At 47.8% G+C, this 140,620-nt stretch overlaps 5 protein-coding genes across 11 annotated transcripts; 4 read left to right on the plus strand and 1 right to left on the minus strand.

The window, feature by feature from the left end:
• Positions 1-3,304: 3,304 nt before the first annotated feature.
• Positions 3,305-5,687, minus strand: NDUFB11 (NADH:ubiquinone oxidoreductase subunit B11). Its single transcript, XM_082680878.1, has 3 exons — positions 5,297-5,687; positions 3,668-3,798; positions 3,305-3,525 (listed from the first exon to the last, which is right to left on the minus strand). The coding sequence occupies exons 1-3, from the start codon at positions 5,501-5,503 to the stop codon at positions 3,399-3,401; spliced, it is 465 nt and encodes a 154-aa protein (XP_082537004.1). The 5' UTR covers positions 5,504-5,687; the 3' UTR covers positions 3,305-3,398.
• Positions 5,688-6,156: 469 nt separating this feature from the next.
• Positions 6,157-35,728, plus strand: RBM10 (RNA binding motif protein 10). The gene is given in 25 exon segments (XM_082680877.1): positions 6,157-6,459; positions 6,462-6,563; positions 8,445-8,586; positions 20,536-20,719; positions 22,196-22,426; positions 24,280-24,349; positions 26,267-26,340; positions 27,767-27,853; positions 29,924-29,984; positions 30,128-30,304; positions 30,687-30,847; positions 31,023-31,120; positions 31,207-31,294; positions 31,900-32,086; positions 32,190-32,332; positions 32,419-32,536; positions 32,621-32,712; positions 32,800-32,964; positions 33,956-34,105; positions 34,202-34,267; positions 34,343-34,531; positions 34,611-34,685; positions 34,976-35,082; positions 35,158-35,287; positions 35,382-35,728. Coding segments are annotated over 25 exon segments (3,204 nt in total). The 5' UTR covers positions 6,157-6,278; the 3' UTR covers positions 35,508-35,728.
• An 8,710-nt stretch (positions 35,729-44,438) lies between these two features.
• Positions 44,439-63,566, plus strand: UBA1 (ubiquitin like modifier activating enzyme 1). The gene is made up of 26 exons (XM_082681513.1): positions 44,439-44,654; positions 49,151-49,267; positions 49,397-49,455; positions 49,556-49,724; positions 49,812-49,946; positions 50,903-51,009; positions 51,269-51,359; positions 51,466-51,598; positions 52,083-52,180; positions 52,274-52,420; positions 52,550-52,726; positions 52,852-52,956; positions 53,044-53,124; positions 53,491-53,646; positions 55,312-55,477; positions 55,629-55,825; positions 57,831-57,895; positions 58,137-58,332; positions 59,054-59,128; positions 59,248-59,437; positions 60,795-60,883; positions 61,178-61,270; positions 61,398-61,589; positions 62,793-62,894; positions 62,999-63,099; positions 63,237-63,566. Exons 2-26 carry the CDS (start codon positions 49,151-49,153, stop codon positions 63,370-63,372), a joined length of 3,177 nt encoding a protein of 1,058 aa, XP_082537639.1. The 5' UTR covers positions 44,439-44,654; the 3' UTR covers positions 63,373-63,566.
• A 3,836-nt stretch (positions 63,567-67,402) lies between these two features.
• On the plus strand, positions 67,403-78,811 carry CDK16 (cyclin dependent kinase 16). Of its 3 annotated transcripts, none has more exons than XM_082681512.1 (16): positions 67,403-67,782; positions 72,208-72,415; positions 73,019-73,152; positions 73,254-73,379; positions 73,468-73,524; positions 73,623-73,737; positions 74,433-74,527; positions 74,626-74,688; positions 74,955-75,078; positions 75,281-75,401; positions 75,511-75,608; positions 75,693-75,798; positions 75,859-75,922; positions 76,074-76,164; positions 77,447-77,524; positions 77,926-78,811. In XM_082681512.1, exons 2-16 carry the CDS (start codon positions 72,214-72,216, stop codon positions 77,964-77,966), a joined length of 1,515 nt encoding a protein of 504 aa, XP_082537638.1. In that variant the 5' UTR covers positions 67,403-67,782; positions 72,208-72,213; the 3' UTR covers positions 77,967-78,811. The 3 variants fall into 3 exon arrangements, with proteins under 3 accessions (XP_082537638.1, XP_082537637.1, XP_082537636.1); XM_082681511.1 differs by lacking the exon at positions 77,926-78,811 and adding an exon at positions 77,616-77,787 and having other exon boundaries at positions 67,682-67,782; XM_082681510.1 differs by lacking the exon at positions 67,403-67,782 and having other exon boundaries at positions 72,199-72,415; positions 75,880-75,922.
• Positions 78,812-81,878: 3,067 nt separating this feature from the next.
• USP11 (ubiquitin specific peptidase 11) lies at positions 81,879-97,533 on the plus strand. 5 transcript variants are annotated; one of them, XM_082681008.1, is made up of 21 exons: positions 81,879-82,084; positions 89,450-89,559; positions 89,733-89,863; positions 90,209-90,326; positions 90,465-90,610; positions 90,734-90,795; positions 90,920-91,019; positions 91,379-91,552; positions 91,635-91,793; positions 92,179-92,403; positions 92,545-92,628; positions 92,747-92,841; positions 93,578-93,784; positions 94,460-94,512; positions 94,700-94,957; positions 95,033-95,103; positions 95,257-95,369; positions 96,328-96,477; positions 96,566-96,681; positions 96,854-96,942; positions 97,016-97,533. In XM_082681008.1, the coding sequence occupies exons 1-21, from the start codon at positions 81,906-81,908 to the stop codon at positions 97,151-97,153; spliced, it is 2,778 nt and encodes a 925-aa protein (XP_082537134.1). In that variant the 5' UTR covers positions 81,879-81,905; the 3' UTR covers positions 97,154-97,533. The 5 variants fall into 5 exon arrangements, with proteins under 5 accessions (XP_082537134.1, XP_082537135.1, XP_082537136.1 ...); XM_082681009.1 differs by having other exon boundaries at positions 94,700-94,942; XM_082681010.1 differs by having other exon boundaries at positions 81,902-82,084; positions 90,423-90,610.
• Positions 97,534-140,620: the final 43,087 nt, after the last annotated feature.

Consider the following 140,620-nt stretch of genomic DNA (forward strand, 5'->3'; position numbering starts at 1 on the left):
TGTTTATCCTCTGTCTCACCCACAGCCTTGAGGTAAAGTCCATGAGGACAGAGACTGTCTTAGTTTGGGTCCTTCCAGAAGCTGACCCTGAGACAAAGATTGAAGTTAAGTAGTTTATCTAGGATGTGATTCCAGGAAGCACCTGTCAGGCAGTGGGGAAGTGAGGAAGTGAGACAAAGAAGGGAGGGCAGCCGATGAAGAGTGTTATTAAACGACTTAGTGCTGTGGGCAACTGGGACTTGTTCCCACTGTGGAGTTCTGGAGGCCAGTGGAGAACACACAGCTCGGGGATGTCCCATCTGAGGGGCAAGGGGGCAGGGGTACTTATCTACCAGCTCTCGTCAGTCATTGGCTGAGGGCTGCTGCCAGGAGGTGTTCATTTCCTGGCCCTTACAGCCTGTCAGGCCCAGAGGCAGAATGGCCTTATGCAGCTTGAGAGAAGCCCTCCAGCCAAGAGATGCAGACCCTGGCAGTTGGCAGTTGGCCAGTGCACACCGGAGCAGTGAGGGAGCTGACAGTGTCTGCCACAGCGACTATGGTTAGGGAACTGACAGTGTCTGCCACAGGGACTGTGACTGTCTTGTTCACTGGGCCTTGCACATGGTACGTGCTCTATTAGACTGAAAGGTGAAGCTGGTTCGTACCTGTTATTTTGCCAGAGCAAAGCTGGGCCCCATACATCAAGGTTCAAATATCCTTGGGGCCAAACAGTATGGTGAAAACATTGAGTGTAAGGTCTCTGACCACTCACACTGGCCTCCACTCCTACCCTGGGAAATTCCTGAGGACAGGGATCCTGGTATCTGTCATGCCTGGCACTGTCAGGGTTTGACACATAGTAGGCACTCAACTTCCACCCCTTCATCCCAATGTGGTCCTTAGAATGTCAGTCAGTCACCAGAATGGCTACAATGAAAAAGATGGGGAGTGCTGAGTGATGCTGAGGATTCACCACTGGGGAAGTGTAGATTGGAGAATTGGCATGATTTACAAAGCTGATCGTATGTCTACTCCCATGATTTAGTAATTCCATTCTTAGGTATATGCCCAAGAGAAATGAGTGCATATATCCATCAAAAGATATATACAAGAATGTTCACAGAAGAATTATTCTTAATAGCCCCAAATAGAAAACTACCCAAATGCCCATCAACAGTGGAATAGATGAAGTGTGGTCTATTCATGGCAGTGCAAGAGAATACAGCAGTGAGGATGGGCAAACGACTAGTTACATAACAACGTGGATCCATCTTGCAAACATCATGAGATTGAACGTTGTTAGAAGTCCAGAGAGTGATTACCCTTGGGGGAGGGGGGTGGACTTGAAGGGAGCTTCTGGCGTTTGTTTCACATTCTCTTTCTTGACCTGGGTGCTGGTCATATGGGTGTGTCTATTTTGTAAAAAGTAAATGAGCTCTGTAAACTTACGGTGTGTACACTTTTCTGTATGTACATTTTAATTTAATGATTTAAGAGGTGGCCAGTGTGGCTGGGGCCCATGAAGGAGAGGAAAGGTTGCTGTCAGAAAGGGGGCAAGGACATGAATTTTAGGATTTGGTCTAAGTGCAGCTTCTTGTTTGACCAGAATGGAGGTTTCTTGAGAGCTTGAGAGCTTGATGAGGAGGCGGGGTGGGGTGGGGGGCAGAGGGGGCGATCAGAAATGCTCTTCCTCAGGGGCTGTAAGCCTGAAGGGCATTGATGGTAGGGAATGGCACCTATACCAGAGGTAACAATACCAGTGTGTTGCAGCACACACTGTGCCAATCCCTGCTCTAAGTGAACAGATATACCTGCCCTCGTGGAGCTTACATCCTGGTGGGGGTTAGTGGGGGGACATATTCTCTGGGCTAAGGGTAGCTATGGCTGCAACAGGCTGAGGTTTATTATGGGGGTATTCCCCCCATATACTCAGGTACTTGGTGGCTGGGATAACACGCCCCTTTCACTTCCACAGTCCCCGTAACTGTCGGCTGGAGAGTGGAGAGTGCTCGCTTTACACGTTAGTACTCTCTGCTTTGGAGCTGCCCTCGAGTTGGGAGACTGGCTCCACAAGGAGCATTCAGGGAGTGACACTGCTCACTTCCAGGAAGGTTCACCTGGATATCACTCCCACCTTAGCCTCATACAAGTGAACTAGGACTCCTCCTGACTCAGAAGCTAGGGTTAGGGGCATCACCTGTAGTGGTGGGTCCATCAGGCCAGATGTTCTTCCGGTAGCCAGTGACTGGGGGCTCCTGCCCTCTCCGACACCCCAGGCAGGGACATGCACAGAGATGGCAGCAATGAGCATGTGATATGGGAATCTCATAGTGTGAGCTGTGGAAGGGGGCCACAGGGGAGAGGGCAGAGATGCCAGGGGCACGAAGGGGAGCCCAGATGCCCAGACTTAACGGGGATCTAGGAGAGACTCCCTGGAAAGAAACAAAGAGCCAGAGCAAGTGTCCAACTCCATCTGCCAGATCCAGAGAGACGGAGACAGAGAGAGCCTGAGAATGAGCCCCTGACGCAAGGACATGGCCTATTCCCAGAGAAAAAGAATGGGGGATGGGGTGGGCAGTGGAGAGAGACTTCCTGCTCGAAAGAGAGACACAGAAAGACACAGAGAGAGATAAGGGGGCAGGGAGAGAAACAGACACACATGCACACACACAGAGATGTGCATCTTGAGTTAGAGACCATCCAGATTGGGGCAGAGGGGAAGAGAGAGGCATCCACACTCACCAAGACACAAGATGGAGGCAGAAACCCCAGAGATGAGAGAAACAGAGAAGAAGGCAGGGAGCGAGACAAACACTCATGCTTAGCAATAGAAAAGCCCTGCTCTGACCCACCACCCTCAATCCCTGGTCACCCTGGCCCTTCTTCCAACATAGGCGGTCCCAGTGTGGTAGCTTTTTTCTAAATACGGCTGCCGTCAATTTCTTCTCATATGCTACACCTTGATCCAGAGAAGGCCTGAGCCACCACATAAAAAGCCCAGGCTACTCTGCTGGAGAGAGAGGCCACATAGAAGACTCACGTACCAAACATGGGAATACAGAAGTCATCTTGGATGTCCAGCCCAGTTGAGCCTCCAGATGATTCCAGCCCAAGCCACCCAACACCCCAAGAAGGACCATCTAGTTGAGCCTGGTCAACCACAGGACCATGAAAGGTAATAGTAAATTGTCGTTTTAAGCCACTGAGTTTTAGGGTGTTTGTCACATGGCAACAGATAACCAGAATACCCAGAAAAGGCTTTTAAAGCCTGACATCCCACTCCCACATCCCCCTTACAACAAAAGCAACACCAGCCAGTCACAGTTTCAGTCCCTTTAATTAGGTGCTCTGAAGAGAGGGCAGAATGGCAGACAAGGGGTGGAGAAGGTGGTGCTTCTTAAGCCCCTTTCAGTAACCGGTCAGTCCTCATCCTCTGGCAGCTGGATCTTGCTGGGGTCGAAGCAGTTGGAGTCCATGATGGGGAGGCCATTGGCCTCTCGGTATTTTACAAGCCTCTCAGCTTCCCGGCGGGCCCACTCCTGCATCCTGGAGGCAGCAGCGTGAGGGTAGACATGAGGGAGCTTCAATGGACACCAATCCCCATCTTAGCTCCCCAAGGACAGGATTTCTGGCAGTCTCCTTCAATCTCCACCCCGACCCGTCCCACTCTCTTTGACACCCCATGCACCTGTAGTCAGGCAGATAAGCCACAAAGGTGCTGCCAAGGACCAAGATGATGGAGAAGCCAAAGAAGAAGACGACCCGCATGTTCCAGAGGTCCACAGCAGGGTCCCTGTCATAACCGTGGGAGTCTGGGTTCTATGGCAAAGAGAAGAAGAGGTCAATGAGGGCTTCCTGCTGCTCCACAAAGCCTTATGCTGGCGCTGCATAACCTGGTCTCCAATTTCACCTTGGACCAATCTCCCCTCCCTCCCTAAATTCCTCTCTATTCTTAGGACTTGTCAAGCTCCTTCCCACCACAGGGCCTTTGCACCTGCTGTTCCCTCCGCCTGGAAAGCCTTTCCCCCAGATCTAGTCATGGCTGGATCTGTCTCCTCATTCAAGGTTTTGGCTTCATCATCACTCCCCTTAGGAGGCACTCCCTAGTCACCTTATCTATTAAGTTGAACTACAGAAAATTGCCATTTTTACAGGTCAAAAATGGCTCAACCTATTAACTCCCTACCCCCAAGTCACTCTCCATCCTCTTACCTTGCTTAACTTTCTAGCATTTACTAGTTTACCAAAGTAGCATATCCTCCAAATCCTCTGATCACATCATCTTCTATTATTGATTACATACTCTATATTACTGTTTTCTAACATTTTACATGTTTATTTTCAGTATTCTCCACTACCACGTAATCTCTGTGAAAGCAGGGGCTTTATCTGATTTCCATACTGCTGAATCCCTAGCACCCTGAACTTAACCTGGCATTACAGCAGGCCCTCAATACATAGTTACAGAATGAATGAATAAATGAATAAGCATCCTATATATCACAGCCCCTCAACCAGAGATTAGTATTAATGAAGTACCTATTATATGCCAGGCCTTTTCACAAGCACAAACTGCACAATATCCCAGTGAAGTGGAAAGTGGCAAGAATAATTAACACCTTCTAATGGTGAGTACTTACTAAGTGCCACCTGCTGTTTTGAGCATTTTGATTCATTTAATTACACGAGGCAGGTGTACTGTAGTATTTTATTTTTTTAGAAGGTGTCCTAACACTTTCCCCATCTTACATAGAAATTGAGGCACCAAGGGGTTTAGCTACTTGCCCAAGGTCACTGCCTGTATTCCAACTCAGGCGTTCTGATTTCAGTCTCTGATATCGGTATAGCACAGCAGACCTGGCTCCACCACACATTCAGTTATGTGAGCTTAGACAAGTCACTTAACATCTTTATGCTTCAGCTTCCTCATCTGTAGAATGGGTACACTAATACTACCTACCTCGAAATAAGGTTGTTATGAGGATTAAATGAGTTAATATATGTAAAGTGTTTCAAACACCTGAGCAAGCACTATATCAGTGTTTAGTATTACTGTTGTTATATTGCTTCAAACGTGTTTTGAGCACTGTCCACTTCAGGGTTGATATCTGTCTGCAAAATAAGGCCAATCTCGCCTCTGGCCCTGAACCCGAAAGTGATCAGGGGACAAAGGAGGAAAACAAGCTAGGCAAAATTCCCAAATCTTCGAGGATTTCGCCGGCTGCGCAATCTTCAGCCGACTAAGAACGTCCTCTATGGCGCCCATCCGCCGGTCTCCGATTGACCCTTCCGGCGTCCCGTATCCCCTCCCTCTCACCTTCTCGTAGAGGTTTTCGTCCTCGGGATCTGGGTCCTCCTGCCAGCGTAAAGTCGGTTCCGGCGGCCGCTTTCCCGCCACAGCGGACGGGGCGATCACAGCCCTGGAGGAGCTGGATTCCCAGCGAACACGGGCAGCCGGGAGCCCTCGCCTCGCCGCCACCGCCAAAAGGCGGCGGCCGCACAAACCTAACATCCCGGCCACCATGACAGATCGTTCTGCAGTTTATCGGGGGCGGGGACGGAAATGTGACTGCGCAGCTGCAGCTGGTCCGAGCGCGAGAATTGTCGCTCCGCCCCTACCGCAATAGGTCCCGAGTCGAGATTTTGTTTTCAAAAGGGCGAGGCGTCCTCTTTCCCTCCCTCTGTCACGGCCTCACGGAAGCAACCATCTTCTTATCCTCTCGATCAGGCTATGGAATTTCTGACCGAAAGGCTGTGGAATTTCCTTGAAAATAAAGCGGTAGCACGCGTGTGAATTCCGTTCCCAACCAATCGCACGGAGAGCTCCCTTGCCCTCTGGCGAGAAGGGCGGAGCTTCCGTTGCTCTTTCATCTTAGAAGGAAGCCAACTTTTTTTTTTTTTTTTTTTTTTTTTTTTTTGCGGTACGCGGGCCTCTCACTGTTGTGGCCTCTCCCGTTGCGGAGCACAGGCTCGGGACGCGCAGGCTCAGCGGCCATGGCTCACGGGCCCAGCCGCTCTGCAGCATGTGGCATCTTCCCGGACTGGGGCACGAACCCCCGTCCCCTGCATCGGCAGGCGGACTCCCAACCACTGCACCACCAGGGAAGCCCGGAAGCCAACCTTTCTTAAAAGCGCCTCGCCGGATTGGCCAATTGCTGCTCCTTTTCTCGACTTGTGGGAGTTTGCATGGGGAGCGGGGAAATGGCGTACACTTGCCAATCAGAGCAAGCCGGGGCTGGCCGACGGCGGACGGCGACCAATAGACTGGGCAGGCCAGAGCGCGCTCCCTTAGTAGGTGGATGGTGGTTGAAGCGCCGGCTCCCGTCTTGTCGTCGCCATTTTGTGCTGGTGATCGCGGCCGGCTGGGAGTAGGCGGCAGTGGGTTTCCAGGAGAGGGTAGCGCGCCTCGCGCTTCTCCCCTCCCTCCCATCTCCGCCCTTCCCCCCCTCCTCCGCCCTTCCGCCCCTAGCCTCGGACTTGGTAGCTGCGCGGACCGGCTCCGGCTGAGCTGCGAGAGTTGGAGGAGGTGGCGGCGGGCCGAGGTGATGTCCGAGAGCCCTCCCTTGACAGCCCGGGCCGAGAAGGTGAGCGTCGACGCTGGTCGTGGGGGCGGAGGTAAGGGGCCGGGGTGGGGGAGGAGGTGCGTAGAGGAGGCGGGAGGGCGGACTGCGGGTGGCGGATCTGGGCTTCGCAAAGAACCGATCGATGCTTGCACGGTCTGAGCCGAGGAGGGGGTGTCTTTTTGTTTTTTGTTTTTCTCCTTTAGAGAGCAGAGGCGCGTGCGCGATTGGGACACTGGATGGGTGCACGCGGGTTGGGGGAAGGGAGGGACGAATGGGAGTGGGCTACTGTGGCTCACTGTGTCTGCGACGCCGAACTTTATCCGTGGGAGGCGGGTGTCTGCGACTTTGCTTTTTATTCATAGAAGTGTGCTCTCTGCAATCGTGTGTGACTTTGGTACTTACCTACCCATGGGGAAGTGTTTTGTGGCTCTGGTCCTTATTCTTGGGTGGGGGAGGAGGGAGAACGTCGGTATGACTCGGGTCTCTATCCTCGGAGTGTGTGTCTGTAACCCTGGTCCTTATCCATGGGGAGGGGTCCTTATCCATAGAAAGTCTTCTTACGATTGGCCCTAATCCACTTACTGGGTGGGGGCGGGGAGTGCAAGGAACGTGTGTAAGACTTATTTCCCTGTCTTTTTTTTGGGGGGGGGGCTTCGTATCTGTTACTCTGACGCTCATCCTGTGAAAGGGGGCCTCAGTGTGTGATTATGGCCCGTGTTGATTGTGAGTTCCTGTCTGTGATTTTGGCCCGTAGTTATTTGGGGCTCGAGTCTGTGACTTTGGTCCCTATCTGTTTTGGATACCAGTGTATGACTCTGGCCCCTTTGCCAGATCTACTGAGGGTTTTGTCTCTGGCTCTCATCCACTGGGGCCCCTGGTTGTGATTCTCTTACCCATCTGGGAGCAGGTAACCCTGGTTCCCTGTGGCTTGAAGAGGAAGAGAAAATTGGTGTGAGTGTATACAAGGAGGAAAGGTGTGGTGGCAACCTAGTGTTGGGCAGGTGCTGTTAACGCCTGACTTTGCCTGATTTTTGTTTAGAGGGTGGGGCCTGAAGATTCTGGGATACTTCGTGGTGACCCCTGGCCCGGTCACATGGCTTTCAGGCCTTCCTTCGTTCTCACCGCAGCCCTGAGGGTTGCGGGAAGGGACTGCCCTTCCGTCCCAGCAGAGTAACAGTGGTTCAAAACAGGCTCCGAAAGGGCTCCTTATTACCTCTGAATAACTTGGGCCCAGAGCCCTGGAGAGGGAGCCGCCTTGGGGGACCTGGCTGTGCATAAGAGACAGGGCTCAGGGCTGAGCCAGTTGCCCTGTGAGGGCCAAAACTGTGTTAGCCGGGAGCCTAGGGAGGCGACAGCTGTCTCATTGCCAAGTTACCCTTCACCCCCTGAGCCTTTCGTGGTCTCCTGCTGTCTCATAGTGGGCAGCCAGCATCTTCTTGGGAGGATGAAATGGCACCTGAGGGCTCATGGAAGAAGCCTGGTGGGTGCCTGGGACTCCCGCTGTGAAGTCTCGCCTCCATGCCTAATGTGCCTGATCTCAGACAAGTCATCCAGCACTTAGAGCCCCCTGGGCAGGTAGCTCCGGGCTTGACTTGTCTACCAGTCTCAGGTGGCAAAGCCCTGATCACAGAATTGGTGGCACCACCGGGTCTCTGCAAGATGCTGTCTGCTGAAGGCCATGCTGTTTCTAGGGCGGCCGGCTCTAGCCTCACGTTTGTAGGGAAACGAAGCAGCAGGCCAAATAGGGACTGCCTTCCTGCTCTGGTCCACAGGAGCGCTAGGAGTTGGGAAACAGCGTCGCTGGGCTCAGGGACAGCAGAAAGCCTTCGCAATAAGCGTTTCTCAAGGAGGCCCTCTCTGCCCCAACTGCCTTGACCCCTTTCTTCCTTCTGCTCTCTCCAGAGTCCCTGCAGGAGGCATCACCCAGGCTGGCAGATCATGGTGGCAGCAGTGGGGGTGGCTGGGAAGTGAAACGGAGCCAGCGGCTGAGGAGGGGCCCCAGCAGCCCCCGCAGGCCCTATCAGGACATGGAGTATGAAAGACGGTGAGTTACCTGCTCCCACCTTTGCCAAGAAATCTAGGCTTGTCCCTGTGTGAGAGTTGATCCAGGAAAGTGCTAGGAGGGGGCTTTTGTGCAGAAAAAAACAACAACAACAAAAAACAGCACAGCAGATAATTGGTTTCTTTTCAGCAGACATTTACCTTGGCACTTGTGAGCCAGGACCTGTGCTAGGCTCTGGGAGTGCATTGGTGAATTGAGACAAATAAGATTGTAGCCTTCTCCTTACTTAGGGTCTCACAAGGGAGACCACACAGTTTACAGATCATTACAAAACAGCTTGATAGGTGCCATGTTTGGTTGCAGAGTGGGAAGGGATCCAGAGAAAGGGAGGAATGGAGACTGATGCCTAGGTTTCCAGTTTGGATGAGCCAGATAGGTATATGGTGCCATTCACCAAGGTGTGGACAGCCACTGCAGGAGGAGAGGCAGAGGTGCATGACAGATGGGCAGTGGGTGGGTTGTAAGTGCTGTGGATTCTCAGGAGAGAGGTGTGGGCTGTAGCTTTGGGTTTGAGGGATGGAGAGGAGTGGTGCCTTCAGAGTCAGGAATTTGCCCAGAAAATGTATGGGGCAAGCCAGGTCAGATAGTATTACTCAGCACTGCATTTTTAAGATTTAGGATTCAGGGACAGGGTGGGCTGAAGTTGCTGTGATACTTGTCTTGGAATGGGACACTCTTATACAGTTATTTTTAAACTCTGGTACGAACAAGAAACAGTTGGGACACTTGGTGAAATACAGAGATCCTGGGCCATACCCTTACCATACGGGTGGATCACCTCGCTTGATTCTAACGAAGATGATTTATTCCTGACTTTTAAAGATTGTATAGGAAAGTAGACCTAATTGTCCCAGAGAGCCTCTATTAAGAGTCAGTAGATTTATGAAAAGTCAGGGAGGAAATAATTTTTTTAATGTCTTACAAAGGGTTTCTGCTACCACCACCTTTTCAAAAATATAGAATTATAATATTTTGTTTCTGAAAAGTGATGAGCCCAAACTTGAGGTGTGGTCATCCTCTAGTGTTATTCAGCCTTGACTTTATTTCAGAATGTCTTTTGAAAGGCATTCGATTTTGGATGGTATTCACTGGAAGAGCTCTGTGGCAGTTTCTGAGTTTGAGTAGGTAAGATACTTGCCTCAGACTTTATTACCAAATAAAGCCACTGGCTTTCTTTTGGCTTTTAAAGGACCTCAAGTGCAGAGGTTTGAGTTAATCATACTTTTCCAGTTCAAGGTACATTTCTATCATAGGTTGGTACAAGACCTTCTCTTGCCATATTTATTTTTTCCTTTTTTATTTCCAATACCCATAGCTGTAGGCAGCTGCTCTGTTGTGTTTGAAACGTATCCTTCTAAAATATGTAGTGTTGTTTCGAGTGTGTGTGTTTTCAATTTACACAAATGGCAGAGTATTACAGTCTTCATTCTTTTTCCTGGACTTTGTATTACTCAGCCCTGCATTCTTAAGATCTGTCTGTATTGCCATGTGTATGTTAGTGCTTTGCTTCTAGTTGGTCCCAAAGACACCATGGGGTGTGCCTACTGCCTTTTACTTAATGATTCCCTCAAGGATGGATACCTGTTTTTAATTTTGGTGTGCTGAAATTCATCACTTTTTGTCCTATAACCTTTCCTTTCAGAATCTTCTCTATTCCTATCTCTGGATCACAAAGATTGTTCTCACTCTATAGTTTTACCTTTTGCTTTCACATCTTTAAATCCATCTAGAGGCCACTTTTGAATATGTTATAATGTAGGTTCTGGTTTTATTTTCCTCCATATAGTGGGCAGTTTTCCCAGTACAGCCCCCCAGATACTTACTTTGTAAGTAGTCATCTCATCCTCTGAAACAGGTCACAAAGATCTATAAAATTCGTTTAAAGGACATAAAAATCTGAATAAACCAAAATACAGGTCTTTGGTATTCCTTTTTTTAAAATTGATATATAGTAGATGTATAATATTATGTAAGTTTCAGGTGTGCAGCATAGTGATACAGTTTTTAAAGATTATATATTCCATTCATAGTTATTATAAAATACTGGCTATATTCCCTACGTTGTACAATATATCCTTATAGCTTATTTATTTTATACATAGTAGTTTGTACCTCTTAATGCCCTACCCCTATCTTGTCCCTCCCCTCTTCCTTTTCCCCACTGGTAACCACTAGTTCTCTAATCTGTGAATTTGTTTCTGTTTTGTTATAGTCATTACTTTGTTTTAAGTTTTAGATTCCACATATAAGTGATATACAGAATTTTATCTTTCTCTGACTTACTTCATTTAGCATTAATACCCTCCAAGTCCATCCATGTTGCAAATGGCAAAATTTCATTCTTCTTTATGGCTGAGTAGTATTCCATTGTATATATGTACCACATGTTCTTTAGCCATTTATCTGTTGATGCACACTTAAGTTGCTTCCATATCTTGGCAGTTGTAAATAATGCTGCTGTGAACATTGGGGTACATGTATCTTTTTGAATTAGTGTTTGCATTTTTTTCAGATATAGACCCAGGAGTGGACTGTTTTTAGTTTTTTGAGATGCCTTCATACTGTTTTCCACAGTCGCTGCACCAGTTTACATTCCTACCAACAGTGTACGAGGGTCCCCTTTTCTCCACATCCTCACCAACGTTTGTTGTCAGTGTTCTTTTTGATGATAGCCATTCTGACAGGTGTGAGGTGATACCTCATTGTGGTTTTAATTTGCATTTCTCTGATGATTAACGATGTTGAACATCTTTTCATGTGCCTCTTGGCCATCTGTATGTCTTCTTTGGAAAAATGTCTATCAGGTCTTCTGTCCCTTTTTTTTTTTTTTTTGCGGTACGCAGGCCTCTCACTGTTGTGGCCTCTCACATTGCGGAGCACAGGCTATGTCTGAATTGCAAAAAGCAGTAGCTCTCTTGATATCTTTTGAACGGAATGTTGCTGACAACAGGCAAAAGTGGAATTCAAGAGGGAATCTTATGCTGGAGAAAGAAACATTGTTGCAATAATTCAATTCTGTCTTCTTTTTTTCTTTTTTTTTTTGCTGTACGTGGGCCTCTCACTGTTGGGGCCTCTCCCGTTGCGGGGCACGAACCCATGTCCCCTGCATCGGCAGGTGGACTCTCAACCACTGCGCCACCAGGGAAGCCCCTTCTGTCCATTTTTAAGTTGGGTTTGTTTGTTTCTGTTTGTTTGTTTGATATTGAGTTGTATGAGCTGTTTATATATTTTGGATATTAACCCCTTATTGGTCATATCATTTGCAAATATCTTCTTCCATTCAGTCGGTTGTTTTGTTTTGTTGATAGTTTTCTTTGCTGTGTAAAAGCTTTTAAGTTTAATCTGGTCGTGTATTGTTTGTTAAAGTAATTCCTAGATGCTTCAGTAGTTTTTATTCGCATCTTGTCTTTTTATTTTCCAAGCTGGTATTTACTGGGGTAGAAGAAAGCTGTTGGTTTTTTTAAGTTATCTTATCTCTGCTGTGTTCCATTGTTATTTCTACTCATTCATTGTTGACTTTGATGGTCTTTCTAAGTAGTTAGCCATGTTGTATACAAACCAATCCTGGCTTTTCTTATTTCTTTTTCCTCACTTATAGCACTGACCAGGACTTTTGATACCATGTTAAATAGTATCTGTGATGCTGATTAAGATTCATTTTAGTTAAGAGTCACAAGTATAGATTCATTTTGGTAGGTTGTAACTGAAAATCCAAAGAATAATGGCTTAAACAATATAGTTTATTTTCTTTCCCATAAAGGACATCTGCAGACAGACAGTCAGTCCAGGCCTGATAGGCAGCCCCTTTTGTTTAGCCATCAAGTGTGATGTGTACTGTAGGCTTTTAGAATATAGTCTTCAATAAATCAAGAAAATTCTCTAGTTTTAGTTTGCTAAGACTGAACAGAAATGAGTATTGAACTTAATAATTACATGCTTTTTTCCCTCCTTTTGTCCATCAACTTCATAAATTGCATTCAATTGCATCCTTGATATTATTGAGATATACCCTCCTTGATCATGGTATGTATGTGTATGTTTATAACTTCTCATTTTGAAAAAACCTCAGATTTACAAAAAAAAAATTTGCAAGTACAACAAACTCCCTTAATCCTCTACCCAGAACCACTAATTGTAAACATTTTGCCACATTCGCTTTACCTACCTACAAGCCTACTCCTTCCTCCTTCCCCCTCTTTTTTCTCCCCTCTCCCTTTTCTCCTCCCCTCTCCCTTCCCCTCTTCCTTCTCCTTCCCTCTACCCCTCCTCCACTTTCTATACATAACATTTTTTTCTGACTCATTTGAGTTAGTGGCAGACATGACCGGTAAGTACTACAGCATGTTCGTCCCGCTTTCTCTTTCATAATCACAGGATGCTTATCAATATCAAGAAATTTAACATTGATACAATACTTTTGTCTTAAAGTCTATATTCAGATGTCATCAGTTCTTCCAAAAATGTCTTTTATAGCTGTTTTTCCCTAATCCAGTATCCAATCCAAGATCACACATCACATTGAGCTACTTTGTTTTTTAGTCTCGTTTAATCTGGAATAGTTATTCAATCTTTGTCTTTTATGAACTTGATGTTTAAAGAGTACATGTCGGTTGTTTTGTAGATGTTTCTCAATTTGTGTTTTTCTAATGTTTACTCATGAATTTTTGGAAGAAAAATTATTTAAATAATGTGTATACTTTTAAAACACTGTTACATTTAATTAGATAATTGTTTTATTTAGGATATTTGCATCTGTGTCCATCAGTGATGGGGTCCTATAATTTCCTTTTCTGGTATTTATCTGGCATTGAATCAAGGTGGCCTCATGACATGAATTGGGCATCTTTTGCTATTTCTCTGTTTATTGGAAGAACTCATAAAAGACTTATCTGTCCCTTGAAAATTTGGTAAAACTCACCTTTAAAGGGGCCTGGGTTTTTGATTATCATTTTGTATACTTCTGCCAATTATGGCATTTTATGTTTTCCAGAAATATACTCATTTTGTGGAGATCCTCTTATATTGTGATTCAGTCCAGCTTCCTAGAAATGTATTATGAATGGGGACTACCTTTGGAAGGTATTTAGTCAAAGTGCTCTGTGGCCAATGAAAAGTATCCCTTACTATCTAAATCTTTTCCCTTCCTGAGTTTAGATAGCAAGAGTTCAGTATCCAAATTTATTTGGTTTAGATGCTGGGTGTCAGTTAAGGATTTCATCTGAATATTTATTCAACTCTATTCGGTTGTTTTGGTTTTTATTTTGTTTTTTGTTTTTTGTTTTTTGTTTTTTTGGCTGTGTTGGGTCTTTGTTGCTGTGCGGGGGCTTTCTCTAGTTGTGGCGAGCGGGGGCTACTCTTCATTGCGGTGTGCGGGATTCTCATTGCAGTGGCTTCTCTTGTTGAGGAGCACCGGCTCTAGGTGCGCGGGCTTCAGTAGTTGTGGCACACGGGCTTAGTAGTTGTGGCGCATAGGCTTAGTTGCTCTGCGGCATGTGGGATCTTCCTGGACCAGGGCTCGAACCCGTGTCCCCTGCATTGACAGGCGGATTCTTAACCACTGCACCACCAGGGAAGTCCCCAAATCTGTTCAGTTCTTAGATTCTGATAACTAGAGTCCAAATATCGAGGAATACCTACATTAAGCAACAATGAAAAGCATTGTTCATATCAAAAACCTTAAAAATACTCATATCTCTCACACCGGCTGCTTCTTGTCTAGGCATTTATCATTAAGGAAACAATTTGGGTTCTAAGCCAAGCTCACAAGGACAGAGACTTCATTTTGTTCACAGCAGTATCCTCAGCACCTAGAATAGCACCTGACACATAGCAAATGTTACATTACTATTTGTTGAATGAATAAATGAATGAACAATTTTGAAAAATTGCAAACCAACTGAAATGTCTGGAAACATTTTATTTTTCCCATTTGTTAATTACCTTTTAGCTTTTTGGGGGTTTTCCAGTATTTTATTATGAAATTTCAAGCATACAGCAAAGTTGAAAGAATTTTACAGTGAACACCTCTATATCCATCCACTGGATTCTACCATTAACATTTTATCATATTTGTTTTATCACATGTTTATTTGTTTATGGTATTTTTTATACTCTAGATATTTAAAATTTTCTATGAAGCCAGATTTATCTTTTTTTTAAATTTTATGACTTCTGGGTTTTGCCTTACTTATAAAGGTCTTCCCCATTCTTGAGGTAATCAGTTTTTTCTTACATTTTCTTTCTAATATTTTTAAGGTGTCTATTCAGGGACTTAAATTTTTGATCCATCTAGAATTTACTTGGTGTAAGAAATGAGGTAGATAAACAACTTTATTTTCTTAAAGGTCAACAAACTTTTTCTGTAAAGGACCTGATAGTAAATATTTTTTGGCATCGAAGACCATACAGTCTGTCACAACCAGTCTGCGGAAAGCAACCACAGACAATATGTAAATGAACAGGTATAGCTGTGTTCAAGAAAACTTTATTTAGGTGACTGAATTTGGCCCCCTGGCTGTGGTTTACCAATTCCTGAGCTAGACAGTTATCACAACTAGTATTTATTGACTAATCCATTTCCTCCTTGTTCATTTGAATTGCAACCTTTGCCTGATTCTAAATTTCCATATGTGTGTTTGTGTACTATGAACTCTGATTTTACCGGATCTGTCCATTTGTGTTTCAATTGCTCCACCTTTATAATATGTTTTAATATTTGGTGGGGTTCCTCTCTCCATCCTTAGTCTTTTTTTAAACAGAATTTTCCTGACTCTTCTCTAAGTTGTTTCTTGTCCTTTGCTGTTATAAACAGTGTTGCATTGAGAGTACTGTTTCTGTATATGTGCAAGTGTATCAGTACATTAAATTCCCAGAAGGAGAATTGGGGGTCAGAGAGTATATAGATTTTTAGTTTTGCCAGCTATTGACAAATTCTCCTCCATGAGGATCGTTCCATTTTCACTCCTGCTACCAATATGAGAGTGCCTATTTCCCATACAGCCTTGCCAACAGTTTGTTGTCAAACATTTGGACTTCTACAGATTTGCTGAGTTAAAAACATTCGATCACAGATCTTCCTTACAGAAGAATTCCAAATAATATATGTAGATACTCCCCACTCTTAAGAAGTAGAGCTTAATTTTCCTCCTCTTGAGTGTGGGTTGATCTTAGTGACTCGCTTCTAAAGAATAGAGTGTAAGAGAAAAAGAAACTTTACAGCGGAGAAACCGGGCAGACCCCACCATAACCAGATGATCAAGTTCAGTGTCACCAGTGGTAAGTCACATTGATAGCATGCCCCTGAGATCTGATGTGATCAGAAGGGCACCTCTATTGTATTCTTCAAAAAACCATAACTGACCAGTATGCTTCAAAATTGTGTCAAGGTCATAAAAAAACAAGGCAAGACTGGGAAACTTTCACAGGCCAGAGGAGACTAAGGGGGCATGATGACTAAATGCAATGTGGTATCTTGGATTAGATCCTGGAACAGAAAGGGGATAGTAGTGGAAAAACTGGTGAAATGCTAATGAAGTCTACAGTTTAGTTAACTTTTTAGTTCTGGCAAATGTACCATGGTTCTCTTCACATTAGAAGAAACTGGGTGAAAAGTATATGAGAATTGTATTATCTTTGAACTTTTCTGTAAATCTAAAATTATCATTTCTTTTTTTTTTTTTTTTTTTTTTTTTGTGGTACGCGGGCCTCTCACTGTTGTGGCCTCTCCCATTGCGGAGCACAGGCTCCGGATGCGCAGGCTCAGCGGCCGTGGCTCACGGGCCCAGCCGCTCCGCGGCATGTGGGATCTTCCCGGACTGGGGCACGAACCCGTGTCCCCTGCATCTGCAGGCGGACTCTCAACCACTGCGCCACCAGGGAAGCCCAAAATTATCATTTCTTAAAAATAAGTTTGACTTTATCAAATTAGAAACTTTTATACATCAAAGAATGCTATTCAAAAGAATGAAAAGACATCCCACAGAATGGGAGAATGTGTTTGCAAATCATATATCTGATAAGGGATTAACACCCAGGATATATAAAGAACTCCTACAAAAGCAACAGAAAAACCTAATTCAAAAATGGGCAAAAGACTTGAATAGACATTTCTCCAAAGAAGATGTATAATTGGCCAATAAGCACATGAAAAATGCAAAATAACAAGTGTTAATGAGGATGTGGAGAAATTGGAAGCTTTGTGCATTGCTGGTAGGAATGTATAATGGTACAGCTGCTATGGAACACTGTTTGGCAGTTCCTCAAAAAATCAGTTACCATAGGATTCAGCAATTCCACTCCTGGGTGTGTACCCAAAAGAACTGAAAGCAGGGACTCAAACAGATACTTGTACACCAGTGTTCATAGCAGCATTATTCACAATATCCAAAACAACCAGTAGGTGGAAACAACCCAGGTGTCCATCAAGAGATGTAGCATATACCATACATACATATATGGCCATAAAAAGAAATGAAATTCTGATGCATTCTACAACCTGAACCTTGAAAACATTCTGCTAAGTGAGATAAGCCAGACACAAAGGGACAAATGTTATATGAGTCCACTTTTATGAGGTACCTAGAATAGGCAAACTCATAGAGACAGAAACTAGAGTAGAGAGTGCCAGATGGTGTGGGGAATTATTGTTTAATTAGAGTACAGAGTTTCTGTTTGGGGTGATGAAAAGATTCTAGAAATAGATAGCGGTGATGACTGTAGAACATTTTGAGTGTACTTTGTGCCACTGAGTTGTACACTTTAAAATGGTAAAGTCCTTGGGCCTCCCTGGTGGTGCAGTGGTTAAGAATCCGCCTGCCAATGCAGGGGACACGGGTTCGAGCTCTGGTCTGGGAAGATCCCACATGCCGCGGAGCAACTAAGCCTGTGCACCACAACTACTGAGCCTGCGCTCTAGAGCCCACATGCCACATCTACTGAAGCCCACGCACTCTAGAGCCTGCGCTCCGCTACAAGAGAAGCCCGTGCACCGCAATGAAGAGTAGCTCCCACTCACCACAACTAGAGAAAGCCCGCGTGCAGCAACGAAGACCCAACACAGCCAAAAATAGTAAATAAATAAAAATAAAAAAATTTATTTTAAAAAATGGTAAAGTTCTTGTTATATATATTTTATCACAGTAAAAATGATTTAGGAAAAATATACAAAAATAAATTTTAAGTGTTATAAAAATGACCTATCCAGTATAGTTTTAATTTTCATCTTTCATTATGAGTGAGATAGAGCATCTTTTCAAATATAAACCATCTGTACAGTTGACCCTTGAAAAACACAGGTTTGAACTGCATAGGTCCACTGATACACAGATTCTTTTCAATAGTAAATACTACAATGCTGCAGGATCCATGGTTGGTTGAATCTGAGCATGTGGAGGAACCACAGATACAGAGGCCTGACTATAAGTTATACTCGGATTTTCAACTGAGCAGAGGGTCGGTGCCCATAACCCCTGCATTGTTCAAAGGTCAACTGTATTATTTTCTGTGAATTCAGTTCCCTTTTTCTTTATCCCTTATCTTTTCCCTGTTTATTGTTTGTCTTGACTTGGCTTTTGACGGTTTTTGTTTTTTCCAAGCAGAAATGTTTTATTTTTATGTAGTCAGATTTAATAGTCTTTTCTTCTGTGGCTTCTGGATTTGGGTCATAGTTTACCCCATTTCAAGATTATCAAAAAACTATCTCGTGTTTTATTCTTCTTTTCCTCTATGGTTTCATTTCTTCCATTTAAATCTTTGACCCATTTCAAATGTATCCTGGCTTATATGTGTGAAGTATAGTCATAAGATCTTGCACATGTCTAGGTATTTAACCTTTTTGATGCAGTGATCCTTGGGATCTTCCTATTTCTGAACAGTGGCTCTCTGAATACAAGCACAATATTTATTTCTGTGTATTAATTTTGAACCCAGCATCTTTACTGATTTATCTTATTATTTATAATCAGTTCTCAGTTGATTCTCTTAGGCTTAGGCAGATACATCCTCATATCATCTACAAGTAATGGTAATTTTACCTTTTCCTTTCCAGCTCTTAATCTTTTTTTTCCTTTGTTTAATTGTTTAATAGCGAGTATCTTAGAATAATGTTAATAATGGTGTGGATAATGGATATTCTAGTATCATTTCTGACCACGATTGGGATCCTGCTAGTAGTAGTCTATGGTGATGTCCATTTTTGTCTTGTTTTAAGTAGATATGTATTGGTTGCTTTTAGAATACTTTTAGAGGGAGTTTCCTGGTGGTCCAGTGGTTCCTCAGTGCTCTTTAGAGTCATTATTTTATCAAAGAATAATTATTGGGCACCTGCTGAGTATTAGGCACTAAGCTAAGCTTTGGGGAATAGGGCAGTGAACCGAACAGGTGGTTCCCTCATCTCCCAAAACTCAGTCTAGTAATTTTTTTTTTTTTTTTGCGGTACGCGGGCCTATCACTGTTGTGGCCTCTCCCGTTGCGGAGCACAGGCTCTGGACGCGCAGGCTCAGCGGCCATGGCTCACGGGCCCAGCCGCTCCGCGGCACGCGGGATCTTCCCAGACCGGGGCACGAACTCGCATCCCCTGCATCAGCAGGCGGACTCTCAAACACTGTGCCACCAGGGAAGCCAGTCTAGTAATTTTTTAAATCATCAAAGAAATGCACATTAAATCAATGTTGAGATAATTATTTTACAGTTATTGCAGTAGGAGAAATTTTAACAAAACAGCTGCCAGGGGCTTCGCTGGTGGTGCAGTGGTTAAGAATCCGCCTGCCAATGCAGGGGACACGGGTTTGAGCCCTGGTCCAGGAAGATCCCACATGCCGCGGAGCAACTAAGCCCATGTGCCACAAATACTGAGCCTGCGCTCTAGAGCCCACGAGCCACGACTACCGAGCCCATGTTGCTGAAGCCCGCATGCCTAGAGCCCGTGCTCCGCAACAAGAGAAGCCACCACAATGAGAAGCCCGCGCACCACAACAAAGAGTAGCCCCTGCTCGCTGCAACCAGAGGAAAGCCCACGCGAAATACGTACATACATACATACATACATACATACAATGAGAAGCCCACGTACCGCAACGAAGAGTAGCCTCCTCTCACCGCAACCAGAGAAAAGCTCACGCGAAATAAATACATACATACACACAATGAGAAGCCTGCATACCTCAACGAAGAGTAGCCTCCGCTCGCCGCAAGCAGAGAAAAGCCCACGCAAAATAAATAAATACATAACTACATACAATGAGAAGCCCGCGTACCGCAACGAAGAGTAGCCTCCGCTTGCCGCAGCCAGAGAAAAGCCCACGCGAAATAAATACATACATACATACATACAATGAGAAGCCTGCGTACCGCAACAAAGAGTAGCCTCCGCTCGCCGCAGCCAGAGAAAAGCCCGCACAAAATAAATACATACATATATACATACGTGCAAACAGACAGCTGCCAGTGCTAGCAAGGTGACCGTGGAACAGGGGGGCAGGGTAGCACAGTGCACGATGAGGTGGAAGGAAAGAGGTCAGCAGGGACCTCATCCCGCAGGACCCTGCAGACCTTGTAGGACCTTAGTGAGCATTTTGGTGTTTTGTAAGGAGCAATATGGTTGGGCTTGATTGACTTTGCCTTGTGAAACCCTCACTCACATTTGGGGTATAGAGAGTAAACTAGGGGAGGCCTGGGTGGAGGTGAGGAGACCAGTCGGGGTTCCACATCTAAGGGCCCAGTGAGGGAATGGAGAGGTGGGGAAGGGAAGGAGAGAAGTGGGTTGAATTTGAGGGAGAGGTGGGAGCCAGTTGGCCCCACGGGGTCAGCATGTAGGGATCCCTGTCAGGGGTTGGGGCTGAGGGTCTAGGGAGGGGGGTGGGTGGGGTCACTCTCACCTCTTGCACCTTTCAGAAAGGATTGCCCTCTCTTCCCTCCCCATCCTTCTTTCCCCAGAGGGGGTCGTGGAGACAGGACTGGCCGTTACGGAGCCGCCGATCGTTCACAGGATGATGGTGGGGAGAACCGCAGCCGGGATCACGACTACCGGGACATGGACTACCGCTCATATCCCCGCGAGTATGGCAGCCAGGAGGGCAAGCACGACTATGATGACTCGTCCGAAGAGCAGAGTGCAGAGGTGAGGGCAGGGGAGGGCCAGCTCCTGCAGGGCCTCTGTCTGGCTGTAGCACCGTGTGCAGGTAGCTCTCAGCTCCCATGCCTTCAGACTGTGCTCGGTGGCTTTGCCTCACCTGGAGGGTCTGTCCCCACTCCCCTCTCTGAGGGCTCCTCTCCCAAGTTGGGTCTCCCTAACTTCCACGTGCTTGGCTCTATACTTCTGAGGGCCCCTGGCCACCACCTGTCTCCCTTCTTCCCTGTTGTTCAGGGTTCACTGCAAGCCCTATACTGCCTGCTCCCAGCCAATTTGGGGACCCGGCATCTAGGGTTGGGAGGGCACTTGGATATCACTTGGATATCACCAAGCAAAGCAGCTCTGGGGGGCTGACCGTGGGCATTCCCAGTGGTGGCAGAGCCTCTAGACAGAAGGGGAAGTCCCCTCAGGCCTCTACTTTGAACTCAGAAGCTAGCCATTTCCATGTTGTATAGTTAGCCCTGGCCTGAGTGGGGAGGCATGATGTGCACCATCAGGGAGCCCCCATCTGACGGGAAGCAGCAGCCTTGCCTTACGGGAACCCCAAGTTGAGGGGGCGTCAGGGCCCTGGTCCACACAAGCAGACAGCTCTCCTTTCCAGTGGGAAGCAGAGTGTGGGCTGCCGGCCACCCTCTGGGGGGTCCAATGGAAAGACCCCTGTGGTGGGCAACCAAGCTTCCTCGATGGCAGCTGTGAGCTGTGCCTGGATGTCTCCAGGGCACTGGCTGGGCCCTGGGTGGACCAGGAAGAGTGGAGTGCTGAGTTATCTGGCCTCCGTGAGGGCAGGAGGGGTGTGGACCCAGGCCTGGCTTGCTTAGTCCTGAAAGGATGGTTTGGGCAACGCCCAGGAATCCAGTGACCACACCCTGTTAGGAGAGAGCCTGGTGGTGATGGAGGACTGGCCAGGCAGAGGATCAGGGACCGGAAGGCAGCGCTGTAGCCCTCGCACCTTTGCCAGGCCCTGCTGGCTGGCTCTGGCTGAGGTCTTAAGCTATTCTGAAACCCACGACTTGGTGGCAGGGCCCAGGCTGGGAATCTTAAGCGAGGTGTGGCCTTCCATGGCACAGGGAAAAATTGTGCACATGCTAGCTGAGCTGGCGAGGGAGGAGGGGGGAGAAACAGAGCAGGGTTTAGTGTGCCAACCCCAAATGGTCTCTTCCCAAGGAGGTTTTAAATGGTGTCTGGTCACCTGTCTGTGGGAGTTCCTCTCCCACACCAATACTGCCACCGGCCTCTCCCCACTCCCCACCAAAGCAGCCCCCAAAAGCATCCTGGGGAGAATCTCCAACCCCAGAAGGGTTGCAGTCCAGGGCCTGCCCACATTGCCTGCCCCAAGCCTTTAGCCGGAGCCCGCCCACCCCTGGCTTTCAGAGCCTGCCTGCCTCGGAGAGCCAGCGGCCAGCTCCTAGGCCCACCCCAGACTGACTGCCCGTCTGGTGTCTCTCGTCTCATTCTGTTGGCCAGGATTCCTACGAGGCCTCCCCGGGCTCCGAGACTCAGCGTAGGCGGCGGCGGCGGCACAGGCACAGCCCCACCGGCCCACCAGGCTTCCCCCGAGACGGCGACTATCGGGACCAGGACTATCGGACCGAGCAAGGGGAGGAGGAGGAGGAGGAGGAGGAGGAGGAGGAGGAGGAGAAGGCCAGTAACATCGTCATGCTGAGGATGCTGCCACAGGCAGCCACTGAGGATGACGTACGTGCCCCCCGTGTCCCTGGGCAGGTGGCAGAGCAGGAGGCCAGGCTGGGTCTCCTCCAGGGCCCTCAGCTTCTCCCTTACCCCCAACCTCAGCACTTTTCATGCCTTATCCCCACTAGCTTCTGTCTGCCAGCACTGATCCGTCCCCCGATAGGCCTTGTTGTCTCCTAGTCTGGAAGGGAGGAGCGTTGGATAGGCTGACTTGGCCCAGGGGCTGTGGTGGTGGGTGGGGGAGGGAACAGAGCATTCCTTCTGCACATTCCACTGGCCATCCATCCATTCTGCAAATGTCCATCAAAGGCCAGATGCTCACCAGTCCCAGTGCCAGATATTTCTGGTGACAGAGATGTTGTGGAGACCCTGCAGCCTGGGCGGTGGGGTGGTTCCCCGTGGGATTTTCTGAGGTTTTATTCTCATTCCCCGCCCTCCACCCTCTTTTGCCAGCAGCATCAGATCTCCTCACTGGCACGACCACAGAGCCTTGGGTTCTCCTTTGACTTCATTGCTGCTGCAGCCTTCCCACCCTGTTTTCCTGTGTGACGTTCCCTCCGATCCTCCTCCCTTCTCGTGCAGACCTCTCCTAGAGAGCAGGAAAACCCCAAGTGGGCCACTAGAACAGCCTCCTCACTAGCCTCCCCAGTTCTCCGCCTCCTCCCCACTGCCCGTGAATTCTCTGCTCATCTCTCCTCTGAAACCTGCTGGCTGCCTATGTTGTCGCAGAGAAAACCCCACCTGTGTGCTTGAGAGCTTTCAGGTCTGGCCCACCTGCACTGTTCAGGGTCAGACGGTAACTGAGTGCTGACATCTGTGGAGGATTTATCACAGGGTGGGCCACATGTCAGGTCTGATTTAATCTGCACAGCCACCCTGTAGGGAAGGTACTCTTTGTATTTTCATTCTACGGATGAGGAAGCCAGGCCCCCAGCAGTGAAGCAGTTTGCCTCAGGTCCCACAGCCGGTGAGTGGCACAGCAGAGTTGGGGTCTGAACCTGGACAGCTGAACCCCAGAGCCCACATTCTAGCTGTTTCCTGAGCTCTCCCTGAGTGTTAGCAGTTCTGATCTGCTCCTCTGTGTCTTTCTTTTTCATCCTTGTATGTGTATGTTTAATTTCCCTTTTGTTGTTGAACCTGATGAGGAAACAGGCCCAGAGGCATTAAGGCTGCTGCCCAAGAATGCCCAGCACAGGCTCCCAATCGCTTGCGAGAGGCACCACTGGCCTAGAGACTCTGCCTCGCCTGGTCCAAATCCCAAATTGCATCTGCAGCTTCCCTCTGGCTTAGGTCATCCAGGAAGCTTTCCAAATCCCACGGCCATGCCTTTTGGTTTCCACCCCAAGTTACTGCTCCATTTATGGTCTAGCACACATGTTTGGGGTTTGCTCAGTCCCCAGTCCTTCCCAGTTTCGTACTTTTTGTCATGGGTCTCTCTTGATGCAAGCCGGAGGGCAGTCCCTTTGCAAAGGGCCAGAATTGCTTGCCAGCTTTCCTTGCTCTGTGGCTGCACCAAGCCTGTTGTCAGACCACCCCTGCCCACCATTCTTGAGCTGCTGGCTCGCTTGCTCTCTTGCTGTTCTCCATCCCTGAGGGTCGTTATGCTGCCATGCTTCACCTTGCACCATGCCCCTTTTTTCATTTGACTCACTCTGCAAGTCTGGGGCTGAAAGCTGAGACTGGGTACTGGTGTGGGGCTGGGGCTGTGGTCACTTGGGGGAAAGCCCTGAGAGAGGGAGAGGAGACAGTGTGTGCACATCCCCTATGACCCTCTGGGGTCCTGGAGGCCTCCAGCCAGCCTCAGGTACCCAGTAGCCCCCTCGTGCTGAGCTTGCTCCAATCCGTATCGCCCCGTACAGATCCGTGGCCAGCTGCAGTCCCACGGCGTCCAAGCACGGGAGGTCCGGCTGATGCGGAACAAATCCTCAGGTGAGCTTTTGTTCTAGTACCTTCCTCTTCCACTGGCCAGCCTCAGCCTCCGAGTCTCCCTCCTGCCTCTGCCTTTTCCCTCACCCTCCCTACCCTGCCTTCCTGCCACAGCTGGGAATGGGCAGCTTGGGGGTACCCTCTTCTTCTCTCCCCCTCATCCCACTCTCCTCACAGCTCCGGCCAGTAGCCTCTTGTGCGAGGCTGTCAGGGAGGGGGTGCAGCTCTGAGATGAGCTGAGTGCTCCCCGGGGGCAGGGCCAGGGCCAGGCTCCGGGGAACCTCCTCTTTGGGACTCTGAGTATCTGAGATGGTCACCCCGTCCCCCCAGTAGCCTCCCTTCCCTCCCCTTTCTTCTCCTTCCCCTGCCCCTTGCTCTCCCCCACATTTTTCTGGTAACAGCCTCTGACCAGAAAGAGGTCTGACACGGCCCCACCCATGTGTCCCAAGAGGGGAGGCAGGGGATGGCTCTTGTCCAAGGGTGCATCCCAAGGAGCAGCCAGGATCGCTGGCCTCGCTTGTTCCCTCCCTCCCTCTTGCAGGCTGCTTGGAGCTGGCCTGAGGTTAGTAGGGTGGTGGGGGGTTGTCTCTGCAGGACCTCTGGCCCAGGCTCCCCAGGGCAGGCACAGTGGGGCCTCGTTCTGCCTGGGCTTCTCTCTGCATCTCTCAGTCTCTCTCCTCCCCACGCCTCCATCTCTCCATCTCTCTCTCTCTCCATCTCTCTCCATCTCTCTCCATCTCTCTCTCTCTCTCTCTCTCTCTCTCTCTCTCTCTCTCTCTCTCTCTCTCTCTCTCTCTCTGTCTCTCTGTCTGTCTCTCTCTGTCTCTCTCTCTCTCTCTGTCTCTGTCTCTGTCTCTGTCTCTCTTTAATTATACCATTCCATCCTCCTGTGCATCCTAATGGTTATTCTTTCGGAGATCAAGCATGCCCCTCAAGTCCCGCCGTGTCTAAGCCCTCCCTGTGTGTGCACCTCCAAAGAAGGAGCTACTTTCCCCTGGTATCAAGCCCTGGATCCTTTTCCCATCCCTGGCCAGGCCTGGAGTCTCTCTTCATAGCATGTAGGTCTTGCTCTGCTGTACCCCAGCCAAGCTGACAGGATTCTGGTCTCCCTGAGGCGCTGTCCCAGGTGCAGCCCTCTCTGTGGCCCTGGGCGCTTCTCCCAGGCACCTGCTGATTCTTTAAGATCTACCTGGACGATCCTGGCCCCCATTCTCCTGCTGTCTTGGAGGACTTGGACTGTAGGTGGCTGTAATCTTCCCAGCTTGGCCCTGAGGTGGCTCCCTGGTGAGGCCAACCTTCCCTGGACTGTGGTGAGGCTGAGGTGACCTTGTGTCCCTAACTCCCTCTGGTTCCTGTTGGGCCTAGAGCCTTCCCAGCCTCCCCGAGCAGCCTGGCCCAGCTTCTCTTTTGCTCCTTTGATTAAACACCTGTTACAGGACCCCTCCTGGGCTGCCCTGGCCTTGTGCTGGGCCCCACCATTTGGTTATTTATTCTGGCCCATGTGAAGCCAGCTGCCTGCCCATCTGTCCTCCTTCCTTCTCTGGAGACGTCTCCTTTTACCCTTTCCCTCCCAGCTCCTTCTCTCCATCTCTATCACCCCAGGCTGTCCGGGCAGGTGTGCCTGAGCCCCATCTCTCTGTCTTTCTTCCCAGCTGGCGTGTGTGTATCCCCTGCCCCCAACCCCTCTCCAGCTCTGTTTTCTTCCCTCCCGCTTCCCTCTTTCCTGCCCCTCCCGACCATCTACCTTGCCTCCCACACCCTGGTCTTTCTTTGCTTTTCTCTCTCCCTTTCTTCCTTTTTCCTCCCCCCACTTCCCTCTCTGCCCCCCAGTCCTCTCCCCTCGGGTCCCGCCCCCGGGAACGCCGTGTGTCCAAAGCTGTTGACTAACCCACTGCGTCTGTATCTGAATGCTGTCTCCAGGTCAGAGCCGGGGCTTCGCCTTCGTCGAGTTTAGTCACTTGCAGGACGCTACACGATGGATGGAAGCCAATCAGGTTGCTTTGCCGCACTTGAACCCCCCCCCCAAACAAATACTACTTTGTAATCGAGCGCTCCCCATCGCCTGATTCTTACGGACACAGTTCCCTGCCCTGTGGCCCTGTGTCCCATCCCCCCACCCCCTCTCTCCCCCTTCCTGACCCTCACTATCTCCTCTTCCCATCTCTCGCTACCCACTGGGCTTCCCATCAGGAACCCACACTCACCACTGGCCCTTCCCACTGGCCAGGCACTAGCTCTGCCTCTCTTCCTCTCCTGGCTGAGCTTTCAGAGAAAGGGCTGCCTTGGGGGTGGGGTGGGGGTGGGGTTCTTCCACCTAAGTTCCCACTCCCCGGGGGACCGCCCTGCTCTGGGGTCAGGCAGAGCCAGGACTCTGTTCCACTCTTGGGCACCGCTGGAAGTCCAGCCATTGGGGAACTTAGCTGTTGGCACACTAACTAGCAAGTCCTGTTTTGCCAGCTCTGTCCCTGCATGTGAGTTTGGTCCTTTGATTTCCATGGGACAGGCCAGCACTGCTCTGTTGATCGAAAGTACCAGTCAGGAGTGATGGTTTCATTCACCAGGACTCACTTCGGTCACCCCACCCCTCCCACTGCACCTGGCCCCCACAGGAGTCACCACTTGCCCCACTCCGCTAGGGACAGGCCTGCCCTCTCAGCGAGGAGCCGTGCTGTCCAGAAGGGAGGGGAGCCTGCTCCCCCAGCCTGGCACGGGCTCCCAACCCAGCAGCTTTGGGACCTTCAGAGACCCAAAGCTTCTGCTCGCGCACCCAGAGCCCAGCTCACTGGTGTGGGGCACTGAAGGAAAGCCTCAGGGGAGGAAGGGGCGATGTGGTGGAAGGGAGGCTCAGCAGGGGCGGCCCTGGGGCCATCTCTGCCGGTCCACAGGCTAGTGCCATGGGCCCAGGACCCAGCCAGCCACGGGAAGACAGCCTCACAGCAGGACCGTCCATCTTTTAAATATGGCTCTTTCTTTTTCCCCTTCTCCAGCACTAGTGCGCGTGCGCTCTCTCTTTCTCTCTTTCTCTCCCCTCCTCTCCCTCCCCTCCCCTCCCCGTCCCCCCTCATCCCAAGTGTAGCCTGTGTAGTGCTGGCCCTGGGTGTGGCCTGGCAGTGTCAGGGCCGAGTGGGGGTTTCCCCCGCTGTCCGGCAAGCTTCGGGCAGCCGAGCACTGTGTGCCTGGTGGCGTGTGTTCACGTGTGCGTGCGCGTGCCCGGAAAGGCAGCAAACAGCTGCGCCCGAGGGCTGTGGCGCTTTCCCTCCCTCCTTCCCTTCCTTCTTCCCTCGTCAGTTCTCCGACCTCCCTCCGTTCCCTGTCCCTCATCCATCCAGCTGAAGGGCTCGCTCACTCTCTTCTCCTGTGCTGAGACGGTGCGTGGGGCACTGCTGCCTAGGCCTCACTGTGCTCTGCTTTTCCCCGCAGCACTCCCTCAACATCCTGGGCCAGAAGGTGTCCATGCACTACAGCGACCCCAAGCCCAAGATCAATGAGGACTGGCTGTGTAATAAGGTACAGGGGCGGTGGCAACGTCTCTGTCTCCCCGGGGCCTCTGAGTGGTGTGGGTGTGGAGGACTGGCTCAGCTCAAGCAGCGCTGCTCCTTGCCACCCACCCACCAGTTTGTACTGAGCTTTCACTTGGTGCCAGGCTCTGCCCTCATGCGGCACGATCTTGCCTGAAGCCCCAGTAGACTTGAAACAGATGTTTATGTAAGTGACTAGTGACAGTGGAGGCATAATGTGATCCATAAAATGTGGGCTTCAGAACCAGACTAGCTGAAGTTAGACTCTCCCAAATCTGCCTTGATTTTCGTCAGGGTATTTAACCTCTCTTTGCCTCACTCTCCCCATCTCTATGATGCAAATACCAATGACCCCGCTCCCCAAAGGTAGTTGGGAGGATTGAAATGTGGTGATGAGAGGGTAACACTTGGAACGACACCTGGCCCGCCGTTAACAATGTTCAGTGTCAGCTCTTGTCCTGAAGGAACGTGTAGGGTGTTCTGAGAGCCTGTGTCAGGTGACCCAACCTCTGACAAAGCCATGTCCGCCTGAGACTTAGGGTACAAGCTGTAGCTCTTTGCAGTCATATTCCCTAAGAGGAGGCTGAGGCTCAGAGAGGTGGAACCTTGAGTTGTGCCTTGCTCCTGATCGTGGGCCATGGATGCCACCGTGAGTTCAGATCTCCCCTGGGGCCAGCCTCACAAGCAGCCTTGGGACTCTATAGCCTCACCTCCTGCAGCCGTCTGGCAGCCCTGAGACCTAAGGGGAGACCTGAGAGCTTGCGGAGGCCCTCTCCCCAAGAGGAACTCTGCCCAGTAAGGGGAGTGGTTCCTGCTTATTTCAAAACCAAAAAAGTAATATCAGAAGGCGGGTGTCCAACCTCTCTGGAGAGGTAGGGACAGAGTGACGGGAGGACTCCATCCCTCCTGTATTTTCAGATACTCCTTGAAACTAGGGGATTCTCTTTCTTTTCTCTCCTTTATCCACCACATGCTGTTGCTCTCCAGTCTTGTCACTTCCATCACAGAAATGCCATTCCCACTGCTCAGGCCAGTCCTCACCTCCTCCCCCACACAGTCGCCACAGGCCCCTCTCTGGTGTGCTGGCCTCTTGCCTCTTTCTCCCACTCCCTCACTGGTGACATTCCTCAAAACCACTTCTGACCACGTCCCTCCTCCTCTGCTGAAAACCCCCACAACTCTGAGCTTGAGTGTGACTCCCCTCTGTGATCTAGTGTCACCTTCCCTGTCCAGCCTTTGCTTTTGCCTCTCTCCTCACCCTCCTACACAAAATCTCTTGCTGCCTCCGCCAGCAGTCGCTTCCCAGCAAAACCAAACCAAACTCTTGGACCTCCCAGATCAAACAGCCCTGCTGACTATACCCAGCTGAGTGATCTGGGCCTCTAGGCCCGCTCCCCTCCCAGAGCCCCTGGGGGGGACCATTTCCACAGACTCACCTGCTGCCCCTCTGTGCTACATCTGCTCCCCACTGTTAGGCCAGGAGGGCAGAGGCCATATCCTGCACGGAGCCTGGCGCGGGAGCAGTGCTTAGTACGTGACCATGGATCACAGACAGAAATGTGGTGAAAGCTGGGCATCTCCAGAGGCTGCAACATCCCAGGCAGATTTATTTCTCAAGAGCGGCAGGATCCAATCCAGTCCTCGAGATGAAGGAGGGGTGGGAGTCTGGCAAGAGAGGGGCTGCTGGCTTTGAGGGATAGAAATAACGAGGGTTTCTGAATAGGGAAGTACATTTTGGGAAGAGGAACCTACCAAAGGGACTTTGGAGGTGGGGGCATTTCTGGGAGTTGGTACCTCGGAGCAGGCGGCACTTGGTAACAGAGGGGGGGGAGTTATGGATCCTGAGTTGAGGGGTTGGCACTGAGGACAAATTTGAGACCATGTAAAGGGAAGATTCACAGGACCGAGGAGGACAGCCAGAGCCCCAAAGCCCCCTGCCACCCCTGACCCTGGGACCTTCCCGGGGCATGGCGGGTTCCCTGGGGGATCTCTGGATCCACGTTTGGAGGGTGCAGTGGAAAGCCCCACCCCCTCTGATAGCCTGGCCTGTGCCTCACAGTGTGGCGTCCAGAACTTCAAACGCCGTGAGAAGTGCTTCAAATGTGGTGTGCCCAAGTCAGGTATGGCCCTCCTACCTCCCTCTTTCCCGGGACGTTGCTGGGAAGAGGGAGAAGGGTGAGGGGCCAGTGCTCTGGGAGGAGGGAGACCAGCCTGGGAGCCCCTCCCCCTTCGTCATTGGCCTGTCTTCTGCCGCCCCTGACAGAGGCAGAGCAGAAGCTGCCCCTGGGCGCAAGGTTGGATCAGCAGACACTACCGCTGGGTGGTCGGGAGCTAAGCCAGGGCCTGCTGCCCCTGCCACAGCCCTACCAGGCCCAGGGAGTGCTGGCCTCCCAGGCCCTGTCACAGGGCTCGGAGCCGAGCTCAGAGAACGCCAACGACAGTGAGTCAGTTGTTCCTTCCTTCCTCCCTGCCCTAGGGTGTCTAGACTGGGCTCTCCAAGGCCAGAGAGATGGTGGTGACCAGGACTTCATCCTCCCAGGGGCCTCTGCCTGGTGGGGGGACACACATGTAATGTAGGGAGAGCAGAGGAAGAGCATTGCCAAACTCGACTTTGGGGGTGTGTTGAGAAGGTTCTCGGCAGGTGGGTGACTGAGCTGGGACTTGGACTGACAAGCAGAGTTTATCTGAGAGGAAGAGGTGAGGGGAAGCAGTGGGCGCAAGGACGCGGAGGCCAGGGGAGAGGGAGCAGAGGGGAGCCACCAGAGGGTAGGACGGGAGCGGAATATCAGTGGTGCTTCCTAATGCTGGGCCCCTTCCTGCAGCCATCATTTTGCGCAACCTGAACCCACACAGCACCATGGATTCCATCCTGGGGGCCCTGGCACCCTACGCAGTGCTGTCCTCCTCCAACGTACGCGTCATCAAGGACAAGCAGACCCAACTGAACCGTGGCTTTGCCTTCATCCAGCTCTCCACCATCGTGGTGAGGGCGGCACAGGGGGGGGCCGGGCAGCCAGGATCCCGGCCCCCGGGGCAGGGAGGAGGGACCCTGACCCTAGCCCCCCACCGCGGCCCCAAGCCTGGAAATGGGGCAATGGAGCCGGGGACCTCCCCGGGCCTGACCCTTCTGCCCCTGCCCCCGCCACCTCCTCCCCCAGGAGGCAGCCCAGCTGCTGCAGATCCTGCAGGCCCTGCACCCGCCGCTCACCATCGACGGCAAGACCATCAACGTTGAGTTTGCCAAGGGTTCTAAGAGGTCAGGGCCCCACCTGTGTCCTTTCCCAGCTTGCCCCCCAGCTTGGGGCCTCCTGTCTCACTCCCAGTCTCTGACATCCTCCCCAGGGACATGGCCTCCAACGAAGGCAGTCGCATCAATGCTGCCTCTGTGGCCAGCACTGCCATTGCCGCGGCCCAGTGGGCCATCTCGCAGGTACTCAGAGACTCCCCTCCACCCCAGCATCCCTGTACCTGGGCCGCCTCCACCCTCCCGCTCCCTCTCTGCAAACAGGAGGGCTGGCTTGCTGTTTTGGCTTCCTGTGGCCCCGAAAACCTCTCACAGTGGTCGCCGGTGGGGGCTATGGGGTCCGCGCTGCAGCTCCCTTCCCAGGCACCTCCTCCCAGGCTTTCCTTTTCAGCGCCGTCGCGGCTGCTTTTCTGTTCTGTTTGGTAGCTGTATATCATCCTGAATTGTTACAACCTTTCTTGGTAAAAGGGAATTTATAAGTGGCTGCAAGAAAATTGGCAGATGACAATAAAGAAGGGGAGGATGGTATCTTCCTTGGTCTGACACCCAACACATATATCACGCAACACATGTACCAGTGTCAGCCCTAGGAGCGTTTTGGCGCGTGTCTGTGTTCCAGTCTTGTTTTTGTCACCACCCTGCTCTGCTCTGGCCGGGTGGCCCTTGTTTGAGGGCTGCATGCTTTCTGTCAGCAGACACTTGCTTCACTTGTGGGCAGACGTCTCTTAGCTGGTCCCCCTCCCCTCTGTGCCCCCTCCTCTGCTAATGAACCCCTCCCACCTGCCCCTCAGGCCTCCCAGGGTGGGGAGGGTGCCTGGGCCACCCCCGAGGAGCCACCGGTCGACTACAGCTACTACCAACAGGAGGAGGGCTATGGCGGCAGCCAGGGCACAGAGTCCTCTCTCTATGCCCATGGCTACCTCAAGGGCACGAAGGGCCCCGGCATCACTGGAACCAAAGGGGACCCAGCCGGAGCAGGTTAGCCTCAGCATCTCTCCCTGAGCCCATGGTGGGGACTGGCAAGCATAGGGTCCTGGGCCCTGCCGTTCACGTTCTCCTTTTTCCCTGTCCCCCTTCACAGGTCCCGAGGCCTCCCTGGAGCCTGGGGCAGACTCTGTGTCCCTGCAGGCTTTCTCCCGCACCCAGCCTGGTGCCACCCCTGGTGTCTACCAGCAGTCAGCAGCTGAAGCAAGCGGCAGCCAGGGCACTGCTGCCAACAGCCAGGTGAGGAAAATCAAGGGGAGGTCCTGGGGGCCATGGGGGCACTGGTAGACACTGAGCCCTGTTCCCCTGTCTTGCCCCATGACTAGTCATACACCATCATGTCACCCGCTGTGCTCAAATCTGAGCTCCAGAGCCCCACCCATCCCAGCTCTTCCCTGCCACCAGCCACGAGTCCCTCTGCCCAGGAGTCCTACAGCCAGTACCGTGAGTAGCCATGGCCTACGGTGAGGGGTGGAGAATTCCTTAACAAAGCAGAGAGGAGTGCGACCCCCTCTTCTCACTCTCCAGCTGTTCCTGACGTCTCCACCTACCAGTACGACGAGACATCTGGCTACTACTATGACCCCCAGACTGGCCTCTACTACGACCCCAACTCTCAGGTGATAGGGCAGTCTGGGGAGTGGGCAGGGTCTGCAGTCCCCTCCTCGAGGTCTTCCCTCACACCCCTTCTCCCCCACCTCCCCCAGTACTACTACAATGCTCAGAGCCAGCAGTACCTGTACTGGGATGGGGAAAGGCGGACCTATGTTCCTGCCCTGGAGCAGTCAGCTGATGGGCATAAGGAAACGGGAGCGCCCTCGAAGGAGGGCAAAGAGAAGAAGGAAAAGCACAAGACCAAGACGGCCCAACAGGTGAACACTGGGAGTCCAGCAGTCACTGGCTGGCTGTTAGGTGTCTTCTGATGAATGCCATTCTGTCATCTGTTATCCTCCGCTGCCAAGGGAGGGGATGGCGGTGGATGTGCACGTGGGCAGTAGTTGTGCCCAGGAGAGACCAGGCTCCCGGTCCAGCTCTGCTCTTTGCTGCGTGACCTTGAGCCAGGGCCGTCTCCCTACCAGGTACATGGTAGGGCTGCCCACCTCCCTGAGGTGGCCAGTGCCATCCAAGTGTACCCTGTCTGCTTTCCCATCCCCTGGTGGGAACCTTTGTGCTGTTGGTGGCAATGTGGGCTGGTGTGGGCACGCCTGAAGCCAGGCTAGCCCTGCCTGTGGAAACAAATGCGCATGCATGCTCCTTTGGGCCCAGAACCCCACCTAAGGGTGTGTCCGTGTCTGTCTGTGTATATATACCCCAGAGAACTTCTCGCGGGCCCATCAGGGGGTGGGCAGGAAGACAACCATCGCAGTGTTCTGTGGTGGTGGGCAGTTGGAGGGAACCTCAGTGTCTTGTCTGTGGAGGAAGAATATGACAGTCTGGGTGCAACACTTAGAAGCAAGAACTACGTGTTCCTTTGGCAGCCTGGTAAATTCTAAAAATGGTGTTGTGCCTGGGGGTCGGGGTTGGGCAACGACATGGAACGTGGCATAGTATCACACGTGTAAATTAAAATTATACACAGAGCAAGCCATTCTATGCATTTTAGAACGATAAAATGAAAACACACGGCAAACCTAATAGCGTGGGTGCCCATGAGGAGAATGGGGGCACAGCTGGGGAGGGGCTTGCTGAGGAGCACTGATGACAGGACGACAGAGAAATGGGGACTTTCACTTCCGCCTCTCTCACCTTCTGCTTGAGGCTGCAGGGCAGGAAGGGGCGGGCTGCTGCAAGGGCAGAGGTTGGAGTTGGCGACCCCAGCAGTCGGAGGATTCCTAAGAGCCTCACCCCCACCCTCGCCCCTAGATTGCCAAGGACATGGAACGCTGGGCCCGCAGCCTCAACAAGCAAAAAGAAAACTTCAAAAACAGCTTCCAGCCCATCAGTTCCCTACGAGACGATGAAAGGCGGGAGTCGGCCACCGCAGATGCTGGCTACGCCATCCTCGAGAAGAAGGTGTGTGTGGCTGTCCATCCGCGCCCTGCCCCCCAGTCTTGTCATCCCTTTGGTCCTTCCGTGGAATCTCTGAATTTCTGTGTTCCTCCACCCCAGGGAGCACTAGCTGAGAGACAGCACACCAGCATGGACCTCCCAAAACTGGCCAGTGATGACCGCCCAGTGAGTGCCCAGGGCAGAAAGAAGGGCAGGGCTCTGAGCTAGCCAGACCAGACCTCTCACCCTCACCTTTTTCAGAGCCCACCGAGGGGGCTGGTGGCAGCCTACAGCGGGGAGAGTGACAGTGAGGAGGAGCAAGAGCGCGGGGGGCCGGAGCGGGAGGAGAAGCTCACTGACTGGCAGAAGCTGGCCTGTCTGCTCTGCCGGCGCCAGTTCCCCAGCAAGGAGGCGCTCATCCGCCACCAGCAGCTCTCCGGGCTCCACAAGGTGACTGAGGGAGGCTTGGCTGGGAACCCTGTCCTGGCCCGGCCCAGCCGCTTCACTCCTCCTCCTGTCCTCCTTGCAGCAAAACCTTGAGATTCACCGGCGAGCCCACCTGTCAGAAAATGAGCTGGAGGCACTTGAGAAGAACGACATGGAGGTGAGGTGTGACCCACTCCTGGGCTCCATCCCTCGGTCCCTTACCAAGCGCTCCATCTGTGTAGGCAGCTGGCGCTCAGGTTCCTCAGCTAGACACAGCCTGGCTGCCATCAGCCACTTCACGTCCTTTCCCTGCAAGGCTTCTTCCCGATTCCCCCCATGCTGGCTGCTGGCATTCACAGGACCACAGATCTGTTCGCTAGATCTAGCTCCCTTTGGGGGCCCCCCAGCTGTGCCCATGTTTCCTGCAAATAGCGATCAGCTCCTTCATTCTCCCACACACTCTTTCAGCAAATGAAGTACCGGGACCGCGCAGCTGAACGCAGAGAGAAGTATGGCATCCCTGAGCCGCCGGAGCCCAAGAGGAGGAAATATAGCGGCATGTCTGCGGCCTCTGTGTGAGTGCCCGGGGCCAGGTCGGGGGCCTGGGGCCGGCAGGCCAGTCGCTCACACTGTGCCACTGTCTCCTGCAGGGACTTTGAGCAGCCCACGCGGGATGGGCTGGGCAGTGACAACATTGGCAGTCGCATGCTCCAGGCTATGGGCTGGAAAGAGGGCAGTGGCCTGGGCCGCAAGAAACAGGGCATTGTGACTCCCATTGAGGTGAGTCTGTGGGGATCCCATCCCCATCCTCCAGTACTCTCTGCTGTAGCCCTAGCCCCCACCCAACCTGACAGAGTCTGCCTCCCTCACACAGGCCCAGACACGGGTGCGGGGCTCCGGCTTGGGTGCCCGAGGCAGCTCCTATGGGGTCACCTCAACCGAGTCATACAAGGAGACGCTGCACAAGACAATGGTGACCCGCTTCAACGAGGCCCAGTGAGCAGCTGCAAGACCTACTTATACTTATGTTGGGTGTCCAGCCTGGAGCAGGGGAGGATGAAATGTTGGGTGGTCAGAACAGGGGCCCTGCACCTGTTGACTGGCCTAACTCCGCAGCCAGAGAGGCCCTGACCAAGTCAGACTTTTGAGTTGGTGACTTTTATTGGAAAACTGGGCTGGGTTCATGTCTTTCTTTTTGTAATAAAAGCTGAAAAGTCCGCAGCTTGCATGTCTCTTTCTCATGTCCCAGAGTGGTTTGTGGCCCACACAGATACAGGGACATAAACACAGATGGACAAGATCTTGGTCACAGCCCCTCACCATTATCGGGTCCAGCAGGTCATGCTGTACCAGGAAACCAAGCACCACCAGGGCACCGTCAGGCTTGAAGACCCTCTGGGTCACAGCCAGGACTAGGAACCCCCCATCCCCTGGCCTTGCCACCCTGCAGCTGCACTTGCTGTATGGCTGCAAGGCTAAACTGTACTTGGGTCTGGGGACAATGCCTGAGGGCACCTCTGAGTGAACAACGATAGGCACTCTGGCGCCAGTGGGCCCTGTGCCCTCAACAGGCTGATGACCCCAGAGGTGTGGAGATAAGAGAATCAGCCTGCCAGTCCCAGGGATGCCCCACCAGTTGGGTCCATCCTCGTTCTCATCCGCTCCACGGCTTTTACCACAGCACCAGTCCCACTAACCAGTCTCCACCCTGTGATTCACAAGTATGCGTGTGCTCTCAGCACAGGTCTGAGTACAGTGGAACACGAAGCTGGGGCTGCCCTCTCCGGGCCTTGGGGGGGCTGGGCTGTGAAACGGGGCCAGGAACCGCCCCTCCCCAAAACATACATGCTTTTAAGACAAGAAGGTGGAAGGGAGGTAGTGTAGGAAGAGCAAGTGGTTCAAAGCCCCTCCTTCCTCACTTAGTAGTCTGCATTATGACATCACCCTACACAAGTTGTAAGGAGAGGGATGAAAAAGCGAGGCTGGTGTAATCTTGATCCCCAAAACAGATGAGATAATTCAAGAAGAGAACATTTCAAGCCACTTACACCTGTAGATTAAAAATCCTTAATAAAGTCTTAGCTACGGCTTCCCTGGTGGCGCAGTGGTTAAGAATCCGCCTGCCAATGCAGGGGACACGGTTTCGAGCCCTGATCCGGGAAGATCCCACATGCCGTGGAGCAAGTAAGCCCGTGCACTACAACTACTGAGCCTGCGCTCTAGAGCCTGTGAGCCACAACTACTGAGCCCATATGCCACAACTGCTGAAGCCCACATGCCTAGAGCCCATGCTCCGCAGCAAGAGAAGCCACCACAATGAGAAGCCCGCTCAAGGAAGAGTAGCCCCCGCTTGCCGCAGCTAGAGAAAGCCTGCACACAGCAACGAAGACCCAACGCGGCCAAAAAGAAAGAAAGAAATTTATTTTTAAAAAATGTTAGCTAAATGAATCCAATATTATATTTAGCAAATATGTTTGGATCAAATAGTTTATCTCAGGAATGCAAAATTGAGTCAACATTAGAGAAACTATATATGTAGTGCTCTACATTAACAGACCAAAAGTAAACAAACGTAATAATCTCAACCACAGAAAGCATTTGATAAGGTTCAAGAATCAATAAATCCATACTTACAGAAATTAATGGATAAAAGAATAAATACATGGAGGAGAAGAGAAATATCTCCTATACAGTAGAATGTCAACTAATAATCACGGCACAATGATGATGTTCTGTTAATGTTATGAAATCTCTGGGTGCTAAAGCTAGCGGTTACACTTTGATGTAAACAGGATATTTACACAGATTCAAAGTATCTCTCCATGAGATATATGTTAGTTAATTCCAAAGGGGGAAAATAGTATCTTTACAGTAGAGAAACCTGGCAGATACCATCTTAATGAGGGAACAAAGTGAACATTATCAGTATTAAAATCCTGAGCCATCTGATAGGATGAAATGAGGAGACAGCATCACTTTTGTGATATTCCCAGGCAATATGCAGAACACGAATCTAACCACAAGGAAACATCAGACAAAGCCAAACTGAGGGACAGTCTACAAAATTCCTGTCTTATAATCTTCAAAAGTGTCAATGTCATGAAGGTCAAGGGAGCACTGAAGAACCGTTCCAGATTGAAGGAGACATCCCATTTGAATGTTCAAATGTTACCTCCTGGCTACCCCATTTAAAGTTCCAAACTCTCCCCTGCCATACTCCCTATGCCCCTTTCCTTGCATTCTTTTTCTCCATGACATTTCTCAATTTCTAACATACTATAAGTTTTCTTACTTTTCTATAGTCTCCTTCACTAGAATGAAAACATCAGGAGGGAAGGGACTTTTGTCTGCCTTGCTCACCACTGTGTCCCCGATGCCTTGAACAGGGTTTGGCACATACCGGACCATGGAAGCATGAATAAGTACACACACCACAACTGTTCAAATCATTCTCATTCTCAAGACTCCATTTTTTTAAAAAAATGGCTAATACATAAAGAGTCCTTAGGGACCTCCCTGGTGGCATAGTGGTTAAGAATCCACCTGCCAATGCAGGGGACATGGGTTCGAGCCCTGGTCTGGGAAGATCCCACATGCAGCAGAGCAACTAAGCCCATGCGCCACAACTACTGAAGCCCGCGGTGCCTAGAGCCCGTGCTCTGCAACAAGAGAAGCCTCTGCAATTAGAAGCCCGCACACTGCAACGAAGAGTAGCCCCTAGAGAAAGCCCGCACACAGCAACGAAGACCCAATGCAGCCAAAAATAAATAAATAAATAAATTTATAAAACAAATAAAAATAACGAGTCCCTAAAAATCCATAAGAGGTACAACAACCCAATAGAAAATGGGTAAAGGAAACAGAAAATTCCCAGAAAACAAGAACTGCAAATACCTCTAAATCTATGAAAAGATGCCCAAGTTCACGCCTAATAAGAGAAATACACATTATAATTACACCCGATTGGCAAACATGCAAAGGCTTGACAATCTGCTCAGTGAGGCTGTGAACCAGCTGCACTCTCATACGTGGCTGGGGGCAATGCGAATTGTACAACTCTCACCCCCACTTCCCCTTTCTCCCTGCTTTCTGACCTCCACAGGCTTTTGTTCAAGCTGTTCCCTCCGGCTGGGATGCCCTTCCCTCTCACTTGGGAAAGTCCAAAGTCCAAATCCTGCCTCAATTACTCCTACTGATCCTTTTGAAGGCAATCAATTCTTCAGAGAAGTCGGCCACACCCACGGCTTCAGTTGCCACCTCTGATGGCCCCTAAATCCATCCACAGAAACTCAGATCTAGTCCCCAAACTGTTAATTCGACCAACACATACCAGACCATGGATATCTAACAGGCATCAAAAATGTAACACATCTGGGGACTTCCCTGGTGGCGCAGTGGTCAAGAATCCGCCTGCCAATGCAGGGGACACGCGTTCGTGCCCCGGTCCGGGAAGATCCCACATGCCGCGGAGCAACTAAGTCTGTGCGCCACAACTACTGAGCCTGCGCTCTAGGGCCCACGAGCCACAACTACTGAGCCCGCACACCTAGAGCCCCTGCTCCACAGCAAGAGAAGCCACTGCAATGAGAAGCCCGTGTACCACAACAAAGAGTAGCCCCCGCTTCCCCAAACTAGAGAAAGCCCACGTGCAGCAACGAACACCCAACACAGCCATAAATAAATAAATAATGTAACGTCTGAAAACCAACTCCTGATTTTGCCCCATGCCTGCTCCTAATGGAGTATTTCCCCTGTCAATGACAACTCCATCCTTCCAGCTCAGGCTAGAAACCCACGGGTCAGCCAGGACTCCTCTCTATTTTTCATGCGCTGTATCCGATTTCTCAGCAAATCCTGGTGTCTTTACCTTCAAAATCAACTCAAAATAGAACCCCACACACTTCCTCTTTCACCACCTTGGTCTGACCCTCTCTCATCACTACCTGGACTCTTGCAGTAGCCTTTTCACTGGCTTTTCTGCTTCCTCTCCCCCACCCCACCCCCCCACACACAGTTTGTTCTCTCTCCACAGAGAGCAGCCGGATTCTAAAATATAATTTAAATAATGTGACTCCCCTACTTAAAATCCTTTTGTGGCTCCCCATGGATCTTAGAATAAAAACCAAACATCTCAGCCTGGCTTACAATGCCCTGCTTGATATGGCCTCGAATCTCATCTGCCAGTGCTCTCCCTTCCTCACTCCTCTCCAACTACACAGACATCTGTGCTCTTCCCAAACATTTCAAGAACTTCCAGCCTCAAGGCTTTGCCCCTGATGTTCCCTCTGTCTGATGCTTTCCCCCCATGTTACACATGGTTTGCTTCTTCACTTTTCACAGGCCAGGCCACCTCCTCAGAGAGTCATTCCCTGACTACTTCGCATGGGGTATCAGGGGAGGTCTCCCTGAGGTGAGGCAAACAATAAATCAGAAGGAAAAGATCTGATGGAAGAGCGTTCTCAACTATTGCAAGGGCAGTAGTCTCCTTTCTATGTTCTTTGCTATGTTCCCAGTGCCCTGCACTTAGTAAGCATTCAATAAATCTTTTTCAAATGAGCAAATGTGGAGGATTTGAGGACAGGATATGTGATACAGAATTTGGGATAAGGTGATAAAAGCATTTTGTGTTAAATACCTTTGCTGTAACATCACCTTCTCAGGGAGGCCTTCCTTGACCACACTATCTAAAAATGCAACCTGTCCCCCACAGATTTCCCTTTACCTTGTTCTATTTTTCTCCACAGCATTTAGCAGTTATCACATATATACGACATATTTACATATATATTTAATTGTATATTCACATATGAATATAGGCTATACACAATGTATTTAATATGACATTTATTATATACAGATGTAACTTTTTTTTTTTTTGCCACAGCACATGGCTTGTGGGATCTTAGTTCCCCGACCAGGGATTGAACCCCGGCCCTTGGCAGCGAAAGCGTGGAATCCTAACCACTGGACCGCCAGGGAATTCCCTACAGATGTAAATTATTTACATATTGACACTGGCTATCATGTTATGTAAACTGTGTAATATTAACATGTACATTTTATTAGACACAATTTATATTATATTCACATGTATCTAATATAATTTTTACTTATTTGTTACATTTATGGTCTTGTCTCTCGCTAGTCTGTCAGCTCCGTGAGGGCAAGGAAGAATCCCTGGCGCCTGGCCCACAGCTGGAGCTCCAAAATGTCAAATGAATGAACTCCCTTGGCCACCTGAGCCTCAGCTTTCCCCTCTGTAGGATGGGTGTGCCTTTCCATCTGGAGGTACCCCCATGTTCCGATCCCTTTTCCTACACCTCCCCCACTCCAGAGGGCTGCTCCCGGAACTCCGCAGCCCAGGTTTACATTTTTCCATACCCTGGGCGTTCATGCCCACCACGTGCACTAGGCGCCGGCCCGACCGGACTACCACCCCCAGCATGCCTCGCGCGTTCGTGAAGTACCACCACAACCCATAGGGGTATCTGGGTCTGACAAGGGCCCTGACGCCGCAGAAGCAAGGGCGCGCGCCCCTCTAGCTAAGCATCTGTGGTACGTTCCAAACAGGGGGCCCTCCAAGGCCCCGCGCTTCCGAGCCCCGCGGAAACTCTGGCTCTTCTTGTACAACGGAGGTGGTTCGCTCTTCCGTTGCCCCGTGGCTTCGGCTCATCTCCAGCAGGAAGGCGAGGCTTCCGCCCGGCGCAGGGGGTGAGCTGGAGCACGGTACCCCCAACCCCCTGGACAGCATTTGAGGGAGGGGGCTCAATTTCGGGGATCCCCGAATGGGCATATTTAGAGGCTCTGAGCCCGGTGTGGCATTTAGAGGTGGCTGTTTTTGAGGGGACCCTTAGCAAGTGGCGTTTAGGGACTCTGGGGTGGGACTTGGGAGTCTGTTTTAAGGAGCGTCCCTCGGAGGCAGGGTTTATACCCCTTGGAGACAGGGTTTAGGGGGATGTTTGGGGAGACCCTTAGGGTTCGTGTATGAATACTCTGTCCACGAGGCAGGATTTGGTGTGCTTCCCCAAGGTAGAGGCAAAGTTTGAGGTTCCTGAACTCAGGGCGGAATTTTGGGGGGCTTGTTTCAGGAAAGGTTCTGGTGACGGTGGGAACGTTTGGGACCGACATGGCATGTGGACCTATCGAATGGCCTTTTTGACCTCTGGTTCAGTTATGATGTCTCACCGCGGAGAGACTAGACACATCTGGGCCCACAAGTTTTTTTAGGAACAGGAACACCCAGCCCAGGCTGTGGAAGTAACACCGGAACCTAGTGTGCTAGGTTCTTCCCGAGGGGACAGTGTGCCACGGGGCCTTCATGGACCGTGGCTTTATTCGTCATTCATAAGGAGGTGGGCTGTTGTGGAAGACCTTTTTTTTTTTTGCGGTACGCGGGCCTCTCACCGCTGTGGCCTCTCCCGTTGCGGAGCACAGGCTCCGGACGCGCAGGCTCAGCGGCCATGGCTCACGGGCCCAGCCACTCCGCGGCATGTGGGATCCTCCAGGACCGGGGCACGAACCCGTGTCCCCTGCATCGGCAGGTGGACTCCCAACCACCGCGCCACCAGGGAAGCCCTGTGGAAGACCATTTTTGCCTTTTTCGCACCTGGTCCATTGGAAGTGTCAGCATATGAATTATTCACGAGGGGGTGGATCAGCGTGCTGAAGGGGTGTGCTGAAAGGGGCGTTCTGCAGTCTGCCGGGCAAATTAGATCTCATTTATTAAGCGTAAAGGTGAGTAACACCCCGAGTTTTCTGTGGCTTTTCTAGGGGCATTGTGCATAATTCATGAGGGGCGTAGCTTTTACGGCTTCATCTGCATGATCCGCTGTTAGCTTTCCCTTAGAGGTTTCAGGATTTAAATTTTGCGTCTCAGCGAAGGGACGAGGCCTCGCTCATTGTTCATTCCTTACGGCCCAGTAATCCCAGATTATCAGCAAAGGCTCTAGATTCAAGTCCCATCGATCCTTGCCAGCTGTGTGATCTTTGGCAAATTTTTCTGTGAGCCTGAAAAAATGAGTAAGAGCATAATGATGATCAGATTAGTTTACACTCATTTAGCACTTTATTAGCCTGTTTAATCTCCACAACAATTCTAGGTGGTAGGTTATTATTGTCCCATCTTATAGATGAGGAAACTGGGACACCGGGAAACTAAGTAATTTGCCTAAGGTTACTCAGTCAGTGAGTCTGAGTCTACAGTCCTGAGTCTGTAGTCTTAATCAAATGTCATAATGTCTCTCTCCCATCCACCCAATTCAATGGTACTACTACTACTGTTAGTCATGTAGCACTGCCTGCCAGGCACTGTTCTGAGACCTTTCTACATATTTATTCATTTAAGCTTCATCACAAGGTAGTTTACTATTGTTCTCATTTTATGGGTGGGGAAACAGTGGCCCAGAGAAGTGAAGTGCCTGGTCCCAAGTCACACAGCTAGTCATCGGTGGATGGAAATGATTTTTGTGAGGGTTTAAGAACTCTCTAAGGAGGTCACCTTTGAGCTGAGACCTGAAGGACAAGAAGGAACCGATTTCCTGCTCTGCATTCCTGAGACCAGTGGTGCAGTGCATGGAAAGGACACACAACAGGAACCACCACATAGTGGGCGATCAGTTAATGTGATCTATTATTATTATTATTTGACAGAATCGTACTGGATGCTTATCGTGTGCCTGGGGCTTTGGTATACAGTCGTATCTCTGGTGACCTGGTAGTCTCTCCTACCTATTTAATGGACATTGGTGGCCTTAGCACTCTGTTTTCCAGTGTAATTCTGGAAGGGTGTTTCAAGGCACTATTTTTTAGATAATGTCCCAAGTTGGGGGTTTCTCTAGTGGCTGGGTACACCCTCACCCATAAGTAATTTTATATTAATGTAAAATATATTTACATATCACCTTTAAATTAATATATAATACTTAAAAAATTTAGCGTTGCCCTGTGCCAGCACTGCTCTGAGCTCATTCCGTAGTTCATATTCTCTGGTTTTCACAGTGACACATTTTGCCTTTACGATGTAGATGGGTTCTACTACTATCCCCATTTTACAGTTGTAGAAACTGAGGCACCTGCCAGCGGTATGTGGTAAACCTGGATTTGGTTGGACCAAGGCAGCCCCGGTGCAGTTAGTTAAGGGAGGAGGCAGCTGCACTTCTCTTGGGTTTCCCCTGTGGTTCTGCAGCACCTTTCATCATTCATGAACGGGAAGGGGTGACCAAGTTGCCTCGCCTGGAGGACCATAATCCCTACTTGCTGGAGAGGGCTGTCTTGAGTGTATCTGTCCATTCAGGCTCATGCATAATTCATGAGTAACTGGGTGGGACCTTTCTTGACCTCTCTGAGTTTCCAGGTTGGGCTGCTGCAGCATCACCATTCATTATTCATGAGCTGGGGGAGTGTGTTTTCCCTGTGTTAGCCCTATTTCCCTGCTTACTGGGTATTAGATGCAGTAATGGGCGGACCTGTCTCTTTTGTTCTTGCCCACCGGGCCTCATGCATTACTCATGATAAGATGTGGCCTCGGTCTCCTTGGCTTACAGGCTGCAGCAAGATCATTCATTATTCATGAGCATTGGGGTGTGACTTCCATGTTTTAACATTGGCTTTCTGGTTGCAGGGTGTTAGTCAACCAGCCACCCGGCCTCGTGCATAATTCACGATCAGGAAGTGTGGACTTGATGTCCTTTCTTGGTTTCCATGGTAGCCTGGCTGTAACAATGTATTCATTATTCACCTTCCATGGGCGTGCCCTCTATGTCGTTTTACCTGTTTTCCTAGTTACTGCTATAGTAACCACCAGGTGGCGCTATTCGCCTTCGAAGGAGTCACAGACAGGCAGGGGCCGTCATGCATGATTCATAAACGGGCGCGGCCTGCCTGCATCCGGGTTTCTGGGGGTGGGGCCCAAGGTTTTGTTCCGGCCCCGGGCTCAACGGCCGCCATCTTGTGTCGGCGGCGGCTGACGGTAAGGAGGTCCCAGGGACGAGCACAACCACTACGGCCTGAGGAGGAGAAGGCAGCGACGGCGATTCTAGGCGGCCCAGGCGGCAGGGAGGAGGAGGAGGAGAAGGAGGAGGGTGGCGGCCGGGCTTGGCTTCGGCTCCTAGAGGAGTTGGCGGCGGCGCGACCCGGGGAACCGGCATTGGTAACAAATGGCCTTTCTCAGTTCCTTGGCCGGGGCAGGGGCTTCGCGAAGCATTGGAGGGTCTTGGGTCGGCGCAGGGCTAAGCTGACGTTGGGGCGGGCGGTGATGACTCGGACGCAGAAATCGTTGGAGAGAAGAGGGGGGTAGATATTGGGGCGGGGCCGACATTTCCCATCCGGGACCAGCCCAGTCCCTCGGGCTCCAAAATCTGACCTTAGAGTCAGACCCCCAGAATCTGCTTTTAGAGACTCAGGCCAACATTCCTAGTCAGTGACCTGACCCCCATCCTGAGCCTTGCATCGCAGACCGGAACTTCCCCCAATCAGCAGTAGAGACTTACGGGATCGATATTCCTGGTCAAAGCCTCCTACCAGTGTATGTCATTAAAGACCTTCCCCAGAATCTCTCTTCATTCACTCCTAGTTCCTCAGTATTTGCCCTCGCAGCTTTCAAGAGGGACCAGACCTCAGGGAGGGTCCATTTGGCTTCATTTCTAAAAGAGTCTTTTCTAGCATCTTCCTTCAGAACCTACCCCCCCAACACACACACACACACACACACACACACACACACACACACACACACACACACTCTCCCCCCCCCCCCGCCCTCAGCTTTGAAGGAGTCTAGACCCTGTGAAAGGCCATTTGCGCTTGGCCTCCATGTCAGAGAACACTCCCCCACATCTCAGAGGTCTCCCAACCCACCTTGGCCCAGCATCTTCCCTCCAAAACCTCTCCGGGCCAGCATTTCTATTCAGAGGTTTCCACATAGCACTCACCTTTAAAGACTGCTTTAATTCCTAGAATCTGCCCTTAGAGACTTCCTTTACTTTAAGAGAATGCACCCTTTTTTCTGGTCCCAGTATTTTCTTCAGAGAGTACCTCTTGCAGGCCTCAGCATCTCCCCCATCAGACACTCATAACCCCCAGTATCTTCCCTCAGAGCCTCCCAGGGGACCAGACACCAGGGAGGAACTGTTTGGACATATAATCCTCCATCAGAGATCTCTCTGCCAGCATCTGCCCTTGCAGACCCTGTTGGCTCCTAGCCCCTTCCATCAGAGTCTTGCCTCAAATCCCACGCTTCACTCAGCCTCTGCCTTCAAAAGCCAACCGGGGTTCCAGCTTCTCTCACAGACCCCTTAACCTCACATCAGGCCTAAGAATCTGCCCTCAGAGCCTTTCAGGATTCCAGCATCCTCAGTTAGGCTTTCAGCTTCGTAGGACCCCAACATCATTGTCAGTTGTCCCTTCCCACAACAGGTCCAATTCTCCATCAGAGTAGGAAACCCCTTTCTCTGCATCTACTCTCCGAGCCTCCATGGGGTCCCACATAATTGGTCAGAGAAACCCAACCCCACCTGGGGACCTAGCCAGTATCTGCTTACTGAAGTTTTTAGGGCCAGAACTGTCTGGGCTCAGCCTCCCCTTTCCACTCCTCAGAGCAGCTGCAGTACCTAGCACGTACCAATCAGAGATCAACACAAGACCTTTGTACTCCATTAGAAATCCCTCCACGACCCCACCCCAGGCCTCAGCATCCACCCTCATAGCCTCCTGGGACTCTGACATCAATGTCAGAGACACCTTTTCCCTGCAAGTCCCAGTTATTTTTGGTCAAAGATTTCCCTCTGCCACCAGTGAAGACCCCCCAGGGCCCCAGCATCCCCCTGATGGAGAACACCCCCACCCCCAGACCCCAGCGTCTTCCCACAGCCTCCTTGGACTGCAGAGTCCCCCACCCATTCCCTGTGCAGCCGCTGGGGCCTCAGGTGCAACTTCCTGGCCCTTTCGTAAAAACTCCTTTTCCAAGGACCCAGATATGAGTCTTAACAACCTTGCCCAGCACCACCCCTCCTGCCCCCCAGGGCTTCTAACATCCCCTTTCCCATCTCCCTCTGAGCCTCCAAGGGCTCAGACAACCGTCTCCTGACTCTTTTATATTCCCAGGGACCTCTCAGTTAATCCCTCCTAGGAGGCTTGACAGGCCCCAGCATCCTGTGCCCTAGCTTCTCTCTATCCTGATAACTTGACCCTGTGTCTGCCCTCTCTCAGACCTGCTCCAGGACTCCTACCTCAAACCTCCTTCTCTGGTTTGGGTGGTAGACAATGCTCAGGCTTCAAAATCAGCAGATTAGAGACCTCAGGCAGGTTCTGAAACTCTCTAAGCCTCAGTTCAGCTTTGCTGAACAATTGATAGTGTGTGTGTTCTAATTGGGGCCTGAGCATGTGTTGAGAGAGAAAGGTTTCGAATTTATGCTGGGGGTGGAGGATCTTAGCTCCTCTCTGGGGTTTCTGCCCCAGACCCCTTCTGCTTGCCTTGAGACTGGCCTGTTCCAAATCTCTGCGATTGAAATCCACTCTCAGACCATCAACCAAAACCTGCTTAGACCCTTGTTGCCAGCATTAGGGGTCCAGATGTCAAAGGTCCAGATAGCAGAGATCTCTCTGGCCCTGGATCATCTCTGATTTCGGAAGTGGGAAGATGGTGTGTCCCAAACAACCAAATCAGTGACAAGGCAAGGCGATAACTAAGTAGTGGAGGCCTCTGCAGGTGCCCAGGGAGGAGCTTATGTCCTTAAGCCTCTGAGTTCTGACCACAGACCTTGACTCTTTTAACCTCCCTAGCAGCCCTTTGAGGATATTTCTGTTTGCCCCTGCTTTGGGGGGAAAAAAAGGGGGGCTCAGAGGAAATGAGATACCTATCACGCATCAGGAAGTCAGTAAATGGAAAAATATGATTTGCCTTGGTCTCCCTACTAACTCACCAAGCCTCTTCTACCCAAGTTGGTTCTTGGCGTTCCCAGCAGTTCAGCTAGATGACTTGGACCTAGCCAGCCTCCTGGGTCCCCCTCCCTCACCCCTCATCTCTTAGCCCTGTGGGCTGGGCCCTGAGCTGGGTCCTGACTCTGTTCCCCCAGGAGGCATTGGCAAACAGTCCAGCACCAGCTGCATGACTGGGCAAGTGACTGGAGTTCTCTTAGCCTTTGTTTTCTTACTTGTGACATGGGTATAAGGTTATCTGGTTCATAGGCATTGTTAGGATTATACAAAGCCCTTTACTCTGAGATTGACAGGCAGTAAGCTCTTGGTAGATGGTAGAGAGCTCCTGTCGTCTTGCTTAGTGCTAGCATGTGACAAGCGCCAAGATGGAATCTTAGGTACAGTGGGGGTACTTGGTGTGATTGGGTGTCAGAAAAGGCTCAGTGTAGGAGAACAGAGGCTCAGAGGAGCATTGGGGGTGGGGGGGGAGTGATTGGGGGTCCTGTTGTCTCCAGCGTCTGGAACCAGTCCCCCCCCCCCCGCCAGTTTCACTTCCACAGCAGCCTGCATTGTTCTGTCTCTGGGACCTAGTCCTCATGAGCTCAGGTTTTTCCATTTGTCTGGCAAGGACATTCGGCCCTTCCTTGCAGGGTCAGGACCGTTGAGGGGATGAAACGCCATAACATCAGGAAGCAGCCTGGGCCTCAGGGTCAGCAGATCCCCGGGTGGTTCCAGCTTGGCCACTCTCTTTGTGGGAACCTAGGTCAAGTCACCAAACTTCCCTGAGTGAGTTTCTTTTCCTCCAGTGTGAGTTGCGAGTGTTACTGATAGTAGTCCAAACCCCACAGGGGTGCCCTGAGGACAGAGTGAGGCACAGATCATAAAGTGATCTGTGTTTGACATTTGGCCCAGGGAGGACTCCTAATAAATATTCGTTTATCATTATTGTTGGTCTGTTTTAGGGACTCCACACTCAGACAGGGCTTGGGAAGTGTGTGTTTTCTCTCTCCCTGCGACCTCTTTTATTGGCCCTGGGTGTTTTCCCCTCTCAGAGCTGGGGGTGGTGGGAAGCAGATTGGATTTTGTGAAACTCTCCTCCGTGAGCCCCCCTGGGAACTGAGTTCTCAGCACAATATCTCCTGCCATCATGCCACCCTGATGGATGTCCAAGCCGCGTTTCCCTCTCAAACCCCTGTCACTAGAGTTAAGGGAGAGGAGGGCTGCTTGCTATTGCCTACCTGTTCTGTACCAGGCTTTTTGGTCTGTGTTATATCTCGCCACATCAACAGCTCCATGGGGTAGGTAAGTGCTCTTCTCACCCCTGTTTTACAGGCAAGGGAACCGAGGCCATAGGGGTTAAATGATGACTGTCAAGGAGTGCCAGGGTCTGACCTGAAGCTACATCCTTTCTCTGACTTCCTGACAAGTACATTCTTGTCACTCCTTTCCCCCCACAGTATTGGAGTCTCTCGCTCATTATGCTGGGCTGGGGAGAAAGGCGAATGGCCTAGTGGTTAGCAGCATGGATTGCAAGCCAGACCACCTGGGTTCAGATCTTAGCTCTGACAGCTGTGTGACCCTGGGCAAATCACCTCACCTCTCTGTACCTGTCTCCTCTTCTGTAAAATGGGGATATTAGCCCTTACGTCTTCCCTTTCCCCACAATCACCACTAACCAACAGGAACACCCACATGCCCTAGGCTCATCTCTGATCTCTTTTTTCCTTCCAGATGTCCAGCTCGCCGCTGTCCAAGAAACGTTGCGTGTCCGGGCCTGATCCAAAGCCGGGTTCTAACTGTTCCCCTGCCCACTCCGTGTTGTCCAAAGTGCCCTCGGTGCCAACCAACGTGAGTGTCTTCTTCCTGGAGACTGGCAGGCGGGGTGGTGGGTGGGAAAGTCTTCTGTATCGCTGTCTCATCTGTCCCTCCCCTCCTCCTGCATGTCTCCCTGAACCTGTTCTTCCCCTCCATCTCTAGGGAATGGCGAAGAACGGCAGTGAAGCAGACATAGATGAGGGACTTTACTCCCGGCAGCTGTAAGTGGGGCCGAGGTTGGACTGTGAGGTGGGAGGGGGCACTGAGTGGATAGGGTCAGAAGGGCCTGGCCCTGACCTGAGACACCCCCTAACCTGGCAGGTATGTGTTAGGCCATGAGGCAATGAAGCGGCTCCAGACGTCCAGCGTACTGGTATCAGGCCTGCGGGGCCTGGGCGTGGAGATTGCCAAGAACATCATCCTTGGTGGGGTCAAGGCTGTCACTCTGCATGACCAGGGCACTGCCCAGTGGGCCGACCTCTCCTCACAGGTACCTCTTCCCATCGCCCTTCTCTGCTGAGACCCCATCCCCCAGGCTACACAGCCAGTTCATTTCTTTCCTCATTCCCCTTTGCAGTTCTACCTGCGGGAGGAGGACATTGGGAAAAACCGGGCTGAGGTTTCCCAGCCCCACCTGGCTGAGCTCAACAGCTACGTGCCTGTCAGCGCCTATACTGGACCCCTCGTAGAGGACTTCCTCAGTGGCTTCCAGGTACCTTGGGCCACCGCCCGACCTCCTGCCCAGTTCTCTCAGAGCCCATCTCTGGTTTATTCATATGATCAATATTTAATGGACTAGCCCGGGTGCCAGGTTTCATGCTGAGGCTGCAGCTAGGGGATGCGAGCAGGCTTTAGACGCTGGACCTGCCTCTTCAGGGGGAAGATGTGAGCCAGCAGACAGGACAGCATAGTGCACAGACTGGAGCCAAACCGCCTTGGCACAAGTCTCTCATTGTACTGGTGTGACCTTGGGCAGGTCACTGAGTCTCCTGTGCCTGCCTTTTGTCTGTTTGTAGACATGGGAATGGTAATAATGCCGACTTCATAAAGATTTTGTGAGGGCTAAGCACTTAGAATAGCAGCTGGTTTTTTATTAAATAAAAACCCTGGGCTGGAAAGAGGAGCTGTGGGAGCTGAGATTGTGCCCTGGGGTGTCCCAGCAAGCCAGGACACGGCTGCCGAACCCTGATGTAGCTATGGGAGCTCACCCTGATGGAATGGGTGGGCATTCAGGCAGAGAGCTAAGTCCCAAGGATCATGGCTGAGCAGGTGTTGTCCTGAGAATTGGGAGCAAGTGGGTGTGGTAGGAGTGAGCTCAGACTTTGGCTGAGGATGAAGTTTTACTTCTGTGTCTCGCAGGGCATGGCAGGGTTGTAGGCAGGCAGCAGTGGGTGTTGGCAAATGAAGGAATCAGCTGTTGTCCAGACTCTGTCCTCCCAGCTGCCTCTTTACCTTGCCTGCCATAGTTTAGGGATTCACATTTCTCTTCACTGAGTTTCACCTGGGCTGAATCTGATACATGGTAGATACTTTGTATTTGTGATAGAGAGCTGAACCAGCAAAGCCTTAAGGACTCCCTGAGGCCTCGCACCAGCCTTCCTCCACCATCTCCCCCTTTCCCCTTTCCCCTGGTGCTGGGCCCTCGCCTGAGCTGCCATCTCTCCACAGGTGGTGGTCCTCACCAACACCCCCCTGGAGGACCAGCTGCGGGTGGGTGAGTTCTGTCACAGCTTTGGCATCAAGCTGGTGGTAGCAGACACACGGGGCCTGTTTGGGTGAGTGCCCCCACCCTTTTCCCCTGACCCCTGCCATGCCCAGGAAAAGACCCCCAACCTCTGACTGCCCTCAGCCCCCCTCAGCCCCTTGGGTTTTGGATGTTGTGTCTTTACCTCACCCCATGTAGCATGAGTGCCATCTGATTCCCAGCAGTGATGGGCTGAATTTGCTCAGCAAGTACTTGCTGCATCTTGAGGGACACGTGGGGTCCCTGAGCGCATGGGACTCGAGCATCAGCCCTGTTGCCTCCCTCTACAGGCAGCTCTTCTGTGACTTTGGAGAGAAAATGATCCTCACAGATTCCAATGGGGAGCAGCCGCTCAGTGCTATGGTTTCTATGGTCACCAAGGTGAGGAGGGCAGCCTCAGGGGTCCTGGCAGGCAGATGGGCGGCAGGCCTTCCTGTCTGCTCCCGGTACCCTGGGCCTGCCTCTGAGGTACTCCTCCTTTAACCAGGACAACCCCGGTGTGGTTACCTGTCTGGATGAGGCCCGGCATGGCTTTGAGAGTGGCGACTTTGTCTCCTTTTCGGAAGTACAGGGCATGATTGAACTCAATGGAAGTCAGCCCATGGAAATCAAAGTCCTGGGTGAGCTAGGGCCATGGGGAATCATGGCAGATAGGAGGTGTTTCCCTGGACTCTGCGTGAGGGGAGACACATCCTGGGTGTCTGAGATGAACCAGAGACAGAGTCCCCTGGGGTCCACCCAGAGCTGGGGACATGGGGGAGAAGTGCTGTCTCGTGTTTGAGCTGTTCCTAGAAGAGGCTCCTGGTATCTACATTGAGGGGGAAAAGGTCTCTGGTGTTTGAACAAAGCAGATCAGAGGATCCACTCATGTCTGACTGGATTCGGACAGGGAGCAGAGAATGTCTTCTAGTGTAGACTTGGGGTCAGGGACACAGGGTCCCATGGGCTCTGAGCTGGGCGAGAGGGTAGATGGTTTCTGAAGTTCGAGTGGAATCGATTACTCCTGATGTCTGGGCTGGGTCAGGGATGGATTTTTCCTCATCTTGTGGGTGTTGTGGGTTTTAGGAAGGGTGGGTAGCCTGACAGTTTCCCTGTCTACCCTAGGTCCTTACACCTTTAGCATCTGTGACACCTCCAACTTCTCTGATTATATCCGTGGAGGCATCGTCAGCCAGGTCAAAGTACCCAAGAAGATCAGCTTTGTGAGTGTGGGGAGTCGTGGGCTCTGGGGGTGGTGCCAGGCATTTCCATGTTCTCCATTCTTCTCTTCTGGTTCTGATGCTCCGCCCCCACAGAAATCCTTGCTGGCCTCCCTGGCAGAGCCTGACTTTGTGATGACGGACTTCGCCAAGTTTTCCCACCCCGCCCAGCTGCACATTGGGTTCCAGGCCCTGCACCAGTTCTGTGCTCAGCATGGCCGGCCCCCTCGGCCCCGCAATGAGGTGGGTAGGTGGGTGAGCCAGCCAGGGCAGATGACCTTGGCATCGAAGGCCCACAGTGCCTCTCTACCTAGCCCCCCACCCCCCACAGTGGCCTCACAGGCATGCTCTTGGTTCCTTCTGCCCCACCAGGAGGATGCCACAGAGCTGGTGACCTTGGCCCGGGCTGTGAATGCTCGAGCCCTGCCAGCGGTGCAGCAGGACAGCCTGGATGAGGACCTCATCCGAAAGCTGGCATATGTGGCTGCTGGGGATCTGGCACCGATAAATGCTTTCATCGGGGGTCTAGCTGCCCAGGAGGTCATGAAGGTCAGCACAGATGGAGAAGGACAGGGTTGGGTTGGGCCAGACACCTCCCTGATTCCATCGCTTGTCCTTCTGTGTCAGGCCCCAGTTAACCACTGACCACTTGCCCTGTCCTGCCCAATCCCCAGGCTTGCTCCGGGAAGTTTATGCCCATCATGCAGTGGCTGTACTTTGATGCACTGGAGTGTCTCCCCGAGGACAAAGAGGCCCTCACGGAGGACAAGTGCCTCCCGGTATGTGAGTGGGGCCCTGGGGGAGATGTCATTGGGGGCATTTCTGGTGAGGCCTTTCTGTGACCCTTCTCCCTCTGCATTCCTCAGCGCCAGAACCGTTATGATGGGCAGGTAGCTGTATTTGGCTCACACCTGCAAGAGAAGTTGGGCAAGCAGAAGTACTTCCTGGTGAGTGATCCACTGGGACAGCCACTTTCTTCATCTCCTGTGGCCTCTGGCTACCTCTTAAGGGGTCTCCTTCTGCCTCCTGAGGGCGGGTCTTTGGTTCTTATATCTCTACCGCATGACTTTTGCCATTTTCTTTTATCTTGAGGGAAAGCCTGGTGTGTCCTTCTGTTTCCATCATCTTGTGCCTCCTCCCTCAGATGCCTGGGTTATTTCTCATAGCCCTGGCACTTGAGGATGTGGCACTAGACCCACCTCTCCCCTCTCTTGCTATCTTCAAGGGGAGTGAGAGTGAGGAGTGATGAGTGACTTCACACTGACCTGCATCATCCTGACTAGCCTCTTTCTCTCTTCTTGGCTGTCTTCTAGGTGGGCGCAGGGGCCATTGGCTGTGAACTGCTCAAGAACTTTGCCATGATTGGGCTGGGCTGTGGGGAGGGCGGAGAAATTGTCATCACAGACATGGACACCATTGAGAAGTCAAATCTGAACAGACAGTTTCTGTTCCGGCCCTGGGACGTCACGGTGAGAGTGGTGGGGGTAGGAGGTGGGACTTTGTCATCTTGTTTTCCTCTTTTGTTCTCATTCTTGGAAAAGGGGCTTTACCACCTTTTTCTTTCCTTCACCTTCTCTCTGTCACTCGTTCAACAAACATTGAGTACCCTTCCATCGAATCTACCGTTTTTTACCTCCTTTTTTTTTTTTTCTTTTTCCTTGACTTCTTATGAGTGCTGGTTGGCACAGTGTGTTGGGGGTCCCAAGTTCAATGATTCACTAGTCCCCTAGGACTCAGCAGTACTCAGCATGTAGTTGTACTCACAGTTAACGATTTCTTCTGGCAAAAGGATGCGTAACAAAATCAGCAAAGGGAAGTGGCTCATGGGGTGAAGTCTGGGGGAGACCAGGCACAAGTTTCCAAGACTCCTCTCCCAGTGGAGTTGCACAGGACATGCGTAATTCCCCTAGTAGCGAGTTGCAACAGCACGTGAAATGTTGCCAACCAGGGAAGCTCGTTAGAGACACAGTACCCAGGGTTTTTACTGTGGTCTGGTCACATAGGCACCTTCTGCTGGTAATGTCCCCAAATTCCAGACTCCCAGAAGGAGAGCAGGAGTTCAGCATAAACCACAGGGTTTGCTTAAGCAGTCTAGGCACAGTGAGAAGCCCTTACCAGGTACTGAATGGCAAGAACCCTCCAGAAGTCCAGGTTCCCAGACTGCAGCCAAGGGCCAACCTGGCCAGCAGGCCTCTTTCCTAGGAGAGTACTTGTGCTAGGTTCACTCTTCTCTGCACAGATAGAAGCTGGGTTATATGGTGATCTAGTTAGGAAGCCTTCTGTAGGGGACAGTGTCATTGTTGCCTGGCCAGGATCGATTCCCCTTTTGTTCATTCATTTATTCACCAAGTAGTTATTGAGTAAGTTCTGTTCTAGGTACACCAAGGAAACAAAGATTTTAGTGGACGGGGACAGACAGTAAACAGCACAGTACAATAGCGAAGTTTATAGTTAACGTCCATAAGTGCTGTGCAGAGGAAACAACAAAAACAAGATGAGGGAAGTGGGCAGGCCAGGGAGATCGGTTTGCAGTTTTGATTACAGTGGTTAAGGAAGGGCTCATTTCTGCCGACTTGGAGGGCATGAGGGAATAGAGTCCCTTCTTCTGGGGAAGAGTGCTCCAGGCCAAGATCCTGAGGTGGGAGGGTAATAGGAGATGAGCTAGAGGAAACGGGGGCCAACTCATTTTGCCTTCAGTGGAGGTGGGAGCCAAGGGAGGGTTTTCAGCAGAGGAGGGACGTGACCTGATTTGGACTTTGAAAGGATCCTCCTTGTCTGTGTGCTAAGATTCTGTTTTGTTTGCGGGAATGTTCCCCAGCCCTGGGTGCCGTTAACTGCAAGAACAATAGAAGTTTGGGTAGGCAGAAGAACAAGTGGCTGGCCTATCGTCTCCAGCCTGTGTCTGTGCACTGCTTCCCTTTTCACTGAGCCCCTGCCATATCCGTCACAGCCCTAGCCATGTGGTACTGTCACGAACTGTCTCCTGCCAAACCAGGGAGCCTCCTGAACTCAGGGCTTGGTTCTTCCCAGCATTAAATAAGCCAGCCTTCAGGAGGACAGCTCTGTGGAGGTTCGCTGGTGCATGCATGAATAACTGAGTTCTGTTCCCCCATTCCTACCCGTGCCCCCCCCAGAAGTTAAAGTCTGACACAGCTGCTGCAGCTGTGCGCCAGATGAATCCGCACATCCGAGTGACAAGCCACCAGAACCGTGTAGGCCCTGACACCGAGCGCATCTATGATGACGATTTCTTCCAAAACCTGGATGGTGTGGCCAACGCCCTGGATAATGTGGATGCCCGTGAGTTTGGAGGCGGGAGAGGAGGTCAGGGGCCAACTTGCGTGTGTGTGTGTGTGTGTGTGTGTGTGTATCTTGGAGGTGCCTGTCTTCCATTCTCCTGATGTCCATTTCTTGGCACTCACGTTTTGTTGTGACCCCTCCCGCCCCCCAGGCATGTACATGGACCGCCGCTGCGTGTACTACCGTAAGCCACTGCTGGAGTCAGGCACACTGGGCACCAAGGGCAATGTGCAGGTGGTGATCCCCTTCCTGACAGAATCATACAGCTCCAGCCAGGACCCGCCTGAAAAGTCCATCCCCATCTGCACACTGAAGAACTTCCCCAATGCCATCGAGCACACCCTGCAGGTGATCAACATGGGGGGAGAGGGCAGGGGTCAGGCACCCGGCCTCGCGGCCACTGGCCCCTGTGCTTTTTCTTTAAACTTTCCTCTCTTACTTTCTATCTTGCAACCTTGGTTTCTAGAATGATTCATTCTTTTTTTTAAAACTTTTTTTTTTTTTTTTTTTTTTGTGGTACGGGGGCCTCTCACTGTTGTGGCCTCTCCCATTGCAGAGCACAGGCTCTGGACACGCAGGCTCAGTGGCCGTGGCTCACAGGCCCAGCCGCTCCGCAGCATGTGGGATCTTCCCGGACCGGGGCACGAACCCGTGTCCCCTGCATTGGCAGGTGGACTCTCAACCACTGTGCCACCAGGGAAGCCATTTTTTAACTTTTGTTTTGAAAACTTTTCAGCATTTAGACAGATACAGAGAATAGTGTGGGGAACACTCAAATACTCTTAAATTTAACATTTGTTAACGTTTTGCCACATTCTCTTCATGGATTCATGTGACTTTTTCTTGTTTTGGTGAAGTATATTGTGGCCATCACAATGCTTCACTCCCTCTGCTTCTTCGAAGGGAGGATGTATTCGCACATAACAGGGTCTCAACTTTAGCACTGGTGACAGTTGGGGCCCGATATCTCTTTATCATGGGGGCATCCTGAGCACTGTAGGATGTTTAGCAGAATCCCTGGCTCCTACCCACTAGATGCCAGTAGCACCCCCTTCCATTTGTGGCAACTAAAAATGTCTTCAGACATTGCTGGATGTCCCCTGGGGGCAAGATCTCTCCCAGGTGAGAACTGCCCCCAGGTAAGAACTGCCGTGTCTAACCAAAACACCACCTTCGTGCTGAACAAAGTTAATGGTAATTCTTACTGTCTCTCCTAGTTACTTATTTGTCTCTAATACTCAGTCCATATTCAGGTTTCCCCTGCTGTTGCTCAAAATGGGTTTAATAGCTGGTTTTCCAGGTTGATTTTGTTTGCGTGATGCATATACATACAGAATACAGAGCAGTGCACATATTATCTGGCTGAGTTTTTTACAAAGCGAACATATCTAGGTTGTCCAGCACCTAGGCCTACAGACCAGAACCTAAGGATAACCATTGTGTTATCAGATGATTCTTAGTACAGTCTTTGAGAGCAAACCATTCAGAACGTTTAGTAAAAGTATGGGGCGGTGGGAACAAAATAGGGAGGGGGGAAAAAACAGTTCCCTCTATCACTTTCCCTTCTGCCCCTGCAGTTCCAGACTGGGTGTCTTTGTATTTGTGCACCCACCACAGACTCACTAGGCCATGAGTGACCTTGGACTTAGCCTCTCCATGCCTTGATGAAATGGAGGTGACAGTAGTATATACTTTATGGGGTTGTAAAGCATTTAGCATTCACTATGTATCTGGTGCTGTTTTAAATAAACTTTAAATATATACATACTTGGCAACCCGTGAGGTACATACTACTGTTACAGTATCTGTTTTGGAAAGGAGGGCACAGAGTTAAGTGTCACTGTGTGTCCCTGAAGTCGCAAAGCTAGATACTGTGTAGCGGAGCTGGTTTTGATCTCTGACATCTATATCCTCCAAACCCCCTCACCAGTGACAGCACTTACTGTTCTAGGAATTCTCAGAGGGCAGAGCCTCTGTCCAGTTTGCTGCTGAGTCCTCAGGGCCTGTATAGGACCGTAATTTTAAATATGTAATGTAATTTAAAAATACACGTAACTGAATTATTTCTTTTTTATTGAGGCATGACATACCTCACGTAAGGTACACAGAACTAAATTTTTTTCACGCATTCACTAGTGTAACTGCTGTCCAGATCAAGTTCATTGGTTTTTCAAATTGAGGTGCTGGGGGCGGGTGGAGTGGGGAAGGTTGGGAACAGTGATTGCGGGGCTTACCTTCTGCCAGAGCAGCTTTGTTCATCCTGTTTGATTTGTTCACTGATGGTCTTTCTAATGCCTCCAGAAGCCCATTTTGTCAACCATCGCCCCCTGTAATCTGTTTGCTCTGTCTGCAGTGGGCTAGAGATGAGTTTGAAGGCCTCTTCAAGCAGCCGGCAGAAAACGTCAACCAGTACCTCACGTAAGTAACCAAATGCCCCCTCACCCCACCCACTGCCCTCCAGCCAGAGCATCCTGTCTGCTTTCCTCACCAGTGTGACACCCAGCACCAGGCACACTTCTCAAGTGAGTCAGTGAATGTTGGGGCCTCATTCCACTGGGGGTCAGGACTAGCTTTCCGTGGAGAAAGTGGGGTTGCCCTGGAGCCCACGCTTGGGGCCGCTGTGTAATCCTGCCCTTTTGACCCCTCCAATTCCTGATAGAGACCCCAAGTTTGTGGAGCGGACCCTGCGGCTGGCGGGCACCCAACCCCTGGAGGTGCTGGAGGCCGTGCAGCGCAGCCTGGTGCTGCAGCGGCCATGTACCTGGGCCGACTGTGTGGCCTGGGCCTGCCACCACTGGCACACCCAGTACTCTAACAACATCCGGCAGCTGCTGCACAACTTCCCTCCCGACCAGGTAACGCCCACTTGCCAGGTCCATTTGGTGGGATGCGTTTCCCAGAAACAGGAGCCTGCTGTGCGTTCTCCGTGTGGCTCCTTTCGGTCATTAGTCCAGCTGTGGCAGATGCCCCAAGCATGGGGGTCTCACACGAATGATTAAACTCGACCTGTTTTTGCTGTCCCCTTTCCTTTGAGCAAGAGACTTCACTTCTGTTTCCCTTACCTGTGGTGTGGGCTGACTCACCCACCTCCCAGGACTGTAAGGATCATAGTGGAGAGATTTTGGAGTTAAGAGCTCAGGAATCAGTGGGGGTTCAAATCCCAGCTCCATTTTCATTTGGGCAAGTCACATACCTTCTCTCTGTACTTCAGTTTCCTCATCAGTAGAGATAACAGTAATCTACCTCATGAGGGTTTTTGTGAGGATTTATTAATATTAGCTTAGTACAGTGCCTAGCAATTCATAAGAGTTTGTTAAATGGCTGTGTGGCTAGCACAGAGTGAGTGCCAGGAGTTTTTTTTCAGTGAGGTGCCCCTGTTTCATTCAGCCTGGCATCAGCACTTCCATCTACAGGACCCTACAGTCTAGGTTGTTCATGATCTATTCTAGCCCCCTGTGCGTGCCCAGCCAGGAATAGTGAGTCAGGGCACATCCAGGGCCAAGGTGAGAAGTTAGGATTGTTAGAGAGGACTCCAATCTCAGGTCCTGCTCCTCAAAATTCTCTCTACTTCCTTAGCTCACAAGCTCGGGAGCTCCATTCTGGTCTGGGCCCAAACGCTGTCCACACCCGCTCACCTTTGATGTCAACAATGTAAGTCTCCTCCTTGGGGTCTCCTAGGGTCAGGTGGAGGGTGCGTGGGTGGGAAGGAGGCCGAGACTCCCCAGGTGAGGGTGGACGTGCTCACCCTTCTGGGCCCTGCCTTCTCCTAGCCTCTGCATCTGGACTACGTGATGGCTGCTGCCAACCTGTTTGCCCAGACCTATGGGCTGACAGGCTCTCAGGACCGAGATGCTGTGGCAGCGCTCCTACAGTTTGTGCAGGTCCCCGAGTTTACCCCCAAGTCTGGCGTCAAGATCCATGTCTCTGACCAGGAGCTACAGAGCGCCAATGCCTCTGTTGGTGAGGATGTTTGGCCAGTCGGCCAGGAGTCACCACCCCAACTTGTCCCCTGCCCAGTCCAGCCTTCTCTGCCCCTGGCACTGCTCTGCAACCCCTGGCCTAAGGCTTCCCCACACCTTCCTTTGAGCCTCCCTTGCTCTGAAATGAGGGTCGGTTGGGTTAAATTCTATCCCTCCTGCCTCCTCCTCCCCACTCCCTGGCCCTCAGGAGAACTAGCTGTTTGTTTCTCTTGCTCTGTGTGTGTTTCCCTTGGAAAGAACAACTTTTCTCTGTTTCTTCTTGATCTGTTTATCTGGAGGGTGTGATTTCCGCCAGTGGTCTTGCTCCCTTGGTATCTGCCCCATCTTCCCACCGCCATGTTCCTCTGTGTGCATCTTTGCCATGGTATTGCTCTTCACAGTTTCCCTCATCTCCCTCTCCATATCTCTGCCCCAGTTCCCCATCTCTCTCCATCTCTTTACCCCAGCTCATGCTGTATATCAGGGGTAAGGGCCAAACAGTGACTCTTCTAGGCTTTGCAGGCCATATAGTGGCTGCAGTTAATCACCTCTGCAGTTGAAGCACAAAAGCAACCATACACAACATACAAATGAACGAATGTGGCTGTTTTTATTTTCTCCCATGTCCCCATCTTCCTCCCCAAATATATATCTGTCATGTTCCTCTCTGTGTATTTCCTCCATCTTGTTCCTCATATACATGCATACGTATGTATCTGTGTGTAATATATATAAAACATATGCAAGGTCTATGTAAAATATATATAAACTTTGTGTGTGTGTGTATATATACACACACACACACACATACACAGCATATATAGGGTATATATAAGATGTATCTATCATGTGTATAAAATTTTTTCTCACCTATCTCATCCTCTGTATATGCCCCTATTCTCCACTCTTCATATATTCTTTCCCCCAGTATCTTAACCTCAATATCCACATCTGCATATTTCTCCCAACTTCCCCTCTATGTATCTTCCCCTGCCTTTTTCCCCTGTATCCTCTTATGTCTCCCCACCTCTCTCTGCATCATTCTTCCTGAGATCTACAGCTCTCCCATCCTGATCTGTCCATCCCCACTTTCTCCTAATGTCTTCATTTTCAGTTCCTTAGAGTCTCTAGAGATACCTCTCTCTTGATATACCTGCCCCCTGTCCCCTGTCTTATTCAGGTTTGTACTCTGTTGTCCTGCTCTCTCTCTCCCCATTGCTCCTCCTCCCTCCCAGGATGTCTTTCCTTTTCAAATCCTTTATCTACCTAAACACCTTTTGCCCCACCTGGGCTCCTGTTTCTACCTTAGACCCTGGCCTGGGGTCTAAAGGGTTGACGGTGTTCCTCTCTCCCTGCAGATGACAGTCGTCTGGAGGAGCTCAAGGCCATACTGCCCAGTCCAGAAAAGCTCCCTGGGTTCAAGATGTACCCCATTGACTTCGAGAAGGTGCTGGGTGGGGGCCCTGGGCAGGCAGTGGGGATGGGCTAAGCACAGATGGGCAGGACAGAACAGGTTCTGGGGATCTAGAGGCAGCCCCAGGCCTTTGTGGGATTGGATCACAGGCCTACTATGGGGCCCTGAACGAATAGATGTTCCCAGCCATGCTTTGTGATCTGAGAGCCCAGCAGGTAATTGCAGTGGAGGATACTTGTGTCTCCGGAGGCCAGGAATCCTCTTCCTCCTCTGATCCTCTCCTTATTGTCTCCCCACCCTCCTCCCTTAACCTCTCCCTCATAAAAGGATGATGACAGCAACTTCCATATGGATTTCATTGTGGCTGCATCCAACCTCCGGGCAGAGAACTATGACATTCCCCCTGCAGACCGGCACAAGGTGAGGCAAATCTAGACTTGACGTTTCACCCCCTCCCAGGCTGCAGTTGCCCACATTCTATCCCTTCTGTAGAATATGAGCTTCTTCTACCCTTAACTTCCTTCCTTGATCCTTTCCTTCCTCACAGAGCAAGCTGATTGCAGGAAAGATCATCCCAGCCATTGCCACGACCACAGCAGCCGTGGTTGGCCTTGTGTGTCTAGAGCTGTACAAGGTGGTGCAGGGGCACCGACAGCTTGACTCCTATAAGAATGGTTTCCTCAATTTGGCCCTGCCTTTCTTTGGCTTCTCCGAACCCCTTGCAGCACCCCGTCATCAGGTGAGGGCCTGCATCAGGGGAAGTGGATTTGTGGGTGGGTGTTGCTCTGTAGAGCTGGCTCTAGTTTGCTTCATAGCCTGTCACCAGGAGAGGGTTTCTGTCAGTGTGTACCTGTTCCTTTTGTTTACCCCCTTGTTCATTTATTCATTCATCATATATATATATATATATATATTTTTTTTTTTTTTTTTTTTTGCGGTACGCAGGCCTCTCACTGTTGTGGCCTCTCCCGTTGTGGAGCACAGGCTCCGGGCTCGCAGGCCCAGCGGCCATGGCTCGCAGGCCCAGCGGCCATGGCTCGCAGGCCCAGCGGCCATGGCTCACAGGCCTAGCCGCTCCGCAGCATGTGGGATCCTCCCGGACCAGGGCACGAACCCGTGTCCCTTGCATTGGCAGGCGGACTCTCAACCACTGCGCCGCCAGGGAAGCCCCATATTTTTTTTTTTTTAGTATTTTCTATGTGCTAAGTACCGGTCTGATTCTGCTTGTGGAAGACCTCAGAAAAGATATTTGAATAGTAGATTATGATTAATAACTGCACAATAGTAGCACCCAAAATTTATTGGGTGCTTAGTATGTGAAATGCTTTTGCTTCTTCGTCATTCACTCAGATATTTACTGAGCACCTACTGCATGCTAGGTACTCTTACAGGTGCTAAGGTTATATTCCTGAAATAGAGTAACACAATAAATGATTTTGGAACCCCAAAAAAAGAACAGGATAAGGAGAACTTGAGAGTACCAGGTGGTGAAGGGATGGGTTTGGGATTTTAGCTGTGGGATAATCAGGAGTGGCCTTACGGAGAAGATGACATGTGAGTCCAGACTTGGAGGAGGTGAGGAGACAGGCCATGAAGGATTTGCCGGGAAGGCATTCCAGACAGAGGGGCCAGTCTCTGCGGGGATATTGAGGTAGGAGTGTGCCTGGGATGTTTGAGGAAGAAGTCGTTAGAACAGAGTGAGTGAAAGGATGAGGGGATAGGAAATGAGGAGAAAAGAATAGGATTCCAATGACTTAAGGCCTTATCTCCATTATCATAAGGGTTTCATTCTTTACTCAAGGCAAGACAAAAGCCATGAGAAAGTTTTGGACACAAGAGGCTTGTGATCTGACTTAGCATGTCTGCATGAGTGGAGGGGGAGACTGATGGGGCTGCGCCCTCTGGTGGCCCCCATCCCATTGGCCTGCTCCTTGTCCCACAGTACTATAACCAAGAGTGGACATTGTGGGATCGCTTTGAGGTACAGGGGCTGCAGTCTAATGGTGAGGAGATGACCCTCAAACAGTTCCTTGACTACTTCAAGGTGAGACCCCTTTCTCTCTCTCACCCCACTGGGGGCGGAGTGTGCAGGTGACTGGCTGGCCTGTCCACCCCCGTGACACTGCTGTCCTCCCCCTTCTCCTCCAGACAGAGCATAAGCTGGAGATCACCATGCTGTCCCAGGGTGTGTCTATGCTCTACTCCTTCTTCATGCCGGCTGCCAAGCTCAAGGAACGGTTGGATCAGCCGTGAGTTGGGTAGTGGGGACCCTCAACTTGGCAGCTGTCCCACTCCTGCTCACTGCCCTTCACCTCCTCTGCCCTCAGCTACCTGCCCCTCTTCACTTACTTTTTGCCTCCCTGACCCTCTGCTCCCCCGCCCCCAGGATGACAGAGATCGTAAGCCGTGTGTCGAAGCGAAAGCTGGGCCGCCATGTGCGGGCCCTGGTGCTTGAGCTGTGCTGCAACGACGAGAGTGGCGAGGACGTTGAGGTCCCTTATGTACGATACACCATCCGCTGACCCCTATCCTCTCCTACAGACTGACCCCAGGCCCCCTCTCCAGACCCCTTCCAGCCCAGGGCTCCCATTTGGCCTCTGTCATCGGCCCAGCTACCCAAGCCTGGTGTTCCCTCTTCGTCCCACTACCTGAACCCTCTTGCCGCTGCTTCCTACCTTGTTTGGAACCTGAATCCTAATAAAGCGTTGTAAACCCAGATGTGACATAGCTGCTGGTTCCAGGGAAAGAAGGGACTTTCTGGAGCTGTCTGGTTCAGATAGTAACCAAAAGGGCTCAGCCTCACCCCAGCTGCCAGCTTCCTGGGCAGAGAAAATGTGGGAACTGTCGTGTCTTCCTCCTGCCCTTCCTGCTTAGGAAGAAATGGAGGCAGTAGTGAAGCTGTGGAGAGCAGGTACCTAGGTCCTTGTGACTTCACTGGAGGTGGGTTCAAATTCACTTTCTCCATCTCTAGCTCCTAACTCCCTGCCATATTGATTTTGAGAGGTAGTTAAGAGCAGTGTTTGAGCAAGTCCTTTAACTTCTCTAACCTTGTCCCCCCTCTGTGAAGGGAAAAGTTATGGCAACCAGTTGGCCAGGGCTTGGTCACTGTGGCTTATGTCCTTGGGGCACATCTCTTCCCACCTGGACCGAAGCACTCAGACCCTGGACAGGCCTTTAGCATCATGGTTCCCAGTGCTAGGAATGCCCGTGGTGTCCTTAGTTCAACTTCCCTGCTGCAGAGGGGCCTCAACAGCTCTGCTTGACTGAGGAATGCCAGTGTTTGTGCACACTTTGCAGTTCTGATGAAAATATTTGGCTGAGAACATCTGTAAAGGAAAAGCCTCTTTCCTGTCCCTCAGGCCTGGTCTGCTTGTCCTGAGGCCTCCCACCCGTGAGAAGAGAGCGGCTGTGGGTTGTTGACTGGTTGGAGCAGACAGTAGGAGGCTCACCACAAGCCCCACCAGGACTGCAGAACTGCCCGCACTCCGTCTTTAGTCTCAGCTGAGCACTTCAGACAGTTGAAAGCACCAATCGGACTGGCCACCTGGTGCCTGAGGATGCCACTCATAACCTCTGTCCTTCACCCAGCCAGACTCCAACTTTTTCCATTTAGAAACAGACCCCTCATTCCTTCACTCTAACTCAAGTACTGGGAATCACACAAACTGGCCTTACCCTGACCTGTCACCCATCACAGCCTGTTCCCACATGTGCTGTCTCCTGGGCCAGCTCCAGACTCCAGGCACAGCATATGCCCTTGCCCCACCTCCCTCTGGTTACTTTTTTTTTTTTTTTGACCACATTGGGTCTTAGTTGCTGCGTGCGGTCTAGTTGGCGGCGAGCAGGGGCTTCTCTTGTTGCGGAGCACAGGCTCCAGGCACGCAGGCTTCAGTAGTTGTAGCGCACAGGCTCAATAGTTGTGGCTCTAGAGTGCAGGCTCAGTAGTTGTGGCGCACGGGCTTAGTTGCTCCGCGGCATGTGGGATCTTCCTGGACCAGGGCTCGAACCCGTGTCCCCTGCGTTGGCAGGTGGATTCTTAACCACTGAGCCACCAGGGAAGTCCCTTTCTGGTTACTTGTTTTTTCTTCGCCTATTCTGTTTGGGTGACCTCATCCTTCCATACTTTCTTTCATTCTCCCCCAGGACATTAGGGACTGAAGTGCTTTATCTCTGGCATCCATTTAGTGGTGATGCTAGCTATCTAGGTCAAGTGGAGAGGTTTTCCCGCCACAGGTACTTTTTCCATTATTGCTGCTCTAGAGTACCCCCAAACTCTGCACGTCTGTCCACTGTTTCCACCATTTCCACCTCAGCATCTGAGGCTTGCACACAAACTTGATTTCTCTGCTTCTACTATCCTGGGGCCTTCATGGGTACTCTAGACCTTGTTCACTGTATCCCCCCACCCCCCACCATTACACCTCCTGACTCCAGACATTGCTGTCCCTTTCTTCACCACCACAGCTCCTGGATCCCCTTGCTACCTAATTTGCACAAGGTTTGAGAACAGCTTCTTCAAGAACCCATGTTTTCTGGTTGCATTTCAGTTCCCCACACATGCCATTTCACTTCTCTATCATTTTTGTCTACCATTATAACACCAGGGCTCAGTGGGCAAGGGCTGGGTCACTGCACTGAGCCCCCTGCACCCAGCAGGCACAAAGGACAGGGTGGGACAAGGTTGCTTCCTCTTGTCTCTGCCTAGAACTATTTACCATCAGGCATTCAACAAACATTTGTTGACTGCTTACTGTGTGTCAGGCTCTATTGTAGGTGTTGGAGATAGCAATAGATAAAAAACATCCGTGTCCTGGGGTGGGTTGTGTGTGTGTGTGCATGCGCGTGTGCGCATACTTATGTTTTGCTAGGGCAAGACCTAGAATAGACAATAAACACAGTGAGTAAATTGTATGTTAGAAGTTGATCAGTGCAGTTCAGAAGATCTGTAGAGCCAGGTCTGGGGAATGATGGGGGGGTGCAGGTAGGCAGTTTTAAATAGGGGAGTCAGGGAAGGCTTCATGAAGAAGGTGACATTGAAACAAGGACTTGGAAAAAGATGAGGCAAGTGGATATCTGGGGAAAGAGCATTCCAGGCAAAGGGAACAGCAAGTGCAAAGTCCCTGAGGCTGGACTGTGCCTGCTTCATTCAGGAACAGCTAGGATACTAGTACGACTGGAGCCGAGTGAGGCGGCTAACAGATGAGGTCTGGGAAGTGATGGACGCGATCATCTATCCCGAGGTGGACTTTTGTCTTTGTGAAATATTTCCACTCCCGACATGCTCCGGTAAATCCTCGTTAATATGAACTGGTGTGACCAAGGGTACCATAAGGGGAAGCCCAGAAGAGATGGGGAAGTTGGCTTTGCACTGGGGTGCCGTGTAAAGATGTTCCAGATGGCCTGCCGGACGGAGTCTGCTGCCATTTAAACTGGGCTTGGTGATAGTGCAGGAGTTTTGCAGGCAGAGAGGGGTGAGGGATTAGGTTGGTTTGTCAGTGCTTGACACACAACAGGCGCCCAATAAATAAAATGAAAAACCGGAGAGCCCAGGAGGTGGGGCAGGGGGAACCACGGGCGGGGCTCCGGCGGGCCAGAAGAGGTAGTTGAGAGGTGGCAGTAAAACCCAATTTAGGGTACAAATCCTCGCGTGAGGCGGAAAAGAGCCCCCTTTCCAACCCAAAGTCCCAAGCATGCGTAGTAATGCACTCGCTCCTGTAAAGGTCCATCTTTCCCTTCAGCCTAGGCTCCACCCCGTGAGCTTCGCTGATGGAGATGGGAGGGGTTAAAGGCGGGACGAAATTCGATTGAAAGACCTTTTGACCAATCACGTTGCGAGGCATTCGACCCATGGTTGAGAACAAAAAGGAGGCCCCGCCCCCTCGACGGTGAAACCAATGAAAACCTGGCAGAGGCGCGGCCGGGGCAGCGAAATCACGCCTCTCCAGCCAGGCCACGCCCTTTATTCTTGCTCTGCCTCACCCCAGGGAGCAAATCCGATTGGATGGGCGACAATCTCAAAGGGCGGGGCCGCATACATTCACAGTGGGAGTGAGCTCGCGTTTGGGGAGGAGCAGCTGGGCGGGGCTAGACTCTGTCCTATCTAAGGTGGTAGAGGCCAGTGATTCTCCAGGCCGCGTCTCCTAGAAAAGTCATCTTCTCGCGAACCTTTAAAGTCCCTGCCTCCGGAGGCACCTCAAGGGACTAGGACTGACTGCCTTATCTTTTTCCTCCTTCCCAAAGTCCCGTTTGCTATCATGGGGATGTACCAAGTGAGACGGAGTAGGGGGACCGAGTGGTGACCGGCACGCTGGTCACTGTCTGCTGCCCACTTCAGCGTTAGCAAACTTCTAGCAAGATCGGAACTGAGTACTAAACAACCTCTACACTTCCCCCCTGGCGCCATTCCAGGGCAGCGCCACATTCCCCAGTGGGCGCGCAATGGCCGCGCCCCCTCCCGCTGCGGACGGGTCTTTTGGTACATCCAGTCCGAGGTGAGTCCCTTCCCTACCACTTCACCCTTTCCAGCGCGTGCGTGCGCATGCGCGGAGCGCGGCGCGCGCAGCGGTTGGGCCGTTGGGTGTTCGGCTCTGGGATCTGCCGCGTCTCCGCGAGCAGTCGGCTCTGAACCGCGAGCCGCCGTGAGCTCTCGGATTCTAGCCGGCGCCAGCGAGCCCAGGGGCATCGCCCGCAGCGGCCAAGCTCATGGCCGGCTGAGCGGGACGCCGCCTCCGCCTCAGCCACCGCCGCCGCCGCCGCCTCCTCCTCCTCAGCCGGCGGCGGCCCGGGCCCAGCAGCCATGGCCGAAGACTACTGGGACGGGCGCCTGCGGCGAACAGGAGGAGAAGGAGGTCGCGCGGCCTCAGCCCGGGCCGCCGCCCCAGGCGCCGCCGCGCCGGTCCCGCGGCGTTGAGGTTGCTCGCGCGCCCCCGCCGGTGAGCGCGTCCACGAGGCGTGGGGTGGGGGCTGCCCTTCCTCCTACAGAACCAACCCAGACCCCGGGCGTTGCCGGGCTGCACTGCTGGCATGTGCCCCCTCCCCCAGCGAGTTTCCCAGAATGCGCCGGGCCGGGGGTCATTTGGGGCCTCCCTGACCTTGGCCCCGCCCTGGGCCTGGTCTGGGAACTGGGGATGGGAAGTACTGTGGGTGCTAATGGGGAGCAGGGTAATCGAAGGACCAGAGGGTGTGTAAATGGGTGGCAGAGTGGTGAAAGACTCGGGGTTTGCTAACGGGGGCCTGAGCTGTGGAGGGGTCGGAGCATGTGGTAATAAGTCTTACCGCTTTGTAAGGTTTTGAGGCCCAGTGTGTGCTAACGGAGGGGCGGTGCAGGGCGATGGAGGGACCTGAGGATGTATAACAAGGGAGAGGACGTCGGAGGAGTGCTGAGATATGCAAATGGAGTTATAGCTGTAGAAAGGCCCCGTGTGTGTTACTGGGGGATAAGGTGGTAGAGGTACCAGAGGGTGTGCCAGTAGGATCGGGGTTCTTAGGCCCTGTGTGTGGTAAGGGGGGGGGTGGTCAGGATGGTGTTAATATTGTGTATTTGTCCATGACGGACTGCGAGGTGTGAGGGTGCAGAGTGTGCTCATGGAGGACAGGGTAGTGGAAGAACTCCAGTGTTGAGAGGGTACTAATGGGGGTCATAGCTCTCGAGGGTATGTGCATATGATAATAAAGGTCTGGGTAGTATGAGGCCCAGTATGTGCTAATGGGGGCAGAGTAGTGGAAGCCCTGAGCCTGTGCTAATGGGTATCAGAGTTGTGGATATATGTGTGTGTGGGTTGGGGGTGAGGGAAGTATCTAAGTACTGTAAGAGGTTCAGTGTATTAAGGATCAGGATGGTGTGAGATCAGTGTGTGTGGGTCCATGAGGTCAAGGGATGTGAGACTCTAGGACACCCTAAGAAGGAGCAGGGTAATATATGAAGTTCTAGTGACTATTAATGTGGATTTAGAGTCATGGAGGCGCTTAAATGTGTGCCAATGGGGGGGGAGAATCAGAGCAGTATGAGTTCTGGAATATGCTAATGAGCGTCTGAACATTCTGAAGACAGTGTGTTCTTGGGGGACTGAGGTGCGTTGAGGTTCCAGAGAGTGCTAAAGGAGGGTAGAGCTGTGGAGGGGATCTTGTGTACAATAAGGAAGATCAGCGCTGTGAAGTGATCCAGTTGTCAACCGACAGGGGTTATAGCTATGGAGGAGTTGAAACAAAGAGAAATAAAGGACAGGAACGTGACAGTCCAGGTGTGCTAAAGTGGATTAGTGCCATGGAGGGCTGAAGTGTGTTAATGGGGTTCTGGGCTGAATGAAGATCTGTGTGCACTAATGAGGGTCAGGCCATTATAGAACAGCGTGTTTGTGTGTCCCTGGGGACTAGGGCTGAGTACAGGTTCAGGGTGTGGTAATGGGGAGGCACTGTGAGGCCCGGTGTGTGCTAATAGGGGTCAGGGTGAAGTGAAGGTCCAGCCTGTGCTGATGGGGTATGGGGGGACAGGGTAGTGGGAGGACCAGAATATGTGTTAGTGATGATCATAGCTGTGGAGGGATCTGAGTGTGGGCTAAAACAGGTCAGGGATCTGCAAGATTCACTTTGTGTTCATGGGATTCAGGGTAGTGTGAAGGTCCAGTGAGCGCTAATGTGGGTTACCAACCTCTACTGCTGTAGAGGGTCCCAAGTGCATGTTAATAGGGGTCAGAATCATGTTGGGGGAACAGTGAGTGCTGTGGAGAAGAAAACAGGCAGCATGTGGTGCTAAGAGTTAACTTAGAGGGGCCAGTGGTGTGCTAACAGAGCTTAGTGCTCTGTTGAGGCTTTGTGTGCTGATGGGGGTTAGAGATAAATAGGGAAATTGCATTGCCGATGGCAGTTACAATGCAGAGAAGCCTTCTTGAGGGTCCAGTGTGTACTGAAGGAAGCAGGACACTGAGAGTCCAGTGTGTGCTTATGAGATGTGCCTGAACAGAATGAGGATGGTATGTTCCTATAGGAGTTAGTAGAGTGTGATGACTGTGTCCTCAGTGGTTGGTGTGATGTGAGGTGGTGAGTATCCTTGGGTGTGGAAATATTCTGAGGATGGAAGCATCCCCTCAGGGGGTCAAGACGGACATGTGCCCTTCTCAGAGTGGGGTTGTGTATCCAGTTTCTTGCTCCTTCAGTATTCTAAAACCTAAAAATCTCAGAAAACTGAAATGATATTTAAAAGTTTTACTGCAGATTAATGTTCAAGTGTCTCTGTTCACAGGGCCCTGTCCAGGGTCCCCCTGCTGGGGGCGTTGCATGATACACAGATTTTGTACCCTGTCTCCCTAAAATCCCCCCAAAACTGAACTCTGGAATATGTCCAGCCCTTGGGGTTACTGCTTAGAGGTCATGGATCCATGGCTCCTTCGGGTTCCTTCCTCATCCTCCGTCCAGCTCTACTTACAGTCCCCCCAGCTCCCCATTCCCTGCCACAACAGGCAAAGCGACTGGGTATCCATGCCATATGGACGTATGGAAAACAGTCTTTGGGGGCTGGCCATGCTTCACCTTCCTCAGCCTCAGGTCCAGTGTTCAGCCTCTTGGGTCAGGATTTTTTTTGTTATTGTTATCTTGGGTTCTTTGGATGGACTTCATCCTCTTTACTGGATCTTTCTGCTAGGCTGGGCCCTCTACCCCTTCTGGGGGTGATGAGCTCAGGCAGGCAGAAGTGGGGTATGGGGATCGCTAGGGTAAGCACCTGATTTCAAGGTAACAGATGACCCACTTCTCTCTCTTTCGAATCCAGCCCCAGCCTCATCGTCAACCTTCTATCTAGCTCCACTTCCCTTGGGCCCAGGGCCATCTTAGGCCCTGCTGTGAGTCCAGATGGTTCCTGGGCCAGGTCTTTCCCCCTCCTTGCTGGCCCAGAGCCCAGGAGGAAGCAGAAGAAGGCTGGCCTAAGCCTTTTGGTGGCCCCGTTCCCTCTAGCAGCCCCATCTTCTTGCTGATACCAGTGTCCCTGGGTCACCTTGTCTGGGGTTGTTCATGAGTAGCAGGGACTGACCCTGCTCACCCTGACAGATGTTGGTCCTAGGCCCTTAGCCCCCTGCTTCATTAATTTCTGCCACAAGCACTTTTTGAGCATCTACTCTGTGTCAGTCACTGTTCCAGGTCCTCAGGATATAGCCGTGACCTAAACAGACATAAATCTACCCTGGCGGAGCTGATCTTCTAGTTATGGTGGTGAGGAGACAGACAGTAAAGAATAAAGAAACCAGTAACTAGATGGTGTCATTTCTGAGGAGGTGATAAGTGCTGGGGGGGTAATTGGCAAGGTGAGGGGGCTCAGAATGATTGCGATTTTAAATAGGATTATTCGTGGTTATCTGTGAAAAAGGTGATATTTGAGCAATGGCCTGAAGGGGATGAGGGAGTGAGCTATTTTGAAATCTAGGGGAAGGGTCTTCTAAGTACCAGGAACAGCCACTGCAAAGGCCCTGAGGTGGGACTTTTGGGTGCGGTTTCAGAACAGCAATTAGCAACGAGGGGGCGGTGAGGCCAGAGAGGTAATGGTGTGAATGGGGGCCTTGTGGGCCACATTAAGGACTGAGACGTTTATTTGGGGTGATAAGGGACATGTGGTATGTTCTCAAGTAGAGGAGAAATGTGACCTGGCTTGTAAAAATCTGGTAAAATCTGGGTTCAACCTGATGGAACCAGGACAGCTGGTAGACTTAGATCCCCCCGCAACCCCACCCAGTGGTTGGGTCTGGGCAGGACTCTCCCTCCCTCTCCCTGCACCCCTCACCTGGGTAGCCCACTGGGGTAATCCTTTAGCCACCTTGACCATGGCTGCTGGGGGAGGCAGGAGGGTCCTTGTGGTCGCGGGGAGCGTTCCGCCTTGGCAGTTGGGGGTGATGTGAGCTGGTGCCAGCAGAACATGCCATTCTGTGGGCGTGCCCGGGGCCGTGTCAGTGGTTCCGGCGTCCTGGGCGAGCCCCCCGCTACACCAATGGCTAGGTCCATCAGTGCTGCTGCACCCGAGAATGCCTGCTGTGGAGCCTCTGCTTCCACAGTGAGGGTGCCCCCATAGAGGCCAACACGCCACCAGTTGGGCCCTTTCCCTCAGCCAGCCACCCAAGCCTCAGTACCCAGGTGGGCTCCTTAGGAGCAGGGTGCCCTGGGGCTGGTCATCGTAGGTGGCAGGCACTGACAAGGGTCTCCATCCATGCCAGGTTTCTAGGAATCCTGAGTGGTCCCAGGACTCCACAGTGGTTGGGTGGGCACTGGCACAGGTTCATGTCAGTGCACCTCACTGGGTTGTCATGGGTTTTAGGGGGCCTATGGGTGTCAGGCAAATGCTAATGTGGGACCCATTCGCATCCATACCCCCTGCGCAGGTCGCCATGGATCGGATGAAGAAGATCAAACGGCAGCTGTCAATGACACTCCGAGGGGGCCGAGGTGTAGATAAGACCAATGGTGCCCCTGAACAGATAGGCCTGGATGAGAGTGGCAGTGGCGGCGGCAGTGACCTTGGAGAGGGCCCCACACGTGCTGCCCCTGGTGAACCTCGCTCTGGACGGGGCCCACTCAGCTCTGCACCAGGTGGGTCCACTGACCATTCCCACTCCCAGACTGGTCCCAGGGGTGCTGCCTTCCAACTGAGTTCCTCTTAAACTTGCGTTATTTTCATTTTCCTTTCTCCATTTTTTCCCTCATCTCTGCCATCCTCTCTCAACACCCTCTCTCTATTGTCCATCTGTGTCCCTTTCCTTGGCTTTGTGCCCAGGCCTCAGCGGGGAGGAAGGGTGCCCCGCCTGCCACAGCTGCCCCAAGCCTCCCTCTGCCCTTCTCCTGCGCTCTGTGACAGCCCCCTCAGGCCTCCTGGCACCTGCCTGCCCTGGGCCTGCCTTCCCAGGGCATTTGGCTACTTCTGCTGCCTGCCCACTGGCTCTGGGCCAGCCGCAGTTTCAGCTCGCCGCTGACGCGGGGTGCTCCACTAGGTGACTATTGCCCTCCCAGTTCAACCTGTCTTGACCTGTGTGAACCTCCCTGGGCCTTCCCACCCTCTCCATGAGGGACTCCAGGCTGCTCTGGGGGCCATGTGCACACGTGTGTGATGAGGGAATGTGTTACGGGAGGGTGGGGGGATTTGTCCTGGGGCTTCTGAGCCCACCCGGCCTGCCCTCCCCCTGTCCCCACTACCAGAGATTGTACACGAGGACTTGAAGATGGGGTCTGACGGGGAAAGTGACCAGGCTTCAGCCACGTCCTCGGATGAGGTGCAGTCACCAGTGAGGGTGCGCATGCGCAACCATCCCCCACGCAAGATCTCCACTGAGGTGCTGAACCCCCTGTCCGGGCAGTGGCGGGGCTGGAAAAGAGGGTCGGACCTGGGGAGTTGGAGCTCATGGTCCTGTTTCTCCCCTATCTTGCCTGCCAGGACATCAACAAGCGCCTATCACTACCAGCCGACATCCGGCTGCCCGAGGGCTACCTTGAGAAGCTGACCCTCAATAGCCCCATCTTCGACAAGCCCCTCAGCCGCCGCCTCCGCCGTGTCAGCCTGGTGAGCGTCTTCTCTTCCTGTCTCCTCCTCTTCCTCCTCCCAGTCCCTTCCCCTGAGCTTACTTCAGCCTGCCTCCTTTGCCCCACAGTCTGAGATTGGCTTTGGGAAACTGGAGACCTACATCAAGCTGGACAAGCTGGGAGAGGTGAGAGACAGCCAGGAGGCCCATGGTAGGGCTGGGGGTCCGTGGGAACTCCCTGCAGCTTCATAGCTCGTCTCCTGTCACTCTTCCTCACATTCCAGGGTACCTATGCCACCGTGTACAAAGGCAAAAGCAAGCTCACAGACAACCTCGTGGCACTCAAGGAGATCAGACTGGAACACGAAGAGGGGGCACCCTGCACCGCCATCCGGGAAGGTACAGGCCCCATCTGATCTGCCCCAGGCTTCCCGGGCTCTCCCCATGGTGTGCGCGTGCACGCACACACACACACACTTGCACACACACCCCCATAGTGAGGACAGGGACTAGGGGTTCTGGGACTTCCCTCCTGACGTTCTGGGCTTCATGAGAAAGTGCCCATCAGCCACATATCCAGATAATAAATCAGGGTAACCAGGAATCTTCCTGTGTGGAGAAGAGGTAGGTGAATTGTAAAGCAGGGTGCTTGCTTTGGTTCTGAGAATATCCCTGAAAGTGCTCACGAGTTTACTTGACACAATAGTTTCTAGTCAGAATTTCACATGGAATGAATCTGAATTGCATAGTAATTGAGTGTGCAAACTCATTTTCACACGATGCTGCAGATCTGTGTACTGAGGATTGGAGCAAGGGCGCTTTCCAGAAACCAAAAACTGGTTGTGAAAATCTAGTGTCACATAAGCCTGGGGCTGCAATCCCAGGTTCTTGCTCTATACTCTTCTCTGAGCCTTAGTTTCCACATCTGGAACTTGGGGACACACCTTCTTCCTGGTATCAGGTGGGTTAGAGCCGGTGGCTGTGAGCCACCACCCCAAGCCATCTGGGCTCGACCCGGTCTAGTCCTCCTCCTTGCCTCTGTTCTGAGGGTGGGCCCTGACTCTTCCCCTGTCTCACCCCCCTGCTTCCTGCAGTGTCCCTGCTCAAGGACCTCAAACACGCCAACATCGTCACGCTACACGACATTATTCACACGGAGAAGTCCCTCACCCTTGTCTTTGAGTACCTGGTAAGGTTGGGTGGCAGTGGGTCCTGGGGGGAGGTGGGGAGATGGCCAGGAGCCACAGGATGTGACCCTCTTTCCTCTACCTGCTCTTCTTTCCTCAGGACAAGGACCTGAAGCAGTACCTGGATGACTGTGGGAACGTCATCAACATGCACAATGTGAAAGTGGGTGTGGGGCAGGAAGCAGGGGCACAAGGGGGCCCCTCACTCACCCACTCCACCCCACAAATCTCCCAGAAACAGACTTTTCCTGTTTGGCTTTTTTGCCAAAAAAAAAAGCTGGGAGCCCTTGGAGGGCATTGGGACCCTATCCTCTTTTGTGAGACAAGGCTCTGGGCTCAGTGCCTGTCTTTGGGAGGGGGAGCAGTGCCTGCTGGGGGTCAGGCTGCTGGATACTCTTTGACCTCTGCCTGCCGTTCCTGGGTCCCCAGCTGTTCCTGTTCCAGCTGCTCCGTGGCCTGGCCTACTGCCACCGGCAGAAGGTGCTACACCGAGACCTCAAGCCCCAGAACCTGCTCATCAATGAGAGAGGAGAGCTCAAGCTGGCCGACTTTGGTACCCCTGGCCTCTGCCTTCTTCCCAGTGATCCCCCAGCCTTACTCTCCCAGCCTCCCCCTTCCCCACAACCACCTGGTCTCAGTCCCTCCCATTCAGCCCCTCCAGGCTTTGCTTAGGATGCCCTCAGTCCTAACTGCATTCTCCCCAATACTGCCCACAACCTCCTCAATTCCAGCTGCCCCTTCTCTCCACCTACCAGGCCTGGCCCGGGCCAAGTCAATTCCAACGAAGACCTACTCCAATGAGGTGGTAACACTGTGGTACCGGCCCCCCGACATCCTGCTCGGGTCCACGGACTACTCCACTCAGATTGACATGTGGTGAGGACAGGTCGAAGTGTGGCAGGGGCCATGCGGTGAAGGGGGGTGGCTTGGTCACAACAGCCAACTGGCCAACTGCCTACATATTCACTGTGCCCTCCCTGCCCAGGGGTGTGGGCTGCATCTTCTATGAGATGGCCACAGGCCGGCCCCTCTTCCCGGGCTCCACGGTGGAGGAACAGCTGCACTTCATCTTCCGCATCTTGGGTGAGGAGGCATGAGCCCTAGGAGCTGTGGGGACATGCAGAGAGGCCCTGTGAGATGTTTAGGATAACTCCACTTCCCCGCCAGGAACCCCAACTGAGGAGACATGGCCGGGCATCCTGTCCAATGAAGAGTTCAAGACATACAACTACCCCAAGTACCGAGCCGAGGCCCTTTTGAGCCATGCACCCCGGTGAGGCTGGTGGGTAGGTGGGTGTTAGGGACCAGAGTACCCAAACTGAGTTTAAAACAGGTCCCCTTGTCCTTGTGGTAGACTTGACAGCGACGGGGCTGACCTCCTCACCAAGCTGCTGCAGGTGAGACGATCTTCCTGGGCCAGCCTTGGGGCCTAGCGGATTCCAGGTGTGGGGAAACAGGGAGCTACAGGGGCAGGATCTGGGGCGGGGAGGAAGAGAAGCCTACTTGTTGAAAGTGTCAATACTCCCCCATCCCGACACACACACTCAGTTTGAAGGTCGCAATCGGATCTCCGCAGAAGATGCCATGAAACATCCATTCTTCCTCAGTCTGGGGGAACGGATCCACAAACTTCCTGACAGTGAGTGGAGCTGGGGAATGGACCGGCTGGTGGGGGGCTTTGGGGAACAGGACTGCTGCAGATAGCTGGGCAGGTTGTGTTGGGCTCTGGCTCTGCCACCTTGGATGGGGTGGGGTGGGGTGGGGGGGTATCCCCTTGTTCACGTGTGTGATGTGTTGTTCATTACAGAAGAGTTTTTTAGTTTTCAGTTCCTGGAAATTTTCAAACGTACATAAAAACCGATGGAACATCACTTTACCTTTTAAAAAAAAGTAAATGTTGTGAAATAGATACTGAGAAATGATAGATCATAAGCATATAGCACAATGAATTTTTACAAACTAAACACCCGTGTAACCGGCATACAGGTCGAGAAATAGGATATGAGAAGCTCCCCTGAAGTGCCCTCTTTTCTCCTTCAGTTATTCCTGGCATCCCCTCTAAAAGTTGCCACTAGTTTGACTTCTAAAGCATAGATATGCTTTCCCTGTCCCTGTCCCCTACAGAAATGGAGGCACATGGCGTGTTCCGTTATGTCTGACTTTTTAATATGGACGTTTTAAAGTTAGATATATTTATATATTAGACCAAATAATATGATGAGTCCCCAGGTACTCCAACAAGTGATCAACTCATGGCCAATCAGGTTTTATCTATAATCACTCTGATTATTTTGAATCAAGTTCCAGATACATCATTCATCTATAAACAATTTCAGCATGTATCTCTAAAATATTTTCTTAAGCGTAACAGTAATACCATTATCACGCTAACATTTGATTGGATTAATCTCAATCAAATCCCAAACACCGGGCTTCCCTGGTGGCGCAGTGGTTGAGAGTCCGCCTGCCGACGCAGGGGACACGGGGGTTCGTGCCCCGGTCCGGGAAGATCCCACATGCCGCGGAGCAGCTGGGCCCATGAGCCATGGCCGCTGAGCCTGCGCATCCAGAGCCTGTGCTCCGCAACGGGAGAGGCCACAACAGTGAGAGGCCCACGTACCGCAAAAAAAAAAACAAAAAGAAAAATCCCAAACACCATCCATTGTCTAGACTTTATAGGTGGTAATCGCAGTATCACTGTCGCACTTGACAAAGTTAATGATTTCTTGGTGTCATGTAATAGTCTATATTCCATTTTCCCTGGTTGTAGCTGGTTTGTGTGTGGGATTATTTGATGGATGAAAGTCAAGGCTCTCAAAGAAAAGGCAGCTTTTTCTAATTTCCCTGACGGGGCCACATGGGAGGTGGTCCTAGGTGGCCTCATGGGTCATGCCCCACTCCTGTCTCTCCTCCACCCACAGCTACTTCCATATTTGCACTAAAGGAGATCCAGCTACAAAAGGAGGCCAGCATTCGGTCTTCGTCAATGCCTGACTCAGGTAAGTGTACTTGTGGCCCTCACCCTCTTCCCTGCCCCGTCCACCTACCTGCTTGCTCACCAACAGCCATCTGCTCTGCTTTCCCCTGCAGGCAGGCCAGCTTTCCGAGTGGTGGACACCGAGTTCTAAGCCACAGACCGAGGCCCCAGCAGGCAGCAGCTGGAGGGATGCCATACCCCTCACAGGGCAGCCCCCAACTGCATCATCCTCCCTGCTTGCTGCCTGCCTACCTGCCTGACTCATGCTCACCTGCCCACATGTCCCCTGCTGCCTGTCTGAACACCCGACCATTGGCCTGTTGGCCCACCCATTGGCCTGTCTGCTGGGTGCTAACAAAGTTCTCATCGTTCCTTCGCCTGATCTGTCTGTCTGTGTGTCTCTCTCTCTTTCTGTCTCGGTAGTTGCCGGCGGACAGCATGGCCGTGCCAGCCTCCCACACTGAGGCCAGGCCTATACCCCTCCCCATCATGCCCCACCCCCCGCAGGACCACTACCCCACGGCAAGCCAGGGGTCTGGAGCTAGCCCAGGCTGGGGATCTCGACTCAGACAAGACACGGTGATGCCTTGGGTCTGAGGCTCCCCTGTCTGCTTTCCTGCCTGCCCCACCTGCCTCATGTTGTGTGGGCCTTTTTCTTTTTGTTTGTTTCATTCATTGTTGTTTTTTAATTATTTTAAATGAGGTTTTCATTTTTTAAATGCAATATCTCTGTATACAGGCTGGCTGGGCCCCACCCACTGTGTGGCCCTCCCACAGTATTTTGTGCAATGAAGCCCCGCTCCCAGCCTTTCTATGGCAGGGACACAACCCCTATTCAAAACCCTGACCATCACCAGACCCTGGGGTCAGCTAAGGGAAAGCATGCCTCGACCACTCGCCTTCCGACCCCCACCTGCCATCCCCAGCTGCAGGGGGACTTGGGGACTACTGGAGATTCTCTGGGAGATGGATGAGGTGGGGGGCCCCCACTCTTTCCCTCCTGCAGTCCCATAGCAGGGGCCTCCTTCTCAGGGTCTCCCTAGCCCAGCCCTCCTGCCCCCATCCCACTCGGTGCTGTTGAGTAGGGCCCCTGCCAGGAACTGACCAACTCAGCGAGGAGCCATAGTGTGTATATGTACACAGGCAGGGACAGAGGGGCACATGGTGGGGGGGGGGGTGTGCCCAGGCGTTACCCCCTAACCCCTGGGGAAGATGAGGCAGGGCAGGGACAGTCTCTGGGGTCAGTCTCCAGATGGGTGGTTACCTCCCCTTCACTCTAAACCCTGGGGCCCTCAAATGGGGTGGGAGGGCAGGGGCCTTCCTAGGGTGGTTTGGGAGGGGTGGGTTCCTGAATGCACCATAATCGCTGTATGAAATATTAAAAAGTCTAAAGTGAAAAACCTGATTGCAAATCCCTGTGGGGGTGGGCTCAACCCAGGGTGAGTACTGGGACCTTGGAGAATTCATACCTGGTCCCCATCGTCTAGAAGAGCACTGGGAGTGGGCCAGGGACACGTCAGGACTATGAAAAAGGCATCTGAGGGGTTGCACACAACGGTGGAACATCGAGTTGAAGCAGGCAGGGCAGGCTGTATAAGAGCATAGGCTAAGGAGAGAGGAATCAGATTTACCTGAGAATATGCGGGAGCCAGATAGAGGGTAGACTGGTGGGTGTAGAGAGGCTGTTTGAAAGACACTTGGAAGGCCCAATAAAATGAGTTGGGGAGATGAGGCAGAGAGGCCCAGTATGACCAAGACATGTCTGGCTGGGAGCATGAGAAAGGCCAGTTGGAGAGGGAATATGAGAGGAGGGTAGATTTTGAACCACTGAGTAGATAGGGGAATGCTTTTAATACATGGATCAAATTCAGGAGTAGGGCCATTGATGGAATTGGATGTTTAGATTACTGGTGTCTAGGAAGTAATGGAAACCATGGACATGTATGAGATGACCCTGGGGAGGATGCAGTGGTTTGTGAGAGGCTAGAGGTCAAGAGACAGCCTGGGACTTGGTCTCAAGTCGAGGCTTTGATTTCCTCTGTCCTGGGAGTTCTAGCCCCTGTCCACCATCTTGGGCAAAGCCTAGGATAGACTTCCAGGCAGAAGAGGTAGGGTGGGCAGGCAAATGCTACAGGAGATGCAAGCTTAAGTGACTGGTTACTGAAGTCTAGCGGTGGCAGTGGCCGACGGACCTCTACTGTGTCCCTGTAAGCACTTTGGTGATAGCTTGCAGCCTTATAGTTCCATGATGGCTGCCATGTCCCCAAAGATGGGAAAGCAAGCAGGGAAAACATCACCCTCCCTACCTGACCGCATCCTTGTAACAGGAAACTTCCACAAGCTCGTCAGCGGACTTATGCCATCATTTGGCTAGAATCAGTTGACATGGCCACCTCTGGCAGCAAGGGAGGTGGGGAAAACGAAGACCTTGCAAAAGGGGACAAGATTGCCAGGCCGGACTAGAATTCATCCAACTGCTCTGGGAAGTGGTAGGGTACCTGGTGTGGGCAGATGTTGGTTTCTGGAAAACGGAGAAATCAAGTTTAGGCCTAGGGAGGGAGGCCTCTTGTTGGATTGTAGGAAGGATGGGCTATCAATTAAATGCGGAGGGGGAGTTTGCAGAGGGGCAATAAGAGTCAATTCAGAGAATCTGACAAGCTTCAGCTGGGCCTGAAGAGCAGCTATCTGCCATGTGCCAGACGGAACTCGAATGCCACTTCGGGGATCCCCAGGTGAAAGGGCTGCTCCCTTTCCTCCCTCAAAGTTTGCACAACTGAGTTGTGACCCCCTCACCTGTGCCAGGTCTGAGCTGGAGGCTGGAATCACAGTAATATACAATCCCTGCCCTGCAGAAGTTAACCGAAAACAGGTAAATCATAAGATCATGTGTATGGGTGGTAGTGGGATTTGAAATTGTGCAGGGAAAGGGTATTCTGGACCTGTGTGTGCCTGGGCCTAGGTGTGGAAAGGCAAGGTGTGTTTTTGCCTGTGGGTATGGGTGGTGATAGTGAAGGAAATCACTGAAACAGACCCAGAGTCATGAGCCTGTCTTGGGGAGTTTGTGATATGGTCAAGTGGGGACAGCCAATAGGCAGGTAGATGTAGAGAGCCAAAGAGGGAAATTTTAGTTATCACCAACATGTAGGGCTGGGAGTTCTAGCAGAGAAAAGGCTGGCATAGTCTAGTGCACTGGTTCTCAGCAGGAGATAATCTCCCCCACCCCCAGAGGACATCTGGCAGCGTCTGGAGACACTTTTGGTTGTGCCAACTGGTGGATGCTAGCGGGCAGAGGCCAGGGATGCAGCTAAACATCCTACAATGCTTCCTACAACAGAGAAATGTCAACAGTGCCTAAGCTGAAAAAACCCTGGCATGGTGGACTGGTTCTCAAACTTCTGGTCTCAGGATCCCTTTATATTCTTAAGAATTGAGAACATCCAAAGAGCTTTTGCTTATGTCATGCAGCCTCTGGAAAATTCCACCGCATGTGCAAGAGAGAATGACCATGAAAAAGTATTGTTGTGAATAGTTTTGACTTTGTGAACCCCCTGAAAGGGTTTCCTGAACCGGTAGAAAGCCTAGGACCACAGTTTGAGGATCTCTGGCCTGGTGTTTTAAGGTGCCAACTCTGGAACTGGAATTCCTGAGTTCGAACCACAGCTCCACTACTTACTAGGTGGGGCAAAGTGAATTAACGTTTCTGGTGCTTAGCATCCCCATTGTTGCCCATAGGCAACCTGCTGCCTAAGACTACTATTTACGTGCAATAAAACACCTAAACAGGGTCAACTATTATTAGTACTGCAACTCCAACAAATATACCTGGCCTGGGGCTGACTTGCCTTCAACACGTTTATCAAGAGAATAAATCTAGTTCACCCAGGGAAGAGGCCCGAAGGGCTGGGCGGCGCCCTGGAAGTGGTGACCTCTTTTGCATTAGGTTTTGATGGAAGGGAAGGGTAGTGCAATGAAATAAGGGTATTCTGGTCAGGCTAGCAAAAACGCCGCTCCCAGGATAGGGGCCCGCGGTCCCCAGCAGAGCATGGGACCGAGAAGACCTGGAACCTTTGTGTTCCTCTGAGCGCTCCCCAATACATGTCCTCGTCCACCCCGGGGACCTCTACCTGCACCTTCCACAGAACCGTTTGCCCCGACTCAACATGGCGTTAGAATCCCACAAGACACCTTTGTCTTTAGGTCCCAACTGGAGGCTTTACCCCGCCTATTCGTCGCAGAGATCACCGCCCAAGGTCCGATGCCCGCCTAGCCCCTCGACGCGTCCGAGCGGGGCTCCCTTTTCAAAATGGCAGTAGCCCCCCGGCTGTTTGGGGGGCTCTGTTTCCGTTTCCGGGGACAGAAGCCGGAAGTAGCATTTATGGGGACTTTTCCTATCCCCAGCTGCGATGACTGTGAGAGGAGGGCGAACGGCCATGGCGGCGGTGGCAGAGAGTCCGGCGGCTGCGGCTGCGGCCGAGGACCGAGAGCCACAGCGTAAAGCGGTGCCGGGCCTGGAGAGCCAGCGGCGCCAGATCGAGAACGGCGAGAATGGGCGAGGGCATCCGCTGCGGGCGGGCGAAAGCTGGTGAGGCGGAGCTGCGAACGGAGCCTCGGCTAGGGGGACGATGGAGGCGTTGGGGAAGGTGGGGGACGGGGCGGCGAAGGTCCGCAGGAGAGGTGCCGTGGGGCGGAGTGGCCTGTGAGACTGAGGACAAGAGACGCGGGGAAGTGCCTTGTCTGTGAAAGAGGCGGGGCCGGGCCTGTGTGGTGGAGCCTGCGGCCTGAGAACCGGATTGTTGTGGAGAGGCAGGGGGTCGGATATATATTTTTTAAACATCTTTATTGGATTAAAATTGCTTTACAATGGTGTGTTAGTTTCTGCTGTATTACAAAGTGCATCACCTATACGTATATATATATCCCCATATCTCTTCCCTCTTGCGTCACCCTCCCACGCTCCCTATCCCACCACTCTAGGTGGACACAAAGCACCGAGCTGATCTCCCTGTGCCATGCGGCTGCTTCCCACTAGCTATCTATTTTACGTTTGGTAGTGTATATATGTCCATGCCACTCTCCCACTTCGTCCCAGCTTACCCTTCTCCCTCCCCGTGTCCTCAAGTCCATTCTCTATGTCTGCGTCTTTATTTCTGTCCTGCCCCTAGGTTCTTCATGACCACTTTTTTGTTTGTTTATTTTTTGGATTCCATATATATGTGTTAGCATACGGTATTTGTTTTTCTCTTTCTGGCTTCATTGTGTATGACAGACTCTAGGTCCATCCACCTCACTACAGATAACTCAGTTTCATTTCTTTTTATGGCTGAGTAATATTCCATTGTATATATGTGCCACATCTTCTTTATCCATTCATCTGTCGATGGACACTTAGGTTGCTTCCATGTCCTGGCTATTGTAAGTAGAGCTGCAGTGAACATTGGGGCGCATGTGCTTTTTTGAATTATGGCTTTCTCTGGGTATATGCCCAGTAGTGGGATTGCTGGGTTGTATGGTAGTTCTATTTTTAGTTTTTTAAGGAACCTCCATACTGTTCTCCATAGTGGCTGTATCAATTTACATTCAGGGGGGCGGATCTTGAGAAGAAAGGGCCACGGCGGCGGGGTCAGGCTCGCGTGGTGGAACTGAGAACCTGGGAAGGAGGTTTTCTCAGCAACAGAGCGGGGCAGCGTGGTCTGCGCGACGTAACGTAGCATTTGGGGGCGGCCCGCGGTGCTCCGCCGCGCCTGACAACGGAGGCGAGGCGGGTGATGTCAGGCGGAAGAGCGAAATCGGAGCCGAAAGGCTGAGGGGGGAGGGGAGTCGGAGCCTCCGTGACGGAGGGAGCTGGAGCCTGGGAACGAGGCTTGTGACGTAGGCCGAGGGGCGTGTCCTGGGGCAGAGGAAAGACTGCAGAGGGGAGGTGGTACCTTGTGAAGCAGAAAATGGCGCCTGCGAATGAGCAAAGTTTGTGACGCGGCGAGGTTTTTGCCTCTGGCCGAGCCCTTCTTCCCAGGACGGGAGAAAGTGCAGGTGATTGGCACGGGAGGGGCCTTCGATGTTACATTTGTTTTCTGTTTTGTAATGCTTTGTTTTTGTAATCAGGAACAAATAGCTTTTTAAAATGTGAACGCGTATCTTGATAAATCGGCTTGTTTAATTGATTTCTTTGCTAACCAGTGCTTGAAATGTACTGTTCCTGGGTTCATTTTATTTCTCGCCGAGTTGTATCTCGTTTTTTAAGTTGTGAAATACGTAAGACCTGTAAAGATTATATGAAACGTTTACGTAGCCCAGGTTGATGGACATTCTATAAAAATAAACGGCCTGTGCTCTTCAAAAATTTCAAGGTCGTGAGAGACAAAGGATGAAGAACTGTTCCAGACTGAAGAAATTAACGGGATTTAACGAGTCATGATAACTAAATGCAAAGTGTGATCCTGGGTTGGATCCCGGAGCAGAAAAAATAAATTATTTAAAAATAAGTTTTTTCTCATAAAATGAATTTTCTCTCTTTTACTGTAAAAGATATGAATGGGGAAATTGGTAAAATTTTACTAAGGTCTGAAGATTAGCTATTAGTACTGCTAATTCCTTGCTTTTGATAATTGTATTTTGAGTATGAAAGGGAATATCTTTGTTTTTAGGAAATACATGTCGAAATATTTAGGGGTAAAGAACCATCGTGTAAGCAAGCTTACTCTGAAATCGTTGAAAGAATGGCATATATAAAAACGTATTTAAAGAAATAATCGAGCAAATGGGTAAAATTTTAAATTTGGAGAATCTGGATGAAGGGCACGCGGGAATTCTTTGTATTATTTTTGCTATTTTTCTGAGTCTATTTCAAAGTTAAAAATTTAAAGAATAATAAAAAAATTTGTGAATTAATCGCCTAGGTTAAGATTCAGACCGTTACCTTAAGAAATCCTTCTGTGCCCCTCCCAGATGAAGATCCCTCTCCCTGCCAGGGGAAGTTATTACCCTGAATTTTTAATTTCGTTAACGTTTCCCCACCATTGTATGCATCCCTAAATAGTATTTGTGGTCTAAGCTTTCATTTTATTGAGGATATATATGAAATCAGACTGGATGCACATGGTGTGCCCTTTGCATCATGTCAGGTGGGTACTCTGTATTCACATGACGTCATTGGTGATGTTAGCCTTGATCACTTGGTGAAGGTATCTGCTGGGTTTCTCCACTGTGCAGGTACTATTTTCCTCTTTCCGTACACAGTAATTCTTTTTAAAAATAATTTATGTCCATCCTTTCCTCAAAATGTTTTAACAGTCTTCCTATTTTATTCAATGTAACTGCTAAAATTCTTACAATGACTTGCAAGGCTTTAGGATTGCGAGGCTGGTCCCTGGCTCTGATCTTCTCCCATGCTCTTCTGATTTCCCTCCCCCTCACTTTCCCCATCCGGCCATGTTGGACTCTTGCTGTTCCTCGAACGCCTCAAGCATGCTCTCACCTGAGAGCCTTTAGGAGTGAGGTTTGCTCATTTTACAGAGTTATTTAATCACAGTACTAGCGAAATATATATTCCTGTTACTGGAGAGACAAGTTGAGATTCCCCAAATCGGAAATATGGAACTGAGCAGTTTGTTTTACCATTACACTATAGCTCTCCAGCAAGGCAAAACCTCAATCCATCCTGAGAATAAACAATAACAGGAACGTTTTTATAGCCCACTTGGAGGTGTTCAGAAGGGCAGGGGGGGCCTTTGGTTTCTGCCCCATCCTACCTTTACAGCCTTGTGACAATACCCTTTAAAATTATCCCACCAGTACCAGCTTTCCTCTTGGGGTGCTGAAAATGTTTTGGAAGTAGATAGAGGTTGTGGTTGCACAATGCTGAATGTACTAAATGCCATTGAATTGTTCACTTTTTAAATGGTTAATTTTATGTCATGTGAATAAAAAATTATGCTCTGTCAATAAAAAAAATTTATCCCATCGATGTTGGTTCAGTGAAGCCAGTTTATCTCTGCTTTTGTGGATAATATGCAGCATTTTTCCTTAGCTCCATTTTTTAATGCTTATCTAGAGCAGAGCACCTCAAGATTCTTTAATTTGCTGTCTATTTTATAGGGGTTTGCTGCAGTGGTCAGGAAATTTGTGCTTATAAAGCATTTCAAAGTCATGGACTAACCCCAAATCACATACCTAATATCCATATTAATATTTGCACCTTCTATCTTTTGTCAGCTGGCAGATTTGGGTGGGGGCATTTAATTAATTTGGCCATCTAAATTGATTTAATTTCTAGGAGAAGCTTAAATTTTAAGAGAAAATTCAAATCTGTGATAGTTTAGCCTCCTTGGCAAATTTTCGAGGATGAACCATCTAAAACAAATCTGGGATAGCTGGAGTCTCTAGGTCTGTGCAGGGTGGGGATATTTTCCTAACAGAGGTAAGCAAGCATGAGGTTCTCTTTGCTCAGGTTAAGGAAGGTGGGTGGCTGGGTTCAGTATTGCAGAATCGACTGTGATGTGTGAAGGGGAAGCAACGTCTCACTGGAGCTTAAGAGACTAGCCTAGAAATGTTGAGGGTTTTCTGTCAATGGAGAAGTCTGCACAGCACGGGGAACCATTACCTTTAATGAAGACCCTAGAACTAAACCGACTGAAATTTTCACACGTTTGGTTGGCGATTGCTGCTATAGCTCTTACACAAGGTAAATATGCTTTGGCCACTGGATCTAATGAAAGACTGAAAAAAACAATAGGCCTCTGACAATTCCCCTCTAATTGAGTCGGCACCCTTAGTACCTGTTCAGACTTTTTGTGAACCAAAAAGGGAAAGGAGTTTGTGAGTCTAGCGTCCTGGAGGGGGGAGCTTTTGGTAGACAGTTACTGTACTAGTCTTTGTTGCTTGAACATTATGCTTTTTAGCTTGAAAACTATGCAGTTATTGAAAGATATTTATATTAGTATATCTAATTATATATAATTAATAACTAATCTAGGAAGATAAACTTTCTTTTTGGTTTGTCATTTTTAAAAATATCAAGTTTGAAAAATGAAAGCTTTTCTGAAATTTTCAAGTTAATTAAAATTGGGGGAATTTTGGATAAACCTAATGATACTATTATCATTCCTTTTATAGGGCAAAGGAGCAAATCTTTGTGGTATCTCCCAGAGATAGTTTAGACAGAAAAGAACATCTTAACAGTGTTATTATTCTGACTTTGGCCTGAATTTGTGAAAGACAAAGGAAGAATAGTTGTTTTTTAACAAGATATAAATTGAAGTAAAGACAAGAAATATTTATAGTCAACCTCGTAAAACACAGTGATAAATAACAAAGATTATTAGGAGCTTAACTTTTTTTTAAAGCAAGAATTCTTTTTAAAAAATGAGCTAAGGAGATGTCAGAAGGTACCAAGAGTTAACAGTAATTTGGTGACAGAAAAAGGAACTTCCAGTCTGGGCATAAATTAATGTAGTCATTTTACAGAAAAAGGCCCAAATTCTAATTTTTCTCCTTTGGTACATTATTCATGTAACAATTTATAGAAAGGATTTATTTATATGCCTGCCTTCTTATTTGTGTATGTAGGCTTATACAGATATATAAATAATAAATTTAGAACAATGTAATAGCACATTTACCATCTGAATAAGCTAACAACCTTTTAATAAAACAAGTAGGAAACCATCTCTTAGTTTACATCCATATTTCTATTTCTCTGTAATTATTATACCTAGTGTAATGATTAACCAGAATAACCAATATTTTCTCCAGACACAAGAGAAATCTAGAGGACAGGCAATATTTTTAGTAATTTCTTTCCATAAGCACATATTTCATATCATTTTAACAAATTTGAGGAAACACAAACATAAGTGACTTTAGGAAGATCCATTTTATTTCTGTATACTAGCAACAAGACATTAGAAAGTTAAAATTTGAAAGATACCATTTACAGTAGCAACCAAAAAAAATTGAAGTGTAGGAGTAAATAACAATGTGGTGCTTTTTCATTAGACAATGACAACTCTGTCATGACTGCCACCTGAGCTGACAGATTATGAGCCATCCCAATTCAGAGATGTTAAAAAAGTTTTTGTGTCTTTGAATTGAAAAAACATGCTAGTGATACTTTGTGAAAATTTATGTAAAACTTCAGTCTTCTATGATGGCTTTAGAAATCCAGGTTGTAGCCAGGTCTGGAGGTTTTGCTTACCACTCTAAAAAGTGATTTTAATGTTAATCTTCCTTAAAAATCTGCTTTTAAAAAAACCCATTGAGCTGTGGCTCCTTTTGCTTCGAAGGTCCCATTAACAATAAACTAGCTTTACTGAGTAACCTCATAGACCATCAATGGAGGCAATTAAAACCTTGAAGGGGAGGTGAAGGTACAGTGGCAGAGGGTAAGGTCCGCAATGGGGTTTTCTAGATGAGTGATGGGAAGTGTCTGTGGCTTGAGCCACTGGAGTGCGGAGGGTGTGTGTTTCTGGCATGAATGAAGTACGGGGTCTGTGGGGGTCACTGCAACCCCCAAAATAAATAACTGAATAAAAAACAACCCACAGAAAAGTTTGCCTATTTGGGCAACATGTGACTATTCCAGGGTTTTTCTATCTCCCCATCCCCCTACCTTTCTGATCCTTTTTTAAACAAAGAAAAGTTGCCATTTTAAGGAATCCAATTTATAGAGTTAAATCGCTGGAAAACTGTTACGTATTTTTTATCAGTTTTGTAATTTTTTTAAAAAGTGTTTATTTGAGGCTGTTAAATACTTGGGACAGCCTTTTATGTGTCAACAATTCCATAGCAGGGACTTCCCTGGTGGTCCAGTGATTAAGATTCCGCACTTCCACTGCAGCGGGCAAGGTTCGATCCCTGGTCTGGGAACTAAGATCTTGCATGCCACGGGTGGGCGCAGCCAAAAAAAAAAAGAAAAAAAAAAATTCCATAGCAGAGCAGGTTTGTGTTGGAGTTGGAGGGGGGAAGGAGGATTACGTGTACATGAACTTTTTTGTCTAAGCCCTGGGATCAGAACAGTAACAGCTAATGTTCATTTAGCACTTACTATATGTCAAGTATTTTGCAGACTTCAGAATTTCTCATGACATTTTACAAAGGCAGATTTCAACAGTCCTAAATGTTTATCCTAGTAGTGTATATAAAAGTCTCCTTTAAAAGAGAATAGGTCAAACTGCACTTAAAGGTGGTTCAGGTGGTAAATTTTATGTTTTAACCACAGTTTTACATAAAGAGTGAGCTAGTCACCATACACTTAGAAATTTACTCTAAAGCCAAAATAAATCCTAAATAAGAAATTATTTTTAAGATGGCAGTATACAGTTTTTGAAGGAAAACTTTATGATTCCTTTAGCAGTTGAAATTCTTTTTGATTTCTGAGCGGGTTTTCAGAATTTAACAATCCATTTCTTAGCTGAAGATTTTTGTATCCTTTACAAACACTGCACATTTAACAAATGGCTAAGTCTTACAACATTAGCTGCAAGTAAGTTATTTTGAACCTAATTTGACTGTGTTACCCCACAGACTAATACAAGTGAATTATTGTTTATTCCATAATAAAATCTCCTGTTTTCTGGCCCCATGGGTATGGGTATGGGTTTTGGGGGTTTTTTTTGCCGTTATTGAGCACACTTTCTGTTTTTAATCATCAAATCTCTTTTAGTATCTTAAGAAGTTAAGCATTCTATCCAAATCTGGATTTCACTGAATACATTTTGCTTCTAATTTATTTTTATATGATGCTGAAAATTTTTTTAAATGTTGAATTCTGGGAAGAATTTCTTTTTTTAATCGGAAATATAGTTGGCGTATAGCGCTGTATTAGTTTCAGGTGTTCATGAAACTTGTCATCTTGACTTGTAACATGTTGATACTTTTAGTCTAATAACCGTGTGAAGTGGTACCACTAACCCCCAGATAGCCGTGTGACACCCCTGTCACCTGTCTGGTCCAGGTTCCTCGTGGAGCAGCACTGGTACAAGCAGTGGGAAGTATACGTGCAGGGAGGAGACCAGGACCCCAGCACCTTCCCTGGCTGCATCAACAATGCTGAGCTCTTTGAAGGTACCAGGCTTCTGCCTCCCAACATCAGCCAAGCCTGGACTTCTTGTCATCTTTGTCCCCGCAAATGATCATGAGCCCCTTTTCTGTGCTAGGTCATTGGTGAGATGGCCAGAGTGACTCATCACTTTCCTTCCCTGATTGTTCCTCTGCCACCTCCCCCCGCCCTCCTGCAGACCAGGTAAACTGGCGCCTCAAGAAGGGACTGGTGGAAGGTGAGGACTATGTGCTGCTCCCAGCGGCTGCTTGGCATTACCTGGTCAACTGGTATGGTCTAGAGCATGGCCAGCCTCCCATTGAACGCAAGGTATAGTGGGTGGGGAGGGTGCTGGGGGGTGGCTTTTATAGGGCGGGGAGCGTAGGAGGAAGGCCTCCATAGGCCCAGGATGGGTCCAGACCTGTGTGTTCACGTATGCTGTATCCATACACCTGGGTCTGCCCTCTCCTCCTCTCCCAGGTCATTAGATGGTATCTTGCTGTGTCCCCTGCATTTGCTCGCCTGTGTGTGCTCCCCTCACAGAGCCTCGTACGTGTGTCTATGCCATGTGTGTTTGTCTGTGTGGATGTTCCTCTGATCTCAAAGGTCGTCGTTCCTGTGTCCATGTGTGTGTTGGGTGGGTACACCTGTGTGTGCATCCTTCCCTCCTTCCAGGTCGTGGAGCTGTCCAACATCCAGAAGGTTGAAGTGTACCCAGTAGAACTGCTGCTCATCCAGCACAGTGATATGGACACAGCTCACACCGCTCAGTTCAGCCGCACAGATTCTGTTGGTGAGTCTAAGGGTCGTGGAATGAGTTGGCATTCCCAGCCACGGTCACAGCTCGGTGACCTAAGGAATCTGATGCCAAGATGGGTGGATCCTCCAGGGTCCCAGGAAGACCTTGAATGTGCTCCATCACCCTCCACAGACCTAGTTCTGCGCACCGCTCAAGAGCAGTTTCTGGTGAGCCCCCAAGAAGAGACACGGCTGTGGATCAAGAACGCGGAGGGCTCTTTTGAGAGGTTGTGCAACACACGTGTCACAGTGCTTGACGCCGCTCTCAAGACTGGGCAGGTAAGGGTGGGGAGGACTTCTTGGCCCACCACCCGTGCTCAGGTTGGGGGAAGTGAGGGCTAGGTGTCCGTGGACCCTCCATGAATGCCTTTCCTGATCTTTACTCCTCTTCCTCCAACCCAGGTGGTCATCATGGAGACCCGAAACAAGGATGGCACTTGGCCCAGCGCACAGCTGCCCGCCATGTGAGCCCTTGGGGTTTCCAGTCCAGAGTGGGATCCCACAGTAGGCAGAACAACTGAGCCCAAGAGCACATTCCACCCACAAGTAGTAGGTCCTCAGCTGATAAGAGTTTCTCATCCGTCCCAGGAGCAGCGCGTCGGAGGAGGATGAGGACTTCCAGGGCCAGCCGGGCATCTGTGGTCTCACCAATCTGGGCAACACGTGCTTCATGAACTCGGCCCTGCAGGTTGAGCCATTAGGTCTAGGTCTGGCACTGCGCAGGGATGGATTTGAGCGTTGGAGATTGGGGACAGAGCTAGGGGGGTATTGCAGGGCAAGGGGTCAGTTGGAAGCTGGGGCCCCACAGTCTGGCTCGACATGCCCACGTTACTTTCTGAAACGTTAATGCCTCTTCCTTCCACTTGCTCCCTGCTTTCCCTTGTCTTCTCTCCTTCGTCACCACATTCTTCCTTCTCCTGAAATTCTTCTCTCCCCTACTTCCCTGCCCCTTCTCTTTCTTTCCCCTTCCTCCTGTCTCCCTTTCCTCTGTCCCCACCTTGGTTACCTCTCTCGCCTCTTCATGCACCTGGCCCCTGCCTTCTGCAGTGCCTCAGCAACGTGCCACAGCTCACCAACTACTTCCTCAAAAACCGCTACCTGGAGGAGCTCAACTTCTGCAACCCACTGGGCATGAAGGGGGAGATCGCAGAGGCCTATGCGGACCTGGTGAAGCAGGCGTGGTCCGGCCACCACCGCTCCATCGTGCCCCACGTGTTCAAGGTGTGGCTCAGCCCTGGCCAGTTCCTCTGTGCCCCCACCCCCCAACTCCCTCACGCTCTGACGGCCCTGCCCATCTTCTCAGACCAAGGTCGGCCACTTTGCGTCCCAGTTTCTGGGCTACCAGCAGCATGACTCACAGGAGCTGCTGTCGTTCCTCCTGGATGGGCTGCACGAGGACCTCAATCGTGTTAAGAAGAAGGAATATGTGGAACTGTGCGATGCTGCTGGGAGGCCAGATCAGGTGGGCGCTCCTGGAAGACCCCCATCCTGAGAGCCTCATTAAAGCCACTAGGGCCTCTGCCTCAGGAATTTTCTGGTCTCCCTGGAGTATCCCGCATACCACCATTTTCTATTAAGCTCCTCTTCCCTGACCTCGGTCCCAACCTTGGCTCCAACGCCACATCTGCGCTCATGCCCAACCCAGAGTTAACCCCCACCTGGTCTCCTGCCCCAAATAATCCCCGGCCCCGACAGTGAACGCAGTCTCCAGATAGCCCTCACTGTAACTCTGCCTCTGGACTTTACCGGTGGCCGTAACCTTAACTTTAATCCCATGCACATCCACCCCATACCATGGTTTTCCCCGGCCCCGGGCAAGCCTCACCACCCACCATGACACTCAACAGGAGGTTGCTCAGGAGGCCTGGCAGAACCACAAACGGCGGAACGATTCTGTGATTGTGGACACTTTCCATGGCCTCTTCAAGTCCACGGTGGTGTGCCCTGATTGTGGCAACGTGTCTGTGACCTTCGACCCCTTCTGCTACCTCAGTGTCCCATTGCCTATGACCCACAAGAGGGTCATGGAGGTCTTCTTTGTCTCCATGGACCCCCGCCGCAAGCCAGAGCAGGTACGGGGGGAATGGGGACAGGGGACGTAATGAGGGACACGTAGTCAGAGTTCGTTTGATTACTCTGTCGTACCTCAGGGTTTCCTTCACTAACTCACCACACATCCTTCTGCTCTTTTGTGGATACCGTTCCTCCCTCAGCACCGGCTCGTGGTCCCCAAGAAAGGCAAGATCTCGGATCTGTGTGTGGCTCTGGCCAAACACACTGGTGTCTCGCCAGAAAGGGTGAGGCTCTGCAGATAGAAGGAGGGTGGGATTCAGGGGCAGGGGGGCAGAGAGAGGCAGAAGGGCCTGGGGGAGACCTGGCAGACTGACCGGTCCCCTCTCTGCATCCCATTCTCAGATGATGGTGGCCGATGTCTTCAGTCACCGCTTCTATAAGATCTACCAGCTGGAGGAGTCTCTGAGCAGCATCTTGGACCGAGATGATATCTTCATGTGAGTGAGAGGACGAGGGGAGATGAGGGCTTCTCAGGAACCTCCTCCGTTAACCACCTTCCCTCTCCCTTCCTCGGCCTGATTCACAGGGCACCTGCGCAGCTCGGGGCTTCGGCCACGTGCCTTAGTGGGGCAGGGGGCTAGGGGCTGTCAGTGAGTGGGGCGACACATCCTTATACAGGGCGTCCTTGGCTGTTTTCCTCCTTGTTATGTGAGGGAGGCTCCTGTTTCTTTATTTTATTCAGCACTTAACTAGTACCTTGTATGTACCCGATGCTGATCTGCACTCCTTACTCACATTGCATGCCTCAAAAACCAAGTGATTTTTGAAATGGGGAACACTAAGATGCTTTCTGAACATAAGAACATTCAGAGCAGGTTTGAAATCTTTGGGTAACTAAAATAGAAGGTGCTTTATGAGTAGAAAAATTTTTGTAAACCAAGCAGTTTAGTTTTCCAAAAAGAAAATGGTTTTAGATCCCTGTGTCACAAAAAATTTTTGTCAACTCCCTCAGTGCGCTGATAACACCAAAGTACTTTATCTAACATCACATAAACAAAGGGCTGTGTAAATCATCCAACAGTTTGTAAAATACAGAACCCTGGGTAACTCTTCGGACCCTTTTAAAAATATTTTCAGACTGTGAGTGGTGAGTGGCTGGAGCAACTGGGGTAGAATCCTCGAATCCCTCTTGGGTGTCCTGATCAGGCATGACCTGATGTCCATCCCCCACAGATACGAGGTGTCAGGCAGGGCTGCTATTGGCGAGAACTCCAGAGAGGACGTTGTGCTTCCTATCTACCTGCGGGAGCGCACCCCAGCCCGGGACTACAACAATTCTTACTATGGCCTGATGCTCTTTGGGCACCCGCTCCTGGTGTCGGTGCCCCGGGACCGGCTCTCCTGGGACGCCCTGTATCACATCCTGCTGTACCGCCTCTCGTGAGTCTGCTGTTTGGGGTCAGGCAGGGAGGTGGGGTCAGAACTCAGATCCGGGCGTCTAGCTGCTTAGTTGCCACTTCCCGTCTGCATCCAGAAGACAGCTCAAACTTAACATGGCCAGAGAGGAACTTGTAGGCTTTTTTCTTTCTCTAAATTTCTGACTTTGCACCACTTCTCCTAGGTGTTGGGGATACACAGAGGTGAACAAGACAGACAAAATGCAGACTTCATCTTGTACTTAATTGTCTCTTCCTTGGAGAGGCTTGGTTGTTTGTGTTTTTACTGATAGATTTTCATCGTGCTTAAAATCCAGAGTCCTTACCAAGGCAAACAACAGTGCGTTATCTGGCTTCACCTCTCTCTCATGTTGCACTTACAAGTGCTTCTCAGAGGCCTTCCCTGATGGAAATTTACAGCTGATTGTGTGCCTGTTTACCAGTGGCTTATCATACTTAAGATCCACGCTCCTTAACTGTGGCACACAAGATCCTACATTGTCAGGCTGCCTCTTCCCGTGTCCCTCTGGCATCTCCTGAGACCTTCCGGGCTCCTCCTTAAGAACTGTTTGTGTATGGGTTTACCAGTGGCTTCCCATCATAAGCAAAGTAGGATTCTGGGCTCTGTCCTCCCTGCCCTCGGGTCCCTCCTTGAGAGTCTCCTCTGCTCTGTCGGCAGACGCTATGTGACCAGACCCAGCTCGGATGACGAGGATGATGGGGATGAGAAAGGTGAGGAGGAGAAAGGAGAGAGGATCGGCAAGGATGAGGGTCTGTACAAGCAGTCCCATGGCCTGAGGGAGGGTCAGGGGGTTTGGGGTCGGTCTGGCCCACACAGGGTCCACATGGATGTGTATTGCAGCTCAACCCCCTGGGGCTCACACATTTCCACCTCTGACATCCTCTCCTGTCCCAGCAGACCTGGAGGATAAGGACAACCTCCCTAAGCCTGGACATGTGGCTGGGGGCAGCTCCCAAGACCCTGGGCCGGAGCAGGCTGGGCCCAGCTCTGGAGTCGCGGGCGGGAGCCGGGCCCCCGTGGACAACTCCCCTGGACCATCCCACTGGCCCCAGAGAGCACGGCGCAAGCACCTCTTCACCCTGCAGACAGTGAATTCCAATGGGACCAGCGACCGCTCGACCTTCAACGAGGATACCCATGGTGTCTCCTTCAGCTGTGAGCCAGGGTTGGGGAGGCGGGAGGGGGGTGTGCTTGGCAGCAGGGCCCATGACCACCTCCCCTCGCCCCCAGCCCAGCCGTACATTGCCATCGACTGGGAGCCAGAGATGAAGAAGCGTTACTATGACGAGGTGGAGGCTGAGGTAAACGAGATCCTGGGGATGGGAGGCACTTTCACCTTGCGCTACACACAAAGTCCATGCTCTTAACCACTCGGTGTGTGTCTTCCACCCCGACTCCTTTTTATCCCCCACAACCCCCATCCTCATACCTGGCTGTCCATTCCCCCAACCTAGGGCTACGTGAAGCATGACTGTGTTGGGTACGTGCTGAAGAAGGCTCCGGTGCGGCTGCAGGAGTGCATCGAGCTCTTCACCACCACTGAGACCCTGGAGAAGGAAAACCCCTGGTGAGGGCCCAGAACAGGGCCTCTGGGGGTGCAGTTGGGTGGGACCACCTCCCCCAGTCCGTCACCACTAAATACACCTCCTTCCCCCTCCCCCTCACTCGAAGCCTTCCTGCCACTCTGGCCACCAACACCCCAAGCCTATTCCTACCTCAGAGCCTTTGCCTGGGCTGTTCCTTCTCCCAGGGTCATTCTTCCTCTAGTTATCTACAGGATTTGACCTCCATTTTGCTCAGGTCTCTGAGCAAATGTTACCTCCTCAGAGAGACCTTCTCTTACTCTTCTGTTAAAAGCCGCTCCTCTCCCAGCCATCAGCTCCCTCCATTCCCTCTTTCTAGCTCTGTAACGCCACTTGATGTCACCTCCTAGATCCCCTTTTGCATCGTTTTTTTGTATTTTCTGTTAGAGTGAACCCCTTAAGGGGGAAGACTTTTAAGTTCACTGTGTGTCTCTTCTCACTGATTATAATGGTGTGGGCTGTGCAGTAGATACTCATTAGATCCTTGCAGAATAAACAAAACAGAAAAAGAGAACCAAAAAAGACAAAACCAGTCTAAAAAATAAGAGCGGCATCTCCATGGAGCAGAAAGGGAATAGAAATACAAAGTAGTGCCAAAGGACTCAACAGTAGACCGTCAGTAAATACCTGGCGAGTGAGTCAGTGAATAAAATAGAAGAGAGAAAACTGGAGTGAGAGAGGCAGGCTCTAAAAGAAGGCTAGTGTCTCACAGACTGGAAGCCAAACAAAAACACACGCCAGTACAAAAGTGTATACAGTGGGGAGTTGGTGAGTACTCGGTAGGATTTTAACATGTCAAGAGAGCAAACTAGAGTAACAGGCAGACTAGGAGTAAGAGCAGCATCTCTGGACGAGACGTGGCCCACGAAGGCCGCACGGCACAAAGAGCATGCGGTAGGTGCTCAGAAAGTGTCTGTGTCCTGACTCGGGCTCCATCTCTAGGTACTGCCCCAATTGCAAGCAGCACCAGCTGGCCACCAAGAAGCTGGACCTGTGGATGCTGCCGGAGACGCTCATCATCCACCTGAAGCGCTTTTCCTACACCAAGTTCTCCCGCGAGAAGCTGGATACCCTTGTGGAGTTTCCTATCCGGTCCGGGGCCCGGGGAGGCTGGCTGTGGGGGGAAGGCAGGCAATGGGGAAGGGGGCGCCAGCAGTGTTAACCCTCTCCCCACCCACAGGGACCTGGACTTCTCCAAGTTTGTCATCAAGCCGCAGAACGAGTCGGCCCCAGAGCTGTACAAATATGATCTCATTGCAGTTTCCAACCATTACGGGGGCCTGCGGGATGGACACTGTATGTGCCAGGCTGTGGCAGGGCCGTGTGCTGGGGGGTCAGGATGTCCCCAGTGGGTGTCCCCAGATGTGTGAACGGGTGGCGAGGTCATTAGGGTGGGAGGAGTGAGAGCGGACGTGGACGCCTCTTAGGGGCAGGAGGGTGGGTGAGGACAGCTTCCCCTCTTTTATAGACACGACATTTGCCTGCAACAAGGACAGCGGTCAATGGCACTACTTCGATGACAACAGTGTCTCACCTGTGACTGAGAATCAGATTGAGGTGTGATTTCCATCCTCCCTTCTCCCGACATCCTCCTCCCCGATCCACACTGACTCCTGTCCTCTCCTTGCAGTCCAAGGCAGCCTATGTCCTGTTCTACCAACGCCAGGATGTGGCACGTCGCCTGCAACCCCAGCCCAGCTTATCTGACCCCCCAGCGTCCCCAGCCTTTGGTACCCCAGCCAACTCTGAGTTCATGGATGTAAATTGAGGGGCCCTGGCCCTGCCACAGGGAAGGTAGCCATCTCTGCTCTCTTCCTTCCCAGCTCCACCCCTGTCCTCTTACCTGTGTTAGGTGCCCCATGCCAGACGCCACAGGCTTAGTCGTGGCTACTGTTCTCCTGTGCTGCTATATTGCTTTCTCTTGGGGAAGAAGAGGGCATGTCTCCTTCCAGCAGTGTGTTCCCTACCTGTGTTTGCCCCTTAGAGCATTAACCCTCCCTTCTATTCTCTATTTATGGTTGTCCCCTTCCCTCTTGTCCTCAACCTGGGGTGAACTGAGGGGTTGGTGGTGGGATGCACCTGAACACAGAGTGTATTTTCTTATTGAGACTCTGTACTTTCTGCTGTGTACATATAAACGTGCCAGTGTGTTCCTTGGCAGTGTGGGTTTTTTTCTTTTAACATACTTACCAAGCACCAGTTTTATGCCTGTGTGCTTACTGAATGCCAGGTGTGTGATGGCTGCTGCTCTGAGTGCACCATCTCTGTGCCAGGTACTATTCTAAGTGCTTCTGAAGCACCATCTGCACATCAGACACGATTCTCAGCACCAACTGCATGCCCAGTGTTTCCCAAAGCATTTTGGAAATATCGACTCATAATCCTCACAACAGTCTCACGCAGGAGTTGTCATCGCCAATTTCAGATGGGGAAACAGATACAGAGGTCAAGTAATTGCTCGAGCTAGGTCCAGAGGTCAGTACACCTTATCAGTTACACGGCAGTAGTCCTGGAGGGGACGTTTGACCTCCCTGGACCCAGGATGGAAATCTTTGTGGACATGACCTGCACTACAGGTGATGTGGGAAAGGTGTGCCTGGAACAGACAGGCATCCGTGTGGGCAAATGGGTGGTTTCCGGACCTAAAAGATACTAACCAGACCACCTCGCAGGCCCCCAGTAGTGTCCTCTGAGGAGTGGGTACATCTGGCCCAAGCCATACAAACTGACAGGACAGGTGTGCTGTGTTTGTGTCGCCCCTATGCTTAGCCTCCCGCCATGACTGCAGCTCCCCCACCAGGCAGGGTCCCTTCAGCCTCATGCCACAGAAGAGTGAGGTGGTGCACCTAGCACAGAATGGGTGCAGCATAGTGTGTCTGAGCATAAGATGCCACCTAAGCACTGCACAGCCCCCACCTGAGCCCTCCCGTAGGCACCAGCTGTCACCTCTGAGAAACGGCTCTTGTGGGGACAACCTTGGGGCAGCGTGGAGTGGACAGATGTGCAGTATCTGGGTGTAGACAAGCACCCCAACCCTTCACACTGAGGAAGGGAATCCTGATCAGGACGGCTGAGAGACCATTCCCATGGGAAGGGTCTCCTCATTCCCCTCAGCCTGCTGCCTTTGCACTGGACCTGGCAGCCTCCCCCCGCCCCCACCTCCAGCTTTATCACCCACAAATCTCCGGTCATGCTGTTGGCACAGGCAAGAATCGAGGTAGTTGCTGTGAGGAGCTCAGCTCAAACTGACTTAAGCAAAAAGCACAGAAATACTAGTTAAAGTTATGACTAGATCCAGGCACTCATAAGCTGTTGTTTAATCCTCACGAAGACTATATGGTTTAAGCACTGTTACCCCATTTTGCAGATGAGGAATCAGGCATAAAGAGCTGGTTCAAAATGAGACCTCAGGGCTTCCCTGGTGGCGCAGTGGTTGAGAGTCCGCCTGCCGATGCAGGGGACGCGGGTTCGTGCCCCGGTCCGGGAAGATCCCACATGCCGCGGAGCGGCTGGGCCCGTGAGCCATGGCCGCTGAGTCTGCACGTCCAGAGCCTGTGCTCCGCAATGGGAGAGGCCACAACAGTGAGAGGCCCGCATACTGCAGCAAAAAAAAAAAAAAAAAGACCTCATTAGCTATGAGTAATCAATCAGTCCTGGACAAAAATCCACCTACAATGAATTCACTCAAAATAACTTCCCGGGTTTAACCAAAGACGTTTCGAAAAGACAACATGCCTAAGAATCAGGAGAAGTAAGAGGCAACAGACACAGTTACACAGAGACACCTCATATTAGAATCCTCAGACATCAATGTAAAACAGTTATGCTTACTCTGGCCATGGAAATAGAGACGATTACATATGAACAAGAAATTTAAAACTTTTAAAAATGAAAATGAGAAAGAACCAAGCAGAAGTAATAGATCTGAGATAGATAATAACAGTTTGAGAAGTCGATGGATGAGTTTAGCAACATATCAGACATAGCCGAGGAGGGACTCTGTGAATTGGATACAGTTTAAAGTGTACTAAGTAGTGCACTTGTAGAAGATTTTAAGTTAGACTAATACTACATTTCGATAAATTAAGGGTATAAAAACTAAAGAATAGAAAAAGTATAAATTTCAAACAAGAGGCAGGGAAATAGATGAATAATCCAAAAGAAGGCAAGAAGAAAGGAACATGGAACAAGGTGGATGGATAGCACATATGCAACCACTTGCAAATAGTCTGCTCTGCCCTCTCCAGTTCAAGGAAGGGGACTGGGAACTAGGCTGCTGCTTCTAGACCGCAACTGCCACCGTCCCAGGGAGAAGGTGGGGCGAGGGTGAGTAAGAATGCCAGAGAACTTTCCCACGACTTTGAAGATGTCTTTTTCTTGATTGGGTACTTGCTGTGTTGCTATAAACCTGTGACTGTTTCCAGAGCACTGACACAATTGGTTCTGACAATTCAGCTTGCTTTCATTTTTCTTTTCTTTTTAAATTTAATTTTATGTTTTCGTTGGGGAACATAAGCTTGGAGCTTCCTAGTCTGCAATTATGCTGATGTCACTCCCTTTGTGTATTATGTGTTTTTCTTTAAATAGGAAATTTATTGATAGAAATCTCATATTTTTTCATTAGATTACACATCATTTATTACTTGTTTTTTATGTTTTAAAATTAATTTGTTTACTTATTTTAATTTTTTTTGGCTGTGTTGGGTCTTCATTGCTGGGCGCGGGCTTTCTCTAGTTCTGGCGAGCGGGGACTAACTACTCTTCACTGTGGTGCGCGGGCTTCTCATTGCGGTGGCTTCTCTTGTTGTGGAGCACGGGCTCTAGGCTCGCGGGCTTCACTAGTTGCAGCACACAGGCTCAGCAGTTGTGGCTCGTGGGCTCTAGAGCACAGGCTCAGTAGTTGTGGTGCACAGGCTTAGTTGCTCTGTGGCATGTGGGATCTTCCCGGACCAGGGATCAAACCCATGTTCCCTGCATTGGCAGGCGGATTCTTAACCACTGCGCCACCAGGGAAGTCCCTGAATTAGGTATTTTAAAATGATTCCACTTTATCTCTTTTGTTTGCCTATTAGCTCTTACTCTTAGTTTTATTTACTGATTGCTGTAGGGTTTATATTATACATCTTTAACTTATCAAAGTCTACCTTCAAGTGATATATACTACTTCACATATAGTATAAGAACTCCATAATAGTGTGCTTCCATTTCCCCCTGCTCAGCCTTTATGCTATTGTTATCATGCATTTTACTTTAACATGTTATAAATCCCAAAATACGTTGTTATTTTTATTTTTTAAAAAAATATTTATTTTTTTTACATCTTTATTGGAGTATAATTACTTTACAAATGGTGTGTTAGTTTCTGCTTTATAACAAAGTGAATCAGTTATACATATACATATTTGGTTGCACCAGGTCTTAGTTGCGGCATGGGGGCTCCTTAGTGTGGCATGCGAACTTTTAGTTGCAGCATGCATGTGGGATCTAGTTCCCTGGTCAGGGATCGAACCCGGGCCCCCTGCATTGGGAGTGTGGAGTCTTAACCACTGTGCCACCAGGGAAGTCCCTGTTATTTTTATTTAAGCAGTCAATTACTTCAAAGAGATTTAAATAATAAGAAAAGGAATCATATATGTTTACCCACATAGTTGCCACTTCCAGTGCTCTTCATTCCTTTGTGTAGGTCCTGATTTCCATCTGGTATCATTTGCCTTCTTCTTTAACATTTTTTGTAGCGCAGGTCTGCTGGTGATGAATTCTCTGTTTTTGTATGTCTGAAAAAGTCTGTATTTCACCTTATTTTTTGAAAGATATTTTCATGGGTCTAGAATGTTAGGTCAACTGTTTCTATTTCTTTCAGTACTTTAAAGACATTCCTCCACTATCTTCTTCCTTACATTGTTTCCTATGAGAAATCTGCTCTCATCCTTATCTTCGTCCCTCTGTGCATAGTCTTTTTTTCCCTCTGGCTGCTTTGAAGATTTTCTCTTCAGCACTGGTTTTGAAAAAATTGATTATGATATGCCTTGGTGTAGTTTCCTTTTTTTCTTCTTCCAGTTTTATCGAGATATAATTGACATACAGCACTGTGTAAGTTTAAGGTGTACAACATAATGATTTGACTTACATACATTATGAAATGGTTACCACAATGTTTAGTGAATATCCATCATCTCATATAGATACAAGATTAAAGAAATAGAAAAAAAATGTTTTTCCCTGTGATGAGAACTCTTAGGATTTACCATCTTAACAACTTTCATATATAACATACAGCAGTGTTAATTATATGATGTTGTGTATTACATTCCTAGTAGTTATCTTAGAATTGGAAGTTTGTACCTTTTGACTGCCTTCATCCAATTATCTTCCCCACCATCTTCCTGCCTCTGGGAACCACAAATCTGACCTCTTTTTCTATAAATTTGTCTCTTTGTTTTTGAAGTATAATTGACCTTCAACACTATGTTAGTTCCTAGTACACAGCATAGAGATTCAATTTTTCTATATATTTCAAAATGATCACCAAGATAAGTCTAGTTACTGTCACCATACAAAGATATTACATAATTATTGACTATATTCCCCACACTGTACATTTCATACCCATGACTCACTTATTTTGTAACTGAAAGTATGTACCTGTTAAACTCCCTCACCTATTTCTCTCCTCCTCACCTCCCCTCCTCCCTGGCAACCACTTGTTTGTTCTCTGTTTATGTTTAGTTATGTTTGTTCATTTGTTTTGTTTTTTAGATTCCACATATAAGTGAAATCTTACAGTATTTGTCTTCGTCTGACTTATTTCACTTAGCATAATGCCCTCCAAGTCCATTCATGTTGTCACAAATGGCAAGATTTCATTCTTTTTTAAGGCTGAGTAATATTCCATTGTGTATATATATACCACATCTTTATCCATTCCTCTTTTGATGGGCACTTAGGTTGCTTCCATATCTTGGCTATTGTAAATAATGCTGCAGTGACCATAAGAGTACACATATCTTTTCAAATTAGTGTTTTCATTTTCTTTGGATAAATACCCAGGAGTGGAATTGCTGGATTATATGGTATTTGTATTTTTTATTTTTTTAGGAATCTCCATACTGTTTTCCATACTAGCTGCACCAATTTGTATTCCCACCAACAGTGCACAAAGGTTTCCTTTTCTCCACATCCTCACCAACACTTGTTATTTGTTGTCTTTTTGGTAATAGTCATTCTGACATGTATGAGGTGATATCTCATTGCGATTTTGATTTGCATCCCCCTGATGATTAGTAATGTTGAACATCGTTCATGTATGTGCCTGCTGGCCATGTATATGTTTTCCTTGAAAAAATGTCTATTCAGGTCCTCTGCCCATTTTTTAAATCAGGTTGTTTGTTTTGTTTAACGTTGAGTTGTATGAGTTCTTTATATATTTTGGATAGTAACCCATTAGCAGATATACTGTTTGCAAATATCTTCTCCCATTCAGTAGGCAGCTTTTTGTTTTGTTGATAGTTTCTTGCCTTGGTGTCGTTTCCTCATGTTTCTTGTGCTTGGGGTTCCTTGAGCTTCTTGGATCTGCAGGTTTCTAGTGTTCATCAGATTTGGAAAAATTTTGGCAAGTGTTTCTTTATATGTTTTTTTTTTTTTTTCTGAAGCTCCCTTCTCTCTTCTTCTTTATGGACTCCAATTACTCATATATTAGGCTGCTTGAAGTTGTCTCACAGCTCACTGATGCTCTTTTCATTTTTTTTTGATTCTTTTTTTCCTATGTACTTCATTTTCAATAGTTTCTATTGCTGTGACTTCAAGTTGACTAGTTATTTTCTTCTTCAATGTCTAATGTGCTGTTAATCCTATCTGGTGTATTTTTCAACTGGGGCATTGTAGCTGTTCAATTTGGGTCTTCTTTATATCTTCAATGTCTCTACTTAACTTTGAACATATGGCATGCAATAATAGCAATAACTGTGTTAATGTCCTTTTCTGCTAATTCTAATGTCTGTATCAGTTCTGAATCAGTTTTGATTGATTATGCTCCTTATTATGGGTCATGTTTCCCTGAAAAGGCATTTCTGATACTCTTTGGTTGGATCTCAGACATTGTAAATTTTATCTTACTAGTAGCTGGATATTTTTGTATTCCTACAAATCTCCTAGAGCTTTGTTCTTGGATGTATCTAATTTTCTTAGAAATAGTTTCATCCTTTCAAGTCTTGCTTTTATGATGTTAGGCAGTTCCAAAGAAGTGTTTAATCTAGGGTTAATTATTCCCCACCACTGAGGCAAGATCTTCCTGAGTCCTGTATCCAACGACCTGAGAATTACGAGTGTTTCCAGTCTTCCTGGTTGGATCAGCCACTGGAACCACCCTGTGTGAATGCCAGACCTTGTTCCCTATAACCCTTTTGAATGGCTCTTTCCCCAGTCTTGGGCAGTTTCCTCACACAGATGCACTGCTTGATACTCTGTTGATTGCTCCAGGAAGACCCTCTGCAGATCACCAGAGTTCTCTCTGCAGCTCTCTCCTCTCTGGTACTCTGTCCTAAGGACTCCAGCTGTCCTGGTCTCCACAGACTCTCAGCTGTGTCTCTTCAACTCAAGGGCTCTGCCAGGCTCTGCCTGGGTTCCCCTGCCTGAGCAGTGGCCTGGACAATCCCTCCAGGCAGTAAGCTGGGGAATTCACCTCATCTACTTCCTGTTTCTCAGGGGTCACTGTCCTTCATTTCCATTGTCCATTGTTTTAAAAACTGTTGTTTCACATATTTTGTCTAGTTGTATTGTTGTTTAAGGCAAGAAGGTGAGTCTTGTCTCTGTTGCTTCATCTTGGCTGGAAGCAGAAGTGCTCTCCCACAACTTCGTAAAACTTGCTGTTTAGCTGTTCTTTTCCTCACTTCTTGAGATGAAGGCTTAGTTCATTAATTATTCTAACTTTTTGCCTTGATATGTTTGTACTCCTAGATAATAAAAAACAGAAATATGGATTGTAAAAACCCCATGTAACTATATTTATTACTTTTGACACTGTTGGATTCTTTAAATTCTTTAAATAAAAAAAGTAACACATTTGTGAAATGCTTACAGTTTTTTGGTGCCATCATAGACCTCACCTTGAAAAAAAGTTTCCTTAACAACTGGAAAAAATGTATATAAACATGGGTATCTATATTTTAAAAACTTACTGTACCTTTAAAAAATTGTACACTCTTTCTGTGTGGAAAGGAGATAGCAGAGAGAGCAATCTGGAAGTTAAAAAAGAAATATGGAAGGTAGAAGAAAGCAAGGAGAAGAGGGAATAGAAAAGTAGGAAAAATTAGTAGCACATGGATGAGGTTTACAGAAATGGCATGTAACCCTCACTGTTTCTAGATCTTCAGTTATAGTTTCCATAGACTGCAATGCATGGCTGGTCATGGTCCACTTGCATTCACCAGCCACCCCACTGAGCGGACCACTGCCTGTGTTAGCTACTCTATAAAATGGTAAAAACAGTATGTAAATACACTGTAGAAGAAGACTTAATTGTGAATATAGTTTTTTGGTATGTTTAACAATGGACAATGTCTGAAGTCAGGGTTCCAAGGGAGCATCCTCTTTTTCTTCTATTGCCGTGTAAGATCCCTGTCCTATTCTCTGAGCAGCTCTAAAATCTTGTTTCTTTCCAGTCTAGATCCTAACAAAATCTTGGATTTGGTTTGCGCTAGCAGTTACAGTCACTGAGGTGCTTTTCTCTCTCTCCTTCCCTCAGTTAATAGGTTTCCTGTGCCCAGTTGGAAATGGGGCAAGTTGGAGAGGACCATTCCTCTTTCCAAATGGAGACTGTGCTGAAAGCAGCAGATTTTGTGTCCATTTGGTATCACTGCTGCCTCTTCCCAAGCTCCTGTCCCTGTCATCAGCTGACCCTTTCTTTCTGTGATGTATGAATAGGGCTATGAATTTCAGTGAAGGTAAAATATGTGTTTTCAAACAAAATCTGTTTTTGAATCTATCCTGGGGACAAAAATACTTTCATAATTATTAAATACTGTGTGCTGGTCTAATGTCATAAAAACAACAATATGTATAGGACTTCAGAAATTACAAAAAAGCTTCCAGATACATTCTCATTTGCCCTCTGTGTAACACTGTGGGACGTGGTATTATCATTGCCATGTCGTAGATGATGGAGCTGCCGCTGAGGCAGGTAGGCATTTTGCCCTTGCCCAAGGTCATATAGCAAATAAGCGGTATCTTTTAGCCAAGTCTTAGTTCTACAGCCCCACTCTTTCTACTACTTTATTCCTTCTAACATGTGCCGAAAAGCATTGTTATTTGTTTAAAGAAAAATAAAGTACTTTCACTCCTCCTAATGAATTTTAAAAAATATTTATTTATTTATTTGGCTGTACCGGGTCTTAGTTGCGGCAGGCGGGATCTTCATTGCAGCATCCTTGTTGCAGCATGCGGGATCCTTAGTTGTGGCATGCAAACTCCTAGTTGTGGCATGCGGGATCTAGTTCCCTGACCAGGGATCGAACCACCCAGGCCCCCTGCATTGGGAGCATGGAGTCTTAAACACTGGACCACCAGGGAAGTCCCCTCCTAATGAATTTGAACATGTGTAAGCTTTTTAAAAAATAGAAATGTGTTGGGAATTCCCTGGTGGTCCAGTGGTTAGGACTCCATGCTTCCACTGTGGGGGCATGGGTTCCATCCCTGGTTGGGGAACTAAGATCCCTGCAAGCCGCACGGCATGGCAAAAAAAAAAAAAAGGAAATGTATTCTTATAATTTGAAAGAATGAGCCATGTTAGTAAGCCAGCTCTTTAGAGAGCAGTTAATTATTTTAGACCATCTCATTCCCTAGCTTTATCTCTTTGTGCCCTGCCATGGTGGGGTTAATGCCATCCTGGTTAGTGAAGGGCTCTCCATCATAGGGTGGGCAAGGGAGGATGTCTCAGGTTCAGGGGATTTGCTACTTTTTTAGTGGTTCTGGCATAAGGTTTGAAAGTGAGCAGTTTAACAAAGCTGACTTTCTCTAGGCATTTCCCGCCCCCCCGCCCCCCCCCGTCCCCGATTTCAGCTATTTTTGGTAGCTCTTTGTTTTAACCCAGTATCAAAAAAAGAAGAGGGTGGTTATTTTGTTGCTCAAGCAGAGACTGAACATCACCTGTTTTGACTGCTACAGTGTAATTGACTGCTACAGTGTAATTCATCCATGTCTCTCTCCATCCCTATCTTTGGCATGTTCTGAGGACTCCCATCATGGAACCACACAGGGCTGCTTCTCCATTTTTACAGGATACAGAAATATTGGAAGCTTCAAATTGTGCTGTTGTATTCAGGTGAAGTAATTTTATTCACAGGAATACAAATTAAAGATTATTTTGTATTTTTGGAGAATGGAGAGTTTATAATAACCATAATCCAAAGCTTACATCTTTTCTGATGCTAAAACTCAGCAGAAAACTCCAAAAGAAATTGTTTTGTTAGAGATAGGACAGGGAACTGCCCAAGGGAGTTAGACATATCAAGTAGGCTACTTTTATTGAATGTATTGAATTAGATGACAAGGAAATGTATTAAGTGCATATATATTACCTGTCACTGACTACATCTGAAGCCCTGAATCTCTTAGCAAAGAGATCTGAGCATGCAGGGAAAGTGAGTGCTGAACCCAAGCTGGTGTGTTTGTGGTGGTGTGTGTTCTGAGGCCTTTTTAAAATTTTTATTTATTTTTTCTTAGTTTTATTGAGATATAATTTACATAGAACATTGTATTAGTTTTAGGTGTACAACACGATGATTTGATATACACATATATTATGAAATGATCACCACAAGTTAACACCTCTCACCTCACATACTAAGATCTTTTTTATTGAGTTATAATTAACATACAATATTATATTAGTTTCAGGTGTACAACATAGTGATTTGATATTTTATACATTATGAAATGACCACCACAATAAGTCCGGTTACCACCCATTACCATACAAAGCTGTTACAATACTGTTGACTATATTCCCTATGTGTACCTTATATACCTGTGAGTTATTTACCTTATAGCTGGAAGTTTGTACCTCTTTATCCTCTTCACCTATTTCGTCTGTACTCCCAACCCTTCCTCTGTGGCAACCACCAGTTTGTTCTGAGATCTTTCCGAAGACAGAATAGATATCTTTAATTTCTTATTGCAATGCTGGGATGTTTCTTATTTTTCCCATGGTATCCTTCTAACACCCCTCCTTATCCCCTCCCCCACTTTTCCTCCAACACTTTCCTAAAGCAGAATTTGTGGAAAACCTATTCTGTTTTACTTATTTATTTATTTAATTTATTTTTGGCTGTGTTGGGTCTTCGTTGCTGCGAGTGGACTTTCTCTAGTTGCCGCGAGTGGGGGCTACTCTTGGTTGTGGTGCGCGGGCTTCTCATTGCGGTGGCTTCTCTTGTTGTGGAGCACGGGCTCTTAGGCACGTGAGCTTCAGTAGTTGCAGCACACGGGCTCAGTAGTTGTGGCTCACGGGCTCTAGAGTGCAGGCTCAGTAGTTGTGGTGCACAGGCTTAGTTGCTCTGCAACATGTGAGATCTTCCTGGACCAGGGCTCGAACCCGTGTCCCCTGCATTGGCAGGCAGATTCTTAACCATTGAGTCACCAGGGAAGCCCCCTATTCTGTTTTTAAGTTAGAATTTTATAAGCCAGCCCCTTAGGTGATAGCATTCCCAAAAAATCAGGAGTTATGTGTCTATTTTGGAAGTACAATTTTTAAAACTGCAGCGATCACTTATTAATTTCACTGAAAGCATAGAATCAAAAAGTGATATTTGCACTTTTAAAGCATTTTTAGATGATAAAATTAGAGATAAAGGCATAATTCACATTCCAGAGCTCGGTAATGTCTTCACAATAGTGCTTTCTGTATGATAGACATCAGTCTCCAATGTCAAAGGGGACCTCCTTCACCAGAAGTTAGCATTTTCTGGGGGTCTCTTCCATGCCATCTTACTCTAGGGACAAGGAGTGCACTTGGGGTCTAGTCAGAAGCCTGCTCCTAATTCCCATCTCAGGCTTTGACCTCGTTTTCTACAGCTGCAACCATAGTATGTTGGGTGAGGCTCTGGATACAGAACTCTTGCAGCTCTGAGTTTCCATGGTTCCAAGAGCACAGATGAAATAACAGCATAACCTAAATTTTGTTGGAATACGTTTCTTGACTGTGTTTAGCCTGTGTGCGTGTGTGCACACACGCACACACATGTCTGAGTATTCTAGGAATAATATAGTGGATGCATTCCTGAGCAATGATGAGCAATAATGGGGAACAGTATGGCTGACTGTCTCTATGATAACCTCAGTTAACTATGTGTATGCATATTTTACTTATTTTGGTAATTTGTATTTTATTTAATTTATTTATTATTTATTTATTTATTTGGCTGCACTGGGTCTTAGTTGCGGCAGGCGGGATCTTCGTTGCCACATGCAGGATCTTTAGTTGCTGCATGTGGCATCCTTAGTTGCGGCATGCGAACTCCTAGTTGCAGCATACGGGATCTAGTTCCCTGACCAGGGATCAAACCTGGGCCCCCTGCGTTGGGAGTGCGGAATCTTAGCCACTGGGCCACCAGGGAAGTCCGGTAATTTGTATTTTAAAGTATAGATAATTTTATGTTCATGATCGTGCATTTGTGACCATCAGTTACTTGTGATCGCAGCGATTATTGGCCATTATTTCTGCTGTGGAATTGTAAGAGCTGTGGAGGAGGTGGGTAGAGGAGACACAGGGAGAGAGATGACCCATTTTAACCTTTTCTGGAGCAAACAGGTGATCACATCAGAAAAAGATGCTTTTTAGTATTTATTTCCCCTTCCCCCACCCCCAAACACCTTTATCAGTGATGAATGACTGCCTTTCTGTGTTGACTTTGTTCTTCAACCACTGCCTTCAAGCTGGTGCTTTTTTTCAAGTGCCTTGTAGACTTGAGAGCACTTTGCATTTAAGTGAGTCTGAGGCAATCTTTTCAGCAGAGATGCTCAGTTATCATATGCTTCTTGGGGACAACTCTTGGAGGTCCTCATTTGCTAAAGTCTCATCATGAGAATTTAAGGACTGCTACAGAGCATCTTCATTAGACTTATTAAGCCACATGGCTGAGGGAATTCCCTGGCGGTGCAGTGGTTAGGACTCCGTGCTTCCACTGCAGGGGGCACAGGTTCCATCCCTGGTCAGGGAACTAAGATCCCACATGCAGCGCATGTGGCCAGAAAAAAAAAAAAGAGAGAGAGAAGGGTTCACAGAAGGCAGGAGTCCCTCTGTGATCCATGTTGGTCCTAGGAAGCATGGTTTTATTTTGTTTCTGTGTTGCTGAGGACCAGGAGTTGAGTGGCCTGAACTGTTGTCACAGAGGTGATGGTTTCTTAGAGGTTCTTTTCATATAACACCTGAACAACCATGAAGAAGATGCTAATTAGCTGCTCTCCAAAGATATTTTCAAAAAATGATGCTTTGCCAAGGCATGGAAACAACACAAGTGCCCATCAATAGACGATTGGTTTAAGAAGATGTGGTATATATATATATATATATACAATGGAATATTACTCAGCCATAAAAAGAATGAAATAATGCCATTTGTAGCAACATGGATGGACCTAGAGAATATCATACTAAGTGAAGAAAGTCAGACAGAGAAAGAAAAATATTATATGATATCATTTAGGGACTTCCTAAAAAAAAAAAGAAAGAAAATTATTTTTAAAAACCCAAAAGAAACAGAAACAGACTCACAGACATAGAAAACAAACTTATGGTTACCAAAGGGGAAAGGGAGGGAGAGGAAGGATAAATTAGGAGTTTGGGATTATACAAACTACTATACGTAAAATAGATAAGCAACAAGAATTTACTGTATAGCACAGGGAACTATATTCAATATATTGTAATAACCTATAATGGAAAATAAAAATAATCTGAAAAAAAATAGAACTGAATCACTTTGCCATATACTAGAAACTAATACAATATTGCAAACCAACTATACTTCAATTTTTAAAAATGCTGCTTTGGGTTTGAATGCCCCATCATACATTTCTTTTCATCGAGAAACCCTAGGCTTTTTCATTTTATTTATTTATTTATTTTTTGTGGTACGTGGGCCTCTCACTGCTGTGGCCTCTCCCGTTGCGGAGCACAGGCTCCGGACGCACAGGCTCAGCGGCCGTGGCTCACGGGCCCAGCCGCTCCATGGCATGTGGGATCTTCCCGGACCGGGGCACGAACCCGCGTCCCCTGCATCGGCAGGAGGACTCTCAACCACTGCGCCACCAGGGAAGCCCAGGCTTTTCCATTTTAAACCTCCCATATTTCCCAAAGCGAGGCAACCAGTCTTCATTAGTCTCAAAGGCTAGCAGAGCTTTTCCTCACAGAGAGCTATGGACGCTGAAGGGTTCAAAAGCAATTATAACATATTCAAGGCTCTCTTCCTTATGGTTCCAGCAAATATCTCTGCCATATGTCTGCCTGCTTTTTCTGTCACTGCTGAAATTCTGACACCATGCTCATGGTCAAAGCCACTCCTGTGGCTATTCGAATTTATTTCCTGCTTTTCTCATTCTGTTTCTGTTTTTCATGCTGCTATCAAACTCACCTAGTTATTCACAGTAATTCTCTTAGTGAGAATCAATTAGAGGTTTTGATTCTCAAGACATATAACCTGATTTTTCTGCTTGTTCTGACATATTTTTCCTTGTCCTTGTTACTGTACTTAGACCCAGAGAAGTAACATTTTCTTCTGCATTTGTAAAAATCTCTACTTTTTCCCCCAAAGATATTTCACCATAGTTGACTATTTTAACTGATAACATGTAGCATGTACCATGCACTCCTTTCCTTAGTCCTTGAAAATAATTTTCAGCTTTTGTTCTGCTATATCGTTATTCCCAGATACTTTTTTGGCAGTACATACAATGCAGTAACTTGCTACTCTTTTAAAGGCCACAGTGATTTTTTTTTCTTTTTTATCTCTTTTTTTTTTTGCAGTATGCGGGCCTTCTCACTGTTGTGGCCTCTCCCGTTGTGGAGCACAGGCTCCGGACGTGCAGGCTCAGCGGCCATGGCTCATGGGCCCAGCCGCTCCGCGGCATGTGGGATCTTCCCGGACCAGGGCACAAACCCGTGTCCCCTGCATCGGCAGGCGGACTCTCAACCACTGCACCACCAGGGAAGCCCTTTTTTCTTTTTTATACAGCAGGTTCTTATTAGTTATCTGTTTTATACATATTACTGTATATATGTCAATTGCAATCTCCCAATTCATCCCACCACCACCCCTCCCCCTGCTTTCCCCCCTTGGTGTCCATACGTTTGTTCTCTACATCTGTGTCTCTATTTCTGCCTTGCAAACCGGTTCATCTGTACCATTTTTCTAGATTCCACAAATGTGCGTTAATATACAATATTTGTTTTTCTCTTTCTGACTTACTTCACTCTGTATGACAGACTCTAGGTCCATCCATATCTCTACAAATGACCCAGTTTCGTTCCTTTTTATGGCTGTATATATGTACCACATCTTCTTTATCCATTTGTCTGTCGATGAGGTAGCTTCCATGAGCGGGCTCTTGTAAATAGTGCTGCAAGGGCCACAGTAATTTTAAAAATCCAAAACTTTCTTTTTACCACCTAAAAAATCCTAATGCACCCAACAAGGATTTTGAAATGGCCTGGGAACAGTTCGTGATACACAAAGGATATCTCTGTTTCTTAGCAAAGTGATAGAACATAAACACCTGCAACTCAACAGACTTGTGAGATACTTTCTTAATTGTGAAATAACGTCTAAATTATATTGATTTAGTGTTATTTTTTGCATTCAAATTCTCTGAAAAATTAATAATCCAAGTGGGGTATAAAGGGTACCATTTTATTAATTAGATTAGTGGGCTGCCAGAGTCGAATATTCCCCACTTTACCAAGCACAAGGGCTTCCTGTAGAATTCTGCTAGACCAAGACAGACCTTTCCTCTGAGCAATAGTGATAAAGTTGTCTAAATATGTGAACTGCAATGTTTTTGTTTTCTTCAAGTAAAAAGTTGAAAGATGTGTTGGAGGATTTTGCGAGCAGACCTTTTGTTTCTTAATGACTATTCTGCCTCACAGAGAGACTGAGTGACTTGGCTGCTCTCAGAGGTGGCAGAGGCCCACGTGGGGGGTTACAGCCCTCATTTGCTGGGCTTGGGGCAAATATTCAATGAATATTCTTTAGTAATGAGTGTTAGTACAGTTCCAACATTTTTATACATTTTAAGGTTGGCCCTTTGAACATTTGGATTTCATAGAATATATTAAAATGGTTTAAAACTCTATGGAGGTGGGCTTCCCTGGTGGCGCAGTGGTTGAGAGTCCGCCTGCCAATGCAGGGGACACGGGTTCGTGCCCCGGTCTGGGAAGATCCCACGTGCCGCGGAGCGGCTAGGCCTGTGAGCCATGGCCGCTGAGCCTGCGCGTCCAGAGCCTGTGCTCCGCAACGGGAGAGACCACAACAGTGAGAGGCCCACGTACCGCAAAAAAACAAACAAACAAACAAAAAAACTCTATGGAGGGACTTTCCTGTTGGCACAGTGGTTAAGACTTTGTGCTCCCAGCGCAGGGGGCCTGGGTTCGATCCCCGGTCAGGGAACTAGATCCCACATACATGCCACAACCAAGAGTTTGCATGGCACAAATAAAGAGCTGGCGAACTGCAACTAAGGAGCCCTCGAGCCACAACTAAGGAGCCTGCCTGCTGCAACTAAGACCTGGTGCAACCAAATAAATAAATAAATATTAAAATAAAACTCTATGGAGTAAATATCTACCCCTTCCCCCATTTTTGACACTATAGCGAGATATTTTGAATTGCAAAGTGCCCTTCTTTTTACTTATAACATTTTATAATTATGTAACAATGGGAAAGTGTTCAGAATAAGTCCTTCCTTTTATGTTTTTATGTTGTGTGAACACTATGGAATAAATCGATTTCTGTTGCCATCGCCATAGGTTTTTCTTATCACATGTGGTTTTTCCAGTTACTAAGCACATAGCATAATTTAAACCATTCAAGCACTGGAGTCAAGAGAACTGGTCTGAGTTCCAGCTTACTAAGCAGGTGATGCTCAAAACACAGCCATGGGCAAAGGGCCACAGAAGTCCATTCTCTGAAGTTGGTGTGTGATGTGTTAATTTATAGCCTAATTCTCCTGTTGACTTCTCAATTCACTGCATCATAAAGATTTTAGCTGCAGCTAAAAAAGAAATCCAGAGACTGATACTTTCCTCATAATTTCCAGAGTTTTAACATGCAGGGTATATATAAAAAGTATACATATTTGGATTTCATATTATATCTGTTCCATATGACACATATAACATACATATGTGACACATATACATAGAAAACATATTCATATGATAAAACTGTGGTACAGACTTCAGTAATTCATGTACAACCATCACTACTTTTGCAATATCCATATACCAAATGAACGTTATTACCTAATATGTTTTTTTTTTAATCTTTATTGAAGTATAGTTGATTTACAATGTTGAGTTAGTTTCTGGTGTACAGCAAAGTGATTTAGTTTCATATATATATATATATTCTTTTCATGTTCTTTTCCATTATGGTTTATTACAGGATATTGAATATACTTCCCTGTGCTATATAGTAGGACCTTGTTGTTTATCTATTTTATGTATAGTAGTGTGTATCTGCTAATCCCAAACTCCTAATTTATCCCTCCCCCACCCCTTTTCCCCTTTGGTAGCCATGAGTTTGTTTTCTATGTCTGTGAGTCTGTTTCTGTTTTGTAAATAAGTTCATGTCATATTTTAGATTCCACATATAAGTGATATCATATGATAGTTGTCTTTGTCTTACTTACTTCACTTAGTATGATAATCTCTAGGTCCATCCATGTTGCTGCCAATGGCATTATTTCATTCTTTTTTATGGCTGAGTAGTTTTCCATTGTATATATGTACCACATCTTCTTTATCCATTCATCTGTCAAGGGAATTTAAATTGCTTCCATGTCTTGGCTATTGTAAATAGTGCTGCTATGAACATTGGGGTGCATGTATCTTTTGAATTATATGCCCAGGAACGGGATTGTCGGATCATATGGCAACTCTGTTTTTAGTTTTCTGAGGAACCTCCATACTGTTTTCCATAGTGGCTGCACCAATTTACATTCCCACCACCAGTGTAGGAGCCCTAATATGTTTCTTTAAATTGATGCACATTTCAAAATTTAAATAAAATGATGCTCAGTCCTAAGTGCAGGGTGCATTTATCCCTGGTGGTAATTATGGACACAGCACTAAATAACAGAGAATCACAAGTGAGAGAGATGACCCATTCCCCAGGTTCTTTCAGCCTCGGTAGGCATCACAGTTAGAAAGTCTCAGTTTGGAACTTTTGACAAAAGAAGTACATCTTTTGACAACAGAAGAGTAAGTCTCAGACCCAGAGCCTCCACCGAACAGTAGTTTTTAGCTAAAATTCAGTAATGCTATTTTGTTTTCATTGTAGTGACCCCAGTATATAAAAAGGGGGAAAAAAGCAATAATATAGAAAAAAAAGTTTTGTGATCACATTCTCCTTTATTTATTTTATTTTGGACAGGCTGTGCAGCCTGCAGGATCTTAGTTCCCCGACCAAGTACTGAACCCAGCCCCCGCAGTGAAGGCGCTGAGTCCTAATCACTGGACTGCCAGGGAATTCCCAACATTCTCCTTTAAGAACATAAATTGTTAAAGTTAATTTTATTTAAAAAGACATAAGTGAACATGTGAGAATTTACCATGTTAGTACTACTTTAATTTAATCTAAGCAATTCATAATTATTATAGGGATTTTTCAAATAGCCATGCTGGAACTCAGAAAAGAAATAGGAACACCAGGTAAAGAAGCCAGGTCTTTCTAGTATTTTGCTTTTTACTCAAATATTGAGACTATTTTATAACTAATTATAAGTTGCTATATAACTATGGTTATGGCAATTATAAGTTTGATTAATGTGTAGGATCAAAAACTGCAAATACAATAAGCTTTTGGTTCTCTTGCTAATTCTCCTTCACAAACCAAGATATACATCTGAATATGCAACAGGCACGGATTGGGTGACAGCCTCAGAACAGAGATTGGGAGCAAGAGGGCAGCCAGGCACAAAGGAGAAGCCATTCCAAACTGGGAGCACCAGCCTGCAGGCAAACGGAGCCCTTCATGCATGCGTGCTGTGAGGAGACTGTGATCTATATACACAGTCATTGCATGACAGCAACTGCCAGGGCTACCTACTGGTGGTGGTGACATTCCAGAGCGCTCCATGCAGTCTCACTTGTGGGGTATGCATTTTCCATAAGAGTGAGAAACTTCATCTATTTGCCTGCTTTCAGATGGTGTTTAACTCTCTGCTTTAACTTTTGAAAGGGAAAAAGAATCGCTAACAAAAGTGTAAGAACATATTGTAGTTGTCCAATGTTTGCTCCAGCAACTATAGCTTGTGAAAGGGGCCCAACTCCATGGAAGAAAGGGACATTGTAAGTCCCAACTCCATGACTGAGACTTTGGGCAAGTTGCTTTACATTTGGGTGTCTCCATTTCCTGACCTGTAAGATGGGTACAATAATACATACCCATCTGACTTAGGCTGTTGTTGACCTAATTAATCTCCAAATACCCTTTTCACTGTAAAATGTCTGTGATCTGCGTCCTAAGCTTACACAGATGAACTAATTTCCTTTCATTGGGGTATTTCTCTAGGAAAATGGTTATGGTTTCCTGTCTTCCCTTTTGGAATCTCTTAAGTAACACTCCACATCTAAGCTCCTGGTGGTGATTTCTGACACACGCAGCAGTGAGTGGTAGCTTGCAGTGAGCAGCGGCTGGGAGCGAGACTATAGTTCTCTGACCGGGAATCGAACCCTGGTTGCTTGGGTGGAAACCAGGAATCTTAACTGCTAGACCACAGGGCCAGCAGCCAGAATCTAAATCCCCAGTCCCTGTCTACCTTTAAAGGAGGGATCTGACAAGGAGACAAGGTATGGAGGAAAGTAAAGTGCTTATTAGGAAAGAAGAGTACATGCAGAAGGATGCATGGGCGAACTCAACGAGAGAGTCCTGAGAGTCGCACCTTTGGGAAGTTTAAATCCTTTATAAGGGGGCAGTCTTCTGGGTCTTTGTCTTCTTCTTGACCAGTCGTATTTCTTTGACTCCATGGCTTATTTGTCTCAGGACCCTCCCCTGGGTGCGAATGCACCCCTCAGTCAAGATGGTGTTGGTATCATTCCATTGCAAAGGCGTCTGGGAGGGAAAATAGCAAGACTCATTATGGTCTGGCATCCCCTGCCTTTTTGACCCCATGGAGGCTTCCTGCATATGTGTAATGTTTCCCTTGCCCCAAGGATGAGAAGTGTATGACCTCTTGATCTTTTAACAAGGTTTAGTCCCTCTCTGGTCCTGCCATAGAAGTGTCCAATGTCCGGCTATTTGCCCTATTCCTGTTGTTGTTTCTTACATCGAAGTGCAGATCTTGAAATGCAGACAGGAGTCTGGTAGTGAATGTCTGGCCTGGAGCCCATCTTTTTCTCACCCCAGGAAGTATGAACAGGAGGCCAGTTGTAAACTTCTAGCCTGGAGCCCATCTATCTCCTGCCTCAGTGGGTTCACAATGACTAATGTCCTGCCGAGTTCCACAGTCCACACAGGTGGCATCCAGGCGATGTGACTCTGGGAGGTGATGTGGGAAACTGTAAGATAAGGTGACACCGGGAAGATATTTTATCAAAACGCCAAAGTGTGAGAAAGCATATCCTCCTTCACATTTCAACACATTTATGTCACTTGGGCGACAGCTCTTAAGCAGCAGTGCACTGGCAGCTGCTAAGCTGGCTTGTCACATGTCCACGGATTCAGCCGGAAAAGAGACAGTGAAACCAAACTCACTCAGGCAGTGTAGTCCTTACAGAGACAGCAAAAGTAAGACCAGCGTGATGTCAGCTCCCATGTCCTTAGTCCCACAGTTTGACACTGAACCAGAAGGGCCAGATGTTAGACCGTGGGTCGCTCTGTTATTGAAGAACCAACTTTAAACCCCAGCCAAGCAATTTTGTAGACTTTACACAGAAGCCTGCAGCTGTACCCTAAGTGTGATCAAGGTGGGAATTCCAGCTGCACCAGAGCCAGGGAGGCGGATGGAAAATTGCCTCTTGGCGGCTCCTCCTCAGGCTGCTTGTCTTGTTATGTCCCAGGGAAAATCCCAGGACATTCTGCCAAGACTCATTTCGGACTTCAGCCAAACCTTGGCCCATGTGGGCTCCATGGAGATGTGCAAGGTCACCGCCACGGCAGAGCCATTCCCCTACACCTGCACTGCCTGACCTTTCATGGATCCAGCTAGCTAAGAATTCTTTTAATTTTATTTTTTATATTTTTTGGCCGCACTGTGGCGTGGCCTGCGGGATCTTAGTTCTCCGACCAGGTATGGAACCTGCGCCCTTTGCAATGGAAGTGCAGCATCTTAACCATTGGACCACCAGGGAAGTCCCTAAGAATTATTTTTAGAAGCACAGACCATCCCATCAGATGCCCCATCAGTCATTGTACTGATAGGGGCTTGGACAAAAACCCTTTCTATTTATTTTGAGTGAAATCAGATGAGAGTGACTGTGGCTACGACTCCCAGTAGAACAATCACACCTGCCTGGAGGACAGACTGCAGCCAGGATCTTGATCCAGAGCCAAGCCAGCCAAATATGTCATTTAATCCAGATGCAGCAAGAGGTGTTGGCAACTGCACACACCCTGACTTAGTGGCCAGCAGGAAGTCCAGGGTGATGGGATTGTCCATCCCCAGTCATGCTAGAGAGTGTAGACTGGTTCATGTGTGGCAGGCAAGTATAGGCTTGATGTCCATGTCAGAAGTGGTACCCTACTGGACCATAAACTGTAGCAGAAGTGTATCATTTATTACGACAGGAGTAAACCAGTTTTATGTCCCTTACGATAGAAACTCAACTAATTAAACAGTTCCTACATCAGCCAGCTCAGCCCCCTGCCACAGCCTGCTCAGGGAGAGCTAGATTCTACTAATAGATTTGTAGCGACCTCAGCAGCAGCATTTTGTTGCCTTGGGGTCTAGGACAAGGTTACCACAGCATTCTGAAATGATAGGACAGGTCAGGGGTCCTGCAGGCAAGAGCCAAGAGAGCCTAATGGTCCCCCGCACCCATGCCAACCCCTGGGTCTAAGGTGTTCCTTTCCCACCAGCCCAGGTTGTCACTCTCCTTTTGTGGTCACGTGATGGGTACCCCCAGTCTCAGAAGCGCCCACATCTTCTAATCTCCCCATGTCTTCCCCACACTGTGGGTCTAGGCTCATTCTAAGATGGTCCAGTGGTTTCCTTCTTTGTATACCTTGTGCCCTCCTAGATCATCTTCCGCCTCCAGACGTGTGCACCCCTCCAGGACCAACTTAGAAATTGTCACCTCATACCTATGATCATCATTAACCCGGAGTGAAGAGAAACACCAAGTTAGTGGCTCCAACCTCCCATCTCTTCTGGGCCACTTGCCAAGTCCCGGCTTCCTGCAGGTCGGTGTGGAAGGGAACAGGCAGAGTGAAAAGGACTACTTGGGTGGTTTGGGTCTCTTACAGTCAGTCTGGGCCCCTTTCCCTTCCCCCGAACTTCATAATTAAAACATTTTCTCCAAATGGGAAGTTCTCTTGTGGAGAATTGCCACATCTAGAGCTCATACTGCCTGTTTTTTGGGTTTTTAAAAAAATTTTTTGCCGCGCAGCACGGCTTGCAGGATCTTAGTTCCCTGACCAGGGGAACTGGTCCCTGCAGTGGAAGCAGGGAGTCCTAACCACTGGACAGTCAGGAAGTTCCCAATACTGCCTGTTTTAAATGTATGCGCCACTGGAAACTGAGCCCTGCTGGCCCATTTATCTTTTTTTAAATTAATTTTTATTGGAATAGAGTTGATTTACAGTGTTGTATTAGTTTCTGCTGTACAGCAAAGTGAATCAGTTATACATATACATATATCCACTCTTTTTTTTTTTTTTTTTGGCTGCGTCAGGTCTTATTTTCAGCCCACGGGATCTTTCACTGAGGTGTGTGGGCTCTTCTTTGCAGCACGCGGACTTCTCTCTAGTTGTGGCACGTGGGCTCCAGAGCAGGCGGTCTCAGTAGTTGTGGCACACAGGCTCTCTATTGTGGTGCACAGGCTCAGTAGTTGTGGCACATGGGCTTAGTTGACCCACGGCATGTGGGATCTTAGTTCCCTGACCAGGGATCGAACTCACGTCCCCTGCACTGGGAGGTGGATTCTTAACCACTGGACCACCAGGGAAGTCCCTATCCACGCTTTATTAGATTCTATTCCCGTATAGGTCATTACAGAGTATTAAGTAGAGTTCCCTGCACTATACAGTAGGTTCTTATTCGTTATCTATTTTATATATAGTAGTGTGTATATGTCAATCTCAATCTCCCAATTTATCTCTACCCCTGCCTTCCCCTTTGGTAACCATAAGTTTCTTTTCTACATCTGTGACTGTATTTCTGTTTTGTAAATAGGTTCATTTGTATCACTTTTTAAGATTCCACATATAAGCGATATCGTATGATATTTGTCTTTGTCTGACTTACTTCACTCAGTATGACAGTCTCTAAGTCTATCCATGTTGCTGCAAATGGCATTATTTCGTTCTTTTTTATGGCTGAGTAATATTCTATTGTATATATGTACCACATTTTTTAAAATTAAATGAGTCTTTTTATTTAGACTCATTTATTTTATTTTATTTATATTTTCACTCTTTTTAAACATCTTTATTGGAGTATAACTGCTTTACAATGTTGTGTTAATTTCTGCTATATAACAAAGTGAATCAGTTATACACATACATATATCGTCATATCTCCTCCCTCTTGCACTTCCCTCCCACCCTCCTTATCCCACCCCTCTAGGTGGTCACAAAGCACCGAGCTGATCTACCTGTGCGATGTGGCTGTTTCCCACTAGCTATCTGTTTTACATTTGGTAGTGTATATAACTCAATGCTACTCTCTCACTTCGTCCCAGCTTATCCTTCCCACCCCCAGATCCTCAAGTCCATTCTCTACCTCTACATCTTTATTCCTGTCCTGCCCCTAGGTTCATGAGAACAATTTTTTCTTTTTTAGATTCCATATACGTGTGTTAGCATACGCTATTTGTTCTTCTTTTTCTGACTTACTTCACTCTGTATGACAAACTCTAGGTCCATCCACCTCACTACAAATAACTCAATTTCTTTTTATGGCTGAGTAATACTCCATTGTATATATGTGCCACATCTTCTTTATCCTTTCATCTGATGATGGACACTTAGGTTGCTTCCATGTCCTGGCTATTGTAAAGAGTGCTGCAATGAATATTGTGGTACATGACTCTTTTTGAATTATGGTTTTCTAAGTCTCTATGCCCTGTAGTGGGATTGCTGGGTTGTATGGTAGTCCTATTTTTAGTTTTTTAAGGAACCTCCATACTGTTCTCCCTAGTGGCTGTATCAATTTGCATTCCCACCAACAGTGTAAGAGAGTTCCCCTTTCTCCACACCCTCTCCAGCATTTATTGTTTGTAGATTTTTGATGATGGCCATTCTGACCGGTGTGAGGTGATACCTCGTTGTAGTTTTGATTTGCATATCTCTAATGATTAGTGATGTTGAGCATCCTTTCATGTGTTTGTTGGCAATCTTTATATCTTCTTTGGAGAAATGTCTATTTAAGTCTTCCACCCATTTTTGGATTGGGTTGTTTGTTTTTCTGGTATTGAGCTGCATGGGCTGCTTATATATTTTGGAGATTAATCCTTTGTCAGTTGCTTCGTTTGCAAATATTTTCTCCCATTCTGAGGGTTATCTTTGGGTCTTGTTTATGGTTTCCTTTGCTGTGCAAAAACTTTTAAGTTTCATTAGGTCCCATTTGTATATTTTTGTTTTTATTTCCATTTTTCTAAGAGGTGGGCCAGAAAGGACCTTGCTGTGATTTATGTCATAGAGTGTTCTGCCTATGTTTTCCTCTAAGAGTTTTACAGTGTCTGGCCTTACATTTAGGTCTTTAATCCATTTTGAGTTTATTTTTGTATACAGTGTTAGGGAGTATTCTAATTTCATTCTTTCACATGTAGCTATCCAGTTTTCCGAGCACCACTTATCGAAGAGGCTGTCTTTTTTCCATGGTATATTCTTGCCTCCTTTATCAAAGATAAGGTGACCATAGGTGTGTGGGTTTATCTCTGGGTTTCTATCCTGTTCCATTGATCTATATTTCTGTTTTTGTGCCAGTACCGTATTGTCTTGATTACTGTAGCTTTGTAGTATAGTCTGAAGTGAAGGAGCCTGATTCCTCCAGCTCCGTTTTCTTTTCTCAAGACTGCTTTGGTTATTCGGGATCTTTTGTGTTTCCATACAAATTGTGAAATTTTTTGTTCTAGTTCTGTGAAAAATGCCAGTGGTAGTTTGATAGGGATTGCATTGAATCTGTAGATTGCTTTGGGTAGTAGAGTCATTTTCACAATGCTGATTCTTCCAATCCAAGAACATGGTATATCTCTCTATCTGTTTGTATCGTCTTTCATTTCTTTCATCAGTGTCTTATAGTTTTCTGCATACAGGTCTTTTGTCTCCTTAGGTAGGTTTATTCCTAGGTATTTTATTCTTTTTGTTGCAGTGGTAATTGGAAGTGTTTCCTTAATTTCTCTTTCAGGTTTTTCATCATTAGTGTATAGGAATGCAAGTGATTTCTGTGCATTAATTTTGTATCCTGCTACTTTACCAAATTCATTGATTAGCTCTAGTAGTTTTCTGGTAGAGTCTTTAGGATTCTCTATGTATAGTATCGTGTCATCAGCAAACAGTGACAGTTTTACTTCTTCTTTTCCAATTTGGATTCCTTTTATTTCTTTTTCTTCTCTGATTGCTGTGGCTAAAACTTCCAAAAGTATGTTGAATAATAGTGGTGAGAGTGGGTAACCTTGTCTTGTTCCTGATCTTAGAGGAAATGGTTTCAGATTTTCATCATTGAGAATGGTGTTGGCTGTGGGTTTTTCATATAAGGCCTTTATTATGTTGAGGTTAGGTTCCCTCTATGCCTACTTTCTAGAGAGTTTTTATCATAAATGGGTGTTGAATCTTGTCAAAAGCTTTTTCTGCATCTATTGAGATTATCATATTGTTTTTATCCTTCAATTTGTTAATATGGTGTATCACATTGATTGATATGTGTATATTGAAGACTCCTTGCATGCCTGGGATAAACCCCACTTGATCATGGTGTATGATCCTTTTAATGGGCTGTTGGATTCTGTTTGCTAGTATTTTGTTGAGGATTTTTGCATCTATGTTCATCAGTGATATTGGCCGGTAGTTTTCTTTTGTTGTGACATCTTTGTCTGGTTTTGGTATCAGAGGGATGTTGGCCTGGTAGAAGGAGTTTGGGAGTGTTTCTCTCTCTGCTATATTTTGGAAGAGTTTGAGAAGGATAGGTGTTAGCTCTTCTCTAAATGTTTGATAGAATTCGCCTGTGAAGCCATCTGGTCCTGGGCTTTTGTTTCTTTGAAGATTTTTAATCACAGTTTCAATTTCAGTGCTTGTGATTGGTCTGTTCTTATTTTCTATTTCTTCCTGATTCAGTCTCGGCAGGTTGTACATTTCTAAGAATTTGTCCATTTCTTCCAGGTTGTCCATTTTATTGGCATAGGTTGCTTGTAGTAATCTCTCATGATCCTTTGTATTTCTGCAGTGTCATTTTTTACTTCTCCATTTTCATTTCTAATTTTGTTGATTTGAGTCTTCTCCCTTTTTTTCTTGATGAGTTTGGCTAATGGTTTATCAATTTTGTTTATCTTCTCAAAGAACCAGCTTTCAGTTTTATTGATCTTAGCTATTGTTTCCTTCATTTCTTTTTCATTTATTTCTGGTCTGATCTTCATAATTTTTTTCCTTCTGCTAACTTTTGTTTTTTTTTTTTGGTTCTTCGTCCTCTAATTGCTTTAGGTGGAAGGTTAGGTTGTTTATTTGAGATCTTTCTTGTTTCTTGAGGTAAGATTGTATTGCTATAAACTTCCCTCTTAGAACTGCTTTTTCTGCATCCCATAGGTTTTGGGTCATCGTGTCTCCATTATCATTTGTTTCTAGGTATTTTTTGATTTCCTCTTTGATTTCTTCAGTGATCACTTCGTTATTAAGTAGTGTATTGTTTAGCCTCCATGTGTTTGTATTTTTTACAGATCTTTTCCTGTAATTGATATCTAGTCTCATAGTGTTGTGGTCGGAAAAGATACTTGATACAATTTCAATTTACTTATATTTAACAAGACTTGATTTGTGACCCAAGATATGATGTCCCCTGGAGAATGTTCCATGAGCACTTGAGAAAAATGTGTATTCTGTTGTTTTTGGATGGAATGTCCTATAAATATCAATTAAGTCTATATTGTTTAATGTATCATTTAAAGCTTGTGTTTCCTTATTTATTTTCATTTTGGATGATCTGTCCATTGATGAAAGTGGGGTGTTAAAGTCCCCTACTATGAATGTGTTACTGTTGAGTTTCCCTTTTATGGCTGTTAGCATTTGCCTTATGTATTGAGGTGCTCCTATGTTGGGTGCATAAATATTTACAATTATTATATCTTCTTCTTGGATCGATCCCTTGATCATTATGTAGTGTCCTTCTTTGTCTCTTCTAATAGTCTTTATTTTAAAGTCTATTTTGTCTGATATGAGAATTGCTACTTCAGCTTTCTTTTGGTTTCCATTTGCATGGAATATCCTTCAGTCTGTATGTGTCTCTAGGTTTGAAGTGGGTCTCTTGTAGACAGCATATATACGGGTCTTGTTTTTGTATCCATTCAGCCAGTCTATGTCTTCTGGTTGGAGCATTTAATCCATTTACCTTTAAGGTAATTATCGATATGTATGTTCCTATTACCATTTTCTTAACTGTTTTGGGTTTGTTATTGTAGGTCTTTTCCTTCTCTTGTGTTTCCTGGCTAGAGAAGTTCCTTTAGCATTTGTTGTAAAGCTGGTTTGGTGATGCTGAATTCTCTTAGCTTTTGCTTGTCTGTAAAGGTTTTAATTTCTCCATTGAATCTGAATGAGATCCTTGCTGGGTAGAGTAATCTTGGTTGTAGGTTTTTCCCTTTCATCACTTTAAATATGTCCTGCCACTCCCTTCTGGCTTGCACAGTTTCTGCTGAAAGATCAGCTGTTAACCTCATGGGGATTCCCTTGTATGTTATTTGTTACTTTTCCCTTGCTGCTTTTAATATTTTTTCTTTGTATTCATTTTTGATAGTTTGATTAGTATGTGTCAGCATGTTTCTCCTTGGATTTATCCTGTATGGGACTCTCTGTATTTCCTGGGCTTGATTGACTATTTCCTTTCCCATATTAGGGACGTTTTCAACTGTAATCTCTTCAAATATTTTCTCAGTCCCTTTCTTTTTCTCTTCTTCTGGGACCCCTATAATTCGAATGTTGGTGTGTTTAATGTTGTCCCAAAGGTCTCTGAGACTGTCCTCAATTCTTTTCATTCTTTTTTCTTTATTCTGCTCTGCAGTAGTTTATTTCCATTATTTTATCTTCCAGGTCACTTATCCATTCTTCTGCCTCAGTTATTCTGCTATTGATTCCTTCTAGATTATTTTTAATTTCATTTATTGTATTGTTCATCATTGTTTGTTTGCTCTTTAGTTCTTTTAGGCCTTTGTTAAACATTTCTTGTATTTTCTCCATTCTATTTCCAAGATTTTGGATCATCTTTACTATCATTACTCTGAATTCCTTTCCAGGTAGACTGCCTATTTTCTCTTCATTTGTTAGGTCTGGTGAGTTTTTACCTTGCTCCTTCATCTGCTGTGTATTTCTCTGTCTTCTCATTTTGCTTAACTTACTGTGTTTGGGGTCTCCTTTTTGCAGGCTGCTGGTTTGTATCTCCCATTGTTTTTGGTGTCTGCCCCCAGTAGGTAAGGCTGCTTTAGTGGGTTGTGTAAGCTTCCTGGTGGAGGAGACTGGTGCCTGTGTTCTGATGGATGAGGCTGGATCTTATCTTTCTGGCGGGCAGGGCCACATCCTGTGGTGTGTTTTGGGCTGTCTGTGAACTTATTATGATTTTAAGTAGACTCTCTGCTAATGGGTGGGGTTGTGTTCCTGTCTTGTTAGTTGTTTGGCGTGGAGTGTCCAGCACTGGAGCTTGCTGGTCATTGAGTGGAGCTAGGTCTTAGCATTGAGATGGAGATCTCTGCTCTCAACAATTGATATTATGTGGGGCAGGGAGGTCTCTGGTGGTCCAATGTCCTGAACTTGGCTCTCCCACCTCAGAGGTTTAGGCCTGACACCAGGCCAGAGCACCAAGACCCTGTCAGTCACATGGCTGCCGAATCAACTAGCCCTGAAAATGCATGGCACTAGAGCGTGGGGTCCATACCCGCCATTGCTGGCAGTCGGAGAGCACGAGAGAGGGTCAGGAGTGGCAATGCAGTGTCCTAAGGTGCTTTTATATTTCTTAAGACTTTACTGTTGTCATTTTCTATATTTTATTGAACTTGTTATATATTCAGTGCTTTTCAATTCATTGCAGTCATTATTTCTTCTATTGCTCAAACTGTTCAGTTTAGAAGGAGCCAGTTGGAACTCTTTCACGTTGGCTTCTGTCTTTTTTCTTTTATTATTGAAATTTTCAAATAGATTTAAAGTAGAAGATAATAAAAACACACACACACACACAAAAACCGTGCATGGCTCTATTCCTAAGCTTCAACAATTAATACCATTTTGCCAGTTTTGTTTGATCTTTTCTCCTCACCCACATTTTTCACTGGGGCATATTCAAGCAATCCCAGCCATCCTGGCATTACACAGATAAATACCTCATTCTGTATCCCTAACTCATAGGTACATTATATAAGGAACCACTAGGCCATTATATTTACTTAATAAGATTAATAATACTCCTTTATATTATCTAATACTCAGTCCATATTCAAATTTCCATGATTGTCTTTAAAATGTCTATTTACAGTAGCTTTGTTAAATCTATATCCAAAGGTCATTTATTGCTACTGGATATTTTTCTCTTGAATCTCCCTTCCTGTAAATCCTCTATACACCCCTCCCCCCCAATTTTAAATACCACTGATTTATTGGAGAAACTAAATCATTTGTCTGATTGACAAATGAATTTAGATGATTGCTTCTTTTTGGTATATTTTTTAATATCTTTTATTTTATTGTTTATTTATTTTGTCTGTGTTGGGCTTTCGTTGCTGTGGGTGGGCTTTCTCCAGTTGCGGCGAGCGGGGGCTGCTCTTTGTTGTGGTGCGTGGGCTTCTCATTGTGGTGGCTTCTCTAGTTGCAGAGCACGGGCTCTAGGTTTGCGGGCTTCAGTAGTTGTGGCTCACGGGCTCTAGAGCGCAGGCTCAGTAGTTGTGGCGCACGGGCTTAGTTGCTTCGCTGCATGTGAGATCTTCCCGGACCAGGGCTCGAAACTGTGTCCCCTGCGTTGGCAGGTGGACTCTCAACCACTGCGCCACCAGACAAGTCCTGATGATTGCTTCTTTAAGGTGTTTTTTATTGTGTTTTCCCCTCCCCATGTTTCCTGTTCACTGGCATTTAGAGCTAGAGGCTTGAGTAGATTCAGTTTAATTATTTTTTAAGGGAAAGAATCATTTCATGCAGTGTTATGCACTTTCTTTTGCATTTCATCATGTGTGATTTTATTTTTTTAACTGATGCTGGGATTGATTTGTGTTTGCAGGTGATCTCAGCCTGATCCCTCCATTGTGGCATTTCCTACTAGCCTTTCTTCTGTTGATTTTAACAGCCACTGAAGATAATTGTCTAAATTCATTATTTCAGTAGTGGTTGGAAAGTAGTGGTCTAATTCTAGCAATCATTCTGCATTCGTTAGCTGGGATTATTTTATAAAGGAGACCTTTTCCTTACCAGCTACTATTTTCACCCTGAAATATGTTTCATGAAAAGAAAGTCAGGATTTACAAACAGAAATAGACTCACAGACATAGAAAACAAACTTATGGTTACCAAAGGGGATAGCAGGGTTGGGGGGAGGGAGAGATAAATTAGGAGTTTGGGATTAATGTATGCATACTACTATATATAAAATAGGTAAACAACAAGGACCTACTCTATAGCACAGGGAACCATACCCAATATCTTATAAAAACCTATAATGGAAAAGAATCTGAAAAATTATGTATATAATATATATATATACACTTTCACATATGTGTGTGTAAATGAATCGCTTTGCCATACACTTGAAACTAACACAATATTGTAAATTAACTATAATTCAGTTTAAAAAAGAGTTAATGTTAAAAAAAAAAGGATACTTTTTTATCATTTATTAATTTTCTGAGAATTGGTTTCCTAGAGACCTTCATTGTTTAATATCATTAGGAATTCATGGATTTTTATGTATTTAATGTGTATCCATTGTGATTAAAAAATGTTTTTTACTGTAGATGGTTTACAATATTGTGTTAGTTTCATGTACAGCAAAGTGACTCAGTTACAGTTTTTTCAGATTATTTTCCATTATAGGTTATTACAAGATATTGAATATAGTTCCCTGTGCTATACAGTAAATTCTTGTTACTTATCTATTTTATATATAGTAGTGTGTATCTATTAGTCCCATACTCCTAATTTATCCCTCTTCCCCCCCCCTCTTTCCCCTGTGGTAATTATAAGTTTGTTTTCTATGTCTGTGAGTCTGTTTCTGTTTTTTTTTAATTTATTTATTTTTGGCTGCATTGGATCTTTGTTGCTGAGTGCGGGCTTTCTCTACTTGAGGCGAGCGGGGGCTACTCTTTGTTGCGATGTATGGGCTTCTCATTGCGGTGGCTTCTCTTGTTGTGGAGCACGGGCTCTAGGCGAGCAGGCTTCAGTAGTTGTGGTTCGCGGGCTCTAGAGCACAGGCTCAGTAGTCAGAAACAGGGAAGCCATGTTTCTGTTTTGTAAATAGATTCGTCTGTATTATTTTTTAGATTCCACCTACAAGTGATATCATATGATATTTGTCTTTCTCTGTCTGACTTTCTTCACTTAGTATGATATTCTCTAGGTCCATCCATGTTGCTGTTGCAGTATTTCATTTTCTGAGCCTGAGTAGTATTCCATTGTATATAAATACCACATCTCTTAAGCCAATAGTCTGTTGATGGGCACTTGGATTGCTTCCATGTCTTGGCTATTGTAAATAGTGCTGATGTAAGCATTGGGGTGCATAAGTTTTTTGAATTAGAGTTTTCATCTTTTCCAGATATATACCCAGGAGTGGGATTGCTGGATCATAGGGTAGTTCTATTTTTAGTTTTTTAAGAAACCTCTGTACTGTTTTCCATAGTGGCACCAATTTACATTCCCACCAACTGTATAGGAGGGTTCCCTTTTATCCACACCCTCTCCAGTACTGATTATTTGTAGCATTGTGATTTTTTTGATGCTCAAATCGTGCCATTTTATTTATTTATTTTAAAAAAATTTTTAATATAATTTTATTTATTTGGCTGTTTTGGGTCTTCGTTGCTGCACTCGGGCTTTCTCTAGTTGTGGCTAGTCAGGGGCTACTCTTTGTTGCGGTGCATGGGCTTCTTATTGCACTGGCTTCTCTTCTTGTGGAGCACAGGCATACGGGTATCAGTAGTTGTGGCATGTGGGCTCAGCAGTTGTGGCTCACGGGCTCTAGAGAGCAGGCTCAGTAGTCATGGCGCATGGGCTCAGTTGCTCCGCGGCCTGTGGGATCTTCCCGGACCAGGGCTCGAACCCATGTTCCCTGCATCGGCAGGCGGATTCTTAACCACCATGCCACCAGGTAAGTCCTTTTTATTTTTTTTAATTACTTTTTTTTGGAGTATAGTTGCTTTACAATGTTGTGTTAGTTTCTACTGTACAGCAAAGTGAATCAGCTATATGTATACATATATCCCCTCTCTTTTGGATTTCCTTCCCATTTAGGTCACCACAGAGCATTGAGTAGGGTTCCCTGAGCTATACAGTAGGTTCTCATTAGTTACCTATTTTATACATAGTATCAGTAGTGTATATATTGTCAATCCCAATCTCTCAGTTCATCCTACCCTCTTGGTGTCCATACATTTGTTCTCTACATCTGTGTCTCTATTTCTGCTTTGCAAATAAGATCATCTATACCATTTTTCTCAATTCCACATATATGTGTTAATATAGGATATTTGTTTTTCTCCTTCAGACTTACTTCACTCTGTATGACAATCTCTAGGTCCATCCACATCTCTACAGATGACCCAATTTGCTCCTTTTATGGCTGAGTAATAGTCCATTGTATATATGTACCACATCTTTATCCATTCCTCTGTTGATGGACATTTAGGTTGCTTCCATGTCCTGGCTATTGTAAATAGTGCTGCAATTAACATTGGGGTGCATGTATTTTTTAAATTATGGATTTTCTCTGGGTATATGCCCAGTAATGGGATTGCTGGGTCATATGTTAGTTCTATTTTTTAGTTTTTTAAGGAACCTCCAGACTGTTCTCTATAGTGTCCGTATCAATTTACATTCCCACCAACAGGGCAAGAGGGTTTCCTTTTCTCTACACCCTCTCCAGCATTATTGTTTGTAGATTTTTTTAATGATAGCCATTTTGACTTGTGTGAGATGATACTTCATTGTAGTTTTGATTTGCATATTTCTAATACTTAGTGATGTTGAGCACCTTTTCATGTGTTTTTTGACCATCTGTATGTCTTCTTCGGAGAAATGTCTGTTTAGGTCTTCTGCCCATTTTTTGATTGGGTTGTTTGTTGGTTTTTTTGGTATTTAGCTGCATGAGCTGTTTTGTATATTTTGGAGATTAATCCTTTGTACATTGCTTTGTTTGCGAATATTTTCTCCCATTCTGAGGGCTGTCCTTTTGTCCTATTTATGGTTTCCTTTGCTGGGCAAAAGCTTTTAAGTTTGATTAGGTCCCATTTGTTTATTTTTGTTTTTATTTTCATTACTCTAGGCAGTGGGTCAAAAAAGACCTTGCTGCATTTTACATCAAGCTGTGTTCTGCCTATGTTTTCCTCTAAGAGTTTTACAGTGTCTGGCCTTACATTCAGGTCTTTAATCCATTTTGAGTTTATTTTTGTGTAAGGTGTTAGGGAGTTTTCTAATTTCATTGTTTTACATGTAGCTGTCCAGTTTTCCCAGCACCACTTATTGAAGAGGCTGTCTTTTCTTCATTGTGTATTCCTACCTCCTTTGTCATAGATTAGGTGACCATAGGTGTGTGGGTTTATCTCTGGGTTTTCTATCCTGTTCCATTCGTCTATATTTCTGTTTTTGTGCCAATACCATACTGTCTTGATTACTGTAGCTTTGTAGTATAGTCTGAAGTCAGCAAGCCTGACTCCTCCAGCTCTGTTTTTCTTTCTAAAAATTACTTTGGCTATTCAGGGTCTTTTTGTGTTTCCATACAAATTGTAAAATTTTCTGTTCTAGTTCTTTGAAAAATTCCATTTGTAGTTTGATAGAGATTGCATTGAATCTGTAGATTACTATGGGTATGATAGTCATTTTCTCAATATATATTTTTTAACATCTTTATTGGAGTATAATTGCTTTACAATGGTGTGTTAGTTTCTGCTTTATAACAAAGTGAATCAGCTATACATATACCTATATCCCCATATCTCCTCCCTCTTGCCTCTCCCTCCCACCCTCCATATCCCACCCCTCTAGGCGGTCACAAAGCACCGAGCTGATCTCCCTGTGCTATGTGGCTGCTTCCCACTAGCTATCTATTTTACATTTGGTAGTGTATATATGTCCATGCCACTCTCTCACTTCGTCCCAGCTTACCCTTCCCCCTCCCCATGTCCTCAAGTCCATTCTCTACATCTGCATGTTTATTCCTGTCCTGCCCTTAGGTTCATCAGAACCATTTTCTCTTTTAGATTCCATGTATATGTGTTAGCATACAGTATTTGTTTCTCTCTTTCTGACTTCACTCTGTATGTATATGTACCGCATTTTCTTTATCCATTCCTTCGTCGATGGGCATTTAGCTTGCTTCCATGTCCTGGCTACTGTAAATACCACTTATCTTTTTTTTTTTTAAAACCCCACATTTGTTTATTTATTTATTTTTGGCTGTGTTGGGTCTTCGTTTCTGTGCAAGGGCTTTCTCTAGTTGTGGCAAGCGGGGGCCACTCTTCATCGCGGTGCGTGGGTTTCTCACTATCACAGCCTCTCTTATTGCAGAGCACAGGCTCCAGATGTGCAGGCTCAGTAGTTGTGGCTCACAGGCCTAGTTGCTCCATGGCATGTGGGATCTTCCCAGACCAGGGCTCGAACCCATGTCCCCTGCATTAGCAGGCAGATTTTCAACCACTGTGCCACCAGGGAAGCCCCTACCACTTATCTTTTATTTTTAGTTTTTTCTTTCATAAGTCCATTTTATTTTTTAATGGCATTCACCCCTGAAATGTTCAGTGTATGGCCCCCTACCCAGTGATGTTTGCTAAAAGGTGGCACCATTTGGTGGTGACCGAGTGTATTTGGGGAATCCAAAATGTAGCACCACCCATCTAGGAGTCCTTGGATAGCATGTCCCCTCCTGCTGTACAGACAGGGGTAGCAGTGCCATGCCCTAAAAACGTGCCTACTGCAGTTGGTGCCCAGCCAACCTCATGCGACAGGAGGGAAGGGGCCTGGAGGGTCTATTGTCAAGATGGGCCAGGTCCAGTGCCCTGAAGCTCTCCTTGCCACCCAACTGTGTAACTGGCAGTCTCAGCACATTGGCCAGACTTCTTTGGCATTGTGTGCTGAAATCACCAGGTCTTGCTCTGGGGCCCAGTCCTGAACTATAGCAGAGTTACTGTACCCTGTGCAGCACTGTGTCCAGGCACCCATGGTCCTTACCTGGGCAGTGTGGGGCTAACCAGCTTGTTGATCCATTGCTGCAAATCCCGAAAGGGTCCCATTCCATAGGCATCCACCACATGGGTCACAAACAGAGCTGTGAGTCTTGTGTGATCTGCTGCCATAATGTTTGTTCCCATGGAGGCTGGTCATCCAGTGGCCTTGATGCCAGGCTACTGTCCATGAGTCCAGGGCAAGCTCCACAGCCTGCAACTCTGTCCATTGAGTACAGTTCCCCTCTCCACGCACAGGTTTTCTTTTAACTTTTAATTCTGAAATAATAATGAATTCACATGACCTTGCACAAAAAGAAGTACAAAGGGGTTCCTGCACACAAAAAAAAGTACAAAGGGGTTGCATGTATCTTTTACCCAGCTTTCCCATAACTATAGTGCAATATCAAAATGAGGAAATTGACATTGGTACAATCCACTGACATTCATATTTCATAAGCTTTACATGCCGTGTGTGTGTGTGTGTGTGTGTGTGTGTGTGTGTGTGTGTGTGTGTAGTGCTGTGCAGTTCTATCACATGTGTAGATTCATGTAACCACTACACAGACACAGAACAGTTCCATCAGCACAAAGAGCCCTGTGCTGTGCCTTTATAGTCCCCCACCCACCTCCCTGTCCCCTTGGCAACCACTAATCTTTTCTCCATTTCTATAATTGTGTTATTGCAAGAATGTTACATAAATAGAACCAAACAATATTAAACCTTTTGAGATTGGCTTTTTTCACTCATTACAATTCCTTTGAGATCCAACTAAGTTGTTCCGTGTGTCAATAGTTTATTCCTTTTATTTATTTATTTTATAATATTTATTTATTTATTTATTTAGGTTGCACCAGGTCTTAGTTGCGGCATGCGGGATCTTTAGTTGTGGCATTTGGACTTCTTAGCTGTGGCATGCAGACTTCTCAGTTGTGGAATGAGGACTTCTCAGTTGCGGCATGAAGACTTCTCAGTTGTGGCATGTGAACACTTAGTTGCAGTATGCACGTGGGATCTATTTCCCAGACCAGGGATGGAACTGGGCCCCCAGCATTGGGAGCATGTAGTCTTACCCACTGGACCACCAAGGAAGTCCCAGTTTATTCCTTTTAATTGCTAAGTATATTCCATCATATGGATGTTACCACCGTTTGTTTAACCATTCATTCACTGAAGGATATCTTGGATAATTCCAGTTTTAGATATTATGAATAAAGCTGTTAAGACCATTTCATATACAGGTTTTGGAGTGAACATAAGTTTTCATTTCTCTGGGATAAATGCCCAGGAATGCAATGCTGGGTCATATAGTAGTTGCAGGTTTAGTTTTATTTCTTAAATTTTTTAAAATAAATTTATTTATTTATCTTTGGCTGCATTGGGTCCTTGCTGCTGTGCTCGGGCTTTCTCTAGTTGCAGCGAGCGGGGGCTACTCTTCATTGTGGTGCATGGGCTTCTCATTGTGGTGGCTTCTCTTGTTGTGGAGCATGGGTTTTAGGCGTGTGGGCTTCAGTAGTTGTGACACGCAGGCTCAGTAGTTGTGGCTCTCAGGCTCTAGAGCGCAGGCTCAGTAGTTGTGGCGCATGGGGTTAGTTGCTCCATGGCATTTGGGATCTTCCCGGCCCAGGGATCGAACCCATGTCCCCTGCATTGGCAGGTGGATTCTAAACCACTGCGCCACCAGGGAAGCCCACATGTTTAGTTTTATAAGAAACTGCCAAACTCAAATTATTTTCCAAAGTAGCTGTACCATTTGAAATTCTCTCCAGCAAGTGTGTAGGTGATCTCTGCATCCTCTCCAGTGTTTAGTTTTGTAACTATTTTTTATTTTAGCCATTTTGATAGTTGCGTAGGTATATGTCACTGTGGTTTTCATTTTCATTTCCCTGATGGTTAATGATGTCCAACAACATTATTTGCCATCTGTATATCCTCTTTGGTAAAATGTCTCTTCATGCCTTCTGCCCATTTTCTAATTGGATTTTTTTGGTTTTCACTGTTGAGTTTTGAGTGTTCTTTACATATTTTAGATACAAGTCCTTTGTCAGATATACATCTTGCAATTATTTTCTCCCAGTATGTAGCTTGTGTTTTCATTCTCTTAACAGAGTCCCTCCCAAGGTGAAAATTTTTAATTTTAATGAAACCCAGTTAGTTACATTTCCCTTTTATGGATTGTTTTTGTGTCATGTATAAGAACTCTTTGTCTAGGCTGATGTCCTGAAGATTTTCTCCTATGTTTTCTTTTAAAAGTTTTAAAGTTTTATGTTTTACATTTAAGTCCGTGATCCATTTCGAGTTAATTTTGTGTAAGGTGCGAGGTTCCAGGTTTTTTCCCATTGATATCCACTTGTTCCAGCGCCATTTGTTGACCAGGCTGTCCTTCTCCTGTTGAATTGCTTTCACTTCCTTGACAAAAGTCAATTGGGCGTATTTGTGTGGGTCTATGTCTGGACTCTCCATTCTGTTCCATTGATCTATTTGCCTCTGCCAGTACCACACTCTTGATCCCTGTAGCTCTATAGTAAGCCTTAATATCAGGTGGAGTGGTTCCTCCTGCTTTTTTTTCTTTTTCCAAAATTGTTTTAGCTATTTTAGCCTTTGCTTTTCCATATAAATTTTAGAAAAAGCTTATCTATATCGATGACATTTTCATAGTAATTGCATTAACCTATAGATCCGTTTGGGGGGAATTGACATTTCTTACCACGTTGAGTCTTCCAATCCATAACACGATGTATCTTTCCAGTTATTTAGAGCTCCTCTGATTTCTGTCATCAGTATTTTGTAACTTTTAGCATACAGACCCTGTACATGTTTTGTTAACTATGTACCTAAGTATTTAATTTTTTTGGAGCAATTGTATATGGTATTGTGTTTTTACCTTTGATTACAATTAGTATATAGAAATGCCATTTGTGTGTTTTCCAATAAAACTTTATTTACAAAAAGATGGGACTTCCCTGGCAGTCCAGTGGTTAAGACTCTGTGCTTCCATTGCAGGGGGCATGGGTTCGATCCCTGGATGGGGAACTAAGATCCCATATGCCATGCAGCATGGCAAAAAAACCAAACAATTTTATTTACAAAAAGAGACAGTGGCCCGTATTTGGTCACAGGCCACAGTTTGCCAGCCCCTACTCTAAGATATATTCAGAGTTTCTTCTCAAAGGCAGATTTCCATTATTAGTAAATTAACAAAAAAAGACAATTGTCTTTTACATTTAAAAAACTTTCTAATGTATAAATCTTATTAGTAATATTACTATGTGTCTGTGGCCTACAGGCACATAGGCTAATGCATATCTCCATGGTTAAGCCATATAAATTTTGAATCCCTTTTATACTGAAAATAATCTCTTTGATTTATTTTTCCCTGGATGAAATATTTAGACAGATCACGCATGGCCAGAAATGTAAGTAGCTTCTCTGTCTTTGTTACTGTGATATTGTGATTTATAATAAGAAATATACATTTGGTCTTTACCCCCAGTTTCTGGCACAGAGCTCCCAAAACCCTTGTAATTTCTTTTTTTGTTTTTGAAGTTTTTTTAAAAAATTAATTGATTCATTTTTGGCTGCGTTGGGTCTTTGTTGCTGTGTGCGGGCTTTTGTCTAGTTGAGGTGAGCGGGGGCTACTGTTCATTGCAGTGTACGGGCTTCTCATTGCGGTGGCTTCTCTTGTTGCGGAGCACGGGCTGTAGGCACATGGGTTTCAGTAGTTGTGGCACGCGGGCTCAGTAGTTGTGGCTCGCGGGCTCTAGAGTGCAGGCTCAGTAGTTGTGGTGCACGGGCTTAGTTGCTCCGCGGCATGTGGGATCTTCCTGGACCAGGGCTTGAACCCGTGTCCCCTGCATTGGCAGGTGGATTCTTAACCACTGCGCCACCAGGGAAGTCCCCTTGTAATTTCTTAAGTGATAAGAGCACAGGAGAATCTTTTCTTCTAATATTTGGTCTTTCACCCTGGTTCCTGACACGGAGCTCCTAAATCCTTTGGAATTTCTAATGAGGTGGCTCTGGGTGGGCTCCTGGATGGTCACCAGAAAGACCAAACCATGATTAGGAGCTTGGCGTTTTCAGCCCCAACCTCCATCCTCCAGAGAGGGGAGAGGGCTGGAAATGGACTTAATGATCAATCATGCCTATGTGAGGAAGCCTTCATAAAATCCCAATAGCATGGAGTTCTGGGAGCTTTCAGGTGGGTGAACCATCCACACACCAGGAGGGTGATGCACCCCAACTCCATGGGGATGAAACTCCTGTGCTCAGGACCCTCCCAGACCTCGCCCTGTGTGTCTCTTCATCTGGCTGTTCCTCTGTATCCTTTACCATATCGTTTAATAAACTGATAAACGTGAGTGTTTCCCTGAGTTCTGTGAGCCTCTTTAGTGAATCCAAGGGGGAAGAGGTCATGGAAATCTCCCATGTGTAGCTGAGTCAGACAGAAGTGGTGGGTAACCTGGGGACCTACTACTTTCGATTGGCATCTGAAGTTGTGGGGGCAGTCTCATGGGACTCAGCCCTTAACCCGTGGGATCTGATGTGATCTCCAGGTAGATGTGTGTGTCAGAATTAAGTCGTAAGACACCCAGCTGGTGTCACAGAGAATTGCTTGGTGGGGGAAAAACCTCCACACATTTGGTGACCAGAATTATCAGAAGTGGGAATTCCCTGGCGGTCCAGTGGTTAGGACTCCGCGCTTTCACTGCCAAGGGCCCGGGTTCAATCTCTGGTCGGGGAGCTACGATCCTGCAAGCCACACAGACCAAAAAAAAAGTTATCAGAAGTGGTGTTCTGTATGAAAGTAAAGGAGAAAGGTAGGAGGATTTTAGATTTTCCTTAACACAGGTACACATAGCAAGTTTATCAGTCCCGACATTCACCTTCTTGCTCTCTTATTAGGCCGCCTCTCGCCTGACCCTTTGGGAGAAAATGGTTTCCTGGGTCTTTTCTTGTCTGCACTACTTAGTGTTTTGGGGTTGCTGGTTTCTCCATCACCTTTGTCTTGGATCTATTACGCAAAAGAAAAGCCAGGGAACTCACCACTATGTCATTCTTTGAGTCTCGAGACACTAGCCAGTCTGCTGTCTTTTCTCCACCTTTCAGAGTCTTCTAGAGTCGCGTTTATATACAATATCCAGGTTTTTAGCTGTACTTGGTGGTAGAAATAGGGAGAAGCATGTCCACTCCAACATCTCCAGGAACCAGAAATCTGGCTGTTAGAGTTTGTCAAATCCTGTTTTGGGTTTTTTTTGTTTTTCCCCATCAATTGATATGATTATATAATTTTTCTTGATATGGTTGGTGGCTGACATTGGTTGATTTTTGAACATTGAACCAGCCTTTCTTTCATACCTGGAATAAATCTCACTTGGTTGTGGTGTATAATTCTTTAAAAAAAAAATATTTTTTTTTTAGTTTATTTTTGGCTGCGTTGGGTCTTCGTTGCTGTGCGCGGGCTTTTCTCTAGTTGAGGTGAGTGGGGGCTACTGTTCATTGCGATGTGCAGGCTTCTCATTGCGGTGGCTTCTCTTGTTGCAGAGCACAGGCTTAGTTGCTCTGCAGCATGTGAGATCTTCCTGGACCAGGGCTTGAACCCGTGTCCCCTGCATTGGCAGGCGGATTCTTAACCACTGTGCCACCAGGGAAGCCCCAACTGTGGTGTATAATTCTTTATAAACATTGCAATATTTGATTTGCTAATGTTTTGTCGAATTTCTGTGGATAAGTTCAAGAGAGGTAGCAATCTGTATTTTTCTTTTCCTTTTTGTCCTTTTTTTCTGGTTTTGATAGCAAGGTAAAACTGGCCTCATAAAATGAGTTAGGAAGTGTTCTCTTATCTGGAAGAGATTTTATAAAATTGGTGCTAATTTCTCTTTAAAACATTTGGTAGAATTCTTCAGGGAAAACATCTGGGCCTGGAGATTTCCGTTTTGAGGGCTAAAAATAACAAATCCAATCTCTTTGATGGTTATAGGACTGTTTAGATGAGTTGGGTAGTTTGTGGTTTTGGAGTATTCAGTGCATTTCTTCTAAGTTGTTGAGTTTATGAGCCTACAGTTGTTCATAGTATTGATATTATCTTATAATCCTTTTAATAGTTACAGGATCTGTAGAGATAATCCCATTTTATTCCCGATATTGGTGATTTGTATCGTCTCTCTTTTTATCTTTCTCAGTCTTTCTAGAGGTTTTTCAATTTTATCGATCTTTTCAAAAATCTATCTTTTTATTTCATTGATTTTATCATTTTTGTTCTCAATTTTATTGAGTTTTGCTCTTATTTTTATTATTTCCTTCCTTCTGCTTGCTTTGGATTTATTTTTGCTCTTCTTTTTCTAGTTTCTTGGGGTAGGAACTTTGATTATTGATTTGAGAACTCTCCTCTTTTCTAATGTAAGCATCTAGTGCTGTGACTATCCCTCTCAGCACTGCTTTAGCGCACTGCACATATTTTGATGTTGTATTTTCTCTTTTCTTTCAGTTCTATGTATTTGTAAAAATTTCCTTTTGACTTCCATTTTGACCCATAGATGACTGAGAAGCATGTTTTTAAATAAGTGTTTTAGAGGTTTTCCTGTTGTCTCTTTTTATTGATTTCTAGTTTGATTCCATATGGTCAAGACCATATGATATATGTACATGCTATATGCAACAAATTCTTCTAAATTTGTTGAGATTTGTTTTATGACTCAGGTAATGGTCCATCTTGGTAAATATGTTCCATGGGCACTTGAAAAGAATGTATATTCTGTTATTGTTGGGTTGAATGTTTTATAAGTATCAATTAGATTCTGTTGATCAGTGGTGGTGTTCAATTCTTCTTTATCATTGCTGAATTTCTCTCCACTAGTTCTATTAATTGCTGAAGTCCTCAATTATAATTGTGGATTTATCTATTTCTCCTTTCAGCCCCATCAGTTTTTGCTTCATGTATCCTGAAGCTATTTTCTTTAGTGCATACACATTTAGGATTGCTATGTCTTCTTGGTGGACTGATTCTTTTATCATTATGCAAAGTTTCTCTTTGTCTCTAAGTTTATTTGCGCTCAAGTCTACTTTTTTTTTAAGTCTACTTTTTAAAAAATGTATGTTTGCATTGCTTATCTTTTTTCTTTCTTTTTTTCTTTCTTTCTTTCTTTTTTTGGCTATGCTGCATGGCAGGCAGATCTTAGTTCCCTGACCAGGGATCAAACCTGTGCCCCCTGCTGTGGAAGCACAGAGTCTTAACCACTGGACCACCAGGGAAGTCCCTGAAGTGAATTTCTTGTAGACAGCATATAGTTGGGTTGTGTTTTCTATTCACTCTGCCAATCTCTGGTATATTTGGACCATTTAAACTTAAAGTTTGGGTTTATGTCTCCCATTTTATTATTTGTTTTCTACTTGTTCCCTCTGATTCTTACTCTTCTGTTTCTTTCTTCTTGCCTTCCTTTGGGTACATAAGCATTTTTTAGAATTCCATTTTTATTTATTTACATTATTTTTGAGTATGTCTCTTGTGTGGTTTTCTTAGTGGTTGCTCTAGGTATTACAATGTGCAGGTGTAACGTCACAGTCTACTGATAGCAATGTTTTACCACTTTGATTGAAGTGGAGAAAACTTATTTCACTTTAGGTCCCTTTATCCTTCTGACTTTTTTTTTTTGTGGTATGCGGGCCTCTCACTCTTGTGGCCCCTCCCGTTGCAGAGCACAGGCTCCGGACGCGCAGGCTCAGCGGCCATGGCTCACCGGCCTAGCCGATCCGCGGCATGTGGGATCTTTTCGGACCGGGGCATGAACCCACGTCCCCTGCGTCGGCAGGTGGACTCTCAACTACTGCGCCACCAGGGAAGCCCATATCCTTCTGACTTTTAAAACATAATTGTCCTAAGTGTTTCCTCTATATACACTGAACTCCATATCAGATGTTGTTATTATTTTTGCTTAAATCATCAAATATGGTTTAAAAAGCTCATGAGGAGAAAGACATTCACTCCATGTTAACCCATTCTGTGGTTCTGTTTTTTGCTTCCTGAAGCCTTTGTCTGTTATTATTTTATTTTTGTTTGGAGAACTTCCTTTAGCCCTTCTTGAAGGGGGTAGATCTACTAGCAACAAATTGTTTTACTTTTCTTTCATCTGAGAATGTCTTTATTTCCTTTGCATTCCTGAAGGATAATTTTGCCCAATATACAATTCTCAATTGACAGCTTTTTCCTTTCAGTACTTGAAAAATGTGCCATGTCCTTTAGTCTCTGATTTCAGATGAGAAATTCA

The sequence above is a fragment of the Grampus griseus genome (genome assembly GCF_964374135.1).
Source record: "Grampus griseus genome assembly, chromosome: X".
NCBI classification, from domain to species: domain Eukaryota; kingdom Metazoa; phylum Chordata; class Mammalia; order Artiodactyla; family Delphinidae; genus Grampus; species Grampus griseus.

What these genes read in the sequence shown, in the direction of transcription:
- NDUFB11 (XM_082680878.1), bottom strand. Translation starts at nt 5,503, where the DNA reads ATGGTGGCCGGGATGTTAGGTTTGTGCGGCCGCCGCCTTTTGGCGGTG. An exon ending in ACGAAAACCTCTACGAGAAG is followed by an intron (nt 3,799 to 5,296) that starts GTGAGAGGGAGG and finishes TCTTTGCCATAG; the next exon opens with AACCCAGACTCCCACGGTTA. An exon ending in GCTTATCTGCCTGACTACAG is followed by an intron (nt 3,526 to 3,667) that starts GTGCATGGGGTG and finishes TGCTGCCTCCAG; the next exon opens with GATGCAGGAGTGGGCCCGCC.
- UBA1 (XM_082681513.1), top strand. Translation starts at nt 49,151, where the DNA reads ATGTCCAGCTCGCCGCTGTCCAAGAAACGTTGCGTGTCCGGGCCTGAT. An exon ending in CGGAGGACAAGTGCCTCCCG is followed by an intron (nt 52,957 to 53,043) that starts GTATGTGAGTGG and finishes TGCATTCCTCAG; the next exon opens with CGCCAGAACCGTTATGATGG. An exon ending in CCATCGAGCACACCCTGCAG is followed by an intron (nt 55,826 to 57,830) that starts GTGATCAACATG and finishes CTCTGTCTGCAG; the next exon opens with TGGGCTAGAGATGAGTTTGA.
- CDK16 (XM_082681512.1), top strand. Translation starts at nt 72,214, where the DNA reads ATGGATCGGATGAAGAAGATCAAACGGCAGCTGTCAATGACACTCCGA. An exon ending in CACGCAAGATCTCCACTGAG is followed by an intron (nt 73,153 to 73,253) that starts GTGCTGAACCCC and finishes CTTGCCTGCCAG; the next exon opens with GACATCAACAAGCGCCTATC. An exon ending in GCTCAAGCTGGCCGACTTTG is followed by an intron (nt 75,079 to 75,280) that starts GTACCCCTGGCC and finishes TCCACCTACCAG; the next exon opens with GCCTGGCCCGGGCCAAGTCA.
- USP11 (XM_082681010.1), top strand. Translation starts at nt 81,906, where the DNA reads ATGACTGTGAGAGGAGGGCGAACGGCCATGGCGGCGGTGGCAGAGAGT. An exon ending in TCGTGCCCCACGTGTTCAAG is followed by an intron (nt 91,553 to 91,634) that starts GTGTGGCTCAGC and finishes CCATCTTCTCAG; the next exon opens with ACCAAGGTCGGCCACTTTGC. An exon ending in TGACTGAGAATCAGATTGAG is followed by an intron (nt 96,943 to 97,015) that starts GTGTGATTTCCA and finishes CTCTCCTTGCAG; the next exon opens with TCCAAGGCAGCCTATGTCCT.